Source organism: Moschus berezovskii, chromosome 17 (genome assembly GCF_049115385.1).
Source record: "Moschus berezovskii isolate FMDL1 chromosome 17, NW_MosBer_1.0, whole genome shotgun sequence".
NCBI lineage: Eukaryota > Metazoa > Chordata > Mammalia > Artiodactyla > Moschidae > Moschus > Moschus berezovskii.
The window spans coordinates 6,302,841-6,432,755 of NC_142476.1; the positions used below are offsets into that span (position 1 = coordinate 6,302,841).

The 129,915-nt window shown below is 48.4% G+C and overlaps 3 protein-coding genes across 12 annotated transcripts in view; all 3 read right to left on the minus strand.

The window, feature by feature from the left end:
• The window catches only part of SLC41A1 (solute carrier family 41 member 1), a 22,983-nt gene extending 13,677 nt beyond the window's left edge, over positions 1-9,306 (minus strand). For 2 of the 4 annotated variants that reach the window (XM_055420018.2, XM_088845141.1), the window contains exons 1-2: positions 8,367-8,774; positions 5,554-6,559 (exon numbers count right to left, since the gene is read on the minus strand). In XM_055420018.2, the coding sequence (XP_055275993.1) occupies positions 5,554-5,928 (375 nt within the window). In that variant the 5' untranslated portion in view covers positions 5,929-6,559; positions 8,367-8,774. Of the gene's footprint in view, positions 1-5,553; positions 6,560-8,366; positions 8,775-9,189 lie in introns of those variants that run through there. The other 2 variants (XM_055420019.2, XM_055420020.2) reach the window with 2 other exon arrangements.
• A 21,817-nt stretch (positions 9,307-31,123) lies between these two features.
• Positions 31,124-70,181, minus strand: PM20D1 (peptidase M20 domain containing 1). Of its 3 annotated transcripts, none has more exons than XM_088845142.1 (13): positions 69,804-70,181; positions 67,217-67,303; positions 65,460-65,692; positions 64,700-64,786; positions 63,445-63,578; positions 62,932-63,051; positions 62,061-62,136; positions 61,659-61,720; positions 61,344-61,422; positions 58,968-59,039; positions 52,786-52,954; positions 49,734-49,833; positions 31,124-31,274 (listed from the first exon to the last, which is right to left on the minus strand). In XM_088845142.1, exons 1-13 carry the CDS (start codon positions 69,970-69,972, stop codon positions 31,139-31,141), a joined length of 1,524 nt encoding a protein of 507 aa, XP_088701268.1. In that variant the 5' UTR covers positions 69,973-70,181; the 3' UTR covers positions 31,124-31,138. The 3 variants fall into 3 exon arrangements, with proteins under 3 accessions (XP_088701268.1, XP_055275992.2, XP_055275990.2); XM_055420017.2 differs by lacking the exon at positions 31,124-31,274 and adding an exon at positions 34,618-34,864 and having other exon boundaries at positions 69,804-70,177; XM_055420015.2 differs by lacking the exon at positions 31,124-31,274 and adding an exon at positions 47,826-48,551 and having other exon boundaries at positions 69,804-70,149.
• Positions 70,182-80,339: 10,158 nt separating this feature from the next.
• Positions 80,340-111,059, minus strand: SLC26A9 (solute carrier family 26 member 9). Of its 5 annotated transcripts, none has more exons than XM_055420012.2 (22): positions 110,973-111,059; positions 104,203-104,319; positions 103,898-104,040; positions 101,162-101,301; positions 100,945-101,055; positions 100,127-100,302; positions 98,436-98,600; positions 97,526-97,678; positions 97,122-97,204; positions 96,034-96,181; positions 95,672-95,785; positions 95,400-95,477; positions 94,761-94,856; positions 92,687-92,793; positions 91,872-91,941; positions 91,672-91,764; positions 91,420-91,533; positions 90,488-90,757; positions 89,399-89,453; positions 87,571-87,716; positions 86,114-86,185; positions 80,341-84,952 (listed from the first exon to the last, which is right to left on the minus strand). In XM_055420012.2, exons 3-22 carry the CDS (start codon positions 104,020-104,022, stop codon positions 84,905-84,907), a joined length of 2,364 nt encoding a protein of 787 aa, XP_055275987.2. In that variant the 5' UTR covers positions 104,023-104,040; positions 104,203-104,319; positions 110,973-111,059; the 3' UTR covers positions 80,341-84,904. The 5 variants fall into 5 exon arrangements, 4 of the variants coding, with proteins under 4 accessions (XP_088701269.1, XP_055275987.2, XP_055275988.2 ...); XM_055420013.2 differs by lacking the exon at positions 104,203-104,319 and adding an exon at positions 108,999-109,043 and having other exon boundaries at positions 110,973-111,039; XM_088845143.1 differs by lacking the exon at positions 104,203-104,319 and having other exon boundaries at positions 80,340-84,952; positions 87,571-87,640; positions 110,973-111,050.
• Positions 111,060-129,915: the final 18,856 nt, after the last annotated feature.

The following is a 129,915-nucleotide window of genomic DNA, read 5'->3' on the forward strand; positions in this document are numbered from 1 at the left end:
ACTTCCTAGAAATAGAGCTTGCTCATTACCTGGGACTGGGAGGAGGGGGGAAGGGAAGTCGATGTTTAGGTGCAGAGTGTGGAGTTTTAGCTCTGCAAGATGAAAAAGTTTTGGAGATCCGCTTTACGACAATGTGAATATACTTAACACCATTGCCTGCACATTAAAAATGGTTAAGATGGTAAATTTTATGTTATGTGTGTGTTTTTTAAACCACAATTTAACAGCAACAACGAAAAAGAGGAGCATGGAAATCAGGGGGGCTGAGGCCGGGGGGGCACACGGGGGCCCTACAAAGGCAAGGACCTCTCTTTTCTTGTCAGAGCTCTTTTTGAGGGTATGCGGGTGTGTGTGTTGATAGTGGGGGTCCCTACCAGGACCCCAGAGGAGGGCTCCTCTCATTAGGGCTAGAGTGCTTCCTTCCCTGAGCTCCTGGCCTAGCCCCTCACAGTGGAAGGCATAGGAATCTTTTTAGGGAAGGTGCTCTCTTGAAAACTAAGGATGGGAAAGAAACCCCCTGACCCCAGCCACAGTTGCTGAGCTTTCAGACACCCATAGGAAGAGCCAGGAAGGAGGCACATCCTTTTTTAGCCCTGGGGCCCCTAGAGGGGATGCAGCTCCATGAGACCCATGTGCCCTGGAGGAGCTCAGGCACTGTTGCTCTTGGCCGAGGCTGGTGCATACACCGCTGGGGCTCCACCTCCCAGCAGGCAGGGCCCTGCCCCACTCTGCCCCCTTCTCCCTTACCTCAACTGGACACGTAGCTCAGAGAGCAAGCATTCCTTCTGCGACAACCCCCTCCCAATAAAGTGGCTGACTGGCGATTTTGGAAGCTTCTCTCAGAGCCCAGCCTCATATCCCCTCTTCACTGCATAATACCCACCTCTCCCAGCTTCCACACCTCTGGTTCTGTGAAAAGCTGTGATCTCCAGGTGGGCGTATGTAAAATATGTGTGTGTGTTGGCAGAGTGAAGGAGCCCGAAAAGAAATACTCCAAGTGTATTCAGAAATATTTTCTGAATTGTTTGTAAGGAATATTGTCTTTATGATTAAGAAAAAATAAATATATGAAGCCCAGCTAAGCCCCTCTAGCTGCCACTATATCATATAGTAATACTTAATATATATTATAAATATAAATATATATATATATGAGGTTATAAATCCTCAAATCCTTGCACCCCCTCAGCATACCTTCTCCTTCAACTATACTAGGACCTAGAAGGGATGGGGTTTTAGCAGCAATTCAGACAGACAAGCAAGTAGAATCGGCACCCATGTGCAGAAGTCTCCCGGGCCTGCCAGGGGACTGTCCGGACTCTCACACCACCTGACCCCCGCCCAGCAACATCCAGAGCTGGCACTTGGTCAGAGTAGCCAGTGGCTACACACATCCTTTCTTCACCCATAAACGCCTCTCAGCGGAGCCTCTGACATGCATGTGTGTGTGTGTGGCATGCACACACACACAAACACACACACACACACACACACACGGCTCTGGGAGGGCCGGGGAAGCAGGCTGGCCCTGAGGTGAGGAGTGGGTAGAGTGCCAGGGGCCAGAGGCCCAGTGTGTCCTTCCTGCTTTGGCCTAATTCAGGCCCGTCCTGTTCACCCTGCCTGGAAGTGTCTGACCCTGAAGTCAGACCCACGAGCCAAGCCTTCACCCACGCCTTCCTGCTCTGCTGGGGATGGAAAAGGACCACGTTCCAGGAAGCCCTTGGCGGGAAATGCGGATGGCACACAGGGACAGATTTCACTGCTTCTCAGAAATGCGGCTCCTCTTCCCCTTCCTTCTCTGTCTGTGGATGGTGGTGGGGGCGGTATGGAGCTCACTGGTTCCTGATAGCTTGGAGGAGGGATGAGCCTGCCGCCCCCCCACAATAATCCTGACTCATCACCAAAGGTTTCACACCTCAGCGACCGTACTGCTGTCTCACCCTGGTCTGTTCATCTTCTCTCTTCCATCTGACACCTCCTCTGGCCTCAAAGGGAGAACCAAGTCTGCCTGGGAGTGTTCTGCCCTGAGCCTTCTTCCCCTCCAGGAGGAGAACAGCAGGGAAGGAAGTCACAGGTTGGAAAGGCTGGAGTCAAAGACATGAAGCCGACTCAGATGCCCAGCAGCTCCAAGAACTGCAGAAGAACCTGGGAAGCTGGGCTGGAGCTGACTCTCAGGGTGAGGACTGAGTCAGCTCAGATGAGTGTAAACCCAGCCTGCTCCTAAGGCTCTCCCTGCCACATGCAGGCATCCTCTAAGTGTCCAAGGAGGAGGCCCTCAGGGGAGCACCGGGGACAGAAGGTTGGACAAAGTGTGATAAGGGAGGCGGATACCTGAAACCTGAGTGCCATATTCAGGAATGCATGCAGCCTTGGGGCAGGCCAGCCAGGGAGGAGTGTTTCTGCTCCACCCCGCTTCCCCAAAGCCATCCTTGCCATTCACTTTCACCTTTGCAGACTCCTCTGTACACACAGAAAAGCCAGAGGAGGAGGCGTTTGGTGGAGGGAGTGTCTCCTTTCCTCGGGATCTTCAGGAGAGCTGGGAGACTCACCTGTTTTAACACAGCTTAGAATTCCAGTGACGGAGAAGGAAATGGCAACCCACTCCAGTGTTCTTGCCTGGAGAATCCCAGGGACAGAGGAGCCTGGTGGGCTGCCGTCTGTGGGGTCGCACAGAGTCGGGCACAACTGAAGCAACTGAGCAGCAGCAGCAGAACTCCAGGGAGGGCTGGCACACCACCTGCTGCCACCCCCATCCCTCCAAGGGCTGACAGAAGAGGGGAGCGAGGGGACCTCGGGCAGCCGGCTGGGCAGGGTCTCTGCAGAATGGAGGCTCCCCACCCCAACCCCCTTCGTCTCCTACACTGGGCCCAGTCCGGCTTTCCTTCCCAAATGCTTAGGGAACTTCAGCCCCGGGGGGGCGGTTGCGGCAGACTGCAGTCTACTTAGTCTTTTCCTGCTTTTGGCCAGTAGTCAGTCCCTTATCTCACCGCAAAGGTGGCTGCACACACCGAGTGGAGACAGAGCAGATGCGAGGAGACAGAAATGGGCCTGGGAAAGACTGGGGCTTCAGCAGCAGTGGGGAAAGTGAGGGCCTCAGACCACGGAGACGTCTGCACCGGCACGGCCTTGGGACACCCTTCAGCCAGCTCCTCCCGAGGGCCGCTTAGAGGACTCCATCCCACTGCAGTTCAGCTTAGCTTGTGAGGCGGACATGCAGGTGTGAAGCCTTAGAAACTGTCCTGCTCTTCCTGGCCCCAAGATTGCCAGTCACCTCTTTCACCCCCTCAGATACGGAATAAAAATCTCCCTGCGGTCCCCGATCTCTCTGCTCCCATCATCCCCGCTGTGACACGACTGCAGCCACCTGTGGGCTTGCTCCAGACACGCTGCGGGAGAAGCTTGGGGGAGGGCACAAAGACAAACCAGCCACTGTCGTCTATACCAACTGGACCTTAGCTCTGGGGCGAGCCAAGGTGACACACCAAGGGCAAACACTGGCCCCCTGTGGGCACACTGGGCAGGCTCCAAAGATTACCTACCTGGGTTTCTCAATGTCTCAAGGTAAGGGGTAAGATGCCAGAAGTAATTTCCAGCTCTAGAATTCTCTTGAGTGCTTAAGAGAAGGGGAGGGAGTGGCCCTCTAAGAACCTTTGTTCTTGCTCATTTAGAATATAACTCCAGTTGTTCCAGATTCCAGTCAACCCTGTTTTTCGAGGAAAGACAAAGAGTAGACTCCTCCCAGAGTCTTTAACCAACTTTGGAACCATGGCCACAGTAAAGGCTATAGAGGCTAAGGACATAGGTTCTGAGTCCGATGACCAAGGACAAGTTACTAATCCCTTTGAGCCATTGGTTCCCTATCTACACAATGGGGACAGTTATGGTTTGAACCTTACGGGTCCACAGAAGAGTCCAACAGATGTTGCCCACTACCGTTCTTACTTTCTAGAAAATAAAATAACCCCTCCTAGGTTACCATCAGACCCTGGTTCTATACCCCTTTGGAGGCCAACCCAGAACTGGAAACCTCTGAGAATGAGAACCCAGGCCGCAGGAAAGGGATGGAAGAGGTGGAGAAACTGCTACCCTGGTCTGATTTCTCCTCCTCTCATCACCCCACTCACTGCTCTAGGAGGGGGAGCAGCTACCAGGGTGAGGAATCCAAAGCCTGCCCTCCCTGCTCCAGACTGGCATCCCAACCTCCATGAGGAACAATCCCCAGAGAGACAGGTTAAGGGAGACAGAAGGCATGATATAAACGCCATCCTCAGTAGCAACCTAAGGTGCAGGGTCCCCCTAAGGACTCAAGTCAAAGTGGTCCAGGTAGACACCATTGAACAAACCTCCTAGAACCAACCACCCTGCTTCCTGGGACAGGGGCCTGGTAAGACTCGCCAGCAGGACTCTGTATTATCATATGTACCATTTGTAGGGCTGGCTCGGCAAAGGGGAGGGGATGCTGAAATCCACATCCTCCTGAGAGATTCCATGGCCAAGGATTTACTGGTTGGGGCAGGGGGCAGGGGAAGGCCCAAAGGACAAAGCCAGATCACCTCCAGCTTTCCGTTTCTCTGAGTACCTAGGACAGAGCCCAGAACTCAGTAGGAATCTGATACATGTTAATGATGAACTTAGACAAACCCAGCACTTTCAGGAAGCTTTATGTGTCTTACTAAGCGTCACAAACTTTAGCTGGAAATAAAGCTTTAAATCATCTTGAGGACCTGGAGGTCCTGGGTAAGTCCCAACCCACAATACGCTAACATAGCATATCCCTGGCTCTTAGCTTCCTGGTTCTGCCAATTCCTGTCCTTAATTCTACCTAGGAGCCTCACAAAGAGCTCTCTTTGCCCACCACAGGTTCATGAAAGACAGGTAAGGAGCAAGGAGAAGAGACAGTTCTGCGCAGGTTTGGTTATATTTTGTCCCCATATTTGTCACATAATCAGCACTTCTATGTCTTATCACGCCAACCCCTCCAAATCATGTCTCAGCCTGTGCCCACCCCCTTTCTCTAAGGAGAGCCTGCCAAGGTTACACGAAGACAAGCAACACAAAATGCCTTCAAGAACCTTCTCGCTTAATTTGAGACCCTCTTGGCAGCTGGACAAATTCCTGCCCAGCAGGGGGATGAAGGGAAGGCTTGAGACTGAGCTTTTTACTGTGGGTATCCTTGAAACTCCCCAAATAAAGGGGAAAGAAAGCCTAAAGAGAAGCCCCACTGTCTAAATGTCTCCCAGTGAGCTGGGCTCAGCAGGAATGACCAGGAGGGATGGCAGGCAACAATCTGTTCCATCTCTCCTCTTCCAAGCCTGAGCTTGGGAATCAACCCTGCTTCTGTTTAAGCAGTACAGCCCTGACCACCTGTACCAGGACTACCGGGCTTCCTCAAGGCTTCTGTAGAAAGGGACTAGAGGAAGAAGAAACCCAGGACATGATCCAAAGGGAAACAGCGTTCCAGGAAGCAGCAGCTGCTTCTGACAGGGAGGTGGAGGGAAAGCTCCAAAAGACGGCTCCAGGCTCAGGGTCCAGGGCTGCCCTCCCAGCTCCTACCTGCACGATGTCCAGCACCATGCCGGCCGCCACCGTCCCGAAGCCGGCCAGGAGGAAGGGGAACAGCACCTGCAGCCCAATGGAGAAGGAGGTCTCCTTGAGCGGGGAGGGGGCGGCGGGGCCGTGGTCCGAGCTGACGTCGTCACTCTCGTTGCTCTGGCTGCCGTTCTCCAGCAGGGCGTCCTCCTCCCGGAGGCCCTTGGCGTTGGCCCGAGACTCGGGCACCACCACCTCGACCTCCGCCCCGTCGGGCCCCAGGAACTCCGAGGTCCCGGCTAAGGGCTCTCGGCCCGGGCCCTCCGAAGAGCAGACTGAGGCGGCGGGGCCAGTCCCGTTCAGCTGGTGGGCGTCCCTCGGCTCCGGCTTGGCGGACATGTCGCGGAGGGAGGAGAAGGCGGGAACTCTCCTCTTTCTGTTCTTCCGCTCTCTCTCCCTTTCTGACTGGGAAAGAACTTAGTCTCGGGGTGAACGCAGGCGTGGTGGCCGCGGGACCTCTTCCCGCGGCTCTCCGCTCCGATCGGGCGCTTCAGAAGCTGATCCACCGACAGGCAGCCCCATCAAGCACTGAAGCCGCAAGCTGGAGGGGAGCAGGAAACTCCGCACCAGACGCTGCAGCCGGCGCTAGGGGCGCAGGTGCCCGACCCAGCCGGCCGAGAAGCTTCTGGGGGAGCTCCTCTGGCCTCCTCACTTCTTTGGTTCCCAGAGCAGACTCCTCAGAGTCGGGGGCGTCCAGAGCAGAAGAGCCCGGTCAAGTCTGGGGTGCCTCTGAGGTGGCCCTGCTTTGATGACAAGCAGCCCGAGTTCAGATCCTTTCGAAGGCAGGCTCGGCCTGCGGCAGCCTCTGGCTGGGCTCCGTCAGCTGCCCACAGCTCCTCCAGTTCTGCTGGTCCCAGGGCAATGTCAGCCGTCTTTCTCCTTTCTTCCAGAGACGTTCTTCCTTTCTGGGAAGACCCCGTACCTTCCCAAATTCCTGGTCCTCACAGTCACAAGAATCTGGATGGAACACCTTATGTGGGAAGAGGGAAGACAAGCAAATGTTACCATACGGCAAAAGACAGCTCCTACTGCGAGAATATCCCCACACGGCAAGCATAAGGAGTTTGCTATTTCCCTTCCTTTTTCGCTAACACCCCCCATTCCTGCCCTGCAACATCTGGATACCCAGCAGGCACTAGCCCTGCCATCTTCCCAACAGGCAACGCACTGCCCACCAGGGGCCACCACCATGGTCAACAGCCATGAGACGGGGCCAGCCTGGGATAGGGAAGATGCTGTGCGGGAGACCTTGGCATTGCCTTCTCAGCAACGCAGGATGGGAAGGGATGTCCTGGGGGAGATCCCTTCTTGAATGTCCATTAAGATCCCAAGGTTACTAAAATGTGGTCTCCCAGTGCGGTCTGTTACAAATTCAGTCACAAGCTCCCTACAGCCACTTGGCTATAGAAAGCGACAGTTTACAGTCATGAGACAAGGCAAATAAGCAGGGGGAATCTGACGACTGAATGAAGTTCCCTGCTGCTGCTGCTCAGTCGCTTCGGTCGTGTCCAACTCTGTGCGACCCCATAGACGGCAGCCCGCCAGGCTCCCTTGTCCCTGGGATTCTCCAGGCAAGAACACTGGAGTGGGTTGCCATTTCCTTCTCCAATTATAAACCCTAGTCCCTGAGGAAAAAAAAACAGCACACTGGGAGGACTCCCCGGGCAATGGGGCAGGCCTGCCAGACCAAGGCCAAGAGCCAGAGGCCTACCCACTCCTGCCCTTGAGAGTCAACAGTGTTACAAAAAGCTCAGACACTGACTTGGATCCAGGCCTCTGCTACTTCTCTCCCCCTGCTCTTGGCCTTGTGAGCTCCCCAGATAGGACAAGAGTGTTATCTCACTTTGAAGGGAAAGACGGTAACACTGTGGTTATTATGCACACATTTCAGTCCTCTAGGTTCGCCGTGTTCCCCAGGGTTACAGAGAGTTGGATATAATGGAATTCTTAAAAAACAAAAACAAAAAAAACACCATCCAAAAAAAATAAATAAATAAAACAGAGCAAAATAAAAAAACAAAAGCAGCATAAGCCACAACGCACTTGCTCCCAAATGCATGTCTCTTTAGGGTAATGGCCCCACTTCTTCTTGCCTACAGGAATCCCCAGGCCTTGTTCTCACCCGATTCCATCCCACCAGAAGAGCTCTCACAAGTAAAAAACACGTTTAAAGAGAATTTCCCTAGGAAGGATGAATAGGTCCTTAAGTATTCCAAACACACACAATTAGTCAACTCCAGTTTGGGGAAGGGTGGATCAAACTCCAGTAACTGGCCCACGGGAATTGTTTTCTCTTTCTAGCTACTCACGTCACCAGGACTCCCTTTTCCATTCTCCTTAAACACTGGTCCTGTTAGTTCTTTCAAAAACCCTCGCTAGAGATCCAGGAAGAAACCGCTGAGCAGGAGAGAGTGCGCGGCTCCTGTGCCAGAAAAGTTTCTGAGTCCGCTAAAACCTGACCGGCCCTCCTCCTCCCCCCGTCTTCCTGGCAAGTCACCTAACCTGAAACAGGGCTCAGAGCGAGAGAAGCCAGCCCCTCATCCGCTGCTGCCAGTAAAGAGACTTCAACCGGGCCTAGCCCTGGGATGAAAGAGGCAAAGTGACCCAGGATGCTCCGGGGAGGGGACGAAGCAGATGGCTTTCGTGTCCCCGAACCCAGGGACTGGGAGAAGTATCTGGGTGGCCCTCCGGCCTCTCCTCCAAACAGACTCAGCGAACGCGCGGGGTGCCAGGTCCCTCGGCCTCGCCACCCACCCCCTAGACCCAGCAGCACTGACCTGCCCCTCACTCGGGAGGAAAGGGGGCGCCTGGCGACTGGCGGCGGGGACCCGTGGTCTCGGGGGAGGCAAGGGTCCCCCTCTTCTCATCACTCCTCCTCCTCTGCAGTCCTCCTCGGCCCCCGGATGCCCCCCGCCACACACGCACACACCCCAGCCTAGGCGAGCGTCCAGCCGCGGCACCCGACGTGCTACATTTCGCCTCGGCGCTGGGCGAGCGAGGCCGCCGCTCGGCTTCCACGAGGGGTAGGTGGCCCGGGCGGGCAGGACAGATCGCCGCGTCCCAGGCGGGGCGGGGGGCAGTCCGGACGGCGGGCCGTGGGGCCGAGCTCGCTCGCCCCCAATCCCTTCTTGCCCGCAGACTTGGGCCCGACTGGTTGGCTGCTAGCGGCAAACGTGATCTGGGGCAGAATGGGTGGCACCCCTATTCCATCAAAAATAGATTCCGGATGGACAGCGGAAGCGCCCAATCAGGGGCGGCGAGGGGGGCGGGCTCGGCCGCGGCCCGGCCCCGGGGGCGGGGCGCCGGGAGGCGCAGTGCGCGGGGTGGCGCGCGCCGGAGTCCGCTGGCGGGTCCCCGCGCTGCCCGCGTGCTGCCGCCTCGCGGGGCTGCCACGCCGCGCGGGGGCCGTCCCGCGCCCCTTAAAGGCGTGCGCGCCAGTGCGCGTCTACCCCTGCGTACGGAATTGTTTCCTTGTGCCTCCGGCCTTCGGCAAGACCGGGAAACCTCCCGGCGGCGCCGCCAGCTCTAACAGCCGGCGCTCAAACCTCCATGCCGCTGCTCTGCGCCCCGTGCTCGGTTCCCGGAGAGAACCGTCCCTACCTTGTTTGGGGACACAGCTTCTTGCCTGCTGGGGAGACGTCACCTCTGCTCTTTCCGCCAGATGCCGCGTTCCTGCAAGCGCGTGGCTCAGCCTGAAGGAACCGGCCTTAATAAAGTCCCAGCCTTCGAAGGGCTGGGAATGGGCGGGCGGGCGGGAGGGAGGGAGGAAAAAGAGGTCAAAACCACCGCTGTGGTCCTACACTCACCGCCCGAGGCGGGGCCGAGGGGAGCCTGGGTTCCTCTGACCCGCTGATTCTGGTGGCAGCACGGAAGGATGTATCCATCCCGGGCTAAACAAAATCCAACTTTCCCTGACGCACCTTCTGGGATCAAAGAGGGCTGTTCCCATTTCGCCTTTTGCCACTTCCTCCCTGGGGTATCTCCACCTCTCCAACGCAAACGGAGAACCAGTTCTTTGGGGGATGTTTTGGTGTACGGGGTGTGATCTCCCCCATAAAGGAACCGCCACCCTTGGGTTTTCCCCTCTTGTCAGTGGAACCTGTGACCAGTGGTTCCTTCCTGTCATTTTCCTCCCGGAAAGTGGCTCACGGGTACATTCGAGCGTGACTCCAGACCCCCGGATGAGTTTTGGAGTGGAGATGTGCCTGCGGAGAGAACACAGCGCTGGGTAGGAGCTTCTGGCTGCCTCTTCCTCTTTCTGAGATACCGCACCCCCCACCCCCAACACGCACGCACCACCCCACACACACAGCAACAGGAGCAGGTAATTAATTCCCTTGCGCAAACGCGCACAGTCTAGTCCCTATCTCCCACTCTAGTCCTCGGGATTATTCCAGTTTAGCTGCTGGAACATTTGGCATCAGGGCCTGCAGTTTCTCATAGCACCTACTAGAGGAAATGGCTGTGTCCAAATTGGGGTTCTAATTTGACTAGGAACACTACGTCTTTCTATCTGGATACAAAAGTAATTGTTAGACTAGAAAACACGGCTGCATCCAAAAGGATCCGATTTTGAATACGTGGTGTAGGGGTGGGTAGGGAATTAAGGCGAAGGTGTCTGGAGACTTTTCAGTTGGGGGCTGGAAATAATTCCTGCTCTTGCTCCATTCAACAGTCTTCTCCGTCCCCTTTTCATCTTGCCACACCTGAGCTACCTGAATGTAAAATCTTGATCCACCTCCTATTCCCTTTCTACCTTTCTTTAAAAAAATAAAATTCTCCTGAAGCAATTCCCTTCCCCTGTAAATTTTTTAAAATAGAATTTCCCACCAGATCTGTGGGAAAGCGCACAAATCCTAAATATGCAGGTCAACAAATTATGACACAGTGCACATACCTGTATGATAGCCTCCCAGATCAAGAATTTGACCATAACCAGCACCCCAAAAGCCCTCGTCGTGTCTCCCCCCAGTCACTACCCCACCCTCCTTCCTAAATTAACCTCTGTCTAACCCCTACGTTAGTTTTGCCTGCTTTTGACTTTATATGAATGAAGCCGTTCAGCTGGTCCTGTTTTGTGTCTAGCTTCTCTCACTCCGCATTATGTTTGTGAAATTTAAGCCCGAGGTAATAGTAGCTCTTTCATTCTCATTGCTGTATGGTATGCCATTGCAGCTGTGGATGAAAAAATAAAAATCAGTGGATGATCTGAGAAAGAAGCGGAAAATTTTATTCAAGCCAGCCTGAGGATTATAACTTGAGAGACAGTTTTTCAGAAAGCTCTGAGGACTGTTCTGCCTACTGGAGGTCAAAACATAGTTATATGTGTTTTTGAGATGAAGGTTTATATACTGAATGATATATTGACAATTTATGCTATCCAGATGTGCAGAACAAAGCAAGTAGTGGGGCATCATGACCCCTTACAAGATTGAGAAGGAATGTTATCTCCTAAGGAGTTCTGGTTAACGCATATGCATGATACGTAATAAAGGGAAAGGAGGAGGCCCAAATGGGCAGAAAAAACTTTTATGTTTCGATTTTTCTTGTCTTGTTATAAAATATGAGTTTTATTTCATCACCATTAAATGCATATACTACAGTTTATTTTTCTATTATTCTGTTGGTGGACATCTAGGTTGTTCATAGTTTGGCATTATTATGAATGAAGTTGCTGTAACAATTTTGTTTCTGTCCATTGGCACACTTATGTTTCTACTTCTGTTGGATATATACTTACGAACAGACTTACTGGGTCATCAGTTCAGTTCAGTCGCTCAGTCATGTCCAACTCTTTGCAACCCCATGGACTACAGCACGCCAGGCCTCCCTGTCCATCACCAACTCCTGGAGTTTACTCAAACTCATGACCATTGAGTCAGTGATGCCATCCAACCATCTCATCCTCTGTTGTTTCCTTCTCCTCCTGCCCTCAATCTTTCCCAGCATCAGGGTCTTTTCAAATGAGTCTTCTCTTCGCATCAGATGGCCAAAGTATTGGAGTTTCAGCTTCAACATCAGTCCTTCCAATGAACACCCAGGACTGATCTCCTTTAGGATGGACTCGCAGTCCAAGGGACTCTCAAGAGTCTTCTCCAACGCCACAGTTCAAAAGCATCGGTTCTACTGTGTCATAGAATATGTTTATATGTTTAGCATCAGTGCGTGTGTGCATGCGAAGAAGTGTGTGCATGCATGCAAAGTTGCTTCAGTCATGTCTGACTCTGCGACTTTATGGACTATAGCCCGCTAGGCTCCTCTGTCCATGGAATTCTCCAGGCAAGAATACTGGAGTGGGTTGCCATGCCTTCCTCCAGGAGATCCTCCCGATCCAGGGATTGAACCTATGTCTCTTTTTGTCTCCTTCATTGACAGGTGGCTTCTTTACCATCAGTGCCACCTGGGAAGCCCTTTAGGGTCAGTAAATGCTACTAAATAATTTTGCAAAGTGCTCATGTTAGTTGACACTCCTGCAGGCAGTGTCTTAGCATTCCAATTGCTTCTCCCCATCAACACTGTGTCGTCACTCTGTAATGATTTAAAAATGTTAGCCGGTCAGCTGGGTGTGCAGTGGTATCTCATAGTGGTTCAGTTTTGCATTTCCTCAGTACTGATTGAGGTTAAGCACATTTCCATATGTTTATTTGCTATTTGGGTATCTGTTCAAGTACTTTATTTCTTTTGTTCATTTTCTTTTTTAAAAATTAATTTATTTTAACTGGAAGCTAATTACTTTACAATATTGTAGTGGTTTTTGTCATACACTGACATGAATCAGCCCTGGGTGTACATGTGTTCCCCACCATTTTCTATTAGGCTTTCTGTGTTACTGTTTTATAGGAGTTCTTCATACATTTTGGATATGAGTTCTTTGTTGGTTATGGGTATTGCAAATATTTCCTGAGTATATAAATACTGAAGACCTCAGTTTTGCAGGTCTTCTGAAGCCTCAGGGCCACTGGATCACTAACGTATTCCCAGCTCCTAGCACTTAGGTGGTGCTAGTGGTAAAGAAACTGCCTGCCAATGCAGGAGATGTAACAGACATGGGTTCTTCTGGATGGGGAAAATCCTCTGGAGGGGGGCATGGAAACCTACTCCAGTATTCTTGTCTGGAGAATCCCATGGACAGAGGAGCCTGGTGGGCTACCATCCATAAGGTTGCAAAGACTCAAACGCGACTGAAATGCCTTAGCACACAGCACACACAGCACTTAGTAGGTACTAAATAAGTGTGTTGAATGAATGATGGATAAAATGGATGAGACTCATCCAGGGAGTCTGTTCTGTGCTGTGTTAATTCCCAGTACCTCACACTGAGAGGGGCTGGAGGGGACAGATTTTCTTCCAGCCCCGCCAGCTGCGTGACCTTGGGAAGGGGAAGATGCCCAGCCCTTCCCTGCTGAAAAAGCAGAAGCAGATACAGTCTGTGAAGGGAGAAGCACAGATACACCGAACAGAGGTCACAAGTGAGAAGACAGGAGCTCGCGGCAGGTAGCATGCCCGCCAGATGCTCCAGGGGAAGAGACTGGGAAGTGGAGGAGGCGATGGTGTCATGGAGACGGTGTGGCTCTCTGAGCATCACAGCGGGCCTCTGTATGACAACAACCTCCAAGCTCACGTAGGCACTGCTCCTGCTTACTCTCTCTCCCTCCTTTTGTTTGGCGGATCTGCTTGGCTTCCCAGTTTTTAGTTCCCTGACCAGGATTGAACCCAGGCATCCCCCAGCAGTGAGAACACCGAGTCCTAAGCACGGGACTGCCAGGGAATGCCCTCCTGCTTACTCTTAAAGCGTGTTAAGTGAGGCAGCTCTTCTATGCTTTTCCTTTCCAAAGGAGAGAATTTAAGGGGTTTTCATTCCTATCTCCCCATTAAGGAACTCTTTTTTTTTCAGGTCTGAAACTTCCTCATGGCCTGTAATGTCCATCGTGAAGATGGAAGATGGTTAAGTCACTGCAAGCCCCCTCCTCTCCAGGATGTCTTCCCTAGGCCTGTTGCGTTCTCTCGCGTTCTTATGTCTCTTTCTCTCCCCGGTCCTCTCTTTCTCCTCCTTCAGCTACAGCTGATACCAGGTCAGGTCAGAAGTCTGACCAACTTCCATGTGTTCAGAAGAGAAATTGCCTTCCTCGCAGCACTGCAATAAACTCACAGCATCTGCTTCCCAGGTCTTCCTCCAGAAGACAACGGGGCTAGCAGCTGCTCCAGAATTTGCTATATAGGATAAACTTGGGGGCTTAGCACTTGAGTTGAAAAAGGGTCCATGGAGTGTCATGGGGTGCAACTCTTAGAGCAAGCACAGCGTTTCACTTAGACTATGACACTGTTGACAGGGGTGGAGGATTTAGAGGAGGGAGGAGGTGTGGATAACTGCTGGAGCCGGTGGAGTAGCCTGTGAAGGACGTACCTCTGTGGGCAGCCGTCTCCAGCTCTTTTCTAATACATGGTTCTTTTAGCTTCTGTACTGGGGTCCCCCAGGTCATGTGACCTTTCTTTCAGGACAGCTGCTGTCTACCAGTGGCTTCTCCATAGACTACCTGGATGCTCATTCTGAAACATCGTAAAATTCCAGAGCCCTGTAAACCCCGAATCCCATAAGCAGCATGGTATAGTCACAAGACTCACCTGACATGCCTGGAAAGTTTTCTGTCTTTCATTTCTGCTGGGGAAGGGATGACGTGTCCCATTTTTCCCCTTCCTATAACCCCTCCCCGGCTATGTCCCTCCCAGAGGTCAACATCTTTCCTGCTGACCCGAACTAAGGTGATATCCTCTTCCGGCTTCCTTCAGTTCTAGGAGGATGTGGTGATGGGGGTGGATGGGGAAGTGTGGCCATCTGTGCGCAAAGTTGGGTGCTCTCATCACCCCCTTTTCTTCTCTCTGAACTCTCTATTCCCAAAGCTCCCTGGATACTCTCCCTGGATTCCTTCAGGCTGGACGGTTCCAGGTATTTTGGAGCTGTAGTTCTGAAATTCCCGGGTATAACTGGGAAAACTTAGCAGCAAGCAAAATAGTCTGGTGAGCTATAACTGGGGAGATGAAGTCATCTTTGAGAGACAGAGTTGCAGAGTGGAATGTGTCACTGCTTTGTAATCACGTGGGTTTGAATCCATGCTTAGTCACACGTTAGGTATGTGACCTGGAGCAAACTCCTTTATGTCTCTGAGCCATATCTAAAAAATTGGAGACAGTGCTCCCTTCCTTAGAGGTGCTGTGGAGATTAGAGATGCCATCGCCTTGGGAACATTTCCTGCACACAGTAGGAACAGGATGATTTCACCCAAGAGGAAGGGCCGCAAAGAAGGAGTGAGGCGCCTGTCAGGGCAGCTCCGGCTCTGTGGGGCTCACGCTGAGGTCTGTCCTGCACAGAGTGAGGGCTCTCCTAGCTGCAGAGGGCTTAAGAGGGACGGTCTGTCACATGGGTGTGGGTGGGGACACAGTCTTGGGGGGCAACACCTCTGCAGTAAGTTTTCACCAGAGGTGAGCAAGCTTCACCTTTCCAGAGCCAGAATGCCAGATGATCATATTCTGAAAACCAGATTATCTAGTTTCTGAATGCCCCCTGTGTTTACTGCCCTTTGATTATCCACTAGCTCAGGGTTTCCTAAACAGGCCTGGTCATAGGAATCACCTGTGGTCATGTCTCTTAAAATATAGATTTCCAGGCCTCTCTCCTGGAAATTCTGTTTCCACAGATCTGGTGCCAGGCCAGGAAATTCACCTTTAATTAGTGTCCCAGGTGACTCCCATGAACTGACCAGTTTGGGGAAGAGTGCCCCAACCCAGGGGTTCTCAATCATGGCTCCTAATAAGAACCTCTTGGGGAGCTTTAACAACAATGTGGCTCCCCAAGAGGAGGAGCCTCCCCATAGGAGAAAGCACTGAACACTTGGAAGGCTCTGGGGGTATTTAACGACACACAGATGCTTCAGTTGAATCTTCCTGTGTGGATTTATATGTTGATTCACTTAATCCTCATAATTACTCTATGAAGTAGGCTGTTGCAATATGATAGCTCAAAACCAAGTCATTGGTTTCGAGAAAAGTAGGTGAATTCTGGGGCTTCCTTGGTGGCTCAGATGGTAAAGAATCTGCCTGTAATGCAGGAGACATGCGTTCAATCCTGGGTCAAGAAGATCCCCTAGAGAAGAGAATGGCAACCTTCTCCAGTATTCTTGGGCTTCTCTGGTGTCTCAGTGGTAAAGGATCCTCCTACGATGCAGGAGCCGAGGCAGACGCAGGTTTGATCCCTGGGTTGCGAAGATCCCTTGAGATGGATTTGGCAACCCACTCCAGTATTCTGGCCTGGAAAATCCTATGGACAGAAGAGCCTGGTGAGCTACAGTCCATGGGGTCACAGAAGAGTTGGATATATTTAGCAACTAAACAAGAAGGTGCATTAAAAAGTTACTTAGGAGAAAATAATGGGAGAAAATAATAGCAAATGAAGCAACTGATAAAGGATTAATCTCCAAAATATACAAGTAACTCCTGCAGCTCAATCCAGAAAAACAAACCACCCAATCAAAAAATGGGCTAAAGAACTAAACAGACATTTCTCCAAAGAAGACATACAGATGGCTAACAAACACATGAAAAGATGCTCAACATCACTCATAATTAGAGAAATGCAAATTAAAACAACAATGAGGTACCATTTCACGCCAGTCAGAATGGCTGCTATCCAAAAGTCTACAAGCAATAAATACTGGAGAGGGTGTGGAGAAAAGGGAACCCTCTTACACTGTTGGTGGGAATGCAAACTAGTACAGCCACTATGGAGAACAGTGTGGAGATTCCTTAAAAAACTGGAAATAGAACTGCCATACGACCCAGCAATCCCACTCCTGGGCATACACACCGAGGAAACCAGAATTGAAAGAGACACATGTACTCCAATGTTCATTGCAGCACTGTTTATAATAGCCAGGACATGGAAGCAACCTAGATGTCCGTCTGCAGACGAATGGATAAGAAAGCTGTGGTACATTTACACAATGGAGTACTACTCAGCGATTAAAAAGAATACATTTGAATCAGTTCTAATGAGGTGGACGAAACTGGAGCCTATTATACAAAGTGAAGTAAGCCGGAAACAAAAACACCAATACAGTATATTAACACATATATATGGAGTATAGCAAGAGGATAATGATAACCCTATATATGAGACAACAGCAGAGACTTGGATGTGTGGAACAGTCTTTTGGACTCTGTGGGAGAGGGCGAGGGTGGGATAATTTGGGAGAATGGATTGAAACATGTATATTATCATATGTGAAACGAATCTGACGTGGTTGGGGGCTCCCCACCTCAACACTCTGTGGATTTTAGAGGCCATTCCTTCCGGAAGTGTATAAATTAGCCTGGGATAGAAACTGCACGCTGAACTTACTAATTAAGAAATGAGAAACCAGAACTATAAAGGTGGCATAGAAATAAATAAATAAATAAGTTACTTAGGGGTTTCCCTGGTGGCTCAGTGGTAAAGAATCCATCTGCCAATGCAGGAGACAGGGGTTCCATCCCTGATCAGAAGCGATCCCAATTATTGCAGGGAAATGAAGCCAATGTGCCACAACTATTGAGCCTGTGCCTGGGAACCAGAGCTAACGAGCCCACATGCTGCAATTACTGAAGCCTGAGTTCTACAACAAGAGAAGGCACTGGAATGGGAATCCCCAACTAGAGAAAAGCCCGTGTGGCAACGAAGACCCAGCGCAGCCAAAAATAAATAAATAATAAAGAGTTTTTAAAAACAAGTTACTCAAGATAGTCATGCATGCGTAGTAAGTCCCTTCAGTCGTGTCTGACTCTTCCTGACCCTATGGACTGTAGCCTTCCAGGCTCCTCTGTCCTTGGGGGTTCTCCTGGCAAGAATATGGAGTGGGTTTCTGTGCCCTCCTCCAGGGGATATTCCTGACCCAGAAATCTGAACCTGTGTCTCTTAGGTCTCCTGCATTGGCAGGCAGTTCTTTACTACTAGTGCCACCTGGTAAGCACAAGATAGTCATGTTGTTGTTTAGTCGCTAAGTTGTGTCCGACTCTTTGCAACCCCATGAACTGCAGTATGCCAGGCTTCCCTGTCCTTCACTCTCTCCCTGAGTTTGCTCAAACTTCTGTTCATTGAATCAGTGATACCATCCAACCATCTCCTGCTCTGTTGCCCTCTTCTCTTCTTGCCCTCAATCTTTCCCCGCATCAGGGTCTTTTCCAATGAATTGGCTCTTTGCACCAGGTGGCCAAATCATTGGAGTTTCAGCTTCAGCCTCAGTCTTTCCAATAAATATTCAGGGTTGATTTCCTTTAGGATGGACTAGTTTGATCTCCTTGCAGTCCAAGGGACTCCCAAGAGTCTGCTCCAGCATCACAGTTCAAAAGCATCAATTCTTCAGCACTCAGACTTCTTTATAGTCCAACTCTCACATCAGTACTTGACTACTGGAAAAACCATAACCTTGACTATATGGACCTTTGTTGGCAAAGTAATGTCTCTGCTTTTTAATATGCTGTTTAGGTTTGTCATAGCTTTTCTTCCAAGGAGCAAGCATCTTTTAAATTCATGGCTGCAGTCACCGTCTGCAATGAAATTGGAGCCCAAAAAAATAAAGTCTGTCACTGTTTCCACTGTTTCCCCATCTATCTGCCATGAAGTGATGGGACCGGATGCCATGATCTCAGTTTTCTAAATGTTGAGCTTTAAGCCAGCTTGCATGTGTGCGTGCTCAGGCACTTCGGTCATGTCCGACTCTTTGCTACTCTGTGGACTGGCTGTTTATCCATGGAAGTCTCCAGGCAAGAATACTGGAGAGGGTTGCCATGCCCTCCTCCAGGGGATCTTCCCAACCTGGGAATCGAACTTGCGTCTGCCTATGTCTCCTGCATAGCAGGCAGATTCTTTACCCACTGAGCCACCTAGGAAGCCCTCAAGCCAACTTAAGGGAAATGCAAATCAAAACTACAATACGATACCACTTCACACTCACTGCTGCTGCTAAGTCGCTTCAGTCGCGTCCGGCTCTGTGTGACTCCATAGACGGCAGCCCACTAGGTTCCTCTATCCCTAGGATTCTCCAGGCGAGAATGCTGGAGTGGGTTGCCATTTCCTTCTCCAATGCATGAAAGTGAAAAGTGAAAGTGAAGTCGCTTAGTTGTGCCCGACTCTTAGCGACCCCATGGCCTGCAGCCTACCAGGCTCCTCCGTCCATGGGATATTCCAGGCAAGAGTAATGGAGTGGGGTGCCATTGCCTTCTCCATCACTCACTAGATTGGTAATAAAAAAAATAAGAGCAAAACCCAGAAAATATAGCAAGTGTTGGTGAGGATGTGAAGAAATTGGAACTATTGTACATTTGTTGGTAGAATGTAAAATGGGGCAGCTGCTGTGGAAATAGTTCAATGTTTCCTCATAAAGTTTAACACAAGATTACCATATTATCCAACAATTCTACTCCCAAGCATATGCCCCTAAAGAATAGAAAACAGAGGAGAAAAGCATTCTAGTTGGAGGAAACAGAGTGAAATGACAGATAGGCAAGGGAGAATGTGTCATTTTCAGGAACAGGGAGTTCTCTATGTGGCCACGTGCATTTAGAGAAGTGGAGGATAAAAGATGAAATGTCTCTGATGGTTGTTACACAACTTAAGACTTACTTTACATGGATGTATTGTTTTACCTGTTGATTTCATTTTTCCATGTAGGTCCTTGAGCATGGAGATTTTATATTTTGAAATTTATATAATTTTTAATGCCTTATATTTTAAAATTTCTGTAATGTTTGCTGACATAGTCATAATGACTATATATATATATATGGTTTTTGGGTTTTTTTGGTCACATTGTGTGGTTTGTGGGATCTGAGTTCCATGACCATGGATCCAGCTGTCACCCTGTGCATTGCAAGGCAGATTCTTACCCACTGGGCCACCAGGGAAGTCTCCCTAAAGATCATCCTTTAAGAGCAGTTTTCTTAAAGAGCAGCTTTAAAGTTTACAGTAAGTCGAGAGGACAGTATGGAGATTTTCCTCATGCCCCTTTGTCCCCGTATGTTCATTGCCTGCCCCATGATCAACACAGCTCAGCAGAGGGGTCCGTTTTTCGCCAGTGTGAGCCAACATGGACTCAGAATCACCCAGAGTTTACCTTAGGATTCACTCTTGGTGTTGTACATCCTATCAGTTCAGTTCAGTCGCTCAGTCGTGTCCGACTCTTTGTGACCCCATGAACCACAGCACGCCAGGCCTTCCTGTCCATCACCAACTCCCGGAGTTCACTCAAACTCATGTCCATCAAGTCGGTGATGCCATCCAGCCATCTCATCCTCTGTCGTCCCCTTCTCCTCCCACCCCCAACCCCTCCTAGCATCAGACTCTTTTCCAGTGAGTCAACTCATCGCATGAGGTAGCCAGAATATTGGAGTTTCAGTTTTAGCATCAGTCCTTCCAATGAACACCCAGGATCGATCTCCTTTAGAATGGACTGGTTGGTACATCCTATAGGTTTGGACAAATATATAATGATATATTTCTCTCATTATAACATCATATAGAGTATTTTCACTGCCCTAAAAATCCTCTGTGCTCTGCCTATTCATTTACTTTTAATATTAAATAATATTCCATTGGTTGGATGTACCATGGTTATTTATCCATTCACCTACTGAAAGATATCTTGGCTACTTCCAAGTTTTAGGCAATTATAAATAAAGCTGTTATGAACATATGTATACAGGTTTTGGTATGGATATGTTTCCAGCTCCTTTGGGTAAATACCAAGGGACCTAATTGTTGGCTTATATGGTAAGGGTATGCTTAGTTTTGGAGAAGGGCATGGCAACTCACTCCAGTAATTTTGCCTGGGGAATCCCATGGACAGAGCAGCCTGGCAGGCTGTAATACCTGGGGTCGTGGAGAGTCGGATGTGATTGAAGTGACTTAGCAAGCACACGTTTAGTTTTGTAAGAAACTGCTGAACTGTCTTCCAAAGTGATGGTGCTATTTTGTATTTTTACCAGCAATGAAAGATTTCCTGTTGTTCCACATCCCCAAGACCGTTTGATGTTTTCCATGTTCTGGATTTGGGCCTACAATTTTAATAGAGGTGCAGCGGTTCCTCATTGTTTCAGTTTGTATTTCCCTGATAACATGTGATGTGAAGCACCTTTTCACATGCTGATTTTCCCTCTGTGTCTTTGGTGAAGTGTCTGTTAAGGTTTTTGGCCCATTGTTTAACTGGATTGTTTCCTTATTGTTCAGTTTTAAAAGTTCTTTCACGTTTTGGATAACAGTCCTTTATCAGACATGTCTTTTAACATGCTGATTTTAACTTACAAATTTGGTTCTTCTTTATTATTTTTTTTGATTAGACCCTTAGCTATTAAGTCTCATTTACTCTTTAAAAATTTTTTTTTTAAATTATGGAAGTATGATAACACAGCTACAGGAGACTTGGGGAAAAAAAGAACAAGGTTACATATAGTTCCACTGTATATTACAGTTACTCTTTTAAGGAGATAAATTAAGATTTTTAGTTAGAGTTTCAATTTCAAACTCTCAAGAATTAATAGAATAAATATACTGAGAAGTAGAAGGATACAGTAGACCTGAAAACCTCTGGGAACCAATTCGAGTCTCATTTACTCTTAAAGCGTCAATTTATGGTGCTATGTTGATGACTCCCAAGCATCTTTGTCTTAGACTTCTTCTGAGCTCCTCACTTGTGTGTCTCAACCCTTCTTACGTGTCATCTCCTAGATATCTACTCCTTCAGTCTTCCCCTTCTCGGTAAATGTAGTCACTTTTCCCATTTGCTCGAGTCCGCTGCCTGGGAGTCCTTCTTGACTCCTTCCTTTACTTCTCCGTCTCCCTTTATTGTTTAGTTGCTAAGTCCGTGTCTGAATCTTTTGCACCTCCTTGGACTAGAGTCGGCGGCTCCTCTGTCGATGGGATTTCCCAGGCAAGAGCACTGGAGTAGGTTGCATTTCCTTCTCCAGGGAATCTTCCTGACCTAGAGATCAAACCCACGTCTCTTGCACTGTCAGGTAGATGTTTTACCACTGAACCACCAGGGAAGCCCTCTTCATCTCCTTACCCTCCATCAGTCACCAGCTGCCGTCTACTGACTACACCTCCTACAGACTTCTTTTGATTTTTAAAAATTAAGATAAAATTCACACAACATAAAATTAATTATTTAAAAGCATACAATTAGCTTGTTAATGGATAAACATCAAGGTCCTACAGCATAGCGCAGAGAACTATATTCAGTATCCTATGATTTAAAAAAAGATTACATAAAAATAATGTGTGTGTATATGTATATGTATAGCTGAAACATTTTGCTTTATAGCATAAATTAACACAATGTTGCAAATCAACTATACTTCAGTAAATAAAATCAAAGCATACAATTCACTGACATAGAAAACAAACTTACAGTTACCAAAGGGGAAGGTAGAGGGGATAAATTAGGACTTTGGGTTTAAAAGGTATACACTGTGTGCATGTGTGTGTGTGAAGTCACTTCAGTCGTGTCTGACTGTTTGAGACTCTACAGACTGAAGCCTGCCAGGCTCCTCTGTCCATGGGATTCTCCAGCAAGAATACTGGAGCGGGTTGCCATGCCCTCCTCCAGGGGATCTTCCCAAGCCAGGGATCAAACCTGTGTCTCTTATGTCTCCTGCATCGGCATGCAGGTTATTTACCACTAGTGTCACCTGGGAAGCCCCAGAAGATAAACACTGATATATATAAAATAGATAAACAAGGACCTACTTTATAGCACAGGTACTACATTCAATGTCTTGTAATAACATATAATGGAAAGGAATATGAAAAAGATTCAGTTGTGTGTATATATATATATATATAAATATATAAAATTGAGTCACTTTGTTGTATATGTGAAACATTGAAAATTGAATATACTTCAATTAAGAAAAAACATATAATCTGTTAGCTCTTAGTATATTTACAATGTTGTGCAACTATCACTTCGGTTTATTCTTTTTAAGACATTTTCATCGCCCCAAAAGGAAACTTCTTAACCATTGCTTCCCACTCTCTCCTTCCCCTAGCTCCTGGAAATCACTAATCTGTTTTCTGACGCTATGGATTCTCCTATTCTAGACATTTCATCAAAATGGAGCCTTGTAATACGTGACCTTGTGTGTCTGGCTTCTTTCTCTCTCCACATGATTAATTCCAGGTTCATCCGTGTTGCAGAATGTGTCATTCTTTTTTACAGGTGACTTGTAGTCCATGGTACAGATACAATCTATTTTGTTTATCCTTTCACCTATTGGTGTCCAGCTGGGTTGTTTCCATCTATTGGCTATTGTGAACAGTGCTGCCAGGAGTGCGAACTTTTGTTTGAATACGTGTTTTCAATCCTTGTGAAAGAAGGCTTCAGAGTGGAATTTCTGGAGGCTGTTCAGGGGGTGCTGGTGGTAAAGGACCCGCAAAGAGCTGGACACAACTGAAACAACTTAGCACAGCACACACAGTGACTAACCGAAATATTTTTAATACACCTACCTTTCTCTGATCCACCGACTTGATCTTTCAGCTGTTACATTGTAATAGCCTCCTTCACCAGGTAATTGTATTAAATGATTATAATTATATATTGAACGACTATACACACAAATCTATGTCTGTATATCTATTTCTATCTGTCTATCGTTGTTTCATCGCCCAGTCGTGTCTGACTCTTTGCAACCCCGTGTACTGCAGTGAACCAGGCTTCCCGTCCCTTACCATCTCTGGGAGTTTGCCCAAGTTCATGTTCATAGTGATGCCATCCAGCCATCTCATCCTCTGACGCCCTCTTCTCCTCTGCCCTCGAGTTTTCCCAGCATCCGGGACTTTTTTAATGAGTTATCTATTCACCTCAGACGCCCAAAATACTGGAGCTTCAGCTTGAGCATCAGTCCCTCCAGTGAATATTCACGGTTGATCTCCCTCAAGATTGGTTTGATCTCCTTGCTGTCCAAGGGACTTTCAGGAGTCTTCTCCAGTATCACAGTTCGAAGGCATTAATTCTTTGACAGTCTGCCTTCTTTACACAATCTTCTTTCTCACAATCCTACATGACCACTAGGAAGACCATAGCCTATATGGACTATATGGACCTTTGTCGGCAGAGTAGTGTCTCTGCTTTTCAACACACTGTCTAGGTTTGTCGTTGTTTCCTGCCAAGAAGCAACTGTCTTCTGATTTCTTGGCTGCAGTCACCATCTGCAGTGATTTTGGAGCCAAGAAGAGGAAATCTATCACTACTTCCACCTTTCCCCCGTCTATTTGCCATGCAGTAATGGTGGCTCAGAGGTTAAAGAGTCTGCCTCCAATGCGGGAGACCCGGGTTCGATCCCTGGGTCGGGAAGATCCCCTGGAGAAGGAAATGGTAACCCACTCCAGTATTCTTGCCTGGAGAATCCCATGGACGGAGAAGCCTGGTAGGCTACAGTCCACGGGGTCGCAAAGAGTCGGAGACGACTGAGCGACTGAACAGAACAGAACAGAATGAGGTCAGATGCTATGAGCTTAGTTTTATTTTAACATTTAGTCTTAAGCCGGTTCTTTCACTCTCTACCTTCACCCTCATCAAGAGGCTCTTTAGTGCCTCTTGGCTTTCTCCCATTAGAGTGGTATCATCTGCATATCTGAGGTTGTTGATGTTTCTGCCACCTATCTTGATCCCAGCTTGTAACTCACCCAGCCCGGCATTTCTCATGATGTGCTCACCGTATAGGTTAAACAAACAGGGTGACAGCAGACAGCCGTGTCATACTCCTTTCTCAATCTTGAACCAATCAGCTGTTCCATACAGGGTTCTAAGTGTTGTTTCTTGACCCGCATTCAGGTTTCTTTAGAGACAGGTAAGATAATCTGGTATTCCCACCTCTCTAAGAGTTTTCTGAAATTTATCATGATCCATACAGTCAAAGGCTTTAGCGTAGTTGATGAAACAGAGATAGATGTTTTCCTGAAATTCCCTTGGTTTTTATATAATCCAGCGAATGTTGGCAATTTGATCTCTGGTTCCTCTTCCTTTTCCAAACCCAGCTTGGACATCTGGAAGTTCTTGGTTCGCATAATGCTGAAGCCTAGCATGCAAGATTTTAAGCATGACCTTACTAGCATGAGAGATGAGTGCAATCGTCTGATGGTTAGCACATTGTTTGGTGCTATCTATCAATGGCTATCCCTATTTTTATACCTATCCCTTTACCTATATTTATATCTAGGTATAATTATTTAGTACAGTGCCTGGAATACAGTAATCACTGTATGCATGTTAGAAAGAAGGAATAAAGTGAAGATGAGAAGAATGGAGAGGTGGAAGTGAGGGAAAACATCCCCTCACCTGTTCTTCCCTCTCCCACTCTCGTCATGTCAGGTTCCAGAGTTCCTATGCTGACTCACACGCCCATCAAGCCTCCTTCGGGCTTCCTGAAGGCATCAGGCTGTCGTTTGCACACTCTATTCTGTTTGGCACATTCTTTACACCGTTCCTCCCCTATCCTCCCCACTGCTTTGCCTTGTTAACTCTTATCTAATCTTGAAGTCTTAGCTTATTCATGACCTTCTCACCACAAGGGCTTCCTGATTGCCCTGACGAGGCACCATAAGAGTGAAGGTGAAGTCTCTCAGTCTGTCCAACTCTTTGTGATCCCATGGACTGTAGCCGTCCAGGCTCCTCCATCTGTGGGATTTTCCAGGCAAACATACTGGAGTGGGTTGCCATTTCTTTCTGCAGGGTATCTTCCTGACCCAGATCGGGGACCTGGGTCTCCTGCATTGCAGGCAAACTCTTTTTACTGTCTGAGGCACCAGGGAATCCCGACCAGGAACCATGGGGCATATAAAACACAATGGAGTATTTTTCAGCCATCAAAAAGAATGCATTTGAATCAGTTCTAATGAGGTGGATGAAATTGGAGCCTATTATACAGAAAGAAAAACATCAATACAGCATACTAACACATATACATGGAATTTAGAAAGATGGTAACCTTAACCCTGTATACGAGACTGCAAAAGAGACATAGGCATATAGAACAGTCTTTGGGACTCTGTGGGAGAGGGTGAAGGTGGGATGATTTGAGAGAATGGCACTGTAGCATGTATATTATCATATGTGAAATCAATCACCAGTCCAGGTTCGACGCATGATACAGGATGCTTGGGGCTGGTGCATGGGGATGACCTGGAGGGAGGATATGGGGAAGAGGGAGGTGGGAAGGGGGTTCAAGAGGGGGAACACATGTATGCCCGGGGCGGATTTGTGTCAATGTATGGCAAAACCAACCAATATATTAATGTAAAGTAATTTGCCTCCAATAAAAAATAAAAAAAATTAAAAAAAAAAAAAGATTTTACCTCTTAGATCTGAGCAAGAGAGCTCCTCACCCCCAGCCTCATGCTTTAGAAGGTACCACAGATTACAGCCACAAAAGAACTAAATCTACTAAAAACCTAGAGGTGCTTCTGCCCTTTGGGGTTCAGCTTGCAGTGCTGGTTCAGAGCACCTGGTCACCCCAAACACACGATTCTGAGACAAACACAGCTCAGGTCCCAGAGAAACACTTTTCTACCTAAGTTGCTCTATATCTTCGGAAAAGAAAAGTTACATCTGAAATGTCCCAAAGATGTGGCATTGTGGGCTGTGTCACTGTGAACTCTGGAGATGACATAGCTTTGGAGTGCAGGGAGGAATTGAGCTGTCAAAGTGTGCTTAGCTAAGGGAAAAGAAAATTGACTTGTCAAATCCGTCCTCTCAGATAGCATAACGGCAATAGATTCCTGCACGGTGTTATTTCCCAGGAGTGCTGAGCGACCACTTTCTTGCTTCTCTTTGAGTTCCAGTTTCTGGTTCTGGAGGCACTCAAGAATTAGTGTGATATTTGCTGAGGACATTTTGTAGTATTAAATAATTTACAGCATTCTTAAATTTGTAGTGTTGACTTAAAAAATAATGCACAGCATGAGAGGTAAGTTTTATTTGGGGCAAAATAAGGACACTGTAGCCTGGAAGACAGCATCTCAGATAGCTCTGAGAAACTGTTCCAAAGAGGCAGGGAGAAAGGTCAATATATATATGATCTTGGTCAAGGGGGATTATAAGCATTCAAGCACATGTTTTCCCAGAAGGTTTCTGCTAGTCTCATGAAGCTTTTGCTAGTCACGAGAAACAGTCATCACCATGAAGGATTTTAGTGCTTTTCTAGATTTGGGGAGATATAAGAATTGGGCTCATATTAATAAAATTGGCTCCTGAAAATATCTATCTGAAGACCTGTCCTGCCAGTTCCCGATTACTCCCTCATACTGGTGGGGGTGGGGAGTTGAAAGATACCAGGACATACCCATTCAGTGTCTAGACACTGGGTGGGGTTTGGTTGGAAGATATCAAGGAATACCTGCCCAGTTGAAAGATACTGGGGTAGGGGCTGGTTGAAAGATACTAGGGTTTGCTCAGTTGTAGGAGACTGAGTGGTCTTGCCTGAGTGGTCAGGAAAGGCTGATCTGACACTTTTCCTCAATTCAGCTGCCTTAATAGTAGTTTGTTAGGATAAAAGTGAAGATATTACATGAGAGCTTGGCGCTGAAGAAAAAGGATGAGACTCCTCCTGACCAGTTACCAGTTCTCAGGTGACTGAGAAATTTACAGGAGTGGTAAAGGCTGAGTCCTCATACCATGCCATGGTCCCATAGGGAAACCCATTCATTAATTAACACACTTGCTCTGCTCGCAGTGGGTGGAGACTAAGAATCGGCGACTCAGTGATCTGAGTATCCTTGGTGGCCTTAGACTGCTGGAGGGAGAAACTGAGACATGTGAGAAGAACAGAAATGTCTGGGGTGACGGCTAGAGCAGCTAAGCTCACAAGCAGCACACGGGCCCACCACACAGTTTCACTAGGGAATTTTACCTCTGACAAACTCAACTTAAAACGGGAAATAGAGCCTCTGAAATACAGAAATAAGGAGCATCAGAGAGCTAGCCTTTAACTAACACCCCAGCCAGGGTTATGTACATACAAAACTTAAACTCGCAAGTAGCTACTTAATCTGGGGAAATTATACTAAAGGAGATCTCAACCTAAAATGACCAAATTGAGGTTCTTTTGATATTCCAAAATTGATAGTTTTGTGCACACAGTTAGAAAATGCTGGCCACAAGATCAAACAGACTGAATAGAACGCTTCCTTTGATTGGTATCTAGAAGTTTCTTTCGAAAGTACATCAGGATGAAAAAAGGCTGCTAGCAGTCTGTCATTGACTTGTTCTTCCTCCAGCCCAGCATTTCGCATGATGTACTCTGCATATAAGTTAAATAAGCAGGGTGACAATATACAGCCTTGATGTACTCCTTTTCCAATTTGGAACCAGTTTGTTGTTCCATGTCAGGTTCTAACTGTTGCTTCTTGATCGGCATACAGATTTCTCAGGAGACAGGTCAGGTGGTCTGGTATTCCCATCTCTTGAAGAATTGTTCAAGAGAAAGTTCAGTTCAGTTCAGTTCAGTCTCACAGTGTGTCCGACTGTTTGCGACCCCATGAACCACAGCATGCCAGGCCTCCCTGTCCATCACCAACTCCCGGAGTTCACTCAAACTCATGTCCATTGAGTCGGTGATGCCATCCAGCCATCTCATTCTCTGTTGTCCCCTTCTCCTTCCGCCCCCATCCCTCCCAGCATCAGAGTCTTTTCCAGTGAGTCAACTCTTCGCATAAGGTGGCCAAAGTATTGGAGTTTCAGCTTCAGCATCAGTCCTTCCAATGAACACCTAGGATTGATCTCCTTTAGAATGGACTGGTTGGATCTCCTTGCAGTCCAAGGGACTCTCAAGAGTCTTCTCCAACACCACAGTTCAAAAGCATCAGTTCTTCAGCGATCAGCTTTCTTCACAGTCCAACTCTCACATCCATACATGACCATGGGAAAAACCATAGCCTTGACTAGGCGGACCTTGGTTGGCAAAGTAATGTCTCTGCTTTTTAAAATGCTATCTAGGTTGGTCATAACTTTCCTTCCAAGGAGCAAGTGTCTTTTCATTTCATGGCTGCAATCAGCATCCACAGAAATCAAGAGAAAGTTAGCCTGAAGGAAAAAGAAAATGTCCTGAGGGAGGAAGTCTGATTTAGGAGAACCTGGTTTTCACTCCCTGTGCCTTGAGACCAGAGCTCTCAGGATCACTTATCTATCAAGACCATCTCTAATTCCTGAAACTAAAAAACAAACACCAAAAACAGGGGATGAAGCCAGATCTCTCATTGTGTCTGTCTGAATAGATGTATGTCTCAGCATGTATCTGTCTTTGGATAGAATTCTGACGTTAATTTGCTAATGAGCTCTAGTTTAATTTGCCTGAAGAAAAGTAAGTGCTTACAAATCAAACAATTCTAAATATAAGAAAAATTAAACTAAATGAATTTCAGATTCATGTGAACTGGCAAATACTCATTATTAAATTAGTACCTGTCAACGGACATGAATCTGAGCAAGCTCTGAGAGATGGGAAGCCTGGCATGCTGCCGTCCATGGGGACACAAAAAATTGGACATGACTGAGTGACTGAACGACAACCACCTGGCATTAATGTTCAAGTCTGTGGATCTAATTAATGCAGACATGTCTTAGAGTCATCAGTATAATACTTTCATTGTGCTTAGGTTTAATGTAGACTAAACAAGATCTTATTTTATCTGTTACAAATTTGTCAGCAAGGAAAGGAATTTAATGCGAAGAAACTTTTAAGGAAAGAAAATGTAAATGAGATAAGAGCTTTCAGATAAGCTGCATTAAGAGTAATTATGTTTTAGTCTCTCCAGGTTTTGAGAAATTGAATTACTAGGGTTGTGCTAAGTTAGGTGATGAAAGCTTATTGAATACCTAGGTCACTCCCAAATAAAATGAGATATGGAAACAGTAATTAATAATCACTGGCTTCCTCTTACAGAGAGACTAAGGATATTTTAGACTATTAATGAATATGTTTGCTGCCATCTTGAGATGTTCTCTATAAGAAAGGAAGTGTTTTTAGAAATTATCATTAGTATTTATGCTCACCCATCTACAGAACGCTGATATAAAGGTCAGCTCATGGTTGCTTAAGGAAAGTAGGATATGTTTTCAGTAAAAAAGGCATGAAGAATAGAATTGCATTTTATTAAGGGACAAAGAAGTAGGTCTGATTTACAGATGTCTGTTTCTGAGTGTGAAAATAGTGATGGTATAGAAAGTGATGGCTACAAAGAGGTTTGTGAAAAGCAGACCCTGAAAAAAGATTTTGTGCATCACAAGTTTTCTTAAGATGCTGAACTGCCTTTGATAACAGATTTTAAGCTCTTTACTTTTAAGTGATCTGCTCTGTATTTGTCTTTGAAATTTGTTACTTTGGCTAAGTGAATAACTATTGCTTCACAGGGACCTATGATCCTATCTGATTGAGTGTTCTAAATTCTTTTTGATATTTTTTGACAAAACTTCCTATATCAAAATTTAATGAAGTCCTTTGACCTCTTGCTAACTTTGGGATGCTTCAAAGGGCCCCTGAAGCATCCCAAAGAGAGATGTAAACTAGGTTCATTTGATACATTAAATTACATTTGAAGTATTGTCAAATGAGTAATAGATCTTCTCAGGTTATATTGTATGGTAAATGTTCAGTTCAGTTCAGTTCAGTCACTCAGTCGTGTCCGAATCTCCGTGACCCCATGAATCACAGCACGCCAGGCCTCCCTGTCCATCACCAACTCCCGGAGTTCACTCAAACCCATGTCCACAGAGTCGGTGATGCCATCCAGCCATCTCATGCTCGGTCGTCCCCTTCTCCTCCCGCCCCCAACCTTTCCCAGCATCAGAGTCTTTTCCAGTGAGTCAACTCGTTGCATGAGGTGGCCAAAATATTGGAGTTTCAGCTTTACTAATATAGATATTCTAAAATTTATATGGAGTTCCTAAAATTCTGAAATGTCCTGGTAAGATGTTATCAGTCATAATTCTAATTATTATCTGCAAGTGTTGTGTGTCACAGCAGTAACCACTTACTTTGTCAATTGCATTGTAATCAGATTGTAAATGAGGCTTAAGTTATCATTATAGACAGTTATGGTTTTATGCTGATGTCTTTGCAAAAAAGCTTCCTCTTCAAGAAGATTAACAGAATTGGATAAATTTAAGTTTCTGACTTTTAGACCATAATGCTGAACTGGGTAGGAAATTAAAGAATCCTAAGGAGAAACTGGATGGCTTCATAAACTGTTAACAGAAAGAGTTAGTTAACAAAAGGATTGAGTAAACTGGTGAAAATGGTTATAATTTTTATGGCTTCTGTCTGAAAAATTACTGGGTTGAATCCATGTTTTATAGGTGAAAGGAAAACCTTCCCATCAAGCTAATTATGACCTATAGTAATTTGGTAAACCATACTTTTGTAGGCAGAACTGAAACACTTACCTTTTTTTTTCTATCTGTACCTTCCAGATGTAATCTATTAGGTTTCCAGCAGATAAATTAGGAAAGATAAATTGGAGAAGGGGACGTCAGAGGATGAGATAGTTGGATGGCATCACCGACTCAATGGACATGAGTTTGAGCAAGTTCCGAGAGATGGTGAAGGACGGGGAAGCCTGATGTGCTGCAGTCCATGGGGTCGCAGAGTCAGGCGTGACTGAGCTACTGGACAACAAAAGGAAAGTCACCTCACCAACAGGTACAGAAACCTTACGGTGTTTTGGGGGCCTTGTGCAGGGAGAAGTTTACCTAGATCTGTAAGGTGAAACATGTAACAAGCCCTTGGCATGATTTTCCTAGCCCTGAGAGTTTTTTTTTTTTTTTTTAAGTTCAGTTTGAAGTTTAAAGTTTGGGAAAAAAAAGTTGTTTGAGACTCCTTATGACAATTTCAGTAAAGCAAAAAGCCTATATGATCAATTATAGTTATATAAATTATCAGGCCAAGATATATTTTTGGAGACCAGACTTATTTTGCAAACAAATTAATCTTAATTTGGATATGTTTGGTAGAAATGAGAGTAATTTGAGATTAAAAAGATTATGTTTCAATGAATGTTAAATCCCAGTTATGTTAATGAGGGTCTGTATTTACTCACTCACTTCCCAGATAGTTCCTTGTTGTTATATTAATATGAAGTTAATCAAATTATTAAAAGGACACTCTAAGTTTTGTTTCTGAAGCTTATCTCAGTAATCTCTGGATGAAGATCAGATGCTCCATGACCTGCAAACAGGATTACATATACTGGAAAAGACATAATTTAAAAGGCTGTCTCCAACCTGGATGGAAGGACTTTTAAATCAAATATTCTTAACTAGTTCATGTACAGTGAAACTGAAGGGAAATTGACTCTTGGATTAATTCCCACTTCTAAAGGCCCCCATACTGGACTGATGTAGAGAGAGGACTGCTGACCTCAAACTCACCTTAAAATGATGCTCAAATAGAGAAAACTACACTTACACCAGGAAGAGAAGAAAATGACATGAGAAGTAGACAGCTTACCAAGATCCTGGACCTGATTTGTGTGATCTTGACTTCTTAGACTTTTGCATATAAATAAAAAATTTTCTATCATGGATATGATCCTATGCTAGTTTTAAAAATCAACCCCAATTGTTGAATTGTGGTCAATTATCTGCATCTATTGCTTCTAGATTACCTTGGTGGATTTCTCCACTCCAAGAGTCTAATTGGAAGAAAGTTCAGTCCTATTTAGGCCACTCTTGATATTACTAGGTGGAATTCTCTCACCTGGCGAATTAATAATACTTTCTTTGACACTGGCCATAATATGAATTTTCCTCTAAGCTATTCAAGCTCAATCAGGGCAACAGCAAAAATTCAAGGAATAAAACCTCCCACAATTATGGGATGGATTTATGACATTAACACTAGGTTGTGGTCATTTCAGATTTAAGCCCCCCTTCTTTATCTTGGGAACAATTAAATTATACTAAAGATAACCAGCCTTAGTAACACTAGGAAACTGGGCTAGGAGCCTTATGGACAGTGCCAACATAAAATTTCCCTGAAAGACAAAAACTGGAACAGAATAGTCTAAGTCAGATGACCTGAGAATATACTGGGATGCACCTAGTGTAAGTTCTGGCTTCATTCTTACTTAAGACTTTAATAATATGGCTAGCTATATTATTTGTACTTTGTTTGTTTTACAAGATAGTTGTTTCTTGCATTACCAAATGTGTGACTGAACCTCCAATGAAAATAATAATGACTAAGCAATTTGAAGCAGTTGATCAAATACATAGTTTGAGGAACGCTGGACTGGAAGAAGCACAAGCTGGAGTCAAGATTGCCGGGATAAATATCAATAACCTCAGTTATGCAGATGACACCACCCTTGTGGCAGAAAGTGAAGAGGAACTCAAAAGCCTCTTGATGAAAGTGAAAGAGGAGAGTGAAACGGTTGGCTTGAAGCTCAACATTCAGAAAACAAAGATCATGGCATCTGGTCCCATCACTTCATGGGAAATAGATGGGGAACAGTGGAAATAGTGTCAGACTTTATTTTGGGGGGCTCCAAAATCACTGCAGATGCTGATTGCAGCCATGAAATTAAAAGATGCTTACTCCTTGGAAGGAAAGTTATGACCAACCTAGACAGCATATTAAAAAGCAGAGACATTACTTTGCCAACCAAGGTCCGTCTAGTCAAGGCTATGGTTTTTCCCATGGTCATGTATGGATGTGAGAGTTGGACTGTGAAGAAAGCTGATCACTGAAGAATTGATGCTTTTGAACTGTGGTGCTGGAGAAGACTCTTGAGAGTCCCTTGGACTGCAAGGAGATCCAACCAGTCCATTCTCAAGGAGATCAATCCTGGGTGTTCATTGGAAGGACTGATGCTGAAGCTGAAACTCCAATACTTTGGCCACCTCATGCGACGAGTTGACTCACTGGAAAAGACTCTGATGCTGGGAGGGATTGGGGGCAGGAGGAGACGGGGACGACAGAGAATGAGATGGCTGGATGGCATCACCGACTCTGTGGACATGAGTTTGAGTGAACTCCGGGAGTTGGTAATGGACAGGGAGGCCTGGCGTGCTGTGGTTCATGGGGTCGCAGAGAGTCGGGCACGACTGAGTGACTGAACTGAACTGATAGTTCTGTATGTGATCAATGACTGTAATAGTGCAACTCTAGATATGGGAGGGTACCATAAGGGAATTTTTCCTGGACCATAACAGATTGAGACAGGTTGGTCCAGAGTCCTTTGATTGCTATTGCTAAGACCTAGTCCAGTAATAACACACTGAGTGAGTAGCCTGTCTTCAAAATCTTCACCAGACCTAGGAATGAGCCTTCCTTGCACCGTGAAATAGTAAAATAGTCATGAAATGCCTCCCAACGTCTGATCGAATTTATGACTGTGATGGCACTAGGTCAACTAAAAATTGGCACTTACCATCTGCCTCTACAATGATACAATCGTACTGTTGCTGTTGCTGACCTTCAGTACCCACTGTATGGAGCTCAGGGTGGAGAGCAGAAATGAGGCACTCTGTGCTTGGGGGAAAACTAATAGGATGGGTCTTCTGTTTTCAGGAGTTGATTTTATAATTCTTGTATCCCCCCCATATCTAGAAAAACACTAAAGTCCTTCATGGTGACAACTGTTCCTTGTGACTAGCAAAAGTTTCACGAGACTAGTAGAAACCTGGGAAAATATGTGCTTGACTGCATGTATTCCCCCTTCACCAAAATCACATATATACTGATCTTTCCCCCTGCCTCTTTGGAGAAGTTTCTCAGAGCTATCTGAGGTGCTGTCTGCCAGGCTCCAGTCCTCACTTTGCTCCAAATAAAACTTAATTCACAACTCCCATGCTGTGTATTTTTAAAAGTCAACAGTAGGTATAGATGTCACATATGAAACATGATACTTAATGCTTTTTATTAACAGCCACATGGACACTGAAAACAGAAATTGCAAATAGCTTCATTTTTATTAAAATATTGAATTAGGTTTAAATATTTTAAAAATTAAAGAAGTGTCCAGCTCTTCAGAAAGAACTTTGTCTTTATTATTTCTTCTGGAAGAAAAGAATACTGGATTGAGAATGGCCAAGTTTACAGCAACCTAAGATCAAAATCAAGGGACTTCAGGAGCAAACAAGATGGCGGAAGAGTAGGTAGACGTGGAGTACATCTCTCCCCACGGATACATCAGGAATACACCTTCAGACACAGACATGCATGCAGAACACCAGCTGAGAGCCGACAGGAGTACCTGACCAGAGGAAAGGAATCTATAGAACCACGCAAAACTCGGTAGGATGAAGGAACTAGGGGGAAAAACAGGAGTGTTAGTAGGACTGGACCTGCCCTTGGCAGGTGGGGGAACTGAAGCAGGGGTCCCATCCCCACATCAGGGCAACTGTCTGAGTCAGAGGAGAAACATTTAAGGCTGAGAGTGAAACAGCTGATCTGGAATGGAAATGAGAATGCAATGGAATAGAGAATGGAATGAGAATAAATGGAATGAGAATCAGACAGTCCTTGTCACAGCCATACATATGCCGGGCAGGAACGCAGGTCTCCTGGAAGGGGCAGTGGTTGGGAGCTGGAGTTTAGGGATTGAGAAGCAATCCTAGTGTGAGGGCTGCTGTTGACTGCGGAGAGACAGATGGAGGGGAGGTGAGGGAGGAGATTGTGGTGGGAAATGCCTGTGGAGGAAAGCCAGGCAGCCATGGAAGCAAGGCGATACTGCTGAGTCACACGTAGGGGTTGGAGCCATCACCATAGTCTCTCTCTCCCCAGGCGCCAGCATCCACAGCTGAACAATAGAGAGGCTGGCCCATCAAACGCCTGACTCACTGAACTACAGACCAGGACCCTACCCAAGGTGCTCCTTTAAGTGACTGATGTGCCCATCTACAGAGTAGGACCTCAGCCAGGGGGGGCCCCTCTATGTGCCTGGCAAGCTGCACAACAGAGAAGGACCCCAGGCAAGGGAGCCCTCTAAGGGCCTGAATGAGCGGAGCAACAGAGAAAGACTGGCCAGAGGGGCCTTCTGATCGCCAGCTATAAGAGGCTCAAAAAAAGACTCTGAGAGGGCCATAACTCCTGCGGCAGAAGCAGTCCATGTCCCTGCATAGTGCTGCCAGAGTCCCTGTGACCCAAGCAGCTGTGCCGCCTTTACACTCAACTCTCACTGGGGAAGAGCTGCCACAGGCAAAAAAAGTCTTGTGTCCATGTGCTCAGGATCGCTTTGGTCGGGTCTGACCCTTTGCTACCCTGTAGACTGTGGCCTGCCAGGCATCTCTGTCATAGAGGGGGGTTCTCTAGGCAAGGATACTGGAGCATATTGGCCAATACTGGTTGCCATACCCTTCTGGAGCACTACATTTCCTGCTGCCCTAGCAGCCAACTTCCCTGAGTACCTGGTGCTGCCAGAACCCCTGTGACCCAAGCAGCTGCACGACCTCCACACCTGGCCCTCACAGTTTAAAACTTCAGGGCAGCCTCAGGAGCAAACCCCAGTGGACGACCCACATGCAGAGGTGAAAATAAAACCACAATTGAAACCCAGGGGCAGTGTGGCTAAGGAAGAAGACCCAAAACCTTCCCACCAGCTGTACAAGCTGCAGATTAAGTCCACACAATCAACTCGCAGGACTCTGTGTCTATGGAATATATGAAAGTCATTGAGAGCTCCCACAAAAGAAAACACACTAGTTCTGATAGCTGTGGACATTGGAGGCAAGAACACATAGGAGTAGGACCAGATTAGAATCTGAGCTGCCCCCACAGCAGGCCCAGTGATCAACACAGTGTTGGAGGGCATCCTAGGGTGGTGAGGTGGACTGTGACTCCCAGCAAGGGAAAGGACCCTGACAGCAGTGACTCAAGAAAAACATTTATTATTCTTATGTTTTGACTTGTTCTGTGGATTCTTTTGTATTTTTTCTCCTCCCCCCAACCCCCCGTAGTAGCTGCTGATTTTATTGGCACTGAAATCTAATTAAGCATCTGAGCTTTTAAAATTTTTTCTCAGTCACATTTTTTACTGTTGTTATAAACCTCTGCCTCTACATTGGGCTTCTGTAGTTCTGGGGAGTTTTCCTTCTTTTCCTCCTCTTTTCTTTCTTCTTCCATTTTTCTTTTCTCTTTTTTATAATTTTAATTTTTAATACCTATTTTTCTACATTTATTCCTTTTCTTGCCTTCCTACTGTTCTTTTCCCCTTGCAGTTAATCTTCAATGTGTATGAATCTTCATCTACCTCTATTTAACTTTGCATATCTATTCTTTCTTTCTTTGCTGTCCTCTCAATATATTTGTTAGTTTTGTTTTCATTGCCCTATTCTCCACTTGGCACCGTGCTTTAGTTTTGTTTTCCAGTTTCTGTTCTAATTAGTTTTGTTCTTAACTGGTAAATATACTTTTTGATTTCCTTTGTTTGCCGGATCAATCTACTGTACTTTTTGTTGGACTGTTTTGACTTTGCTCGTGGGTGTATATGTATATGTGTATATTCCATTATTTTAATTATTATTTCCCTGATTTTGTAATTGCCATTTGTCTGGAGTTCATCTTTGGCTTCTTGTTTTTGAATATTTGCTTTAATCTCACTTAATGTCATAACAAACCACTTGTGGAATCTTCGTTCCTGACCAGAGATCAAGCCCTGAGCCTTTAGAGTGGGAGCACTGACTCCAAGACCCTAGACTACCACAGAACTAACCCTAGGGAGTATCAAATATTAGAACTCACACAAAGGAAACCACTGGAATACAAGACCCAGCATCATCCAACCACCAGTAGCACCCTGTGCAGGATTCCGCATCTAAACAACAAACAAAACAAAAATACAAACCAAATCATCAGCAGACAGCATTACCACCTCACTCAGCCTTGCCCATCAGAGGAAAAACAAACAAACAAACAAATAAGCAAATCTCACCTTATAGAGATGCTTACACAAACCATTGGACCAACCTTAGGAGGCCAGAAACCAAAAGGAAGAAAGAATTCAGCCTTGAAGACTGGGAAAAGGAGACCTCAAACACAATAAGTTAAAAAAAAAAAAGGCAGAGAAATACTACACAAATGAAGGAACAAACTAGAAACACAAGTCCAAATAAATGAAGAGGAAATAGGCAAACTACCTGAAAAAGAATTCAGAATAATGATAGTAAAGATGATCAAAAACCTTAAAAACAAAATGGAGAAAATGCAACAGTCAATTCACAAAGACCTAGAAGAATTAAAGAACAAACATACAGAGACAAACAACACAATTGCTGAAATTAAAAATACTGTGGAAGGAATTAATAGCAGAATATCTGAAGCAGAAGAACAAATTGGTGAGCTGGGAGATAAAATGGTGGAAATAACTTCTGAAGAGCAGAATAAAGTAAAAAGAATGAAAAGAACTGAGGATAATCTCAGAGACCTCTGAAACAATATCAAATGCACCAAAATTTGAATTATAGGGGTTCCAGAAGAAGAAGAGCAAAGAAAGTGTATGAGAAAATTTTTGAAGAGATTATAGTTGAAAATTTCCCCAATATGGAAAAGGAAATATTCAATCAAGTCCAAGAGGCCCAAACAGTCCTGTACAGGATAAATCCAAGGAGAAACATGCCAAGACACATACTAATCAAACTAACAAAGACTAAACACAAAGAAAGAATACTAAAAGCAGCAAGGGAGAAGCAACAAGTAACATACAAAGGAAACCCCGTATGCTTAACAGCTGATCTTTCAGCAGAAACTCTGCAGGCCAGAAGGGAATGGCAGGATATAGTTAAAGTACTGAAAGGGAAAAATCTACAACCAAGATTACTGTACCTGGCAAGGATCTCATTCAAAATTGATGGAGAAATCAAAAGCTTTTCAGAAAAGCAAAAGTTAACAGAATTCAGTACCACCAAACCAGCTTTACAACAAATGTTAAAGGGGCTTATATAGTCAAGAAATACAAGAGAAGAAAAAGATCTACAAAATCAACCCCAAACAATTAAGAAAATTGGCAATAGGAACATATATATCAATAATTACTTTAAATGTAAATAGAGTAAATGTTCCAACCAAAAGACACAGACTGGTGGAATGGATACAAAAATAAGACACACATATATGCTGTCTACAAGAAACCCACTTCAGACCTCAAGACACATATAGACTGAAAGTGAGAGGATGGAAAAATACATTCCATGCAGTTCAGTTCAGTTCAGTCGCTCAGTCGTGTCCGACTCTTTGTGACCCCATGAATCACAGCACGCCAGGCCTCCCTATCACCAACTCCTGGAGTTCACTCAAACTCAAGTCCATCAAGTCGGTGATGCCATCCAGCCATCTCATTCTCTGTCGTCCCCTTCTACTCCTGCTCCCAATCCCTCCCAGCATCAGAGTCTTTTCCAGTGAGTCAGCTCATCGCATGAGGTGGCCAAAGTATTGGAGCTTCAGCTTTAGCATCAGTCCTTCCAATGAACACCCAAACACCCAGGATTGATCTCCTTTAGAATGGACTGGTTGGATCTTCTTGCAGTCCAAGGGACTCTCAAGAGTCTTCTCCAGCACCACAGTTCAAAAGCATCAATTCTTTGGCGATCAGCTTTCTTCACAGTCCAACTCTCACATCCATACATGACCACGGGAAAAACCATAGCCTTGACTAGATGGACCTTGGTTGGCAAAGTAATATGTCTGCTTTTTAATAGGTTGGTCATAACTTTCCTTCCAAGGAGTAAGCGTCTTTCAATTTCATGGCTGCAATCAGCATCTGCAGTGATTTTGGAGCCCCCCAAAATAAAGTCTGACACTGTTTCCACTGTTTCCCCACTACTTCCCTTGAAGTGATGGGACCAGATGCCATGATCTTTGTTTTCTGAATGTTGAGCTTCAAGCCAACCTTTTCATTCTCCTCTTTCACTTTCATCAAGAGGCTTTTGAGTTCCTCTTCACTTTCTGCCATAAGGGTGGTGTCATCTGCATATCTGAGGTTATTGATATTTCTCCTGGCAATCTTGATTCCAGCTTGTGCTTCTTCAGCCCAGCGTTCCTCATGATGTACTCTGCATAGAAGTTAAATAAACAGGGTGTGATAATATACAACCTTGACGTACTCCTTTTCCTATTTGGAACCCGTCTGTTGTTCCATGTCCAGTTCTAACTGTTGCTTCCTGACCTGCATACAGGCTTCTCAAGAGGCAGGTCAGGTGGTCTGGTATTCCCATCTCTTTCAGAATTTTCCACAGTTTATTGTGATCCACACAGTCAAAGGCTTTGGCATAGTCAATGAAGCAGAAATAGATGTTTTTCTGGAACTCTCTTGCTTTTTCCATGATCCAGCGGATGTTGGCAATTTGATCTCTGGTTCCTCTGTCTTTTCTAAAACCAGCTTGAACATCTGGAAGTTCACGGTTCACATATTGCTGAAGCCTGGCTTGGAGAATTTTGAGCATGACTTTACTAGCATGTGAGATGAGTGCAATTGTACGGTAGTTTGAGCATTCTTGGGCATTGCCTTTCTTTGGGATTGGAATAAAGACTGACCTTTTCCAGTCCTGTGGCCACTGCTGAGCTTTCCAAATTTGCTGGCATATTGAGTGCAGCACTTTCACAGCATCATCTTTCAGGATTTGAAATAGCTCAACTGGTATTCCATCACCTCCACTAGCTTTGTTCGTAGTGATGCTCTCTAAGGCCCACTTGACTTCACATTCCAAGATGTCCGGCTCTAGGTCAGTGATCATACCATCATGATTATCTTTGTCATGAAGATATTTTTCGTACAGTTCTTCTGTGTATTCTTGCCACCTCTTCTTAATATCTTCTGCTTCTATTAGGTCCATACCATTTCTGTCCTTTATTGAGCCCATCTTTGCATGAAATGTTCCCTTGGTATCTCTAATTTTATTGAAGAGATCTCTTGTCTATGCAAAGGAGAAGCAAAACAAAGCTGGAGTAGCAATCCTCATATCAGACAAAATAGACCTTAAAATAAAGAAGATTACAAGAGATAAGGAAGGACACTACATAATGATCAAGAGATAAACCCAAGAGGAAGACATAACAATTGTAAATATCTATGCGCCCAACATAGGAGTACCTCAGTACATAAGACAAACACTAACAGACATAAAAGGAGAAATTGACAGTAACACAATAATAGTAGGAGACTTTAAAACTCCACTTACACCAATGGACAGATCATCAAAACAGAAAATTAATAAGGAAACACAAGTCTTAAAGGATACACTAGAGGAGATGGATCTCATTGATATCTTCAGGACATTACATCCAAATGCAGAAGAATACACCTTCTCAAGTATACACGGAACATTCTCCAGGACAGACCAAACCTTGGGTCACCAATCAAACCTCAGTAAATTTAAGGAAACTGAAATCATACCACACATCTTCTCTGACCACAACGCTATGAGACTAGATATCAATTACAAGAAAAAAACTGTAAAAAACACAAACACATGGAGATTAAACAACACGTTTCCAAATAACCAACAGGTTACTGAAGAAATCTAAAGGGAAATAAAAAAATTTCTAGAAACAAATGACAATGAAAACATGACAACTAAAAACCTATGGGATGCAGCAAAAGCAGTTCTAAGTGGGAAGTTTATAGCAATACAATCCTACCTCAAGAACAAAAAAACCGTCAAATAGACAAGCAGGTTTTAGAAAAGGCAGAGGAACCAGAGATCAAATTGCCAACATCTGCTGGATCATGGAGAAAGCAAGAGAGTTCCAGAAAAACATCTATTTCTGCTTCATTGACTATGCCAAAGCCTTTGACTGGGTGGATCACAATAAACTGTGGAACATCCTGAAAGAGATGGGAATACCAGACCACCTGACCTGCCTCTTGAGAAGCCTGTATGCAGGTCAGGAAGCAACAGTCAGAACTGTACATGGAACAACAGACTGGTTCCAAATAGGAAAAGGAGTACGTCAAGGCTGTATATTGTCTCCCTGCTTATTTAACTTCTATGCAGAGTACATCATGAGGAACACTGGGCTGGAAGAAGCACAAGCTGGAATCAAGATTGCCGGAAGAAATATCAATAACCTCAGATATGCAGATGACACCACCCTTATGGCAGAGAGTGAAGAGGAACTCAAAAGCCTTTTGATGAAAGTGAAAGAGGAGAATGAAAAGGTTGGCTTGAAGCTCAACATTCAGAAAACAAAGATCATGGCATCTGGTCCCATCACTTCATGGGAAATAGATGGGGAAACAGTAGAAACAGTGTCAGACTTTATTTTTTGGGCTCCAAAATCACTGCAGATGCTGATTGCAGCCATGAAATTGAAAGACGCTTACTCCTTGGAAGGAAAGTTCTGACCAACCTAGATAGTATATTAAAAATCAGAGACATTACTTTGCCAACCAAGGTCCGTCTAGTCAAGGCTATGGTTTTTCCCATGGTCATGTATGGATGTGAGAGTTGGACTGTGAAGAAAGCTGATCACCAATGAATTGATGCTTTTGAACTGTGGTGCTGGAGAAGACTCTTGAGAGTCCCTTGGACTGCAAGGAGATCCAACCAGTCCATTCTAAAGGAGATCAATCCTGGGTGTTCATTGGAAGGACTGATGCTAAAGCTGAAACTCCAATACTTTGGCCACCTCATGCGATGATCTGACTCACTGGAAAAGAGTCTGATGCTGGGAAGGATTGGGGGCGGGAGGAGACGGGGACGACAGAGAATGAGATGGCTGGATGGCATCACTGACTCGATGGACATGAGTTTGTGTGAACTCTGGGAGTTGGTGATGGACAGGGAGGCCTGGCATGCTGTGATTCATGGGGTTGCAAAAAGTCAGACACGACTGAGCGACTGAACTGAGCTTTGCACCTAAAACAACTGGAAAAAGAACAAAAAAATGCCAAAATTAGTAGAAGGAAAAAAATCATAAAGATTGGAGCAGAAATAAATGAAAAATAAATGAAAGAAACAATAATAAAGATTAATAAAACTAAACGATGTTTCTTTGAGAAGATAAACAAAATTGACAAACTTTTAGCCAGACTCATCAAGAAAAAAGAGAGACGTATCAAATGAACAATATTACAAATGAAAAAGGAGAGGTTAACAACAGATAATGCAGAAATACAAAGGATTATAAGATACGATTATGAACAACTATATGGCAATAAAATGGATAACCTGGAAGAAATGGGCAGATTGTTAGAAAGGTTCAATCTTCCAAGACTGAACCAGGAAGAAATAGAAATTATGAACAACCCAATTGAAGCTGTGATAAGAAAATCTCCCAAAAAGCAAAAGCCCAGGACCAGATGGCTTTACACAAGAATTCTATCAAACATTTAGAGAAGAGCTAATGCCTATACTTCTAAAACTCTTTCAAAAAATTGCAGAGGAAGGAATACTTCCAAAGTCATTCTAAAAGGCTACCATCACCCTGATACCAAAACCAGACAAAGACAACACAAAAAAGAAAACTACAGGCCAATATCACTAATGAAAATAGATGCAAAAATCCTAAACAAAATTTTAGCAAACAGAATTCTGCAACACATCAAAAAGCTCATACACCATGATCAAGTTGGGTTTATTCCAGGGATGCAAGGATTCTTCCATATATGCGACTCAATCAATGTGATACAACATATTAACAAACTGAAAGAGAAAAACCATTTGATAATCTCAATAGATGCAGAAAAAGCCTTTGACAAAATTCGGCACACATTTATGATTCAGTTCAGTTCAGTCGCTCAGTCGTGCCCGACTCTCTGCGACCCCATGAACCACAGCACGCCAGGCCTCCCTGTCCATCACCAACTCCCGGAGTTCACTCAAACCCACCTCCATCTAGTTGGTGATGCCATCCAGCCATCTCATTCTCTGTTGTCCCCTTCTCCTCCTGCCCCCAATCCCTCCCAGCATCAGGGTATTTTCCAATGAGTCAAATCTTTGCATGAGGTGGCCAAAGTATTGGAGTTTCAGCTTTAGCATCAGTCCTTCCAATGAACACCCAGGACTGATCTCCTTTAGAATGCACTGGTTGGATCTCCTTGCAGTCCAGAGGACTCTCAAGAGTCTTCTCCAACACCACAGTTCAAAAGCATCAATTCTTTGGCAATCATGGAAACACAAAAGACCCTGAATTTAGCCAAAACAGTCTTGAGAAAGAAGAATGGAGCTGGAGGGATCAACCTTCCTGACTTCATATTATACTACAAAGCTACAGTCATCAAGACAGTATGGTACTGGCACAAAAACAGAAATATAGCCCAATGGAACAAGATAGAAAGCCCAGAAATAAACCCATGCACCTATGGGTACTTTATTTTTGACAAAAAAGGCAAGAATATACAATGGGGCAAAGACAGCCTCTTCAATAAATGGTGCTGTGATAACTGGACAGCTACAAATAAAATAATGAAATTATTACACTTCTTAACACCATACATAAACTCAAAATGGATTAAAGACCCAAATGTAAGACCAGAAACTATAAAACTCTTTGAGGAAAACATAGGAAGAACACTTGATGACATAAATCAAAGCAAGATCCTTTATGACCCACCTCCTAGAGTAATGGAAATGAAAACAAAAGTAAACAAGTAGGACCTGATTAAACTTAAAAGTTTTTCCACAGCAAAGGAAACTATAAGCAAGGTGAAAAGACAGCCCTCAGAATAGGAGAATAACAAATGAAACAACTGACAAAGGATTATTTCCAAAATATACAAGCAGCTCATACAACTCAATGCCAGAAAAACAAACAACCCAATCAAAAAGTGGGAAAAAGACCTAAACAGACATTTCTCCAAAGAAGACATACAGATGGCTAGCAAACACATGAAAAGATGCTCACCATCGCTCACTATTAGAGAAATGCAAATCAAAACTACAATGAGATATCACCTCATACCAGTCAAAATAAAGTGAAGTCGCTCACTCCTGTCGGACTCTTTGCAACCCCATGGACTGTAACCTACCAGGCTCCTCTGTCCATGGGATTTTCCAGGAAAGAGTACTGGAGTGGGTTGCCATTTCCTTCTCCAGGGGATCTTCCCAATCCAGGGATCAAACCTGGGTCTCCTGCATTGCAGGTAGATGCTTTACCATCTGAGCCACCAGAAGAACCCTTAAAAGTCTACAGACAATAAATGCTGGAGAGGGTGTGGAGAAAAGGGAACACTCTTGCACTGTTGGTAGGAATGTAAATTGATACAGTCACTATGGAAGATGGTATGGAGATTCCTTAAAAAACTAGGAATAAAACTACCACATGACCCAGCAATCCCACTCCTAGGCATATACCCTGAAGAAACCAAAATTGAAAAAGACACAGGTATCCCATTGTTCATTGCAGCACTATTTACAATAGCTAGAACATGGGAGCAATTTAGATGTCCATGACAGATGAATGGATAAAGAAGCTGTGGTACATATACACAATGGAATATTACTCAGCCATAAAAAGGAATGCTTTTGAGTCAGCTCTGATGAGGTGCATGAACCTAGAACCTATTATACAGAGTGAAATGAGTCAGAAAAAGAAAGAGAAATATCGTATTCTAATGCATATATACAGAATCTAGAAAAATGGTACTGAAGAATTTATTTACAGGGCAGAAATGGAGGAACAGACATAAAGAATTGATTTATGGACATGGGGAGAGGGGAGGAGAGGGTGAGATCTATGGAGAGAGTAACATGGAAGCTTACATTACCATATGTGAAATAGATAGTCAATGGGAATTTGCTGTATGGCTCAGGAAACTCAAACAGGGGCTCTGTATCAATCTACAGGGGTGGGATGGGGTGGGAGATGGGAGGGAGGTTCAAAAGGGAGGGGGTATATGTGTACCTATGTCTGATTCATGTTGTTTGATAGAAAACAACAAAATTCTGTAAAGCAATTATCCTTCAATAAAAAAATTAATTAAAAATCAAGGGTCTTCAACCCAAATTTACTCCTTTCCCCCACTCTCTTTGCCTATGAATACTGTGTCTTCCTTCCAACCTTTGGGAGTGAGGTATGAATAAGATACTTGAGCCAAGTCCTTGATGGGAGTGTGCAGTGTACTTGTGATTATCTGCTTGATCTCTTTCAGATGGATGTGGGGAGTGATACATGCATGGAGTAAGGGGGAAGGAAAGTCCCAGGTTCATTGTCCCATCCTGCCCAGCATTATGTTATGTTGTTCTGGCCAGCACGTTCAACTGTTCTTTTCAGAAAACTTCAGAGGCCAAAGGGCTGGAATGTCCGTGTTCTCAGAGCCAGGATTTGGAGCAGTTCCCTCTGGTGAACTTCCCTCCCCAAGGGCTCGGAAGATTATTGTCCTGATGCTCGAAGAGAAAAGGGAGACCCGATAGGGACAGGGAGCTCTGCTCACTTTTTCCCCAGTTATCCACAGATCATTAGAGGTCTGACTGTCCCCAAACTCAAGAAGGGAGAAGAGCTGAACACAGAAGTCGAGGGTGGGGGTGGAAAGGAATGTTGGCAGACAGTGGGACAAGTGTGAATGGCAAGAGGTCAGCCAGGAGAACAGAGAACTTGAGCTCAGAACCAAATTCAACAGTAGAACCGCCTTTGTCCTTGAGATCTCCCTGAATCAGAATGAATGAGCCACACACCAGAGGTTCTTGGGGGCAGGCAGTGTAGGATGATTGAGAAAGCACTGGATTTGGGGATTTTTGAGCGGCATTTGAATTCTGAGGCTGCCCCTTCAAAACTGTGTCTTCTTGGGCAAATGACTCCTCTGCACACAAGCTTTGGATTCAGATAGACTCTGCCCCTAACACCTGCATGACAAATTAGTTAACCTCTGAGCCTCAGTTGCCTCATTTGTTAAAAACAGGGGCAATAACACCTTTGGAATTGTTGTCAATATTAAATAATATTTAATCTTGTTAAAGTAGATTTCACCCGTCACATTGGATCATGGAGTAACAGTGAGCTTGGGGCCAGGAGACACGCATTTGAATCTGCCTCCAGCTAGACATGTAATCTCTCTGAGAAACAATTTCTCCTCTGTCAGAAGAGTGATGCCTCTTCACGTAACTCTTATGGGGCTCCAGTAAGATAAGTGGGGCTGCCCAGGTGGCTCAGTGGCAAAGAATCCACCTGCCAACACAGGAGCTGCAGGAGACTCCGGTTTGATTCCTTGGTCAGGAAGATCCCCTGGAGGAGGAAACAGCAACCAGTTCGTGTCTGGGAAACCCCATGAACCGAGGAGCCTGGTATGCTACAGTCCACGGGGTCCTGAAGACTTGGACACGACAGAGCACAAATTTTGATGAGTGAGACAGGTGTGCGAAAGTACTTCGTGCAGCTCTGTACAGATGTGAAGAATCCTTTCTGTTCTTCAGCTCACCCTCTAACAAAGGCTGAATTAAATACAGAATTGGCCAAAAAAGGGAGGGCGAGGGAAGGAACGTGAATCACAGGGGGAGTAGCAGAGAACCTGAAATAGTCCCTGCACCCCGCTCTCCATGTTGAACACTTTCCATTAGGCTCCAGCTCCTGAGGAGCTGCTCACACCCACAGGCAGGTGGAAAGGGGCAGGGGATTGCGAGGAGGGAAAAGAAGCCACTGTTTCACTGCTGTTAAACCCCAGGAAGGTCCTGTCTGGACAGGAAAAAGAGGGAATGTCGTCTCAAGTCCCAGCTCTGTCTGCGTCTCCCTCCATGACCTTGACTCCCTTGTGATCCACAAAGCATAGCTCCTAGCCTTGAGCCAAGAAATGCTGCCTTTCGGTGCCCCCCACCTGACAGCTACTGAGCAGATTCCAATATGCTCCGGCTTGGACTCCACAGAAAACAGACTGGAGCTTTGCAGTCCCCTAAGGGAGGGCAGCTAGCTCTTGCCCCACCCGTGGAGCAGAGCCTCTGTAGGCAGTCCCCTCCCCACTTGCCCTCCACTTTCCCTCTATAAGTCTGAACCAGGACATGATGGCAGGGCCAGGGCCCTGCTGGTCCTGGGCTCCAGAGAGAGGCTGCCTTTCTCTTGGGAGCTCAGCCCGCAGGATGTGCCAGGGAAATGTTTCCACAGATTAGTGCCTCCTGGGGTGGGGCGGCAGCAGCAGGTGGCAGGATGGGGCAGGGGAGGGAGCGAAACCCAGGGAGCCCTTGGGAGGAGCCCAAGGACGGAGATTGTCTTCTCCAGGCTCTAACCTCCAGAACCAGGAGGTCTGGGGTTCCCCCAAAGCCCCCAGCCTCAGCTTACCCCCAGTGACCAGACAGTGCTGCACAGACCACTTTATTTGACCAGCTGTTGCGGCAATTATGGTAGTGACACAGTTTAAGTCCTGCTCCAGGTGTAGAATAAATGGGAGGGGAAGAGGTGAGAGGCAGCGGGAGAAGGGGAGAGATGAAGAGTCAGATAAACAAGAAGAGAGGGGAAAAAAGGGAAAGGAAGTCACGGCAAGAACAAATTTATAAGCCGAGGAAAAGGCAGCCCAACAGCGTGCCTTAAATTAAACTTTTAAAAGGTAAAATCTGGTCGATATTTTTCAAATCTGTGTTTGCTCAGTTAGGCCTTAACAAGGAGCAGTGACATCACCAGTGCAAGACAGACAAGCCAGATACCTTCTATTATAAGAGAGGGAAAAGAAGGCAATAACGGACTGCGAGCCGAGGAGCTGTCTGGGGGGAGGGAGAAGCCAGCTTCCTGCTGGTCCTCTCCTTCTTCCTGGCCCTGTTTTTCACTGAGTTTAGGAGTGACCAAGGCAGGTGGGTGAGGTCATTATAACATGATTTTTGACCAAAAGTTTTATCAACACTGGCTTTCCGGCTTGGGTTAGTTGGGTTAGTCCAGGCATCCCTAACCCAGCTGGTCCCCAACCTCACAGTTCGTGCACGTGAGGAACTGGCTCCACCTCTGTGTCACCGTTCTGGATAAACTCAAAGACGAATTTCACCTGGGTCTCGTAGGCTTGGACTGAAATTCTCTCGTTGATTCCATGGATGCTGAGGGAGAGAATTTTTGGGGGAGAGGCCATTGCTTTAGTGCAAATGTTATTGCAGAGCACCCTACACATCTGAAGCTACTGGCCTTTGACCCTCCAGGGAAGTGGGCAAGGTGGGAGCAGTCAATTGGAAGAAGTGAGATTTCATATGACAGGTTGGTCACCTCTCCAGGATCTAGGTCCATAGCAAAGCACAGTAGGAGCAGATAATAGCCCTGGGGAGTGCAAATCATCTCCTGCTCTGGAATCTATTTAATAATTTCTCCTCTGAGGGGAAGTTATCTTTTAATTCTCTCTCTAAGGCTGGAGTCCCAGCTAGACTTATCCCTATGCCAGCCACCCTTCCCCACATTATTAGGGGCACAAGTGGATAGGAACCCAGGCTACCTATAGGGTTCTCTGCTTCACCTCAAATTTCACTACCAGATCCGATGCCCACAGCCTGCCTCCACACAACAATACAACCGAAGCACATATGTAACCTCAAAGATGAAAGGAAATAAAGAATAGCTACCCCCACCTACACTCCTTAAAAAAACCAACGAACCCCCTCCCCATGAAATCTGTTCTTAAGTTCACATTCAAATATATATTCAAACAACTTGACTTATGATGAGGAAATCAGAGCTGGGTATGGTAAGGAGTAGAGAGGTAAATGGAAATCATGCCCCTATATCCTAGGACTAAAAATTTGCTGAAGAACCCACAAAGTAGTAGTTCACACACTGTAGCTGAAACTGGTGAATATGTTTTAGATTCCCAATGCATGTTTTGAGAATTCAAAGCATGAGTTCATCTTTGACCTCAAATGTGTCTGCAGTTCACTAAGTGGAAGCTGAGGGTTCTGGAGTACCCGCTTGGGGGGAAATGAGATCCAGAGGGGAGGGCTTCTCGCAAAGGAAGGAAGAGGTGGGACTCAAGGGTCCTAATTCTACCAGGTTCTTTCCAGTCATCTGATTATCTCATCCCTGAAAAACAGTCACTGCTTCCGCCAAATTCTGGGGAGTGGCAAGACTCTGGCACCGAGAAAAGCTGGCCGGTTGGGCTCCGCAGTATCTTTTAGTCTGTACAAATTCCAGGTTTCCCCCATTCTGTGGACTGCCAGGAGAATAAGTGGGAAAGGGACAGGTCAGATGTATCTCCTCTCTCCACCAAGCTGTCCAGACCTGTTCCACTCACTCACCTCCTGAAGTCCTGAGGCTGTAGGTAGACGGGGTTGAACCGGTAGATGCCAGTGGTGAGATTCAGATAGTGTCTGCTGTCTGTGTTGCCAATACAAGTACCTAGAAAGGAAGAATCCAGAGAAATGGAGCTTTACGTAAGCCACCAAGCCAAGGAAGTGGTGGCACGTAGGCTACCTGGAAAATTGGGACCCTTGTGTCACCATGGAAGACGTCTGGATCTCCCTTAGGAGACTGTAGCCAAGGATTTTTGTCCTTCAGCCTACCCATTTTCAAAACCTTTCTAAGATACCATTTCAACCAGGAACACGGAATCACCTCCCAAGGGCATTAGAGAGACATCCCTTACATGGTCCAAGGCTAAGTGCCCTCTCTCCGTGATGACCATGGAGGCCAACGGCTTCATTTCATACCCATGCCCAGCTTATTCTATCAGTAGAAATCTAGACATCCAGAAATCTAAGCACCATTTCTGTATTGCCCAACCTTTCTTGAATATCACTCAGGTCAGAAACAAACACTCTCTGGGGGAGTTTTACTGCTATAGATGGCAATCCTCTTAAACTAGAACATGCTGTGCTGCTGTGCTTGGTTGCTCAGTTGTGTCCAACTCTGTGGCCCATGGACTATAGCCCACCAGGCTCCTCTCTCCGGGGGTTCTCCAGGCAAGAATAAAAGTAGAACATAATTTCTGGTTATTCCCGTCTTCTGAAGGAGGACTCTATCTTCCCAGAGTTAAACGTCAGGTCTGGATAGTCCCAGCATACTCTCTAGTGTCCCGTTCTCCTGAAGGTAGTAGGTTGTCCCCTTCCCCAGCTGGGGCTGGGACTCCTCCCCATTATGAATGTTCTTTGAAAAAAGACTCCCTAGCTTATCGGTTAAAGTGTGGTGGGATGAATTTGAGATGGTAATTTGTGTTTTATTTTGATTGAGTTAGTGCTTTTATTCTAGAAATATATTCCATTTTTAAGTAGTTTCAGGCAGAACAGATTTATCTTGAAGCTATTAAGCTTATGCATAAAGATCCCACAAGTGCAGGTGTGTTTTTTGAGTTCATGATAGGGTCATAGCTCTGTGTTCATGTAGTTGGATAGGTATTTTTAATAATTTAAAAGTGACAGAAAAGTTTCAAAAATACAATTGGCTGTTGCTTTACAGCAAACTTGGGATGATGTGTTGCATGCACATTTTGTCTGAGTATCCCTTTTAAAACTGAAGTATAGCTGACTTACAGTGTTGTGCTAGTTTCAGGTGGACAGCAAAGTGACCCAGCCATCCATGTTCAGATACACCTGTTCTTTTTCAGATTCTTTTCCATCATAGGTTATAAAAGAAATTGAATGTAGTTCCCTGTGCTATATAGTAGGTCCCCACTGTTTATCTACTTAATATATAATAGTGCATATCTGTTGATCCCAAACTCCCAGTTTATCCTCCCCAACACCTTTCCCACTTGATAACCACAAGTTTGTATTCCATGTCTTTGAGTCTATTTCTGTTCTGCAAGTAAGTTCATCTATATCATTGTCCTAGATTTCACACGAGTGATACCATTTGGTATTTGCCATTCTCTGTCTGATTTGCTTCACTTAGTAAGATAACCTCTAGGTCTGTTCTACTTTCCACTCCTGGTTTCAAATGGGTATCTTTACAATTCCTGGATTTGGAGATTTATGCCAGTTGATGTCTGCCTATCTTTATTCTGTAAAAGCCTAACTGTGTTGATGAGATTATCGCAGGTGCCCCACAAGGGCAAGGGAAAGGTAGACAGCCTTTGAGACCTGGGAATATGAAAGCCAGGGTTCCCAGATGGCAAGGACCCAGGTCCTGCTCTGTGGCAGGAGTCCAAGGAGGTAGGAAATCTCAGAGGGTACGTTCAGGGGAGATCTTGGATCTGGAGCTCTCACCCCCCAGATAGGTCAAGGAATCAGAGGAAATCTGCAACCTGAAGTGACCTTGTGGGCAGGATAATGGGTGTCTCAGAGGCAAACACAAGGACTGATGACCACAGACTAAGGGATCCCGATGCTGTGCTATTGCATAAGACCCTGAGGCCTGATTCAAGGTGGCAGTGGTGCGGTTGCTTGGAGGCTTCAATAATGCCTGAGATTGAATTTCTGAGAAATGGGTCAGATTTAAGTTGATTAAAAACTGAGACTGCTTTTTTTCCCCCAATACTTGAGGAGTTTATGGTTGTAGAATTTCATTATAATATCTTTAAGGTCCATGCCTAACAGGTCCTAAGAATCAGCTTAGAAAAATGAGAGACTCCATGATTGAAGGTATATAAAAGCAAAGTGAACACAAGTCTTCACATTAGAGCATCTTTTTCTCACATCACAGACCAGAGATTCTCAAACTGTAGTCAGCCATCAGCTGGTGTCAGAATCCTCTGGGATATTTGTTAAAGTGGCAGATTCCAGGGTCCTCTCCAGAGTTAATACACCTCAATCTTTGGGAGTGGGTCCAGGTAATCTGCATTTTAATAAGTTTAGTAAGTTCCCTAGGTGACCCTCTTGTCCTCTTACATTTGAGAACCAGCATAGATTTGGAAGGCCTGCTGGAAGACTGGGGAAGGGGCATAGAGGCACTGCTCCTGGGGGAGGTGAAGGGGGTTAATCCCAATGGTACAGCCAGGAGAAGTTCCTGGGCTGCAAATTCTGAGCTCTGTTGCTGAGCTGTTATCCTAGAATGGATCAGAACCAGACTGCATGGTGGAACCCAACCCCCTCTGTGGCTCCTCCAGAGGAAGGGGAATCTGAGCCGATCTTCTCCTCTAGGCTAGGGTGGCAGGCCTAGGTTAAGCGAGGACCTAGGCTTGGCTGACCTGATTTATCGTATCTGATCCCTTCCTGTTTGTTTTCTCACTTCCACTTGGAGGGGAAAATACAGTTCCAGTCCCATCAGGAGAGGAAGCAGCCAGCTGTCTCCAGGCTGAACAGCTGGGATGGGGGTGGGGCAGTGGATATCAGACAGGATGCGGTTCCAGCACACCCTGCCCGCCCCCCACCCCCCCCCACAAACTCCCCCAGCCACAGCTGATGATGTCAGTACCTGGGGCAACAACATTGACTTCCGGGAAGACAGATTGTATGGTCTGGCGGAGCAGCTGGTAACCCAAGGCCTGATCATCAGAGGGGCTGATGGGCATGGGGTCAAAGGCATCCAATACGTGGAACTGGACCCGGTCATCAGCCACAATGTCCTTGGCTAGTTTTAGGACCTTGAGAGAGGAAACAAAGTTTGATTTCTTATTGATCTGCTGTTCAAGTACTGTAATTTAAACAATCCTGATTTCTCTCCAGCAAGGCAGAGCCTTTACAGAGGAGACTCACTGTAGCTCTGAGACCTCAGTTTCAGCCTACTGGTTGTAGTCGATAGAAGGGCTGTTCTTCCTGGAAATCTACAGCATGGCAGATTTAGGTTAGATATTTGGGAGGCTTGCCTTACAGCTGTGAGGCAGGTCGGGAACTGGGAAATCAGGATATTGGGTAATCTCTCTTAGTCTGAGAACCATAGGCTAGGTGAAAATGTAGGAGACAGCACAGTGGAAATCTCAACCATCTTGCGGCAGGTGGGGTAGATGTGATGATCTCACTTTAGCCTGGGAGAGTCTCAGATAGGTGGTGACAGGTCATATACTTTCTTCCTTCTCTGGGCATCCCTGCTTCCTGTTTGTAACCATCTGCACTGGGGCCAGGAAGATGAGCTCAACAGACAAAAAGTTAGAAGTCGGGAGGCTGGTATTCAAGTTTTCTCTCTGAGCCTCCTTTCCTCAGGAAGGAACATGAGGAAGCTTCTAGAAATTTCAGTCTGAAGTAACTAAAGCTGAACTCAGCAAAAATCCTGGTCCCAGGCAGGATGTAGACCAGACCCTGAGGATCATATCACATGAAGCTATGTCGGAATGGGTGAGGATGCTGACAGTCTAACCCCACAAACCCACCCAGCCACCAAGGGAAAGCTCCAGCACCAATCTCAAGCTATCTGATAAGCACTTGCTTTAGGATGGTCTCTGCCCTAGAAAGGGAAGTGTCTGTCTCATAACTGGGGGGCATTATCTGGAGAGGACCTCTTTTGGGTCAGTGTCAGATCTGGAAAGGAAATGAGGGTTCCTTCTTCTGATTTAGAAACCATAATTTGAGGCAAAGCAAATTCTGTGCTGTTGGACTGAGGGGAGGGGCAACTCACTTGTCAGAGCTATTTTTCACTCCAGCACAGATGTCTTAAATGCTCTGATACAAGAATTAATGTATAGTCTGGATATGTTCTTGACCCTCTGGAAAGCTCCTAAAGTCATCCCCAGAAGTGTCTGCTGTGCCGTGCCCCACATTACTTAAAGATTCCTGCCTCCAGAAACTGAAGAAGGCACACAGATTGGACCTCAATGAGCAAGTGGCTCAGCGGTAAAGGGTCTGCCTGGCAATGCAGGAGACACACGTTCGATTCCTGGGTGGGGAAGATGCCCTGGAGGAGGAAATGGCAACCCACTCCAGTACTCCTGCCTGGAGAATCGCATGGCCAGAGGAGCCTGGCAGGCTACAGTCCACGGAGTCGCACAGAGTGGCACATGACTGAGCACACGTGCCTGCAATGAGCACTACAGAGCCCAGGTTTCCCACCAGCTGCGAGGCTAGGTCCTGACTCAAAGGCCTCATTTCTTTATGTCTAGTACGAAGAATATAAAAGGTATGCAATGAATGTTGCATATATACATTTTAAAAGATGTGAAACAATGATAATAAAGAAAATAACAGGAGTTGTCTCATTAAGGAATTTGCCCAAGGTTTACAGAGTTAGTATTGCTGGGCTGGGTATCTGACTTCACAAGGATGGTGCTTTACTGTTTCCAAAGTACCTACAGGTTGAAATGGCATCGAGTAGAGCCAGAAAGAGGGCGGTGTTCATTTAAGATGTATTTCTTAATGGTATGAATTTTGAGCCAGAATTTGAAGGAAGGATATGAGAATGATGGAGAAGAGGCATGAGAGTCTGAGCATGGACAGGGGCATGCCCAAAAGCTCAGCTCTGTGCTTTGTGGGGCCACTCACAACTGTGTGACACTCAGCGGGCTCCTGAGCCTTTGTGTCTCAGCTTGCTCACCTGCTGACAGAAGGATAATAGTAGCACCTACCTGGTAAGGTGGTTGTTACCATGACTGGGTGTGTGTAATATGCTTAGGCTGGTTCCTGGCACTCGATGTATGTTAGCTGTTATTTGCCTGTTTAGAAGGGAGGGACCACTCTGGGCGATAATCAGGGGCACAAGGATGGGACTAAGAGGAGGGATTCATCAACGGTAATGGGGACCTCAAAGGTGGAGCACATTGATTCCTCATTTCTCTGAGCTCCTACAGTCCTTATTCCCGCATTATGTTGCTTTCTATTTTAGGCAAAGCTGTATTTTCTTCTTGAGTGAATAAGTTCGAAGGCAAGGACAATGGGGACTTAAAAACTTAACTCTAGAATTAGCAAGACCGGCTTCCATCCTACTGTGAGATTGGTCATCAAAACAACCATGACAGGCTGTCATCGGCTTGTGCTTCAATATCTCCAGCGGCAGAAAGCTCACCATCATGTGTTTTAATCCATTTCATCTTTGAACAACTCTGTGATGAGAATCTTCTTAATAATGAACTGAGGTATGGCTTCCTGTAGCATCTAACCTACTCATACCTCTTTTATTTATTTCTAAAATATTCTGTAGAGTCCACAGGATAATGTATCAATAGTACTAGAGCCATCAGCAGGATTTCACCTCTGTTGAAAGTAGAGGCCTGTGCTCTTGCTGCCTGAATGCCGTTCCCAGGCCTTTGCTCCTTTTTGGGTTTCAGTGTAAATGCCTCGTGAGAGAGGACTGTGTGTGTGCTAGTTATTTAGTCATGTACGATTCTTTGAGACCCCACGGACTGTAGCCTGCTAGGCTCCTCTGTCCATGGAATGTTTGAGGCAAGGATACTGGAGTGGGTTGCCATTTTCCTCCTCCAGGTGACCTTCCCAACCCAGGAACTGAACCTGCCTCTCCTGTGACTCCTGCATTGCAGGCAGATTCTTAACCTGCTGAGCCATCGGGGAAGCCCCTAAGAGAGGACTGACCAGGGATACAAAGCTGCTCACTGCCCCAGCCCCACTTCGCAACCATTTCATGACACACTGTCCTATGATTTTCTTTATGGTGCCTACTTCTTCCACTTGTTCATATATTTGATTACTTACACCCACTAGCATGTAAACATCTTTAGAATGGGAATCTTGGCCTGTTCACCATTTTCCCAAGGGCTTGGAAGAATGTCTAGCTCACAGTAACTACTGAATAAATCAAGGAAGACAGGAATTTTCTGTAAAACACTCTAGACAGGTGGACGTCCAGCCTCTGAGAAGCTCACTATCACGCGAGGTGCCATCCTCCAAAACTCTGCTTTAAGTGGGGGCTCCCAGAAACATATCCCAGTGGCCTTATCTCTCCCCCTCGAGGGCCACACAGGACAAGCCTTCCTTCCCACGTGGCAGTCTGTTAGGTTTCTGAAGGCTCTTGTTCCTCACAGATCTTTCCTGGGAAAACTTAACGGGTGAGACCAGGTAAAGATGGACGAAGAGGGCTCAGGGAGCCACTTAGAATCAGGGCATGAGGAAGAGGCGTGACCAGGATGGAGAGGTACTGTGTCCCCCGTGGGGTGACGGGGGCTTTCCATTCCCCATGCGGGCAGGGGAGCAGGGTGGGCCTAGGGATCCCAGAGATCTCATCAGATCGGCGGGGAAGGAAGGCCACTGCGGCAGGGGACTGGAGAGGAGGGCAGCGTGCCAGAACCTGGGGAGATGAAAGTCCCAGCTGGTGGAAAACACCCCTTGGAAAGGGCATGGAGTTGGAATGAGGTTGGAAAAAAACTGGTGGAAAGAAGCTCAGTGAGGGAAATTCAGTGATTTCCTGGCCCCATGAGCCCCCAGGGAGTGGACAAAGGTTGGCACTGGATGAAAAGCAGCAGAGCCCAGGGCTTACACTGTCCCAGTTCCCTGCCAATGCTGGGTGACTCTGGGAAGGCTGTCAACTTGTCCCCCCAGCCCCTACAATACGGGCATGCCCCCGAGCCTGTGTGAGGACACACAGCATCCTCCATGGGGAAGGCCCCAGGGAGAAAGGACCACAGAAATCTAAGTGTGGCAGACCCTTGATGATCTGCCGGGAAGATCATCAGGAAACACCACCCGCCCCTTACCTTGCTTAATCCTGGAATATAATACTCATCTCATAGTTGTCAGGTGGGTTTTTTTTTTTTATCATTTTCAGAATTATCAGATATACTTTATGAATTCTTTTTAGCTCAACCTGATGTTTAAATAAGCTGGTCTTTCCTAGAGATGTCAAACGTTCTGTGTCTTTCTTCTCACCCTTTAGGGTCCAGCTCGGATATCACGTAGGGAAGTCTTGCCTGACCTGTGGACAGATTCTCATTCCCTCGTAAATTCTTTGACAGAAGCAGCCCCATTCCCTCATAGCACTCATCATGGTTTGCAATTACACATTCATTTTTCTAACTTTTAAACTGATGTTCATAGCAGAACATCACAAGTCTGTCTGCAACCTGTTCTCTCCAAGGGGTCACATACCCTTCCCATGGGATTTTATTGGCTCAATACTCCAGCCTCTGTCTCTATTATCTCTTTGGATCTAAGGTATTTATAATTGTCTATTAATACATTAGAAGCCTCTCAAATTTCTCTGAGAACTTGCTTTCTTCTTGAATTCCCAATCTTGGTTACAGGCACCAGCACCTGACCAACTCCCATCACACACTGCGACCTGACGAGCCCACCTCTCACTCCTCTGTGGGCACCTATGCTACCCCATGATCACAGCCTCAGTTAAGACCTCCATACCCACTGCCTGAGATGTTGCAACACTTTAATTGTTTCTTCTTACTTCAAGGCTTCCTCAGGATTGCCACTAGCACTGTTTCTCTAAAAGAGAATCTGAGTCTCTCACAACCCTGTTTGAGGACATCCCAAACTCCGAGGCATGGCACACCAAAGCCTTGACCCCAAAACTATCAATACAACTCCATTTTCATCTTCCATCACTTTTCCCCAAATTATCCTATGCTTTAGATTTCATTTTCCCTGTACCCTGAATGTCTTACTTCTAGCCAAATCTTATTTGTCCTTTAAGTCCTTTTCTAGTGGTTGGAAAAGATTTTCTTGATTCTTAGAGGGAGCATCAGCCCCGCTTTTTGGCTCAGATTCTATGGCAATTTGTTCATCCCTAATTGTTATAATCCTAGTATAGTGTGAGGCTGAAAGCACAGACTCTGGAACTAGTCCTGGATGTATAATACTGGGCATGTTACTTACCTGCTGTGTGGATCTGTGTCTCCATTTTCCCTGTTAAATACATTCCCTACTTCACAGAATGGTTGCAGAGGTTAAATGTATATGTATAGTATATGTATGCTATACATGTATATAGTATATATATATGTATACATATACTCTACATGCATATAGTATGTGCATAGATTTATACCATATACATAGTATAGTGTGTGTATGCTATCCACATAGTATGTGCACAAATGTATACCATGTACATACTATAGTATGTGTATGCTATTCATGCATATAGTATGTATATATATATATACTATGGACATAGTATTGTACATGTATATAGTTTGTATATATATGTATACTATGGACACAGTATAGTAATCTATGCTGTACATGCATATAGTTTGTATATATATGTATACTATGGACATAGCATAGAACATGTCTGCTGTACATGCACATAGTTTGTATACATATGTATACTATGGACACAGTATAGAACATGTCTGCTGTACATGCACATAGTTTGCATACATATGTATACTATGGACACAGTATAGTACATGTCTGCTGTACATGCACATAGTTTGTATACATATGTATACTATGGACACAGTATAGTACATGTATGCCTGAGAACAGTGCCAAGAGCACAGCAAGCCCACTATCTGTGTTGCTACTACTATCATTTCCTATTTATCATTAATTATCATCATTCATCTCCCACCCCCAGACTCCACATTCCCTAAAGCCAGCGATCTCCTATCCCAGCCAAGCACCCAGCACATAGGAAGCCTTTGAAAAATCACTGAACAAATGAGCCCCTGGGCCAGCCCTGGAACTGCAGCTCCACCCAGTCCCGACGGACACACTTCAGTGGGGCTGACCCAGTCGTTGGGAACACATGGTACGTACCTCCTGAACAGTCTGTGCAGGGTGAATTCGGAAGTTGATGATGGCCTCGGCCACAGGGGGGATGACGTTCACCTGGAGCGAGAACCACAGACCTTGGCCTGAGCTGACCTCTAGTCCCCCACACCTGGTCCCTGCCCACAAAAAGCCAACTACCACCAGTAGAGGGAGAGGAAGCTGATTTGACTGAAAAACTCAAAGCTTAATATTTTCAGCCAGCCGCTGTCTTCCCTGGGCCCTTGACATGTGGCTGTGTTCAGTGCTAGAGGTGTGTCTCTGCTTCAGGCCAGACCTGCACGTCTCGGTCCTGGAGGGGTCGCAGAGAGCTGCTCAGAGCTGCTTTCTCTGGGGCCGCTGGGACACCTCCAGCTCGGCCTGTACAATGCTGCTGGGGGGCTTCGGTGTGCGCTCTTTCCCAGCATGCCTAGGACAGTCCTGCAGTGGGCAGTGTCGGTTCTTACTCAGGAGGGGCCCCCTCGAGCCTCTGAGGCCCCATGAAGGCCCCGAGGGGGACGATCACTATAACTGGTAGTGGCAGTGATCTTCCATATCCCACTGTGAAATCTGTTCTCTGTCTGATGAGGAAAAACTCAGGACTAATTAGAAAAGAGGGTTAAGCTATGGAGGGAATTTCTCCTCAGAGCCCATGAGAGAGGAGATCCCCTCAATTGTATATCTTTCTTTGAATTGCTATGGTTCAAAGAAGCACCAGGCTAGGGACAGGAGAACTGGGCTGATACAAACTGGCTGTGTGATTTTCGCATATGACAACCTCTTTGTGTCTCTGTCTCTCAGCTGGCTCCTTCTCTGTTAGGAGGACCAAATGGAAAAACAAATGTGAAAGTATTCTGGACAGATAAAAACACCATTCAAATGCAAGGACATAGTACAGAGTACTGTTATTTTGGTGAATTCTCTAGGCAGCTGGTGAAAACAGCTCAGGTCTGGCTGACATGCCAAACACACCAGCCAGTCACAGCATAAATGAATTCTGAGGTACCATTCACTTATTCTCAACCTGGGCTGCACATTAGCAGAGCTCCACAAGGCCGCACTGCGTGAATGATCCTCCTTGAAGTTGTGCTGGTGGCACTGGTAGAAACTGGAACGGTCTAACTCCTTTCAAGATTTCAGAAAAGCCTCAGCCCCGGTGAGCTAGTGTGGCTAGTTCAAACAGAACAGCTCCTTAGCGGCTGGTCCAAGTGAAAGTAGACTGATTTGCTGAAAAGCAGTTCTTGGAAAAAACTCTATCAAAGTATTGGTTCACCTGAAACTTATTTCTATAAAAGTAAACCTTGGGGGTTCTCTGGTGGTCCAGTGGTTCGGAGGCTGCACTCTCACTGCCAAGGGCCAGGGTTCAATCCCTGCTCAGGGAACTAGGATCCCACAAGCCAAAAAAGTAAATCTCAAATAGAATTTATATTTTTGAAGGCCACCCAAAATTTACCTTATTTTGGAGAATGACAATGTATGTATTTTAAGGCTGTATATACATCACAAATGTTACAGATTTTTAAAATAGTAGGTGAGTTTCTCTCATTCAACTCGGAAAACATATTAATCTTTCATTAAATTTGTGAGGTGAATAAATCTTTCAAAACATGAGAAAAAATAATAAAAAGGTGGTAAAGAGGTTGGGAATCTTTAGCCTACATGACCAAAACGCTAGATGAATATGTTAAATGTTAAATGAGTATAGTTAGTTAGTTCAGTCGCTCAGTCGTGTCTGACTCTGCGACCCCATGAATCACAGCACGCCAGGCCTCCCTGTCCATCACCAACTCCTGGAGTTCACTCAAACTCATGTCCATTGAGTCGGTGATGCCATCTAGCCATCTCATTCTCTGTTGTCCCCATCTCCTCCCGCCCCCAATCCTTCCCAGCATCAGAGTCTTTTCCAGTGAGTCAACTCTTTGTATGAGGTGGCCAAAGTATTGGAGTTTCAGTTTTAGCATCAGTCCCTCAAATGAACACCCAGGATTGATCTCCTTTAGAATGGATTGGTTGGATCTCCTTGCAGTCCAAGGGACTCTCAAGTCTTCTCCAACACCACAGTTAAATGAGTATAGGTCACAAAAATTAACTCCCAAATAATGTCTCTTCACATCAGTGTAATGGTTATGTTTTTGAAGGGGTACAGTCCCAAAGAACCTGAGGGAGGCCTCTGAAACACACATACATGAAACTTGGCCAGCAACTTTATGGAGTTTGCAGATGTCAGTTAGAACACTTGCTCCTGAGGTTTACCCGTCTGATGACATAGGACAGTTCAGCACTGAGCCTTCCTACTATCCAAACTGTAGCCAGAGAAGGAAGGAGAAGCCAAGAAGATAAAGCCAAGGGATGGAGGGGTGTGTGGGAGGAGTCAGATGGTGTTACCTTGACCCCGGCATTGAACATGGTGAGCGCCACGGTGGTCCTGACCAGTGAATTGGTTATGTAATTCCTCTCCATCAACCTAAGGCAAAAAGACTAAGGTCAGACACTGTCCACTGGAAAGAGAGGGTTGTAGGATACCCCCTTTCCTGAACCTTGGAGATCTTTTAAGACTAGGAGGGATGCCCTGTGTACCAGTTAGATGCAGTGTCTGGTGGCTGAGGGATGGTTAGTCAGGCCCGGTTAGGCCAAAGACAGGAGATAGGAAGTGGGTAGGTTAGGGGTGGTGATGTGAGGAATGGAAAGATAAAACTTTACCTGCTTACAAGGGGCCGAAATAGCCACAGGTTGTTCAAGACTATATTGGCAGGGAAGGGAAACTGAAAGGGAAAGCAACAGGTCAGAGGGTTTCAGAGGGGTCAGCATAACAGGCTCACTGTTTTGGGACCTGGGATCTGCCTCGAGGGCCCAGGGCAGTAGCCTCAAGGGTGAGTGGGAGCCACCTCCCTCAGAGTAGCTGGTGTTGGGTCTCAGGTTCTCAGCCTGAGCACCAACAGCCCCAGTGAACAAGCTGTGTGTGGGCCCAGCCAGCAGCTGGAAATAGGGGAGAATGGGCAGAGCACTGGTCGTCAGTAGGGCCGCTTCGTTACTCTGGAGGCCGCTTCTCCACCACACTTTCTTCCCCTTCCACAGCTGACCAGAGTCTGAGACCCCTCACACCTCATTTGCCAGTTGCTCCAGTGCCACCCTCAGCGGCCCACCTCCAAACATGTTCGGCATTGGTGTCTGCTCCAGTCTGCAAGAGAAGTGGAGCTCTCAAGACTCACCCAACTCAGTCTAAGATCAGCAGTCCAAGCAGAAGATGGGAGACAGGACATTTCCACAGGCCTGGCCAGAAGGGCTCCTGCTCACCTCCCCATCACCTCCACTGTTCCACATCCCCAAGCACAAGTGCGGCTACTTCTACTCCACTCACAGAAGCTGTCCCCGAATACCAAGTCCGAGAGAGGGTATCCCACCTACCACACTGTAGCAAAGCTGTCAGCCTCTTCCACTAACTGTTGCGTTCCTGGAGGAAAGGGACTGTCTGTTTCTTCCACCACTGCGTGCCCATTACTGGACACAAAGTCTTGAACACGGTAGATAGTTAAATATTTAATTGAAAGAATATAGCTTTTCTTCCTACTCTGCAAGAAAACCAGCCAGAGATAGCTCTGCTGCTACCAACCCTGCTGTCCTAACCCACAGACAGTGGCCTTTGCTTATCTTGAAGTCATCTTGCCGGGGCAAGTGGAGAATTTAGACAGTTCCTTTCCAGCTTGTGATCTATAATTTCAGGTCTGGACTTTGGACTATTCCAGCTGCCTAACCTAGCTTTTGTCTGCTGGCCGTTGCTTGACATATGGATAGGTCCTTTTCTGGCCTATAACCCTTGCCCGGGTACTGCTAGCTCTGTCCTCCCTGTAACCTCCATCATGGCTTCTCAGCCCACCATCAGGACAGGAAGCTTAGCCTCCTCAACTCAAAGTGGGGAAGTGCAAGGTCTTCTAGCCAGAGTCTGGTGAGGGTAGCAAGGCCAGAAATTGCTTACCGGCTGACTGCGGCTGCGAGAATGCCTATGCTTGTTTCCTTTGGAGGAGCTGAAGAGTGGCCTGAAGTCATGTTGACTTGCAGCTTGAGGTTAATTGCACCCTTCTCAGAAACTGAAACCCTGTAAGAGAGGATTGGAGAAGGCCCTCCTGACTTCCTCCCACCCTGAATGACCCCCAGCCCCATCTGTGCAGTGGTCTGGTAAGCCAAGAGGTCTGTTTCATGCTGCTTAAAGATTTTTAGTTTAGAAGAGATAAGGAAAGCAGAGCTCAGACTTGGTCAAAGCTCGGGGTGATCAAAGCAAGTGCGTGCCTGTGTATATGGCTCAGTCGTGTCCAGTGTTTTGTGACTGCATCCACTGAGCTCACTAGGCTCCTCTGACCATGGGATTTTCCAGGCAAGAATCCTGGAGCGGGTTGATTAAAGCAAGAGGAGTAGGCTTATTGATAACCAGACTGAGGTCAGCTCCCATGTGAGAACCTCTTCTGAGGTGGGGCAGGGGTGCTATACTCACATGGCAAAGGGCTTCTTGAGGTTGGGAAAGAAACCATCCAAGATGAAGCTCCCCTCATCCACCACGAAGGCTAGCTGGACGCCCCTTGCCTGTAGCAGGGCTGAGATCTTCTGAGCCCCGTTTATCCCTGATACCTGCAGATATTAAACCCAGAGCCACAGTCCTCCTCAATCACATCTCCAGAGACAGCTCACAGAGACCCATTCAGCATAGCTGGGCCCTCCAGAGCCTCCCCATCCAGCCTCCTTCATGGGGGACAGGGCCCTCAACAATCCTGCCTCACAGAATCTGGGATGTCAGAGCCGGAAGGGCCCAACCCCCTCATTTCCCAAACTAAGAAACAGGACTGAGAGTGTTAAGCGATTTGCCCAGGGTCAAAGTAAGTGGCATCATTGGAAATAAAACACATTCATTGATCTGCCTGTTATCTCTCTTCCCATTACACCGGTGTTTCTCAAGGTGTAGTTGATGGACTATGTGCCTGCTGCAGATGTTACCAGGGAGTTTGTTAAACATTCAGATCTATGCATTTCACTGAGTGAGAGAAGCCAATCTGAAAAGACAACATTCTGTATAGTTCCAACTATATAACATTCCAGCAAGACAAAATTATGGAGATAGTCAAAAGATCAGCAGTTGCCAGGGTTTGGGGAAGGAGAGAGGGATGAATGGGCAGAACACAGAGGTTTCTTAAAGCAGTGAAAATACTCTGTATGATACCATAATGATACACCATTATAATGTACAGCACCAAAAGTGAACCCTAATGTAAACAATAGCTTTGGGTGACTATGATGTGTCCAGGTAGGTTCATCAGTTGTCACAAATGTATGACTCTGGTGGGGGATGTTGATATTGGGAAAGGCTGTGCATGTGTGTGGGTTGGAGAAGAAAGGAAATCTCTGTATCTTCTAATATTTGCCGTGAACCTAAAACTGCTCTTAAAAAGAAAAAAAAAAAAAAAAGACATCGGATCTATGGCACAGAGCCCAGGCATCTACATTTTGGTCAAAGTCCTTAGATATTTCTGGTGACACATGTGCAGTGTGTGTGTATGCAGTCGTGTCCAACTCTTTGCAACCCCCTGGACTGTGACCCACCAGGCTCCTCTGTCCATTGAATTTTCCAGGCAAGAAGACATATTCACAGAGAAGTTGGCAAACTGTGCAGCCAGGGAGCAAACTGGACCACAGTGAAGCATACTCCCTCCCCCAGGAGGGGACCCAGAGATAGGTTTAGGATGAAGGCATTATACCTCCTCATCATGGCCCAGAGCAATGAAGAAAGATCTTCGGGGGATGTAGTTTTTGATCAGCAGAAGCTCCAAGGCCTGCAGGATTGCCTGGGGGACAGAAGGACAATGGGAGAAGAGAAAGGCTTATTATCTAAGTGGTGGTACCAAGGCATCAGAGATATTCAGCAGCTGGCAACAGGGCTAGGATGTGATGGGTTCCTTTTAGAGAGGACACCTTAAAATGGCCCCAGGGGATGGACTGGAGGGAAACAGTGGGTGTATGCACGGTCAGTCACTCAGTTGTGTCTGGCTCTTTGTGACTCCACAGACTGTAGCCTGCCAGGTTCCTCTGTCAGTGGGATTTTCCCAGCAAGAATACTGCAGTGCGTTGCCATTTCCTCTTTCAGGAGATCTTCCCCACCCAGGGATTGAACCCACCACTCCTGCATCTCCTGCATTGATAGATGGATTCTTTACCACTGAGCCACCTGGGAATCCCTGTAGGGAAACAGAGCTCACATAAAACCATCCCCACCTGGAGAAGAGCATAAATTTATCAATGTCAGAGCTGAAAGGGTACCTGGAATCATCTACTCTGATCTGTATTTCACAGCTGAGAAATCAGGACCCAGAGAAGTGACCAACTGATGACTGGAACTCAGATCTCCTGGAACCAAGGCTTTCTCCAGCAGAACCTCCCACCTCCCAGGGGTTAGCAGAGCACTCCCACCCTGGATTGATCTTTAGGGCCCTAAGGCAGAGGGAACATAGCATTTCAGACCATAAGAGAGTTCTTGTTGTCCAGCGTGCCTCGACCATAGATGAAGCCATTACGCTCCAACCCAGAGAAGGGGGGCACGTCCCAGCCTTTGTCCGGGGCAGGCACGACATCAATGTGAGCAAGGAGCACGTAGGGCTGCATGCGGGGGTCTGAGCCTTTGATAGTGAACAGGTGGCTGTAATTTCCTACGACTTCATGCTGGATAAAGCTGGTATGGAACACAGTAGGAAAGACTAGAAGCAAAGAGATGAAAAGCAATGAGAGAAAGCCAGACTCGACAGTTGCCTTTGGTTTTCCTACTAACTGATTCTCCCTGCCCTCTTCCTCCCCTTTAAAACTGGCAGCCTCCTTTAGGAAGCCCTCTGGGACAAAGCTAGTGTGATTCCTGGTTTGCCCAGACAATCTCTGAAATCTCTCTTCCTCATATTATAATGCGCTATTAGTCTGTAATAACATGCATATCAAGACTGCATCATTTATGACAGATAAGAGCTCTAGATCTGGACTGACCTGACCTCCAATGTTGTCACAAATACAAGTTACAGAGTGATGCAGACTAGGATTACATTAAATTTTAAATATAATAGGCCCTGGTATCCAAATTATTTGGAACCAAACATGACCCTTATCTATGTATATTAAAAAATCAGAGATATTTTTCCTTTGCAAAACAATACTCCTAAAGTTTGTGTTATATGGAGATAAAAGATGATCCTGTTGAGCACATGGCCATACTTCCGTGTTCAAGTGTTCTCAGGGACAACTATGCTAGTTACAGATAGGTAATAACACAGGTGGCTTTAGATACTTGGGAGAAAGAACTTTGATCTCCCTTTGTGCTGTGTTGGAAGAATCCATACATGCCTCTGTGGATAACTGAAAACAGGCAAGCAGCAAACAAACAAAAAACTGAAGATTATATATTTTTTCTTATCAGGCTGCTTATCTAGTCTACTATTGCTGAACATTTCTTTCCCAATTTTCATTTCCTATTTAGGGAAGACTTTCAGCCTGGCCACTGGGGATTGATCCCAGATTCCCACCCCACCCCCACTGCCCATCCCAGAGTGTTAGAGAAGGGACTGCTTGCTGTGCTGTGCCAGCCTCTCCCACTCCTGATGACTTGAGAGGGGGCTGTTTTTTACTGGATTTAGTACAGTAGCCTCACTACTCTGCATGAGCTCTTTCTATGGGGAGGGAGAGCTCCTAGTCTTTTTCCCGTTGACCCATCCTTCTTTAGCTCACAGGCAGTGGGGTGAGAAGAGAGCAATTATGCGATAGTTTAAAGTTTTGGACTGCCTAGCAGCTCAGACACGTGTTAGTAATGAATCTGGAGTAGGGCCTGGGTAGGTGGAGTGTGCCTGTGTGTGGGCTGCAGGTGTGTGTATGGAGGTGTGTGTGGGGGAGGAGCCCGTGGTGCAGTTCTGGAAACTTGCAAATGAAGAAGGAATTCCCAGTCCTATCTTTTTATTTTATTGACTGACATTATAGGGCAAAAATTGACAGGGTTCAAACTCCAACCCAAAGGCTATGTGCCTTGGATCTTCAAAGGGAAAATCTAGTCTCTACCCTGTGTCTGCTCTAACTCCTGAACTCTCCCTTCTATCCCTCCCCCTGTATACAAACATGTCCAAAGAGGCCCAAGCACATTAGGTTGCCCTCTGGTCAATCACAAGATAAACTTCTTTATCACCTTTTAAAAACACTATGTCTCTGGTGCTACCTCTCCTATCCCTTTCCCACGGTCTGTGGCTGACCTTTACGAATGTATTCTCCAAACTCAGCCAGGGCTGTTGTGTTGAGCTCCTCGGGGCTGAAAGACACTGTTGGAATCTGGATGGCACCTGTTGGAGTCAGAGATGGAAGATGATAACAACCACTGATTTTTCCACAGCCCTGTGTACATAAAAAGTTCTCTTGCACTCATTATTTTATTGTGGAGGGCAAAACAATCATTCGGGTAGCCATTGTTGTTTTCCCTAATTCAAAGGTGAGGAAACAAGTTTAGAAGCATTAGGTGAGCTGCTCAAGATTGTCCAGAAACAAGCAGTAGAACTGGGATTTAAACTCAAGTCCTTTGTTTAGGCTAATATGGTTCTTAAAGGAAGATAAAGTCCAAAATGGGATGGGGTGGGGGAGGTCAGACAGGAGTAAATTTTGTACCCTGATCCTAAGTGGGAAGCTGCTGTAAATTGCTGCTAAGGCCTCACTCTGCCTCTGAAACCACCAACCCTTTGATGAATCCAAGGAGCCCACTGTCCTGGGTCCCTTTGCGAACAAAGCTTTGTATCTTTTTGTGTACAGTGAGTGTGTGAAAGTCGCTAAGTCGTGTCTGATTCTCTGTGATCCCATGGACTATACAGCCCATGGAATTCTCCAGTCAAGAATACTGGAGTGGGTAGCCTTTCCCTTCTCCAGGGGATCTTCCCAACCCAGGGATCGAACCCAGGTCTCCCGCATTGCAGGCAGATTCTTTACCAGCTGAGCCACAAGGGAAGTACTCTCTGTGTGCAGAGAGTAGGCTTATTCCTCATAGACTAGTTAATCCAGAGTGTCACTGATCTCAGCCCAGATCAGCTTTGGGGACATGTGATGCCTGGGAAGCGGGGAATTTAGAAGCTCCCAAACAAGCTCCTTTGTCATAAACAATCTAATTCACTCTACCCAGAAGTCCAGTTCTTGAAGTCCAGTCTACCAAAAGTCCAGTCTAGGTTCATTCCTTGGTGAAGGGTTTATATCTTTAAAGAGTTCCACTGTCAAATGCAAACAGTAGGGGGTGGAGGTGGTGGTGGTGTCATGAGATAATTTGATTAGATGGCTATAAAAAAATAGTGGGAACAAAAGCACCCAGAGCAGCTTGATATCAAGAGAGGCCTCTGACTTCTGTGCTCGGTTTTGAGAAGAATCAACCCTGCATCATAGCCTACAAATAGGTGGGGAGGCCAAGGTTCAAAAAGACTAAATGAACTGCCTATGTGAGATTGAGAGGCAGACTCAAGATCTGAACTCAGATGTTTTGCCTCGGCTCGGGGTTCTAAGTCATTGTGCTATGAGGTCCGTATTTTAGTTTCTTATCTAGCTTTTGTTTTCTTTTGTGCAAAGAGACTCTGGTGAGTGGTTGCCCAATGCCTTTCAGAGAACTCTTTACACTAGGATGCTTTGGGAAAGCCCTGCTCTGCCTCCCAGGCCTATCACTCCAGCACAAACACAGTTTATATTTAACAACAAGGGCTAGCTTTTGCACATTTATTTAGGCAGTTTCTTTTAATCCATTACTTAATGGAAGGGAAAAGACTGAAGATAAGCCCAACGGTAAGGAAGGATATCATTGTTTTCATTGTTTATTCCCTAAGTCGTGTCCTGACTTTTTTGCGACCCCATGGACTGAAGCCTTCAGCCTGTCAGGCTCCTCTGTCCATGCGATTTCCCAGGCAAGAATACTGGAGTGGGTTGTCATTTCCTTCTCCAAGGGATCTTCCCGACCTAGGGATTGAACCCGTGTCTCTTCCATCCTTTCACTGTTGAGCCACCACCTCTTTTCTCCTGGATAATGCAGACTGAGAAGGTAAGTTTTTAGCTTGGTTTGAGGTCTAGGGGAAAGATGTCTTTTAGTTGGTAGAGGAAATTAGGAACATCTCTGGTGGCTCAGACGGTAAAGCGTCTGTCTGCAATGCGGGAGACCCGGGTTTGATCCCTGGGTCGGGAAGATCCCCTGGAGAAGGCAATGGCAACCCACTCCAATACTCTTGCCTGGAAAATCCCATGGACGGAGGAGCCTGGTGGGCTGCAGTCCATGGGGTCGCTACGAGTTGGACATGACTGAGCGACTTCACTTCACACCTCAGCAACAGCCCCATACTTCTTTATGGAGCCATCTAGAACCCGCAGGATCCTATAGGCTGTCACCCAGTGCTTACTCCAAGATGCAGGGTCCTGGGGAAGATGGTTCAGCTGACCTAAACTTCAGTTTCCCTCATCTGTACATAAGGTTCAGATTGTTTAGTCTTAAGATGAAGACTACCAAAGGTTAAAGGCTGTAAGGCTCTAGGCAAGCGGAGGTTGGCATAGGGGTCGGGTGGAGTGGATGACAGCCTGGTCAACCCGGGCGAAGTTGAAGCTTCCCGGGTAGGCAAGGAACGCCCTGGAGTCCCCAGAAGGCAGGTCTAGGAGCAGAGTGCGGTCTCCAGGGGCCGGAAATGGGGCTGGGGCTTGGTGGTGGGGTGTTGCGGAGCTCAAGCTCGAGGGGCGGACCTCTGCCGCGGGGAAAGGGAGTTACGGGTTGGTTGGCCCGAGGAGACCGGGACCTTTATCTGAGAATAAGCGGTGAAGGGGACCAGGGTTCACCTTTTAGCGCTTCCTTCATGGCGATGCGCTGCTCTTGGCTGAACTGAGAAGGGATTCGCGGCTCCCTCTGACTCTCGGTGCCCTGCCGGCCCTTCGATCTGGAGACGGCGGCGACACCTAGAAGCAGCGCAGACAGCGAGGCCAGCAGGCAGACGGCCGGCCGAGCCATGCTCCTCTCACGTCCGCGCTGCCAGTCTGCGGCTGGAGTTTGGACCTAAGCGCACAGACCGCGTTCTTCCACCTGCCACGGCTCCAAATCCAGCAACGGCTTTAGCCCCGCCCCATTCCCAGAGCTGGCCAATCGCCGCTCTCCTGGAGACACGGGCCCACCAATCCCCGGGCGGCCCCGCCGCAGGGCCGCATGGCCTTTCGGTTGCGGCCTCCCGCCGGGTAGCGGGTCGCTGTGGAGCTGACGTGTAGCGGGGCACCAGGCTGGTTAGCCGGCAGGTCTTGCGTGCGTGTCACCTTCTGCTCTGAGATGCTAGCCAATCCCTTTCTTCGTGACAACAAATCAGATTAGAGGGGGAAGAGGCAAGTAAATAAACTAAGCTTGTCAGACCTTGATCTTCTCGCTTCCTCTGAAGCTTAGGGTTTGACTGTTCTCCTAGGTTCCTTGAGGGAAGCTCTCCAACCCTCGGCTCGGTTTCATTTGAATCAGGACAATATCGTTCTGTCCACGGACATTGTTCTAAAGTATTTTGGATCAGAGGAATTGCTTCTGCTTACGAATTTGCTGTGTTTTTGATATCAATGTTAAATTGCATTTTTGCAATTCTAGGCAAATGCATTAAGACGGAAGGATTTTCAGAAAGATTATGTATTATTAGACTTCCCTGGTGGCTCAGATGATAAAGCGTCTGCCTACAATGTGGGAGACACGGGTTCGATCCCTGGGTCGGGAAGATCCACCAGAGGAGGAAATGGAAACCCACTCCAGTACTCTTGCCTGGAAAATTCCATGGACGGAGGAGCCTGATGGGCTACAGTCCATGGGGTCGCAAAGAGTCGGACATGACTGAGCGACTAAACTTTCACTTTCATATATTACTAACTTCAGTGTGTCCAACAAACTGAAATGTGATAGCTTTCAGCGTAGAGGGTCATTCTGGAAAAAAAAAATCTCGTAAAGTACAGACACTTAAAATTAGATTTCCTGGAACCAAAAAAACTTCCTTTCAGATCCCTTGATGCAATTTAATGTAGTACCACTCTCACATTTTACAATTCTCTAAAAAAAAACTCATAAGTGCTCTACGGCTAGTAACTAGACATGACCAGACTTGCATAGTCACACTCCTGGTGTTTGCAAAAGCTCAGAAAGGGAGTGCTTTACTCCAACTCTTTCACTTATCCTACTTGAAAAACCAAAATAAAAAAAAAAAACCCTGCAGTCATGTACTTGTTTTTCAATAGAATTTCGAAACAACATTATGAAACTTCACACATGTAGAAAGATGTAAAGAATAATAAGGTGAACATTTCTGTATTCTCTATGCAGCCTAACCCCTAGAATATTAAAGATGGAATTGACCTGGGGTCCAGCTTAGTCCCCTCCGGCCTCCCACCTGGTGCTTGGGGAGGGCGCAGTCTTCTTCAGCTGCTGCTTCTGCCACTTCTGGCTGTGGGTAGACTGCAGGGCCCCTGGGTTTCTGAATGGCTGTCCAAGGAGCTGGGGTGCCCTTTGACGGTGTGGAAGCTCACTCCCCAAGGGGCAAATCTTGGCTAATGGGAAGAGGGAGACTAGATGGAAAGTGGTCAAGTCCCCTCCTTCCTCTTTCCTCAGCTGTCCTGGGGGTGTGGTCACATCTGCTGCAGGGCTAACTGTGTGACTCCTGGTGAACCAGGGTCCACCCTCCACCCACACTCACTAACCTTTGGGATTGTGTCTCTCCTGTGAAATATTTGCCCCTGGCTCTAATTTCAGGGAACCAACCATGCATGACAGAACAAGATTTCCAAATCTTAAAGGCTTAAACAACTTCGTGTCTCATGATCTGTGGGTCAGTCATTTGGACTGGGCTCAGCTGGGGGCAGTTCTGCCAGTCTGGCCTGAGATCACACTGTGACCATGGTCAGCTGGCCGCTGGCTTGAGGCTGGATGGTCTAACATGGCCACACTCCAGTTCGGCGGCTCTGGCTGGTGGGCTGGGGAGACTCAGCTGCTCTAGGAGGCCCCTCCTCACCCCCTCCCTATCTTGCCTGCCGCTGGGAGTGGGCTCAAGGGGGACCACAGTCCTCCTGTCTCCCTGCTGGGATGGGGCCAGGGAATGCATTCCGCCTCCTGCCCTGAACCTGCCCTCTGTGCTATGGACAGCTAATGGCGCTGGCCCTCTGTTCACACCCGCGGTAGGGTGTGTGGTCCTGTTTGTAGAGTCCCCCACCCCTCCATTCTCAAGGCTCAAGCACACCAAGACCCAAGTCTGTGCTACTCTGAAGATGATGACAAAACACAAGTGAGGAAGTTCCAGCTTCTTCTGAACACCACCGCCCAGTTTAGCACAGACCTGAGACGTGTGGCTTTCTGGCTACCTTGGCCCACTGCTCACAGTTTGGTACCCCCTCCCTCCAGGTTCCCATAAGGTTGACCTGGGGAGAGGGGAGGCTCTCTCCCCAGCCTCCCCAGCTCCGGCTCTCTGTCGTCTGTAAAGTGGACCTTTACCACGTACTATACTCATGCCACATACTTGTGTTGCCATTTCTCACCAAAAAGAACTGGAAACATCACCATGAAGAAAGCTAGTGGAGGTGACGGAATTCCAATTGAGCTATTTCAAACCCTAAAAGATGATGCTGTAAAAGTGCTGCACTCAATATGCCAGCAAATTTGGAAAACACAACAGTGGCCACAGGACTGGAAAAGGTCAGTTTTCATTCCAATCCCAAAGAAAGGCAATGCCAAAGAATGCTCAAACTACTGCACAATTGCACGCATCTCACACACTAGCAAAGTAATGCTCAAAATTCTCCAAGCCAGGCTTCAATAGAATGTGAACTGTGAGCGTCCAGATGTTCAAGCTGGTTTTAGAAAAGGCAGAGGAACCAGAGATCAAATTGCCAACATCTGCTGGATCATTGAAAAAGCAAGAGAGTTCCAGGAAAACATCTCTTTTTGCTCTATTGACTATGCCAAAGCCTTTGACTGTGTGGATCACAATAAACTGTGGAAAATTCTGAAAGATATGGGAATACCAGACCACCCGACCTGCCTTTTGAGAAACCTATATGCAGGTCAGGAAGCAACAGTTACAACTGGACATGGAACAACAGACTGGTTCCAAATAGGAAAAGGAGTACGTCAAGGTTGTATATTGTCACCCTGCTTATTTAACTTATATTCAGAGTACATAATGAGAAACGCTGGGCTGGATGAAGCACAAGCTGGAATCAAGATTGCCGGGAGAAATATCAATAACCTCAGATATGCAGATGACACCACCCTTATGGCAGAAAGTGAAAACCAAAGAGCCTCTTGATGAGAGTGAAAGAGGAGAGTGAAAAAGCTGGCTTAAAGCTCAACATTCAGAAAACTAAGATTATGGCACCCGGTCCCATCACTTCATGGCAAATAGATGGGGAAACAGTGGAAACAGTGGCAGACTTTATTTTTTCAGGCTCCAAAATCACTGCAGATGGTAACTGCAGTCATGAAATCAAAAGACACTTGCTCCTTAGAAGAAAAACTATGACCAACCTAGACAACATATTAAAAAGCAGAGAAATTAATTTTCCAACAAAGGTCCATCTAGTCAAAGCTATGGTTTTTTTCAGTAGTCACGTATGGATGTGAGAGTTGGACTATAAAGAAAGCTGAGTGCTGAAGAATTGATGCTTTTGAACCGTCGTGTTGGAGAAGACTCTTGAGAGTCCCTTGGACTACAAGGAGATCCAACCAGTCCATCCTAAAGGAAATCAGTCCAGAATATTCATTGAAAGGACTCATGCTGAAGCTCCAATACTTTGGCCACCTGATGCGAAGAGATGACTCATTTGCAAAGACCCTGATGCTGGGAAAGATTGAAGGCAGGAGAAGAAGGGGACAACAGAGGATGAGATGGCTGGGTGGCATCACTGACTCAATGGACATAAGTTTGGGTGAACTCTGGGGGTTGGTGATGGACAGGGAGGCCTGGTGTGCTGCAGACCATGAGTTGCAAAGAGTTGGACACGACTGAGCAACTGAACTGAAGTTGCCTGATGGCCAGAGTCTGCCCTGAAGTTAGGCAGCAGGTTGGAGCAGGGGTGCAGAAGGGCTGTAGGTATCCCTGTGCCCCAATCTGGGTCCCCCATCACGCCATGTTAGCTTCTGCCTTTCACCATGGGGCCATTATCACCTCCCCTGTCATCCCTCAAGCAAAACTACTCTGTGGAAGTACAAGGTCCTAATGGATGTGTCCATTTTTTGTACCACAATTAGATGAGATTTCTGAATGTGAAAAAAAATAGAGTTGAAATGATTTGTAAAAAATGGACATTGACAGAATTTTTATTAAAAGTAGTTTCAGTTCAGTTCAGTTGCTCAGTCATGTCCGACTCTTCACGACCCCGTGAATCACAGCACGCCAGGCCTCCGTGTCCATCACCAACTCCCGGAGTTCACTCAAACTCATGTCCACAGAGTCGGTGATGCCATCCAGCCATCTCATTCTCTGTCGTCCCCTTCTCCTCCTGCCCCCAATCCCTCCCAGCATCAAAGTCTTTTCCAGTGAAGTCAACTCTTTGCATGAGGTGGCCAAAGTACTGGAGTTTCAGCTTCAGCATCAGTCCTTCCAATGAACACCCAGGACTGATCTCCTTTAGAATGGACTGGTTGGATCTCCTTGCAGTCCAAGGGACTCTCAAGAGTCTTCTCCAGCACCACAGTTCAAAAGCATCAGTTCTTAGGCGATCAGCTTCCTTCACAGTCCAACTCTCACATCCATATATGACCACTGGAAAACCATAGCTTTGACTAGACAGACCTTTGTTGGCAAAGTAATGTCTCTGCTTTTCAATATGCTATCTAGGTTGGTCATAACTTTCCTTCCAAGGTGTAAGCGTCTTTTAATTTCATGGCTGCAATCAGCATCTGCAGTGACTTTGGAGCCCCCCAAAATAAAGTCTGACACTGTTTCCACTGTTTCCCCATCTATTTCCCATGAAGTGATGGGACCAGCTGCCATGATCTTTCTTTTCTGAATGTTGAGATTCAAGCCAACTTTTTCACTCTCATCAAGAGGCTAAAAAGTTCCTCTTCACTTTCTGCCATAAGGGTGGTGTCATCTGCATATCTGAGGTTATTGATATTTCTCCTGGCAATCTTGATTCCAGCTTGTGCTTCTTCCAGCCCAGCATTCCTCATGATATACTCTACATATATGTTAAATAATAGGGTGACAATATACAACCTTGACGTACTCCTTTTCCTATTTGGAACCAGTCTGTTGTTCCATGTCCAGTTCTAACTGTTGCCTCCTGACCTGCAGACAGGCTTCTCAAGAGGCAGGTCAAGTAGTCTGGTATTCCTGTCTCTTTCAGAATTTTCCACAGTTTGTTGTGATCCACACGCTCAAAGGCTTTGGCATAGTCAATGAAGCAGAAATAGATGTTTTTCTGGAACTGTCTTGCTTTCTCCATGATCCAGCAGATGTTTGCAATTTGATCTCTGGTTCCTCTGCCTTTTCTAAAACCAGCTTGACCATCTGGAAGTTCACAGTTCACGTATTGCTGAAGCCTGGCCTGGAGAATTTTGAGCATTACTTTGCTAGTGTGTGAGATGCGTGCAATTGTGCAGTAGTTTGAGCATTCTTTGGCATTCCCTTTCTTTGGGATTGGGATCAAAACTGACCTTTTCCAGTACTGTGGCCACTGCTGAATTTTCCAAATTTGCTGGTCTATTGAGTGCAGCACTTTCACAGCATCATCTTTCAGGATTTGAAATAGCTCAACTGGAATTTCATCACCTCCACTAGCTTTGTTTGTAGTGATGCTTTCTAAGGCCCACTTGACTTCACATTCCAAGATGTCTGGCTCTAGGTCAGTGATCACACCATCGTGATTATCTGGGTCATGAAGATCTTTTTTGTACAGTTCTTCTGTGTATTCTTGCCACCTCTTCTTAATATCTTCTGCTTCTGTTAGGTCCACACCATTTCTGTCCTTTATTGAGCCCATCTTTGCATGAAATTTTCCCTTGGTATCTCTAATTTTCTTGAAGAGATATCTTGTCTTTCCTATTCTCTTGTTTTCCTCTATTTCTTTGCATTGATCGCTGAGGAAGGCTTTCTTATCTCTCGCAATTTATTCATTTCATTTAAGTTTTCAACTTTATATTAGCTAAGAGTTTAAACTCTGGAGCCAGATTTTCTGAGGCAAATTCCTAGGCCTTCCACATTCATTGAGTTGTGCTGAATGATCTTGGGAAGTTCACTTACCCTTTCTGAGCCTCAGTTTCCTCATCTGTAAAATGGAGATACTAACAGTATGTACCTCTTAGAGTTGTTGGGAAGATTAAATTAGTTTATGTACATGAAGGACTTAGAAGAGCACATGGCATATAGTAATAGTTGAATGGATGTTAGCAGTTCTGTATCCTTTCTTTTGTTTTTTTTACATTTGTTTGTTTTCCAACTGCTATAGTTGAATATTTGGCTCATTAATTTTTGTCTTTTTTCTTTTCTGATAAAAGCATTTAGAGCTATAAATTTACTCTGATGCGCTCTTCCCTGTGTACCATGGTTTTGATATGTAGCATTTTCATTATTGTCTAACTATTCTAAAGTTTCCATATAATTTCTTCTTTGACTACTAGTTTTTCAGAAGTGTTTTTAAAATTTTTAAAAATGCATACTTTTTTGTTCCCTTTTTGTAACTGATTTTTAACTACAGTGCAGTGTCACAAAATGTGGAATGACACCTATGTTTGAAATTTGTTGAGAATTGCTGTAGGGTCTAGTATTTGAACAATTTTTAAAAAATATTTCATATGTACTTAAGAAGTGTAAATTTTAGTTGTTGCATGTAGAATTCTATGTATGTTCACTAAATCAAGATTGCTTATTTTATTGTTTAACTTTTTCATACCTAACTTTTAAAAACTCTGTATCAGTTACAACAGTATATTGAAATCTTCCATTGTGTTGCTGGACTTGCCACTTTTTAAAATATTAATTTTGCTCTATTTATTTTGAGACTTTTATTGGGTGCATTCGAATTTAAAACTGCTGAAAATTTTATCATGACATAGTGTTCTTTACGCTTCATGGCATCCTTGTCTTAAAGCCAGTTTTTTGCAATTAATATAGCTACCTCATTCTTTTGGTTAATATTTGTCTTGTATATGTTTTCTTCCATTTTTGTGTCTCTATGTTTTACAGTTCAGTCGCTCAGTCGTGTCCGACTCTTCGCGACCCCATGAATCACAGCACGCCAGGCCTCCCTGTCCATCACCAACTCCCGGAGTTCACTCAAACTCATGTCCACAGAGTCGGTGATGCCATCCAGCCATCTCATTGTCTGTCGTCCCCTTCTCCTCCCGCCCCCAATCCCTCCCAGCATCAAAGTCTTTTCCAGTGAGTCAACTCTTCGCATGAGGTGGCCAAAGTATTGGAGTTTCAGCTTCAGCATCAGTCCTTCCAATGAACACCCAGGACTGATCTCCTTTAGAATGGACTGGTTGGATCTCCTTGCAGTCCAAGGGACTCTCAAGAGTCTTCTCCAGCACCACAGTTCAAAAGCATCAGTTCTTAGGCGATCAGCTTCCTTTACAGTCCAACTCTCACATCCATACATGAGCACTGGAAAACCATAGCCTTGACTAGACGGACCTTTGTTGGCAAAGTAATGTCTCTGATTTTCAATATGCTATCTAGGTTGGTCATAACTTTCCTTCTAAGGTGTAAGCGTCTTTTAATTTCATGGCTGCAATCAGCATCCGCAGTGACTTTGGAGCCCCCAAAAATAAAGTCTGACACTGTTTCCACTGTTTCCCCATCTATTTCCCATGAAGTGATGGGACCAGATGCCATGATCTTTGTTTTCTGAATGTTGAGCTTCAAGCCAACTTTTTCACTCTCCTCTTTCACTCTCATCAAGAGGCTAAAAAGTTCCTCTTCACTTTCTGCCATAAGGGTGGTGTCATCTGCATATCTGAGGTTATTGATGTTTCTCCTGGCAATCTTGATTCCAGCTTGTGATTCTTCCAGCCCAGCGTTCCTCATGATGTACTCTGCATATAAGTTAAATAAGCAAGGTGACAATATACAGCCTTGACGTATTCCTTTTCCTATTTGGAACCAGTCTGTTGTTCCATGTTTTACAGTGTCTCTGAATTTAATTTTTAATCTAATCAGACAATTTCTCTTACTGGTGAGATTAGTCATATTTTTTGTGATTTCTTGTGTATTTGGGCATATTTCTATCCTCTTTTTATTAGCACTACATTTTCTATGCTTCTTTCCCCCCATGTACTGGCTTTTTAAACAACTTATTAAATTTTCATCATGTGGGTTTTTGATTATCCTATTCTCTGCCTCACTGGTTTGGAAATTATATTCTTTGCTATCTTATGATTTACTATTGAAATTTTTATTCATACTTAATAAATTTGAATTTAATACTGTAACTCTTTTCCTCTGAAAAATAAGAAGACATTTGAATACTTTAACTCTGGTTGCCTTCTGTTTATATGCTCTTGTAGTTCGTTATTTTAATTTTTAAATTTATTTTTAAAAATAACATAGCTATTGCTATTATTATTATATAGACATTTCTTTATATTTACCAATATGTTACCAGTTTCCTTGTTTAATCTTTCTTCTGGAATCTCAAACCTTACTTCTGGAATAATTTTTATTTTTCCCAATATTCATCCTTTTGAAGCTACTTTATTGAAAGTCATGACAGTCAACTCTCTCAATTTTTGTCTATTTGAAAATATCTTTATTTTATACTCATCTTGCAAGACAATTTTCTTGAGTATACAATTTTAAGTTGATGGTTGTTTTAGCACTTTGAAGACATTAATTTACTTTTTCTGGCTTCCATTTTTTTCTGTTGAGAAGTTGGCTGACAATGTAATTATTGATGTTTTGTAGTGAACTGCTTTCTCTCTGGCTCCTTTTAAGGACTTCTCTTTGTTTTTAGTGTTCTTAAGTTTCACTACAAGGTGTCTAGATGTCAAATTTCTTTTTTTTTTAAAGTGTACAATATGTTCACAGAGTTGTGCAACCATTACCACAGTCAACTGTAGAACATTTTCATCATCCCCTAAAGAAACCCTGTACCTTTTAACCACCGTCCCCTAATTCCATTCACCTTCCTTCCTAGACCTAAGCAATCACTAATCTACTTTCTGTCTATATACATGCCTGCTCTGGACATTTCATGTAAATGGAACCATATAGTATGTGATCTTTTGTGTCTGGTTTCTTTCATTCAACATATTTATCAAGGTTCACTGCATCATAGCCTGTATTAGTACTTCATTCCTTCTTCTGTCCAAATAATATTACATTATATGAGTATACCACATTTCATTTACTCATCTTTTCATATATTGGTGGACATTTGGATATTTCACTGTTTGACTATTATGAACAATGTTAGTATAAACCTTCGTGTGTATTAAAGAATAGTTGATTTACAATGTTGTGCCAATCTGCTGTACAGTGAAGTGACTCAGTTATATATGTGTAAACAACAAGATCCTAATGGATAGCACAGGGAATTATAGTCAATATCCTGTGATAAACCATAATGGAAAAGAATATTAAGAATGTGTATATGTGGATACTTCATTGTGGGTTGATTTGCATTTCCCAGGTGGCAAATGATGTTGACATGTGCTTATTGGCCATTTGTGTATCTTCCCTGGAGAAATGTCTATAGAATAGTTTGAGTTGTAAGTGTTTTTTAATGTTCTAGATACAAGCCCCTGCTATCAGATGTATGATTTGTAAATATTTTATCCTGTTCTGTGGGTTTTCCTTTTACTTTATGGACGGTGTCTTTTGAAGCACAGAAGTTTTAAATTGTGATGAATTCAACATACCTATTTTTTCTTTTATTGTTCTTTTATTGTGCATTTGGTGTCATATCTAAGAATATGTTGCCAAATCCTAGGTTATGAAAAGTTACCCCTGTGTTTTTTATAATATCTTATATCTATATTATTTTAATAGCTATTTCTTGAATAGATATTTCTTAATTTGCTGTTTTCCCTTTTAGGACCATTTATAGAGACTTAAAAAAAAAAATGTCACCAGTTTCCTTGGGGAGCTGGTCAGTGTAGCACCTTGCACTGTCATGAAAGACACTGATTTTTCTCAATCCTTTTGTGATAAAAATGTGAAAAAAATTATAAAGTATATTTTCCAATACTAAAGTCAGAATTATGTTTAATGATAAAAAGTAGAAACTTAGCATTAAAGTCAGAGAATAAGAGAAGGATGTCTACTTTCACCACTATTATTTAATATCATTTTTGCAGGAACTAGTCAAGACAAATAAACAAGAGAAAGAGATTAGAGGTATAAAGATTTGAAAAGGAGATAAAATTATATTTATTTGTAGACATAGTATGTATCGCTGGCAAACTTGAAATATTCAATAGCCAAACTACCACAATATTCTTAATATTGTAAGAATTCAGCAGGTACTCTGGCTACAAAGTTAATATACAGAAATCAATAGCAAACATCAACCAGTTAGAGAATACAAGATTACATTATATAACAAAAAGGTAAAAAAAGACCTAGGAATAAACTTGAGAAATGTGTAAGATCTATATGAGAAAACACTACTTAAATTATCAAAAGGAGATCTAAATAGGAAAGTATTACATGTTTAAATAAGAAAACTATATCATAAAAATGTTGTAGGTGAGGACTAACCTTTCCAGATGTTAAAAAATACTGCAAATCCTCTATAATTATCTTCTATCTATCTAGAGGAAATGGCAACCCACTCCAGGATTCTTTCCTGGAAAGTCCCTTAAACAAAGGAGCCTGGCAGGCTGCACTCCACAGGATCACAAAGAGCTGGACATGACTGAATCGCTGGCAAGAGGACCTGAGATCTATCTATCTAGCATTGGTATAGCCACAGTTATTGTTTTTAGTGGTTTAAAATCCATCATTATGTTCATTTTGGTGCCCCAATTAGCCTACATTTGTTTAGTAGAAGGTGCTTGAATCTGATTCCTGTGACCTTGTGATATGCCTCCATCGTTTTTTGGGAAAAATTTCTTACTCCTGGCATAAAAAGTTGTTTCAGATTCATTTCGTCCCTATCCTGCCCTGGCCCTGTAACCAGTCATTGCTCTGAGGGGCCCTGGTCCCTCTTAATAATGAATTGTATTAGAGACCATGTTTAGGAATGCATAGTCTTAAAATACTCCATTACATGGTAGAATGGGGAGATCATCTTATAGAATTAAAAAATTGAGATATAATTGACATATAATAATTTGTTTTAGGTATACAATATAATGATTTCATATTTGTTTATATTGTGAAATAATAACCACAATAAGACTAGTTAACATAGAAGTTTTGACACGTCTCACCTAAAGACTGCTAAAGCCATGTTGTAGTTTTACAGCTAATGGTAAAAATGGGTTTTAAAGATAGGTTAAAGAAATGTGTCTGATTTAGATGCTGCTTATATGCCACTCAAAACTCTCATGAACCCTCTTGAGAGGTAATAGTTCTGAGCAGTCTTACCTGCTGGCCTCTCCTGGAGCCAAACATGTCTCTTCCTTCCTGCCCTGGGGGGCTTCCCGATGCCACAGCAAAGGGCCCCTCGGGAACTGCTCTGTGCTCACGTCCTTGCAACCCAAATAGATCACCCTTGACCAAGAGAAGATGGGAAAGGTGGTTAAACGTTTCTCCAGGTCAGTTTGGAGGTGCACTTCGCAGGGCTCCAGGAGGCTGGAGCCCCAGTTGCCCTCCATAGGGGCTACCACAGTAACTCATTCTTTTGTTGGTTTTCCCTCCCTGCCTTTCACACCTGCTCCCTGGGGTCACTTCTCAAATAGCTGTGTGGAAGCTTTTGTCTCATGTTCTACTTTAGTGGTCAGGCTAAGATAGTATCATTAAAAATACATATAAAATTCAAAAGGGAGGGATGCCCATCGCCAGCTTACTCAGATCTTGAAGGGCATTTAAATAGCACGGTGAGGCAAGGTTAATTTACTTTAGACACATTGCTGTTTTGGAACTCAGTGGTGTCTCTGCCTCTGCGTCGTGCCCTCTTCCTCCTTCACTTGTTTCTCCCTTTTCTAGTGCTCTTGATGCCTTTGTTTCCATACGTCTGTCCTGCTGATCTTCCTTCCTTCTTTGCTTTGTCTTATCTCTAGTCCTCCATCTCTTGCCACTTCATCCCATTTCTGTCTCCTTCAGACAGAAGGAGTCTTTGCTCTTTTCCTGTGAATTCCTCTTATTTCCTACAGTTAGCAAACAAAGTTGAGGCTCAGCCAAGCTTGTTGGACACTCGAGTCTTTTGGCCTTTTGCTCCCTGCATTGTCTCACAAACAGGGGAGGGAAATGTGCGATTAGGCTGTGTGCTCCCCCGAACTGGGGATTCTGACAGGATGGGCCAGTTCGAGAGGCATCTCATGGATGCTGAAGTACTAGCACATGAAACAGTGGCAGTTCGACTTCCCTGATAGCCACGGAAACCACAAAGTTGGCTCCGGGAACTGGTCTTGAGTTGGAGGAGCCCTTGGACCAGGTGTTTCACCCTGCCTCTGCTCTTCAGCTGTGTCATGGGCGTTTCTTCATTCCCAGGAGTGGGAAAGCAGAGCCCAGAGAGGAGCTGGGAGACTCAAGGAGGAGTCTCAGCTTTCTGTCTCTTTCCCCTCCAGGGACTGGGCAAAGCACGGCCACCTCTTCCTGGATGTGACTCATTTTTCTCTCTGTAAAACCACCTGAACACATGCATTCGTTCACATTTCAAAACCACTTTATTAGCAAAATGAACAAAAGGAGAATGGCGTTTAAATTAAATAAATTACACAAATATCTCAAGAGTCCTGGTTCCCGGGAACCGCACCAGTATCACTAAGAACGCTGGGAAGTGTTGAAATCCTGGATGCTTTCACCACCTGCCCTCCTTCCCTGCCTCAGTCCCGTCCGGGAAGCGGTCTGTGTGAGCTTGTGTTCTCGCTGAGGCGTTCCAGCAGCGTGTTCTCTTCCGGCTGTCTCTCTCCACCCTGGGTGTTTCCCACCTTACCTCCGCTGTGGACTCTGGTAGTACTTACACTCTTGGACGTGGTGCTGGACCCCTCCCTGAGCCCCGACTCGAGGCCCCTGTGTGCCAGCAATCCCCTTTAGGTCTGGGGCTGGCCTGGGGGCTAGCGGTCACTTCAGCAAGTCCTCAAGGGTTCTAGATACTTGGTTCCCAAGGCACCTCTGACTTGGGATGTCTTGAGACTGTGTGATCTTTCCCCCACCTCTTGGGCTTGAGCTGGACTTTGCAGGAGGTGAAGCAGGGGAGGTTGAGTTTTCATTGGCTGTGATTCTTGTCCTCTTGAAATTTGGCACTTCGGGTGCTGGGCACGGTGAATCCCAGATAACATTGTCCTCTGCCTTCCAAGTTTTGAGTTCCACTGGCAGCCAGATGGCATAATGAATTCACAGAGGAGCAATGTTTGTAGGCCAAGAATCTGTTGGCTCTTCACCAGCACCCCGTCCTTTAACTCTGTGAAGACTTGCTAGCTGACCAGCTCATGCTACACAGACACACAATGCAGGTCAGGCTGAGATTAGGAACTCCAACGCTTTTCCAGGCTGGGCCAGCCCAACCCTCTGGGCAGGGATCATTCATTGAAGGATCTCAGGAGGCGCAGTGGGGAGAGGCCAACGTGTTTTCTGTGCACTTCCATGGGAAATTTCCCCAAACGCCTGCACATGGAACCTATTTATTTTCAAGTCAGTAGTGGGTTTCTTCTACATTTTTTTTATAAATATGGAGAACTTAACCCCTCTTCTCATCTTTCCTAGAAGGAGATGGCCTCAGATCCTGAATTTGTTATGGGGTCCCTGTGGAGGAAGACTCAGTCTGTATCAGCCCTTCTCCACGCTGGGCACCCAGTTGGGATATGCCCTTGGAGGCACCTTCCCTCACCTGACTGAACCACTCAGGCCCTGAGCTGAGAAGGGAGAGTGAAAACCATTGGTTCTTTGCCAGAGAAGAGGACAAGGCAGACTTCTCCAGTGGGGGAGCCGTTTCTAAGGTCAGGGGGGCTGTCAGGGCTCGGGCCCAACCAGTTGGTCCTGGACTAATGGAGCGTCCCTTTACCTCCATGTCTCTAGGAGAGGGACTGCCTAAAGCTTTGTGTGGAATAACTGGTATCTGTTGCTAGGCTGCCAGAGGATTCTGCCAGCCATCCCCTGCTCCTCCTGGGTTTCTACCTGGTCTCAAGGAGAGGGGAGCCGCCCTCAAGGACAGGGCACGTGATAACGTTTCAGGAGGCTGCCCCTGGGGAGGTAGTTCTGGTGGCTGCTCCCCAGGCTAGAGTCTGATGTGCCAGATAGCAGTGGGGGTCTCAGCAGCCTTAAGAGGAGGACGAAGGGGGCATAGTCGCCAAGACGGAGATTCCTGGGTGGTTGGAGCCCTTGGGCCCAGGGATAAAGAGCTGCCGGGGACAGACTTGGGGCAGCAGGAGGGGATGAGCCACAGAGTCGTGGGCTGGTTTGTCCCTGTGTCCTGTGACAGCGTGACACCGCCTGACACTGAGGCGTGCGGGTCTCAGGGCACTTCTTGGAGCTTGCACGCTACATCAGCACGAGCTTTCTCTCCGTTCTTGAGTCACTCTTGAAGCCTGGTGGTCAAGGGTCCCCTCAGCGGCCACAGGCAGGGTGTGGGTGCGTGCAGAGCAGCCAGCAGGAGGCGTGCTCATTGCGGGTTGGGGCCCCGCAGGTCAGTAGGAGGGCGAAGAGGTGTCTCTTCCTGCTGCTGAGATTGGCTAGCTCTAGAGGTGCCTGAGAGTACGAGACGAGGAGGATGGAGAGGCACCGGGGTTCCGGCGGAGGTGTTCTCCTCGATCCTCCACTCCCTGCGGCCCCAGGCTCATCCTTCACAGGTGTCCCAGGCGCCAGGTGCTCTGGAGGTGGCCTTGGCCCTCACAGGGCAGTCAGGGTCTCTGCATGAAACATGCTTCCGAACATCTCCTGCAGCGGCCACAGGAAGGGGGTGAGGGAGAGAACATTAGATCTGAGTCGTCACAGCTGCCAGGTGACCCACGAAACCCTGGCCAGTGAGAGGTGTTGTAGGGAAGCGAGGGGGAGGGTATGCGTGTGTGTGAGCAGTGGAGGGGCAGGGTCAGCCCAAGATCTGGACTGGCACAGAGGCGACGAGAGAAGGAGCTTGACATCTAGTTTTGAATCACCCCTGCTGTGCTGCGTGACCGTCACAGGTCCCTCCCTCCTTTTTGCTCGCCTTTCTTCATTAGGTCAGGTGGGGATTGAGATCACACAAGCTCAAAAGTCGTTTCTTGCTCCGACAAGCTATTTTGTCCTAGCCAGGTGTTTGGGATGTGCTGGAGATTCTGTGGGGGCCCAGAAATCAGTGTGCCAAGTCTTTGCGGCCTGGCTCTATTACCTGATGCCTACTGCATGCCACCAGCATTCCCAGCGATGGGCTCAGAGGACCATCGGAACTCATGCCCAAAAAGAATGGGAAGAGGCACAGAGTGAGCTGTTCTTTCTAATAGACCCAGAGCTGGATTTCTCTAAAACTTTGGTTTCTTTGATTCAGAGCATTGGGGTGGGGCTACTTTTCATGTCGGGACCATAGAGTTCTATATGATGTACACGGCACATCTGCATGGCTCGGAAGGACTGCCCACCTGCAGTAGTATTTGTACCCTTGGAATTCATCTGACTGGATGTGTGCCCACCCTGGGACAGTGTCAGGCAAGTAGTAGGCACACCATCAATGCCAGTTGAATTAACAAAAGAACAAAAGCATCCTTCACTAATCTTGTTAGGTAGATGGGACAGGTATTCCTCGTATTTCCCTTATTTTACAATGATAAACACTGGGGGCCTGGTGGTGTCACGTGGCTTGCCCAAGATCATGTGGCCAGTGCATGGGAGAGTTAAGAATAGATGTTGTTTCTCTAGGACTTGATCCAGTGACTCTCCCTTCCCCCAGGATGCCTTTCATGGAGTGGGAAGAATTAAGATCTGCTATTAAAAGAAAGGTGAGAAAGGAACATCACTGCCTTCAAGGTGACTGTGCTGGCTTCTGGCTCTGGAGAGCCCAGCCAACACTTTGGGTGGGAGAGGGTCTCCTTCCTCCCCGTTCTGACCCCCCACTAGTCAGCTTACCTGCTCTAAATCCCAGTAGCTGGGGCTGTCCTCCTCCGGCTCATACAGAGAAAGCTCAGGGTCCACGGGCGCCTGGGTGGGGAAACCAGTGCAGAGTGAGCTGCAGCGACTGAATGGTGGTTTGGCACAAACGGCGGGGTGGGGGCGGGCATCCTGTGTTCTGACGCGTGACCTGGCCGCTCGTCCTTTCCCTCCCCTCCCCCATTTGCCTCTCAGAACACAGCACAGCCGCGGTCCCCTCTTCCCCGCAGACAGGCGTGCATCAGGGTCGGCTCCCTTGGCGGGCACTTCAGAAGCAGGAAAGGTTTCCCTAGCCTACCTAGCTGCCTGACCTGGGGAATCCATCTCCCTTCACTGTAAAAGTAGGATGATCACACTCACTTTGCTGGCTCTCTGCCTTACCACGCTGTTGAAAACAGTGTGTGTGTTTATAATTTACAGATATGAATATATTCTGTAATATGTAAATATACAATTGGTATAATATACATCTTTAAGAATTTAAGCTGTAAAAACTGGGCATTATTTGTGCAGTTATGATGATGAGGGTTTCCCCAGAATTTCCCTCTCTTTGCTCTTCTGGCAAAGGGCATGAGGCCAGGAAGGCCACTGCTCTCACAGTTTGCCTCTGTGTGTGGCGGGCGGGTACCTGGCCCTGTGTTTCCTTGGACAGGCTTTCTGCACCCAGAACAGATGGCTCCAGCTTCATCAGTCTCAAAAGCAAAGAGCAAATGGTTGCCCTAGGGTCAGAAAAGCCTTTCTTATGATCCCCAGAGAGTAGAAGGGGTTTGCATCATGGACTAGGGCACAGAGGCTTTGCAGGCCGACAGCCGAAGATGAGCTGGCGGGGCAGCCTGGAAGATGGAGCTGTCTGGGGAGGCCTGGGCAGGGACCCCAATGGGATGGGCTTTTTCTGCCTCCCCAGCTTTCTGGAGTGTTATTTGTAGACACTGTTATTTGTAGCTCATTTGCATACCACTTACTGAGCTAGTAAATTAAATGTCAAGAAGCTGAGACAAAACTCTGATCCACACTCTTCATCTGTCACCAGCCCGAAAACACTAAGCTCGGTTAAATTAAAACAGGCAGGCTACTCCCCTCCCTTCTGCAAAATGTTTTGTAGAAAGAGGGAAGGAATAGGATGGTTGAGCCATGTCAGAATACCAGGCATAACCTACTGTGCTTTGGGTGTTTGATCTCAAAACTGATAATAATAAAGCTTTTGTAACATACAAAGCTCTTTCAAGTGACACAAAAGATATAATTATCAGTTAATCCTAAAACCAAAACAAAAGAAAGATCCTGTGAGAGAGATAATGTTACCTTAAGGCACCCATTCCACAGGTAAGAAAACAGAGATTAAGGAAAGTTAATTGATAGAACAGGTGTTGGAACCCAAACCGTTCTGTCATTTCAATGCCCTGGGGTCTAGGATTCCCCAGGTGCAGAGACCTTACCCCTTGGAAGTCGTGTCCTGGGGCCACTTCCCTGGCCTGTGCCTGGGCAAAGAGGACCGCATCGTGTATGCTGGGAAAGACATGACTGCGCTCTAGACACCCGTCTTCAAAGAGGCCTCCATGGCTGATATCATTATACACCTGGGCTGCAAGGGAAAGGTCACCTTCAAAAGTTAACGCCACTGTGGCGTGGAGCTGGGGGTGGGGGAGATGCAGAGAGCGAGGCCCGGGGTCGGGCCTTGCTGCGTCACAGGGCCTGGGCCTGGGCCTTGCAGTACCAATTCTGGACAGCAGAGGGCAACGTGAGCCTGAGGATGCTGAACCTTCAACCCCGGGCAGAAGGAAACAGCTTGATTCAGGGTGTCTTTCAGGTACTTTGTGGTGAGGGAAAGCCGAAATCATGGGCCAGTTCTGTCCCTTAAGGGCCCATTCTTCCTCCTGTTCACCCAGACCTTTCCTGCAGAGTCCGATGTGTGGCAGAGCCCTTACTCCTCCCCAACGCTGGGAATGATTTCCTGAGGCGTGTCCAGGGAGGGTGGGCAGGGAGCCTCTGATTCTAGCTCTGGAGCACACACAGAGCAGGCGCACACGCACACATACACAGAGCAGAACCAGTGCAGGCTCCGTCTGAGCGGAGCTTGCACCGAGTCTGTGCCACGCTCAGGCCGGCGCCGAGGCTGGCTGGTCCCACCGGAAGGCGCTGACCCTCAAGGGAAGTGGGGTGTGCAGACGTGTGCCGTTCCCTTTCTCCTGTGCGTCTGCGTGTTCTCGCTGTGTGTCCACATCCCTGTACTCCGCACATGCTGATGAGATGCCCACGGGCGTGTGGACAGGGACTGGGGGCTGTGCTTGTGGGCCCCTTGGAGACTGAGTCCATATAAAACTGCATGTGTTTCTTCCCTGGAGAGTTACGGTGTATCCATGCTTTCTGCCTATTTATGGACTTTTGGATTTGGAGAAGATTCCCGGTTCATTTAGTCAACCTCTTCATGTTATGTAGGTGGCAATTGATCCCCAGGCAGATGAAGTGACTTGGCCAAGGATACATGGCAAATTGAAAGTGGAGGTCGCTCAGTCGTGTCCGACTCTTTGCGATCCCATGGACTATACAGTACATGGAATTCTCCAGGCCAGAATACTGGAGTGGGTGGTCTTTCCCTTCTCCAGTGCATCTTCCCAACCCAGGGCTCCCGCATTGCAGGCAGCTTCTTTACGAGCTGAACCACAAGGGAAGCCCGAGAATACTGGAGTGGGTAGCCTATCCATTCTCCAGGATATCTGCCCAACCCAGGAATCAAACTGGGGTCTCCTGCATTGCAGGCAGATTCTTCAACAAATGAGCTAAACGTGGCAAATTAGTGGTGGGCAAATCAGAATCCTAGTTGCCTCTCCTTAACTTCACAATCACCCCCCATCAACTCTTTTATTGGGACCCCTAGTGGTAAAGAACCTGCCTATCAGTGCAGTAGATGTGGGTTTGATCCCTGGGTTGGGAAGATACCTTGGAGGAGGGCATGGCAACCCACTCCAGTATTCTTGCCTTGAGAGAATCCCATGGTCAGAGGAGCCTGGCAGACTACAGTCCATAGGGTCACACAGAGTCAGCCATGACTGAAGCGACTTAGCATAGCACAGCACACAGGATGTTATGTAATGCGGCCACGGTCTCTGTTGATTTGTGCCTGAACTTCTTGTGAGCGGGCAGTAGTTTAGGGGAACAGGTGCTGTTCTCGTTTCTACCCCCCTCACTATTCGGCTTCCCATCCACCTAGTCCCACCCTAGCCCCTCGTCAGCCTTCCAGTCCCCTAAACATCCTTCTTTTCTTACCGTGAATGTTCACCAAGAAGACCTTCACACCGATCTTCTCATAGGTGGAGCTCAGCTGGAGGAGTCAGGAGCGTGTTGGGTAGGGAGACAGAAGGAAAGGAATGTTCTGAGTGGGCCTCCAAAGTGATTCACAAACGCACTTGAGAGGGAAGCCAAACAAATAAGCAACCAGGAGAGCCCTGGCAGCCCAAGATAAAAATAGCAGCAAAGCACACCACTCCTCCGTGGAGTGTTGGCTGACCGCTCCTCTGGAAAGCGGGGCAGACATGGGGCTTTGCCAACAAGGCAGCCACTTGGTGTCCCCGTGGCCCCTTCTTATGGGGCCAGATCTTTTCTTTCGATAGCTTAGAATACCAGACCCCACCTCGTGCCTGCCTTTGAGGCTTAGGCAGAAGCTGCGGGGGAGGACCACGGCCCAGAATGGCTGATGCCTCAGCCACCTGGATCCTAGTAGATCCAGGCTGCGGGAGCAGGCTGAGCCCTTGTCTGGGGATGGAGCTGGCTGTGCGCTGGTTGACGAGGCCATCAGCCTCTGTGCTGTCTCTCCTCCTCCGTTTCACTGCGCTGCCTCTCTCAGGGCCAGTCTCTGAGATGACTTTGCCATCAGAAGTGGCTGCTGAAAAGCTATCAGACAGATGCATTTATTCACGCTGCCCCGTGAGCTGTCTGTTTGGCCTAAAGGTGAGGGCCACTGATATTATTTCTTCTGCCCTCGGTTGGCCAGACCCGGCTGATGCTAGAGTGTCTGGGTGAGCATGGGAAGGAGCAGTAGGCCATGAACCTGGGCCAAAACGAGCTTTACTCAGAGGACCCTGGGCTGGGTTCCTGCATCTGCTAGAGATGGGTGCCAGGACGGGGTGGACCAGCAGGGCCCAGTCCTGAGGTCCCTCGCCGGGCACGCATTATTCTGTGCTTTCTGGGCCTGCTCTGCAGGCAGCATGCTGTCCTGGTGGCATCTTGGAAAGGGGATTTTAGGAGATGTCAGTCGTGTGAAATGAAGGCTCCAGGGAAAGCGAGTGTGGGAGGGTAGGGGTGGGGGAGCCAGGGTTGGGGTGGGCTGGGGCTCCCTCCACCTTGGGGCTCCCTCACCTTGGCCAGGGCTTTGATGCCCATCAGATCCACAAAGCTGACCCCACTCATGTCGAGGATGAGGGTATGGAAGGTGACAAAGGGTGGGACGCTGGCCAGCGTGTCACTGGGCTTAGCAGAGGCTGGGGGCTCACAGTGGGCAACGGTGGAGTGGTCAGGGCTGAAAGTGATGTAGGACACGCTGGCGCCGTTAGCAGGCGTCTGGTTGTTGTTGGGGTCAGTCGGGGAGCCGTTCTCAAAGTCCTGCTGGAGCTCCTGCAGGGAGACAGTCTGGAGGGGGGTGGGAGGGCGCAGTCAGGGTCATCAGGCTCAGTCACACTTCGCTGTGGCTGAAGCTGGGGCAAGGTGCGTGCAGGTGGAGGTAAATAACTGGACTTTGTAGTGGGGAATCCAAGCCCCTGTAAGCCCTGAGGACTGGTGCCTCCCAAAGCCTCCTCCCTGAGCAGATCTGCACGTTTGGTCTCCGTAACACAGGCAAAGTTAGAGGACCCTTCTAAGAGAGGCACTGGAGCTTCAGCCCACTCTGCTCTGGGAGGAAGCCCTTTTGGAAACAACTGAGACCCTTTTTGCATTTACCCGTATTTACCTTTTTCTCTGCAGAATTCCCACATCCACACCCACCTTGCTAGTTCTAGGTTGGCTGGGGACCCCAGGAAATTCACTGCTACTCTTGATCTGGGGTTGCTCTTAAGTCCATGGGTGTATCCCATCTTAGCCAGAAAATGAGGAGGGGGCCATGGGAGTTAAGTGGTTACCCTGGGAGCTGACGACTCCTCATCCAAGGAGAAGATGCCCACCAGACAACATCAACCAGGCAGTGGCCACAGAGGCTTGCTGTCCTTGCCTCCGAGGGTGCTGGGAGGTGGGGCACCAGGTAGCAAGGTCGGAGAGGGCAAGGGAGAGGGTTTGAGCTGTCTCTAGCCTCAGTTCACCTTGGTTTTCATGAACAGAGACTTCCTCTGTTGCGTGGGCATTGCCCTCCCCTTCTCCTGCTTCTTGAGGTGCTTTTGCTTGGCCAGCAACACTTTCTGGGGGTCCACGCCTGTCTGGAGGAAGAGGGCCGAGAGCAGTCTTCACCTCTGCCCTCTCTGGAGATGGCCAGATCTTGGCTCCCAGGTCCCTTTCTTGCCTCTGCCAGGCACGCTCTGTCCACTCCTGCTGGTCACCAGGGGACTGAGCCTTACCTTGGCAATGACTTTTTGCCTGAAGATCTCTGAGTTGGCAAAGTAGAGAGGAGAGCAGTAAGTGACGATCTTTATTCCTTGGACTTCTTGGACCTGTGGCAGGGAGAGTCAGCTCAGTCAGCAGCAATATCTTTTATCGGTTTTTCACAAAACCCTTTTATGTGGGTGAAAGAGGGTGGTCATGAGCTTGGATTACCCACCCTATTGTAGGTCTTGGGATTCACGTAAATGTCAGTGTCCACAACTTGGGCCAAAGCATAGCCATTACGACTGGAGGAAGAAGAAAAAGACAAACACAAGAGATGCTGTTAGCAGACAGGCTTGGAGGGACGCTCGGGCTGGGGGCTGGGCAGAGGTAGGGCGGGAGAGGGTCCCATCCTGATCCTGGGTTTTTTCTGTTTGTCTTTCTGCGCTGGAGACACATGCCTTGTGGCCTGTGGCTGGGCTATAATTAGAGAGATGGCAGGCAGCTCCCTGACATAGCTCCCAGGCAGGGGGGCTCAGTGGGCAGGAAGGTGGAGAACACAAGCGTAAGTGGACCCAAAGTCACCACTTCTTGGTTCTGAGTTCTCAAGAGAAGACAGGTCCCTGACATTCAGTATCCTTCCTGCCCTGGACTGGACTCGCTGTCCGCTTCACTTAATGCTTTTATGGGAGAGACTTAGTTGTTCTCTGGCCCATGGCTCCCTCAGGGTGGGATCCCATCTGATCTGGGGTCTGGTGCATTCTTGGAAGGACACTGATTCTCACCCGCCTGCCCGACCCTGCTTCTTCTGGGCCCCCAGCCCTCTATGACCGTGATGGGTTCCCCTGGGTTTTCAGGACAGGGGAGTCAGACAGCCTGGCCTGTGCCAGCCATCCCGGCTGGGCTGGGCTCTCCTTGGGCCTGGCAGCCCCTCCAGAGCCAGACCCCATGGGCAGTGGGGCCCAGGAGCTGCGCCAGGCCCCCCGTGGCAGCCCCTGCAGACTGGCCGGGGCCTGATGGCCATGCCCCGGGGGAGGGGCCATTACTTACAACTGGGTCTGGAAGACCACAACCAGGGCAGAGAAGGCGACCCCCACCGCCACACCGTACGGCAGGCTCAGGAAGAAGGCGGAGAGGAAGCTCACCACCCAGACACACTGTGAGGAGAGAAACGTCAGAGCAGGCCTGGGGGAAGTCTGCCCCGCTGGGGACGTCTTCCAGGGCCAGCCAAGGCCCTTCTCTGCTAGCCCAACCTCAGACCCCCTGCCCGCTTCACGGCAGTTTTCCAGTATTTCACGTAGGCAAGCTTCGGTGACACCCGCCCATTTCCAGTAGACTGAGGGTGGCTCCCTGGTCTTGTCTGGCTTTTAGTAGTCAATCCCCGTGCCCACTGGGAGCTGGTGTGGCACAGTCAAAGACTGTTAGTCTTGGGACAGATACGCCTGGGCTCCAAGTTTCATTGTCCTACTTGTGAGTATTCACTTACTAGCTATGTGAATCCTGGAGAAGGCCATGGCAGCCCACTCCAGGATTCTTGCCTGGAGAAGCCCATGGACAGAGGAGCCTGCTGGGCTACAGTCCATGGTGCTGCAAAGACTCGGACACGACTGAAGCGAGTTAGCGCACGCACACAGCTGTGTGAATAATAATACCCGCTTCATGAAAGGATGGAAGAATGAATGCAGATAGGGTCCTGCCAAGCCTGGTGATGGGTGCGGTAACGGGAGTGCCATTCTGCCATCCGACGGAAAGTGTGCACTGACCGGGGCTCAGCTTCCTGACCTAACGGCCTGGGGCTGGGCTGGGTGTGCAAGCCAGGAGGGTGGGGGGTGGGGAGAGCGAGGGTAAGGTGGGAACCCAAAGCACGATGTAGTACCAGGATTATTGCGTGTGGGGTGATGGTTTGGGGTGGACACTGGGGCCTCATTTTTCTCCCCATCCTCATCCTTCACTCGAGGGGGACCCCAGATGGACCACTCACTTCTCAGACTTTAAGGATTTCCTTCCTTACCATGTAAGTGCACTTCCTCCCCTAGAAGACAGTACAGCTCAGAGGTTTGGAGTCTAAGACTTGGGGTTCCAGTCCTGCCTCTACCACTAACTACTTCTGCAGCCTTTGATGAGTTACTTAACCTCTCTGAGCCTTGGTGTCTTCATCTTGAAAGGAGGCTAGGAAATCCTCTCTCACAGCTTATGTTGGTGCTCACGTTGGGGTGAGCAGTGTCATCGGTACACAGTAGCCTCTTTTCTACTGCCCAGTGGAAGATGTGTTGGGAACGTGACTAATCAAAGTGGTAAGTCATGTTTGCTAAGTTTTTCACGGCTGCTTTCCAATTCTGATCTCATTTAATCCTCAGAACCAGTGTATGGTGCAGCCATGAATATCACCCCTATCACAGATGGGGAAATAGAACTCCACAAAAGTCTTAACCTGCCCAAGATCCTGGTCCACTGGCTTTATGTTCTAGGTTTTTTGTTTTTCAAAATGACTTCATTTTGCTTTTTGGAACTATAAGAGTAATAATAGCTAAGTTTTATTGAACACAAGATACAATTCAGACAATGTGTTCCTTACTTGTTTTATCTCATTTCATAAGCATCCCTGGGGGTGGGGGTGGGGGGTTGGAGAGTATAAAATACCTGTGATCACAGATGAGGAGCCAAGACTCAGAGAGGTTAAGGGACTTGCCAATGGTCACAAAGTCAGTGAACAGTTGAGTTAGGATTTGAGCATAAGCTGTCTCACTCCAAAACCTGAGCTGTAAACACTCGGGTATGCAATTAGGGCTTCCCCAGTGGCTCAATGGTAAAGAATCTGCCTGCCAATGCAGGAGACACAGGAGATGCCGGTTCAATCCCTGGGTCGGGAAAATCCCCAGGAGGAGGAAATGGCAACCCACTCTGGTATTCTTGCCTGGAGAATCCCATGGACGGCGGAGCCTGTTAAGCTACCGTCCATAGGGTCACAAAGAATCTAATACAGCTTAGCGACTGATGTATGCTAATTAGGGAGCAACTGACTAGAGGGATCGCTGACAGAAGAACTGACAGGTTTGTGGGGCTGGAGGAGGCAGTACCGGGGGTACCAGGCATGACAGGTACCCAGGGGCCACCTGCTACTTACACAGTCCAGCTTGCTCTTCTTCCACAGGTAGTAGGGGTCGGCGAGTTGCTTGAGAGAATTCTTGAGGTTGACAGCAATCAGGGCTCCTAGCACAGACTAGGGAAGCGAAGCACTGTTCCCCGTCACCTGTGGTGTGGCCCCTTCTCCCTGCCCTTCCTACAAACACCTGATGCTGGAGCCTGGCAGGACAGAGTTGCAGTTCTAGAACTGGCAGAGCCCCCAAATCTTTGCACTCAACCTTAGGGTTGGAAAGTGCAGGTGATGGAGCCAGAGGGCCCTTGGGCCTGAATTTTGCCATCCCCTCCTCTTCCTTCATCCCCAGGCAGCCTGTGCCTAGGGCCCTCTGAGCCAGGGGCCCACAGACGCTGTAAACACTGGCTCGGGTGTGGACCCTGAGGTCAGAAGGCTGGAGTTTGAGAGCAGCCCTGCACTTGTGAGCCTGGTCACCGCTTCTCAGCCTCAGTTTCCCTCCCCTATAAAATGGTGAGAGTAGAACCTATGTTGGCTCCTTTGCAGGCTGTGGCTAGGACAAAGTGTAAGGGTGACGGTCCTTTGTAACCTGTGGGGCATCACACAGCTCTTAAGGCCTGTTCTTCCTGGAGTCTCTCGCTGGCTTCTGCTCTCATGCTGTGCTCTTACCTTGGGGAGAGCGTAGAGATAGGACCCCAGGACCAGCATGGTGATCATCACCACCAGGGACACACACAGGCTTGACACCTATCCAGAGAAAGAGATGGAAACAGGGCGTAGGTGGAAATTCTTGCTCTTGATTTTTTTCCCCCAATAAATGCCTTTGGCAGAGTGGAGACTGAGGAGAGGAGAGGGAGGCTGGGGACCAGCTGACCTGGCTTCTCTGGGGCAATTGTTCTGCTACACCCAATCCTTTCCCACCGCCCTGATCCAGTGCTCACCTGGGATTTTCCTCCAGCTCCGTCGACTGCCAGAGTGACAGAGAGAGCACAGCAAATGACATGGATTTTAAAGAAGGAGCCAAAGAAGTTGCTGCAGCCCAGGGCGATCATCTCCTGTGGGCACAGGGGCAGGATTAGAAGCTGGGGTGGGGGGGTTGGGGTGTGGGGGTGGAGCACACAGTACAGACCCAACATAGTCGTTCAAGCTAGCTGGATCTTGAACTTGAGAATGACCCAGATGCTATAAAGCCATACACTCCCAACCAAGTAGAAGTCAGCCAAAGAGCCCCTGACATCCCTCGTCAGGCCTCTGTGATCCCTGGCCCGTCCTGCTCAACCCTGCTGGGAGTGGCTGGACCTACCTGGTTAGCATCCACATCGTAGCCGTGCTTGTTGGCCAGGGTCCGGCCCATAGCCAGGTTGATGACATAGCCCACGATGGCCAGGGAGAAGGCCGTGCCAAGCATGTCCTTCCACTGCGAAACCACAGGCGACACGGGAGTGGGGAAACTGTCAAGGAGCCAGAAAGGAAGCAGGGCCCAAGGGTGTGAGGAGGGCACCGAGCCTGCCACCACGCACAGGGAGCAGCCAGGGCCTCTGCGTGAGCCACCACTTCCAAACTGGATGCTCAGGGTCATGCTGCATGGCAGCCACCATCACTCCCCTTGAGACAGCAAACATTCGAGGCTTAGAGAACACAGCTTGTCTGCGGTCACCACGCTAGTGAGTGGTAGGGCCTCATTTGCTCACATCCACAATTTGGACTCCTCCCTCTCCCTGATCCACAGAGCCACAGCGCCCAGTGCTCTGAGGCCTTTTCTCCATTGTCTGCTCCAGCTCTGCCGTATAAACACTGGTCCTGTCCTCCTAGGGCCCAGCACAGTCCCTGGCACAGAGTAGATAGTCGGTGAATTCTGTTGATCTTAATAGCTTTTTTTCCATATGGATAGAAGAGCCAATGCATTAAAGCAAGGCAAAGAACCAGAGAAGGGCTGATCAGAGAGGCTTTGCCCATCAGATGAAACTTTTAGGTGGAGTGTGGCAGTTGGTGCTACTGGCAAAGAACCAGCCTGCCAATGCAGAAGACATAAGAGACGCGGGTTCGATCCCTGGGTTAGGAAGATCCCCTGGAGGAGGCCATGGCAACCCACTCCAGTATTCTTGCCTGGAGAATCCCATGGACAGAGGAGCCTGGTGGGCTACAGTCCATGGGGTCGCAGAGAGTTGGACATGACTGAAGCGACTTAGGATGCACACACATGGCTGTTAAGACTCCCTGTTCATGAAACAGCCAGCATTGTGCGGCTCTTCTCCATAATAAGTGATAGTAATAATTCATAGCTGGTCAGTGTCATAGAGTTTATTATAGAGTTCATCTCATCTCTGACTCTGAACCTAGGTGGGGAGGAGAGTGGGAGTGGGGCCAGGCTTCCCAGCCCCCTGGACTCACCCGGGTTGGATCTCTCCCACGATCTGCATGTGGTACTTTTTGGGCATCTTGTAGCTCCCAGAGATAGCTGTTGCCACCACTACCTGCAAAACCCAGAATGGAGAACAGGGATTAGCTCCAAATTGGGGCCAGGGTAGGGGTCCCTCTCAAGTCTCCCTTCTGCCTGGGGACCCCAAATGCCACTCCCCTGACTCCTTGAGAGAACAACCTGAAGATCAGGAAGAGTGGGAGCCACACACCGGGGGATGGAGTGAATTCACTTCAGACCTTCTGTCCTACTGGCGAGGGCGCGTGGGTGGGGGAGGGATGTGTGGAGGGGCTCTGTTGGTTCCGGCTGGAGCCAGATTCCTTTTCAACAGCCTCTTGCTGGGCCCCAACACCCCAGCCCTGGGCAAGGTCCTTACCACAATCATTTCTGTTGGGATGGGGAAGCGGATCTTGTGCATGTAGCGGGCATTGAGCTCCTTTACCAGCACCAGGACCACACCGCTGATGAGAGCGAAGACGAGGGAGGCGATGTTGGTGTGAGCGAGGTTTTTGCAAATGTCCATGAAGGTCTGGGGGAGAGAGCATCACGCTCAGGGGCTCCCAGCCCTTCCTCCTGTACTACCACCACCCAGCATCTGAGTCAGTGCTCTGAGAGGCACAGCAAAGCAGAATCCAGGCCCTACTGAGGGTCCCACTTCCCACCCCTGTCTCCATGCTGGGACGGGAAGGCTGATTCCTTTCCTTTTGCTCTAGCGAGAGTTCAAGCTAATGGAGGAGGGGTGGAGATTAGACACGAGGAAGGACTTTCCTGGTAGGGAGGGGCTGAGGCGCTGGACTGGGGAGCTGGTGGAGAGTGTACATCTGCCTTTCTGCAGGAATTAACCGCAGAGATTTAACCACACTTTGGCCACCCGATACGAAGTGCTGACTCATTGAAAAAGACCCTGATGCTTGGAAAGATGGAAGGCGGGAGGAGGAAGGGGCGACAGAGGATGAGATGGTTGGATGGCATCACTGACTCAGTGGACATGAGTTTGGGCAGGCTCCGGGAGTTGGTGATGCACAGGGAGGCCTGGCGTGCTGCAGTCCATGGGGTCGCAAAGAGTCAGACATGACTGAGCAACTGAACAACAACCAGCCTTCAAGGTCATGTGTTTGGCCCTCCCTCCCCAAATGGGAACCTCCTGAAATCCACTCTGAACAATGGGTCAGATGGCCTTTGCTTGAGAACATCTCATAACGAGGTGCTCACAACTTCTTAAGACAGTGAACTCGGCTCACGTGTCTGCTCAAAACCCTCTCGCAGGGGTGCACTCATAGACTCACAAAGACGATGGACCCCGGGCCTGCGTAGGAGGGGACGGTCAGTCCGAAGATATACTTGAGCACGGAGATCAGGATCTGCAGGCCAGCGGCCGTCATGAAGCCCCGGATGAAGGACTCAGAGAGGTAGATGGCCACAAAGCCAAACTGCATGAAGCCCAGGCCCATCTGAGAGCAGAGGGGTGGTGGGGTCAGACCATGACGGCTCTCACACCTGCCTGGCCCAAACCCAGAACTGGAGTTCATGCAGCCCTGAGATAGTAGTAGCTCTAGGAAAACGAGTCCCTTGTGACCTTGTCCTGCCTTGTACTGACAGGGAAAGTTAGTCCCTCAGGGCACAGGCCTCCGACACGTGACCTCATTGGCTCAGGTTTCCTCCACTGTGGAATGAACCTGGTACTCACCAGCGTTTGCCCTCTCAGTAATTGATACCCCCGTCCGCCCAGCTGGCCAACCCAGAACCTGGAAGTCATCCCCCCTCACCCTTCATTTCTAGTATCCCAAGCCCTGTTTATTCCGTTCCTGGCAAAGCATTCTTCCAGTCTAACCTCCGTCTCCTTGCCCGCCACTCTGGTCTCGGCCCTTATCACTCTTGCGTGGTCCTCTTCATAGTCTCCCAACTGGCCCTGTGCTTTGATTCTAATCTACTTTCCATCGATCGTCTTCTCCAGAGTCTGAGTGATCCAATCTGACTGCCAAATAGTAACCAAATTTGCTGCTTAGGGGACAGACCTCAGACTTCACTGTCTGGCCCTGCCTACTTCTCTGGCCTCTTCTCTGGCTCATTCTCCCAAGGCCACCTGCCCTCCAGCCACACCAAATGCCTTGTTTTTCCATTCCCTGGTCAGTTCACACTCTGTTAGGCCCCAGTGCTTTGGGGTGCTGTTCCCTCTGACTGGACTGTCCTTCTGTGCCTCTTTCCTTTGGTTACCAGTCAATTTCTACTCATCCTTTTAGCCTGAGGTCAGACGTCACTTCCCCTCTTTGAGGAGAGGCCTTCCCTGACTTTCTCTTTGATGTTCCCAAAGCTACTAGTATACAGCTCTATTCTGCTGCTTATCTTACTGCCTACACATTTATTTGTTGATATGGCTACTTCCTCCGCTGGGCTGTGAGCTTCTGGAGAACTGGGCCTCTTTCTTACTTATCTTTTATCCCCAGAGCCTAGCCCAGCTCCTGGCATGGTGAAACAACCAAAAAACCCTTAACAGAATGAATCGGTGAATGGAAGCTCTGAGGCCCCTTCCTGCTCTGACATTCTGACCTGCTGCATTTGCCTGCATGAAACCTAGCAGAGTCCTTTGCATGTGGCGGAAATGCAATTTATCTCATGCAGGAGGTGCTGTGGCTTGGAGCAGAGGTGGCTGGAGGGGGATAAGGAATGTTACAGAAATGGAAAACCGCTGGCAGAGAGCTGGGCACTGGAAAGGGTATCAGAGAGAGGCCATGAGTCCTTTGGACAGTCATTAGCTCAGGACAGTTTTATTAAGTGTGGGTGCTGGTTTTATGCATCCGCTGAGGGCAGGTGAGATACTCTGAATTTGTAAGGTCATTTGTGGCCTCCAAGTGGGGAAGAGGGAGGATGGAGAGGCCTAAATCAGCTCTAAGGTCAAGGCTGGGCCTCTGTGGGAGGGGCGATGTGAGCTGACACCATACCAGGGGGCCCTGGCAGAGACGGAAGCTGAGCCCCTTACCTGGATGACGGCTGTCAAGCAGGCTAGCGTTGCCGACACGTGCAGCCTGTCGGCCTCCATGGCCCCCGTGTCCACATAGCTTTCATTGGTGGCGTTGTTGAAGACCCGGAATTTCGACTCTGGGGCCAGCTGCAGACAGATGTTACCCACCAGGATGCTGATAACGGCAAAGGTACCTGTGGTGCCCCACCCAGCCAGCAAAAATCAGAGGTTTGGACCACACCCATGGAAACCAGAAGGGGGCCTGGAACGCTCCCCAGCCCCCAACAGGGATGGCGCTCCAGGCCTCCAGGGTCCTCTCCGGCCTCACAGTAACCATTTGTATCTGACCATGATCTACACTCTTCCAGGTGCTTTCACCCCAACTGTTACTTTATTGGACACGAGAGGAAATAGGCTTGGAAACATAAGCAGAGCCTGCGTCAGAAACAGGCTTTGTGACCAAGCCTTTTTCCTCTGCCTCCCTTTGCACCAGAGAACTCCGAATGTCCCTGAAGTGGTCTGATGTATGATGGCTGTCGGATGGCCATTTCTCCCATCTGTTCAGCCCTTTATGGCCTTTCTTGTTCTGCCAAGTCTTCTCCACATTCCAGGGAGGGAGACTCAACGGGTCATGCTAACTGAGCTCACAGAAGCTATATGGCTTCTCCAAGGTCATAGAAGACCTGGGATCGACACTCACGGTCACGGTCCCTCCGGGGCCAAGCAGCACCAGCAGGAGGAGAATGCAGATGGGAAAGCACCCGAATCCCCTTTGCCACCCACCACCCATCCTCACGGTCCAGGTCACCTGCCTGCTAAGAGGGGAGGGGCCTTACCTGGCACCATCTGGTGGATACCCCCCAGGAAGAAGTAGGTCAGGAGCGGGAAGAAAGAGGAGTAGAGGCCGTTGACTGCAGGAAGGTTGGCCAGCAGAGCGAATGCCATGCCTGCACAGGACACAGAGAGTCAAGGCCCTGGGGCACAGCTGGGTGATGCAGGTCACAGAAGATGGAGTGGGAAGGGGAATAGGTTTGGCTTAGGGGACCCCCTGACCTTGTGGGACCTGGATGCATCCACCGCTGAGGCCTCCAAGAAGGTCGGGGACGATGTAGTCTTTGATCTTGTACTTGGGGAGCCAAGAGAGAATGGGGAGCAGCCTGAACACTGTGGTTTTGATCTTGGCTGAGGAACATCTGAAGGGAAGAGGGCAGGTTTTCAGTTAGCACTGCATTCAGAGTTGGGGATTGCTATAATATCCTGTCCTTGGTCATTCATTCATGCCAAATTCAGTGAGCACGCACACTACGTGGCAGAGACTTTTCTCTTCAGAGCCATCAGTTGCTCCAGGCACTGGTTGGAAGTCTTCTGATTGCCTGCTAACCTGGGAAGTCTGCAAGACTTGTCTTAAAGGCAAGGATTTTGTGGATGCCTAGCACTCCGAGGTGTCAAGTCCAGCTCAGACGGTCGTTCTCTGATCTGACTGAACACAGGCCTGGTCACCCTCACCTGGGCTCCTGTAGCAGTGTGTGTACCTCAGGCTGTAATGTCTTACTTTTCATCTGTCTCCCCCTACTCAGTAAAACCGGCATGGGAAGAAGTCTGGTCTCTGGTCCAGCTCTGTACACCTCATGCATCACACCGGGACGCTTAGTGAATGTCTGTTGCAAACATGAGTGAATGAATAAGGGAAAGAAGGGGCCTGAGTCAGAGCTCAGTCTGAACGGGGGCTGCTGCCGTATTTAAGGGCCTTTGTCTCCGCAGGGCGCGCCTCTGCTGACCCACCAGCCTTTGTGTGTGTGATGATTCCGGTGCTGGGGTTCTTTCCCCTGTTAATTCATCGAGAGAGGGAAGAATGAGGAAACTATTTGTTGGTCAGCTCAGGGTGGGGAGCATCGATCCCTCCCCTGTTTGCTGAACACCTTGAGGTCCTTTCATCAGAAACTCAGAAGCGGTAAAAACAAGGGCCTTCAATCTCAAGGATGACAGCTGGTGGATTGATGACCAGAAGAGGTGGGGAGCCCTTTGCTTTTCTTCTCCCAGCTGAGGGAATTCAAATACTCAGGGCCCATCTGGTGACTCACTGGCTTGCTGTGATTAGGCCTCCTTTCCTGCCCAGGACCGATTCCTGTTCTTCACTGTTGCTCAACAATAGTTTCCCTGACACTGGGTCCCCTGGATGTCACCCAGAACTGAAATCAACACAGACAATGCTTTGAACCCTTTAAATTCTGGGTAGATTTTCTGTCCCAACCAGCACTTCATGGACCAGCATCACCATCGCCTTTGGACTCCCCAGTCTACTCTGCAGTGGGTAGTGCCTCTCCCATCCCCGGGATGATGGACAGGGAGTTGGACTGGTAGTAAATAGCTTAAAGCATTTCTAAAGGCTTGTCCTAAGAGAGAACCAGGCCCCCAGGAACTCTTTCAGGTTTGTTCATGGCGGGGAAAACTGGACTCAAGAATGGAGAGCTGGCTGGGAGAGAAAAACAACCCACTCAAGGGCTTGTACATCTCCAGCCTTACTTGCAAGCCTGCCATAGTGGAGCAAAACAATCTGACTTCTCTGAAGTCTGAGAGAAGATCTGGAAACAGATGCTAAACGCCTATAGAGAGGTTCCAGAAGCCAAGTGGGAAGTGGCCGGGGGATTAGTTTTCTAGACATTCATTCATTCATTAAACAAAACTTTATCGGAGTACCTTCTGTGTGCCAGGCACTGTTCAAGGCTCTCCTGCCAGCCACATGGGAATAGTTAGCTCCCTACATCTTTTCATGGTTTCCATCATCCTCATCTTTTAGGACAACAGCAGATACCCTCATCCCTCCAATACAGAAATAACACAGACTTAAACTCCTTGGCACAAATGCTGACAAGATCTTTATATAACCAGGCAGAGACGGAGCCTCCCAGGAGAGGTAGGGCTGGGCTGGTGCTTTTAGTGAAGACTCAAGTGGGTGATCCCCCAGCCTGAACCAGTTCCACCTGCATCTCCACTTCAGCCATTGCCAGTGACCTCAATTCAGGTAACTGAATCAGCTGTTTCCCCAGGGGAGTGGGGAAGTGACTCCTGCCACAGACCACAGTGAAGCCTGAGGAAGGTCTACCAGATGTCTGCGAAGCAGGGGGTGGGAGGTAAAGTTCATAGCTTCAGGCTCCTGGAGTGCAGGTATAGGTCACCTCGCAGAGTTCCCTCCTTATGGGTATGATTTTACTACCCACCAGCACAGTTCCACGGATCTGAGAGTGGAACGAGCCCAGGGGCTGGTGAGACCACATCCTGGTAAGTATCCTTTAGGGGATCCCAGGATTTTAAGGGGCTACCTTTGAGCATTGTCTGGACCTGGGAAAGGAAGGAGCATCCAGGAGAGAAAGAGGCCAAAGTACATGGGGTGGGAGAGGCTTCAGATTTTTCTTGATGAGGAAAGGACAGGAGAAGGGACAGCAGAAGTGAGGGCTCTGAGCTGCTGGGATGACGCACCCTTCCCCAGCACCCTTGAGAACCCAGGAGGCACTCATGTGGGCTGAGAACATGGTGAGACGTCATTCAGGGGTAGGGGCGCCTGCAGCCCCTCTGGACCTGTGAGAGGTCCTTGTCCCCACTCCCCATTTCCTCGAGGGTCTCAGTAAAGATGAGGTGTAGGATCTCAGATTCAGGGTTCAGAACCTCCCCTCCCCAAGGCTTCCCAAGTCCTGTCTGAGGGACAGCGGTATAGGAGCCGTGGTACCCTGGTGCAGGGAGGGTTTGGTGGGGAGCAGAGGGGAGAGGAGTCTGGGCTTCCGGTCATGTTACCTGAAAGTGTTGCAAAGTTTCTCTCCCAGTGGGTACGTCCGGTCCTTCTTCTCAAACTCGTCATCGAAGAGGGTGAGAGAGTAAGCAGCTCTGTCTACCACGTAGCGGGGCCTGGGCTGGCTCATGTCTGGGGCATTTACAAGCTTTGGAGAAGCAGAGTAGGGAGGATGAGGGGCATCCCTTCTGAGTGCCGGCCTGGGCCATCTCTCTCTGGTCCTAGCTCTGCAGGGTTTTATGCCGTCTTCCCCGCCCCCAGCCAGCAAGGTGCCTCCCTTCCCTCTTTCAGGTCTTTCCACCAGACTCACTTCTTCCGGTGGCCTTCCTTCCCAGGCACAGGTGATGCATGCACTTGCCCTGGCTGTTTTGCTTGGCAGCCAGCACGTGGCTGGCACTCCACATCTGTGACATCACTGTCTCCCCCGCTGAACAGCAGGTAACAAGGAGGCGGGAGTGCAAGGGCAGGAGTCACGTCTGCGATTCTGCGGGTTGACCTCCTCTCCCTCCTTTCCTTGTCACCCTCCCCCCAACCCACGCTGGCCCCTGGTATCCTCACAAGCCCCTTTGCCGCCCCCCTCCCCCGACCTCAGTTTCCCAGGCAGAAAGGCTCATACCATCCTGCCAGTCATCTTGGAAGAAAGAAAGCAGGCTGTCTGGAGGCAGGGGGATGGCCAGGGTGACCTTGGGAGGACCCTTCTTAAAGGAGCCGCCTAGGACTTCACCAACAGGTTTTCCCAGGGGGACAGCGGTGTTTGGGGAAATCAAGATGGTCTGCGCTGGCTGGCTCTCCCACGGCTTCCTGTGCCTAACCGTTCCCCCACCCTGTATGCGGATGTCTCTCTCCTCCTTGCCTTTTGCGCAACCTTGCTTACGTTCCAGGAGCTGCGCAGGGCAGAGCTAAGTGCCAGGGCCCCCGAGGCCCGGAGGAGCTCCTGGGAGAGATCTTTGCTCCTCCACTGTCCAACTGCTGGTCCCCCCGCCTGTCCCCTGCCCCCTAGCACTGGGAGACTCCTGCCTGGACGACCTCAGAAAAAGGAGGAAAGAAAAGCGATGGCATAAGCTTAGAGGGGGATGATGTCTCCCAGGTGGAGCATGTGGGATGGCTGTAGCCAGTTTGGCAAAAGATTTGAGAGAGAGTTAAAAGTGAGAAACCACACGGGGAACTCAAGATGCTCCTCCGCAGGCTTCCCAGGGGAGAACCTGGGTGAGTGACAGGTTGTCAGAGGGGAGCAGGCTGGCTGATGCTTTTTGTGGAAGAGCGCCCTGGGGGAGAGAAGGGAAATGCATTAACTAAGGGCCCAGGAACTTGGGTTCTAGTGCTGGCTTTAGGGTGAAGTGGGAGGGGCAGCCTTCCTTTCTGAACCTCAGATTCCTCATCAGCAAAACTGGGGGACCACAGATACCTCACAAGGTTGTTTGAGGATCAGATGAGTAAATGGATAAGAAAGGCTGTGTGAAATGTGAGAGTGGTATACATGTAAGTTGCTATTGTGGATGAGACCGTGTCCAGGTAGATGAAGGTCAGGCTGGTGCGTCCCATTCACTGGGTCACAGGACCCTGAGTTCCACCCGGACCTGCAAGCACGGTGCCCTGCAGAACCCCCCAGATGCTACTCAGCTGGCAGGGCAGTTGTGGGTGAGCCTGCCCACAGTGCCTGGGCCCACCCAGCCCTTTGCCTGGTGCTTAGTGTGCACCCAACAAATGTTTGTTGAGTGAATCAATCAATGTTCCTTTTGGAGAACACATGGGTTGAATCGAATAAGAGTAAAGGCCTGTGAGACATTTCAGTGGGACAAGAGAGAGACTGAGTGGAACAAGGAAAACAGCACAGGCTTTGCAGCCAGGATGACCCGGGTTCAAAGAGTCGGTTTCTTCATCTGTAAATGGGGATAATAACAGTCCCAGGCATTTGCCATGAGGACTCAATGAGATCATGAGTGTGGTCTTCCAAGGGCAGCCAGTGAATGGTAACGGCAATGATTACTATGATTAAGATGGGAGGGTGCTTCCTTCCTCTTGGGAGAGACTGTTCGGAGGCTTCCAGCCCTTCACCTTCAACGAGGCAGGGTGGCCTCGCCCCCCTTCCCCGCCCCACCCTCTCGTTGGGTCTGGAAGGATCTGACCTTCCCAGTGCTTTGGCTGGTGGGCTCTGTGGGAGAAATGACTGGGGATCACGACCCTCTGGAGGGACCAAGCTCCAGCCTGGCTTCAGAGGAAGACTTATAGACTTGGGGAGTCTATGCCTGGCCACCAAATGGACCACTTATAAGGGAATAGCCGGGATTTTCAAGGGGGCTGCCCCAGGAGAGGGAGGAGGAGGCAGTGGAAGATCTTGTCTCCATGCCAAGCAGCACGCAGTGATGCCAGAGGCTCTGCGTTCTAGGGGTGTGCATGTGTCGGGGAGGGGGTGGTCAGTCTCGGATCCTACAGCACCCACTCAGCCGGCTCCCCTGCCTGGCTCCCTCATGGCCTCAGTGGCGCCTTCCGCTGCCCGGCATACTCGTCCTTACCCTTTCCCTCCTGCAGCCTCCACATTCTGCAGCCCATCAAATCCCATTGCTATTTCCTTCCGGTGTCACTCCCAGGTCTTATCTCACACCTGGACTATTGCATTAGCCTTCTGACCAATTCCCCAGCCCACACCCCCAGCTCAGAAACTCTCAGCTTCCTCGTGTCCAGGAGGGGATCTAGTCCCGACTCCTTATTTTGGCGTGTTTGTCCGTGCATCGCCTGACTTGTTTTGGTGGACTCAGTAGATCTGTAGGTTGCATCTGCCCCCTGTATCTGGGCTGTCCACTCACCCCGCCTGAGCAAGCTTCCTCAGTTTTCCCTCTGGGGCTCTGTCCATTCCTTCCACCTTACCTGAGATGCCCTGACTCATTCTGCCCTCACGCAGCCCTGCCCAGTCTTGGTTCTTCCTCCTCCCTCTCTTCCTTCTCCCTGCCCTCATCCTCCTTTTCTCTGATGCCTTTCCTGACCACCCTGGCCTGGGATCTCTTCTCCTCAACACTCCTTTCTTTGGACCCCTCCAGCCTGCACACCACTGTTGGTTTCCGGGAGGCAGGAAAGGGGGCATTGGTGCTGGAAATCCTTTCGAGAGCACAGATTAACTTGGATGACATGGGACTGTTTCCGCCCTTGTGGGCAGGCTTTATACAGATGGGGCTTAGATGTTAGGGGAGTTCCCACTGACAGAGGAGAAAAGATCCCTCCCTTCACTGGAATGTAAAATCTGTCTCTCTCCCCATACATTGCTTGTCTCCTTCTAGACGTGGGTGCTGAAGGGAAGAAGGCTCTGGGCGCTTTCCCAATCTGAGTCTGCACTGTGTATAAAAATGAGAGCCCAGCAGCCCGTCAGCCTCAGGAAGCTTTGTTCAGAAGGCGACCTGAGGACCAGGCAGGTCCAATCTCTCATTTTGTGGCAAGGAAACTGAGTCTCAGAGGTGGGACTTTGAGCCAGGCCTTTGACTCCAACTCAAGTGCTCCTGTTGCAAAGGTCCCAGACTTTCCAGAGATGACCCTGATTCTGCTCTGTGGCATCCCTGAGTGGTGTCAGACACCCCATGACCTTCCATCCCAGCCAGTGATACAGGATGTCCAGGTTCTGCTTTTCCTCCTGAGGGCTCTATGCGAGGTTCTGGTTTCTCCCTGAGCCTGGACTTTCCCAGGACAGGGACGGACAGAGCGGCGAACCTGCAGCCACACGAGTTACCCCAGCTCCTCGTGAGGAGGTGTCCTGCTCATACTTCCTAATTCCAAGACTAGGGGTTGAGCCTGGGTGGGGCTTTGGAGGGGAGGTTACTTCATCCCCAGCCAGTCCTTCAGGCCTGGAGGAGAGGGGGATGGGAGGGAGAGGCGGAAAATGGTGAGCTGGCAGCGTGGTGGGAGGCACCGCCTCTCCTAGATGGCTCCCGGGGCTCTCAGAGAGTCCAGGGTCTCCCAGGGATCCCCAGAAAGGGCTCCTACAATGCCCGGTTAGGGGCACAAAGGTGAAAGAGGGAGCAAGAAAGGGAGGGGGTGTAGGGAACACGAAGGCTTGATCTCTGGTTAAACAAACACACAGCCCTGCCAAATGATGTCAGCATGGCTGAAAACATTCAAGTGCTCTATTGCCACAGGCGTGTATCACCCAGCCTGCCTCCCATCAAGCGGTGTGGGCCCCTCCAGAGCCCCCACCCCCCACTGGAGCGGGGACAAACAGCAGGTGCCATGTGACAATATGGAGGAACAAAAGGGTGCCCGCCCCTCCCCACTGTGGAGGCAAGGCGGGCAGGTCCTCAGTCACTGGAGAGACCCAGAGGGGGGCGTGGGGCTTAAGAGCAGCAGGAGGTGAGAAGAGGGGGAGAGGGCAGGAGAGGAGGTGTCTGGGCAGCCCCCAAGGCTTGGCAGGGGACTGGGGTCACATGTGGGGCAAGGGGGGATCGGGGGCTCTGCAGAGCTAAGGAGCTGGGGGTGGGGACGGGGAGATGGACTCTGTCGGGAGGGCACAGACAGAGTAGACACCCCTCTTGGGTTCTTCCTCAGAATCTTAATCCCCCTGCTCATTCGAAAGAAAGCACACTGCAATCTCCCAGTTGTATTTCTGACAAGGTCTGTCTACAATGCCCATGAGAATACTGTGGGCAAAGATGGGCTTGGGCATTGTGCCCGAGTGAACGCATAGAAAGGCTTGGAACGGTGCCCGGCCACGGTATGTGAGCAACAAATTTGCACTGTGATTATTATTGCTCCGATTACCCTGAGGGGTCTCTTCATCATGCCTCTGTAACCTCGGGCAGGTCATTCTGCTTTTCTTGGGCTTCTTTTTCCACTCTGCTCTTACTTGTCTCCCACCAGCCCTTCCCCATGCCCTTGTTCCTCCGAAAGTTTCCAGGACTGGTGAGAGGAGGACCGAGAAGTCATTTCAGAAGGGGCAGGACACCTGGAGAGCAGGGAGCTGCAGAGCCCGTCTGTGGGGTGTCAGCGGCCTGGGGGTGATCCCGCCATTGTGGCCCAGGCTGACTTCCTCCTCAGCCCTGTGGGGGGTGTGTGTGTGACTGGGGGGTAGTCCTTTGATGTGCACACGTGCCAGGCACGGGAACAACCCCAGCTCGGCCAACCCACCTTGGTCTTCTTATCGCTGGTCCCTACTCGGGCGATCGCTGTGTCCTGGGCAGAGGAAAGGTCACTTTCAGGCTTCCCCTTTGCTCTAGCTGCTGTTTCCTCCCAGTCTCATCCGGGTGGGAGCCAGAGGGAAAGGGTGAATACTGGGGTGTGTGGGGTGGGAGTGGGGATGGGAGAGGAGGGCTGGGGTCTCAGCTGGAGACCGCGTCTCTGGGATGAAGGAGTGTGGGCGGAGAGGCCTGTGTGTTTCCAAGACCTTTTATCAACATTCCTTTTATCTCTACTGCCTCCATGTTTCTTGGGCAAATTGCCCACCCCTCTTTACCCCAGGCCAATTCCCTCACCAGTAATGCTAGGGGACAGCGTGAACTCTCCCTGTGTTGCCTTCTTGTCCTCCAGCTGTTCTGGGGCCTGGCATCCCCGCCAGGGGGAATCGCTGCCACCCACCCCATCCCACTGTTCATCTCTAAGCCCGCGAGCCCCTTCTCTGCTTTCTCTGCCTGAGACAGCTGCTGGGCTGAGGAATCAGCTCCAGCAGGAAGGCACTTCCCAGCTTTGAGACCTGACCAAGGTCATGGGTGCCTGAAACACTTCAGGTCAGGCTCCTGAAGGTCTACATGGAGACTGGGGTTAGTCTTGTGCACCTCTTGGAAGCAGCTGGGTGTCTAAGGACTCCAGTGGGGGGCCTGCTGCTCTGGTTTAAGAAATCTGGAGCTTCCTCAGTGCTGACCTGGTCACTCATTCCCTCGGGGACTTCCCTGGGATCAGATGTGCGTTGGTTGATTTAGCTCAACACACATTCACTAAATACCTGCTTCGTGACCATCCCTTGAAAGACTCTGCACACCAAGAGATAAAAATGAATCCTCCTGTGTCCCCCAGGCTTTCATACAAATGCGCCTTCAGGTGGGTCGACCAGGCTCTGGGAGACGCCCACAGAGAGCGTCCTGGCGCTGGAGGGGCTGTGTGTGCCAGTCTTGGTGCTGCCCAGGGCGGGTCTTGCCGGGTTCTGAGCACCAGGGCCGGGGGAAGCCAGGAGGTCTGTGCCAGCGGGGTGTCAGTGGGAGTAATGCCAGCGGGGGGAAGGCCTCTCTTGGTTTGCCCTACTGGGCATGCTGTGCCTTCCCAAGGGGCACGACCTTAAAGCTAGTCTTTCTCTGGTCCTCAGGCTCAGTGCAGTCAAGTGCAAGTCGGGGAGCTTGTGCTCGAATGACAGATTGGCTTGGCGGGGCCTGGGGACCCTGTGGGCTCGTTGGGAGGAGTAGGGGTCCTGCCTGAGGGTGATTTGGGCTCCCTCCGAGCTGTCGGATGAGGAGTCCAACCCTCTTGAGTGAAGCATTCACCAGGGAGTCAGGTTGCCGGGTCCTGCTGCTGCCTGCCTGCCTGATGGAGCCCTACTTACTGTCTGTAAGCCTCACTTTGCCCTCCAACCTCCTCCAACCTCTCAGGACTCAGGGGGCACAGCGGGCAGGGGGCAGGAGGACGGGAAGACAGCCGCACAGAGACTGCTGAGCCAAGCAGTAAGAACGTGTTGCTTCCGAGACTCGCAAAGAAAGGGAGAGGTGCAGCCCACAGCCTTGAAGGCCGGTGCCCCAGGGAAGGTCCACTATTTTTGTTCTTTCCTCTGCAAAGGGAAGAAGCCCGTAAGAAGGAGCCGGCTGCTTCTCCTCACCCCATCTGGGGGTCTGGCGGGTCTCTCTGCTGGAGCTTCTGTCCTGCATGCTCCCGTGGCCCCCGGCCATACAGCTGAGACCCTCACATGGAAGTGAGGGCCCCAGGGGCTTATCAGGGCTGAAGGGCTGGGTGCTGTTCTCAGAGCCTGGGGGGCCGGAGCCTGCTCCCCACCGGTGCTCAGGTTGGCAAACAGCCGCCACCATGGCCAGCTGGTCCCTGTCATCCCTCCCCTCACGGACCCCCGCCCCCGCCCTCCTCCGGGGATGACCCCAGTCCAGGGGGTGCCTGGCTGGTGCTTACCGGTGGGTGAGCAGGGCCGTCTGGGCAGGGCTGCAGGCGTGTCAGAGGAGCGGGCAGCCGAAAGGTGTGCGAGGTGTGCGAAAGGGCTCTGCTCAAATAATCCAGGGAGGCGTTTATAAATAACTTTACCTCAGGGCCGCGGGGTGAGCCCCGGCTTCCGATTGGCTCGGAGGGGAAGTGGTTTTGAACACTACACCATAGCTAAGCCTGGGGAGATAGGAAAAGGAGATAAGGGAAGAAAGGTCCCAAATGAACAGCCCTTTTTTTGTTTTGCCCAAGGAGCAGGGCTGTTTGATGGGAGCTTGGCACTTCCTAAATCCACCCCGGAGACAATAGGTCACATTCAGCGGCCCCGGCCCCGCAAGCTCCCCCGGGCCAGCCAGCCGTGGCTGAGGAGGGGTCGAAGCAGACCCCTCTCCGAGCTTGCTGTCCTGCTGCTTCTGGGGTCAAGCCACATGGCCTCTTGGACAAGGGGACGCATTGAGGCCACCCAAGGGGAGGGGGCCTGGGGCTTCTTGCTTTGAAGGTTGGAGACTTGGGGTGTTGCAGGGGGATGGTAGAGTTCTGAAAACCCTTGAGGAAGGCTGCAGGCCATTTCTGGGGAGGCCTGAGGGCCCTTGAGAGGTTTGGGGCAGTGGTGGAGACCTGGTTCCCAGGTCTGTCCCCAACCTTAAGTCACTCGTAAGTTCTGTGTCTTGACTGATGCCCTCCTAACTTCCCAGGTAGGGTGTGTGGGGTGCATGGGGGTTTGGGATGTGGTAAAGGCACTCAAGAAACTGGAATGCCAGCAGTTTTATGTAAGGTGACCTGAAGGCTTGCACGTCTCTGTCATAGGCCTCTGTCACTTCAATCAATGAATGAACGCCCATCGGTCGTGGCTCGGCTCGTGTTGCCACATGCTGCCCACCCACTCCATGCCCACTGAGCACTGTTGAGAACCTCAGACAGGGCAGAGGGGTGGGTTAGGGGACTTTCTTGACATATTTCCTGAGAGAGGGAGTCCCCAGCTGGTGCCAGAAGCCCCTTCCTTCTCATACCTGGAGCGGTACTGAGTTAGTCTGAATTGTCCTCTCATCTCTCCAGAAGACAACAGAGGCTCTGAGATGGGTTGGAATCAGTACAGGGGGTTTCAGTAAGTCCCCCTGGAAGCTAAGGAGAAAGTCCCACTGAGAAGGTGAAATGAGCTAGCTTCAGCACATAATAAGGATTCAATAAAAATTTTGGCGTTTTTTTTTTTTGCTGTGCAGCATGTGGGATCTTAGTTCCTTGACCGGGGATCAAAACCATGCCCCCTGCATTGGAAGCACAGAATCTTAACCCCTGGGCTGCCAGGGAAGTCCCACAATAAATATTTGTTGAATAAATGAATTGTCTGCAAACCCAGCCCAAGGGAGAGTTTGCAGACGCATTGCTCCTGGGGATGAGGGTAACACCCAAGGTCACTCAGAGTTGTCAGGGTGTAGCCAGGGGCCTGGACAAAGCTGGCATGAGTGTGCCCTGCCACTTGCTGAAGGCAGGGTATGTGCGTGGACACTGCCTCCAGCAGCCCTTCCCCAGGCCCCGCACAGGCCTAGCTGTCGTGTCCCGCAGCTCCCTCTGCTTCGTCATAGCGATGATGCACTGGTCACAATGGATGGAAATTATGTGTTCAGTCACTGTCTGTCTCCAAGGACTGTGAACTCCACGAGGAGGGTAAGGCAGTGCCGGTTTCATTCACTCCTGCATCCCTACCATGTAACTCAGTGCCTGCCACTTAGTAAAAGTTCAGTATAGATTTGTGCAATGGGTGAACGACTGTGTGATGAAATCTTCAAACAAAGTAGAGCCAGAGGTCCAGAACCGGCGCATCCATCTCCAGTATCGCCCAGCGGCATGGGTAGCATGACCTGGTCTAAACTTTGCACAGATGAGTTACCAGTGTTAGTTGCTCAGTTGTGTCTAACTGAGACCCCATGGGCTATAACCCACCAGGCTCCTCTGTCCATGGGATTCTCCGGGCAAGAATACTGAAGTGGGTAGCCATTCCCTTTTCCAGGGGATCTTCCTGGCCCAGAGATTGAACCCAGGTCTCCTGCACTGCGGGCAGATTCTTTACAGTCTGAGCTACCTTATCAGACTCTCCCTATAGCCAGGTGACCATGAGTACCAAGATCAAACAGCTAAGTTCCCTTGCTGGGATACCATGCCTGCAAGGGAAATCTTTCGGTTGTACTTTGGTTCTTTTAGTGCAGAGAATGTACTGTCCAATTGTCTGGAACATCTAGGACTGCCTGCAGGTACATTTCTCTCTTTTAAATGACCCATGGACATTTTGGTCTATTGATTGATCTAGTGTGAGTTTTGTTAATGTGAGTCAGTCTCTCCTGAATCTGATTGACTTTTGATAATGACACTGGGCTTTCAGACAGGTTATCTGGTTTAATTCTCATAGCAACCATGTGATGTAGTCATGTTACTGTCATTTTTAGGAGGAGTAAACTGAAGTTGACTGAAGTGAAATAACTTGCTCAAAGTCACAAAGGCCTGGATTGAAGAGGCTGAAATCCAATTGGGATATTATGGCTTCAAATTCTGTGCTTAGTCCATTTCGTCACTTTAACCTTTGACCTACGAAGCAAAGGATGACATCCACCTTTTAAGACTCCACCTTTTATACACTTTCTGCCTCCCCATCAGGTGTATCTTCCAAGATAACTCGGATAAAGATGGCTGAGACCTACAGAATGGGGCTGGCAACTTGTTGACGCTCCTCCCTAATCCTTCTCCAACCGTCTTAGCAAAATTCTGGGAAGGTTGATCTTGTATAATAGTGATGGGAAGCATAGAGCCTAGAGGGTTCTCTGAAGTCACCAAGGGAGATAGACGGAGCCCTCAGAATCTGAGGAAAGCCAGATCAGAGGCTACAGAAGCAGAGGACTGGAGGGAGAGGCAGATGGCTCAAAAGGACAACTTAGGGGTATCTTGGATAGAGTTAAATTATGGGACAGAGGGTAGGTGGAGAGAAAACAAAGGTGGGGAGAGACAGCTGGTGGAGATGACAACACAGAGAAGAGGCAGACTCAGAAACCAAGAGCAAGGGGCAAAGAGCAAGCACATCAACAGCCCAGCAGCTCACAGTCCTGATTTTTGTTAAATCATTGTCTAATTTTTATGGCGAAAACATTTCAGCGTCAACCCTGTACTTTCCTGGAGCATACAGATTCTCTGTTGGTAACAACCTCACCCCTAGAGCTGAAAACTGTATTCATCCATCCATCCATCCATTCACTTAACTTAACCATTGCCCAATGCCAGGATGCTGCGTTGGGGATACTGAGATCCACAAGGCCCACCCCCTGCCCTGGGAAGATCTCACTCTGGCGGGGAGACAGCGAGGTGAAGAGACCCTCATCACAAGCAATCACAGTGCCATGGCCATGCGGAGGAGAGGCTATGGGGATGGTGGGGGGTGGTCAGGAAAGGCTTTCCCCAGGAGGGGACACAGAAGGGCCTATCGTGGCCAGAGCCTGGGACTAAACCCCAGGTGGCCACTCCCAGGAGGAAGTGGGATGGGGACTGTCCTGGAAGCACTATTTTTAATAGGAGAGGGGTCCCAGCGTGTCTCCAAGCCTCTGACCCCCGACTCCATCCTGGGTTCTCCCTTTAAAGCCTATCCCTGAGTTTCCATTTGACCAGAGCTCCACCCTATTCTTTAGCACATCTTAGAGCGGTGCCTGTACAGACATACATATGCTCATACCAAACAGATCTGGGGGATTTACTGAGTTATGCAGATAAAGCCAAAGTAGTCACAAAGTACCCTTCTGACGATGTCACCTTGGAGCTGGTCCAGCTAAGGAGGAGCTAGTTTCCACACTACTAAACTGAGGCTAGACCTCAAGAAGGAGACGAATCCTGCCACCTCTAGCCTTATCGGCACCTGCTGGCTTCTTGTACCTGTGCCCTGTGTGGGGCCTGGGCCAAGCGTGCGGGCAGGATCGTGTTTTGGGCAGAGCAGTCCAGCAACTTAAGCAAACACCTCAAGGCTGGAGTCAGAAAAATCTTCAGCGCCTTGCCCTGCGGTGGCAGGATCTGACCTGGCCCTGCAGGTGCCGGTTTCTGAGTTCCTGGGAGCTGGCAGGGGTGCAGGGGTACCCACAGAGAAGCCAGCTCACACCTCTCTCCTCAGGGAAGCCAGAGCACAGAGCGGTGAGCATCTGAGACTGGTCAGGGGACAGCGGAGGCAGGGCACGCAGCAGGGACGCCAAGCTGGGTTCAGTCTTTTAACTTAGGGAACCGGAGCTTCAGCAGTGTGCCTGGCACTGTGGAGGTGCTGGCAACCAAGAGTGAAGACAGCCAGGCCCCGAGAAGCCAAGATCCTCAAGAGCAGGCAGAGGGGGCTTCCTAGAGCACACGGCCACAGCGCTGGCAGGCAGCACATTGGAAAGAAGCTGAGGGGGCTCTGAAGGGTGGAGAGTGAGGACAGGATCCGTCTGGAGAGAGTCGGATCCGTGTTAGCCAAGACCTCCTAGCATCTGGGACCAGAGGGTGGGGAACGTGCTTGAACCCTCGGATGAGGAGCAGAGGAAGGGGTCTCAGGGTTCTGCGTCCTCACCCTCAGTTTACAGGTGAGAGAGAGATGGGAGGGACCTGCCCAAGGTCACCCAGAGAGGCCATGTCAGAGCCCAGGCTGGGCATGACCCAGGACCCCAGCCTGGCCCTCCAGCCCGGCCTTTCTCCACAAAGGGGGTGGGAGGTAGCTTTGTGACCCTACCTCCCATCTCCACGTCACCCAGGGGCTCTCCAGAGACACCGGGTATCCAGAGTGCTGCCTGCAGAGGACTTCCCTGCCCATGCGGCCCGAACACTTTGCCGTGAGGTTTGGGACAAGCAGGTTCACAGCGTCGGGCCCGGGAGCCCAGGTGTGCTGGTCCTGCAGCTTCCAGACAGAGGAGAAGATTCTGCTCCAGGCCAGACCTTGGTGGACTGGGTGAGGGTGTTCAAGGCACTTCACACTGCCCTGGGAACCCAGCGAATCAGGCTGGAGGTGAGGAGGGGGTGAGTTCCAAGTCTAGTCACGTTGACCGCAATTCTGGCTTTGGGCCCTTAAGCCAAGCATGTATTACCCTGGTATAGGGCTGCCTCCGAGAGGGGTATAGAGGTTAGGGCATAAGAGGGCCTAGACCCCCTCCCAGTTCTAGGAGAGCTGAGGTAGCTGGAGAAACAAGGCATTGACAATCTTGGTTCCAGAGTCTCACCCTAGCTCCAGGGTCTAGCTTGGGCAGCGAGAGAATTTGATCACAAGAGGGACTTGACCTAGCAAAGAAATTGGAAATGATGCCTCCCCATCTCCTCTTTCTTATCCCACATTTTCCAGGAAAGAATGAAACTGGAAGGGACCTATCACTCACCAGCCAGTCCAGTCCTCCCAGCTCTTCCTTCCCATCATCGCCGACCACATAGGCCTCTCTCCTGTGCTCAGATGTGCTCCCTGAACCCCAACTGGCCAAAGGTGAGGTGGTCTAGATCTTCCAGTTGCTGAGTCCCCAACAGCTCTTTGAAGTCAGTGACTGCGTCACAGGTACGCGGGAGGCATCAGGATGCAGTGGGAAGAGCAAAGACTTCAGGCTGAGATTCTGGCTCTGGGTTTGCTGGTCGTGTCATCTTGGGCCACTTTGTTCATTTTTGAGGCTCAGTTTGTTCACCTGAAAAGGGGACTCATGGCGAAAAGGAAATGCTTTTGTAAGGCAAGTTCCTTTCCTTGGGGCATGACCGCCTGGCCTTTTGCCCACACCCATTACCTCTCCAGTACCGCTACCCTCAGCCCTTTGGCCCCACCCCAGCCAGTGACACCCTTTGCCACCCTGCACCTCAAAGACCCTGCTCCCTCATCTCAGGAGTCAGGAGTGTTGGGCTCCCACTCGCAGGCCTTGCCCTCCTGGCCTCCCAGGGATGCAGCCAAGTGGCAGACTGGGTTCAAGAAGGCTCTTGATGTTTTTTTGCTGTGACAAAACATCAGGGCATTGGTCACACCTGGGCCTTGGAGCCCCTGCCTGCCTTCCCCTCCTACCTCTGGGAGGTGCCAAGCGGAGAGGGCGTGAGCATGAATGTCGGTGTGCATGTACACGATGTGGGCGCTGAACCAGTTGCTTTTCTAAAAGGGAGGGGGGCTCAGGGCATGTATACACCCCTACTTTTGCCCCCCCACACCTCACAAGCTCCCCAGTTACTTTCTGCCTGTGGTCTTTGCCTCACCCTGCAGCCTGTGGGCTGGTGGGCTGGGGTGAGTCCCCTCACCCTCTGGGTCCTGCTGCCTTCCTGCCTGAGGAATATGCCAGACTCTTGAGAGCTGAACCGCACTAGGTGTGGGCAGCCCCGGCAAGAACAGAGCCTTGCAGCTGGGACTCCCCTCAGTTCAAATTGGAGAGAGGGACTGTGGAGGGGAAGGTGTCTCCCCGAGCGTTCCCCCAGGGGCTGTGTTTGGGCGAAAAGTCCAGAAAGTTTTTCCCCGAATAAGCCTTCCTTCTGTGTTTTCTCAGCCCTCCAAGGTCAGGTCACCTAGTCCAGAACCAGCCATCATAGGCTCAGGCAGAGGAGGGAGCACGCTGGGGTAGGTTTCCAGCCCCAGGGAAGAGGTTGTCCACTCTTGGTAGGCGACTGGGGCCGGCTCAAGGCTTCAGCCCAGGACACGCTCAGAGCTCCTCAGTCCGGACAAGCCCGAACACCATTCTCCCTCTGGGAGTCTGGGGGCAGGGGCATAAGATACGCATGGAATTCCCTGAGAATGTGGGAGAACGTGGTCCCAGCGTGACGGATGCTGCAGGAGGGGGCCTAGGCCAGTGTGCTGGGACCTCAGCTGGGGCCGCTTCTCTGGGTCTCCCAGCACAGCAGGCAGAGGCGGGTATGACAGAGGCTGGCCGCGAGGCTCTGAGGTTCAAGGCTCAAGAAACACATGTCCTAACTCCAGAGTGCAGGGAGCAGGCCACAGCACGGATGGCTTTGGAGGAGTCCTCAGGACAACTTGGTCGCTGGAGCTAGTTCCTGTCAGCTGTCCAGGGCTGAGCTTCGGCCTGGGCCGCTCACAGAACCGCATTGTTCCCTGGGAACCACTCGAGCGTTCAGCGCGTCTCGTCCTGCTGGTACATCCGTTGGCTGTGATCCCCACTGAGGACATCTTCAGAGGCAGGCAGGGTGCCAGGCTTGTGGGCGGGACCCAGACTGCTCCGTTGAGCAGGGAGCTGGGAGAAGGGGCGCTCACCAGCCTTCAATGTGACCCTTGGGGCTGTTTGCCAAGGGCAGTGGAAAGACTGCCTGGGAAGTTTTGATGCCACTGCTGGCCCTGCAAGGAGGCTGAGAGCAGACTGCACTGCCAGCGTGTCCTGGGACTGGCTCTGGCTCCCTGGGAAAAAGCTGTGTAATTAGGGGCAAGTCACTAAGCTTCTCTGAGCTCTCAGCTTCCTCGTCTCCAAATAAGAGTGATAATAGCACCTACTTCAGAGTGATATTGGGAAGATTAAACAAGGTAATTCATGAAACCCTTGGACTGCAAGGAGATCAAACCAGTGAGTCTTCAAGGAAATCAACCCTGAATATTCACTGGAAGGACTGATGGTGAAACTCCAATCCTTCGGCCACCTAATGTGAAGAGCCGACTCATTGAAAAAGACCCTGATGCTGGGAAAGATTGAAGGCAGGAGGAGAAGGGACGACAGAGGATGAGACGGTTGGAAGGCATCATCGACTCAATGGACATGAGTTTAAGCAAACTCAGGGAGATGGTGAAGGACAGAGAAGCCTGGCGTGCTGCAGTTCATGAGGCTGTAGAGTCAGCTCAGACACGCCTTAGCAACTGAACAACAACAATTCAGGAAAAACATTTGTCACAAGGTCTGGCAATTTCCAGAGGGCCCAGCCCTCCCACCTGGTCCTCTCTCTTCTCCCCCGTCCCTGTCCAGCTGTAGATGCTCTCCTTCCTTCTCAGCTCCCCGCGCCCTTCAGCTCAAGCCGCGTGCCCCCGTGCAGCCAGCCCGTTTGCTCCGACCGCGTTCAGATTCCTGTAGTTCTCTCGGGTGATAACCGCAGCCAGACACCCGGTCATGTGCTCTCAGGGGTTTGGCTTCAATGGTTGACAAGGGACTCCCGTCCTGGGTCATAGGATTTGGGCGTTTTGCTTCTACTGTGTCCTTCACGGACCAAAATGTCCTGAGATTATTATTAATACGAGTGCTTACCTGCGGACTGAGAGCCCATCCTGGGCCCTGCCTCAGGGCGATTATAGAAGGACCATCGTTCATTGTGGTTTCAGCCTTGCTCTGTGAGGCTCCAAGCTTTCCAGAAGGTGCTTCCTTTGCAGCCACATCCCAGCAGCTGACGAGACCCAGTTGAGGGTCACGACTGACCCCCGTTTTGCCTGCTTGTGCCCCATCCCTCTGACTGAAGACCCACTTCCCCTCCAGGGCTGAAGTTCCTGTGGGCAGGCTTGGGAGTCTCTGGGCATCCCTGGGTAGGTTTTTCTGCTCTTAGCTCATTCTTGCTCTCCATTGCCCACTGGCCGTGGAGAGAGGGCCCCTCTGGGGAGTTCTGCTCCGCTGCCTCCTGGAGCTCCCGCCCTCGAGGTCCAATGTCTCAGGGCACCCTGTGACCAGCAGCACTGCGTGCGTCCCACAGGAGCACAGTGGGCGCTTCCCTCCAGGCTGTGTGGTGGCCCAACCCCAGTGAGGCCACGGTACAGACTGTGAGCTGTCTACCACCAGTGACAGCTTTGCTGTGGGCACGTGACGGCATGCTGGAGTCCATTTCCAGCCTCCCTTACTGTGTGACTGAGTGCTCACTAAGGCAACGCAGGGCCGGAGGAGCCCCTTCCAGGTCTGGGCCTTGAGATTCTGGGTGAGTCTCCACGCTCTTTCCTCCTCCTGCCATGCTGACGACCCAGCATCAACCGTGCACAGCAACAATGGCCTGGCAAACGGGAAACAACAGATGGAAAAGCTCTGAGCTCGTGAATGACCTCATGAAGCCGAGGGCTCCAGTGGCCTCAAGACTGCTGTAGGAAAAAAGAGTGACTTTTATTCTGCAGTCCACTGTGCTGGGGTTCTCTCCACTGCATTGTAGTTTAGCCTTTAACCCACACATGGGCCCCGAGTATGATAAGAACACTGCCCCTTCAGCTTTTGCTTGTAGTTACCATGGCTTGGTTCAGGAGAAAGAACATAGACACCCATTTCCTGGGTTCTCCTCCTCTGCCCTGGAGACTTGACCACAGGAACTCTTCTCCTGTAAATAGAGGTCTGAAGGACCTCTGATTCACCGGCTTATCAGACACACCCAGTCTCTGGATCCCAATTTGGGTCAGCTGGAACTCCCAGCTCTGTGCTTCTCCAACAACAGAATCATTTTTTTCCCCTTTCCTTTTCTCTCTTTTTTTAAAAAAGATTTTATTGAATTATTGATTTATAATGTTGTGTTAATTTCTGCTGTACAGCAAAGTGATTCAGTTCTATCTCTCTATATATATATATGCACACATTTTTCATTTTCTTTTCCATTATGGTTTATCACAAGATATTGAATGTGCTATACAGTAAAAACTTTGTTGTTTATCAATTTTATATAAAGGAGCTTGTATTTGCTAATCTCAAACTCCTAATTGTTCCTTCCCCAACCCTGACTCCTTGGCAACTGGAAGTCTGTTGTCTGTCTCCAACAGCAAAATCTTCATAGTTGATGCCCCCGGTTAAGGTGAGCCTTCCTGGATGAGGGCTCTACCCTCCTGCTTAACTCACCTCTGTCTCCCGCTTAGAATGAGAAGATAGGGGAAGGGTTGGGGGTCTTAGGGTTGGGAAAGAACCCCATGGATTGGTAGTTTCTAGTCTGCTAGGGTCTCCCTGGGATTAGCAAGTAAGTGGAAAATGGAGTGGTGCTACTAACTGAGGTGAAGGGAAATGGTGCTTTGTATTTGTAGGGCACCAACAATGTATAGGGTGCTTCCCACTCGCACCATCTCATCTACTTGTTGGCTGCAGCCCTGTGGCAGGGACAGGGGCTATTCATCACTGTTTTGCATATGTGGAAACTAAGGATAAGTTACCCACGCCTGGGAAATGCCCAAGCTTGCATCAGACCTTAGGGTTCCCAACTTTCTAGCTTTGTGCTCTCATGTCTCCACCCTGCCAGGCTGAAAAAATGATATGTTTTGACTTAGGCTCAGGAAGTACCAGGCCTGCATTTCTTCTGAAAAGGGAAGGACTTCCTTGATGTGAGCGTAGGGGCAAGGGAGACACTTAAGCTGGACTTGTCTAGGGACAAACAGTTGAATGGGATGTACAGTCCCGACTGGTAAACACCTTGGAGCCCCAGGCCTTCCCTGAAGTTCCCAGACCAAATAAAGGGTTTGTTGTTTTTCTCTCACATCCTGTCCCCATCCAATTTCTACCCTTACTCCAAGACTGCAAGGCAAACTGGTCTGCAGGCCTAGGCTTGTATGGGGAAGGTGGGGTCTGGGCAGGGGGGAGAGATGTCCCAGTGGGGTAAACCACATTAGGCTGCTCCTGGAAAGTATTAACTGAGAGAGTCCTCAGCCTAGGAAGACGCGGGGGGAGGGGGTGGGGATCGCTCTTTCACCTCCAGTGGCTCAGCCACACCAGGTACTTGGGCGGAGTGCAAGATAAAGGCCAGTGGAGAAGAAAGGTTGGTTTGACCCCAGTGTTCCTGATTTTGCTGCCCCACCAATTACACAAACAGTCCTGAGCACCCAACATGAGCACACCCACATGTCTAGAACCACAGACTCCAGGTTCAGCCCCGCTGGCTTCTTTAGTAAAGCAGCACAGGATTTAAGTTAGACACAGAGGAGAACTTCCTGGGGTGAGGGTATTAGATCAGAGACTGGGCAGTGTGGAATCTTCTGAAGAAAGCTTGAGAGTCTCTATGAATGTGGAAGAAATGTTTATCTCTCTGATTGCTGGGGTGAGGGTTGGGGTGAGGGAGACACTTAAATTGGACTTGCCCAGAGAAAACCAGATGAATAAGATGTGCAGTCCCTCCTGGTGAACACCTTGAAGCCCCGGCAGAAGGAGAAGCAATAAAGGAACAAAGTAAAAGGTGCACAGGACTCTCCCCCTTGCTTATTTCTGTACTTGGGAATGGGAGATGGAAGAAATTTGGGGCTTGGAATACTGCAGTGGGGGCACTGCTTGACAGCTGGACAGAAAGTTTTCAAAGAAGAAGGACTCTTTGGTCCTTAGAACAGGGAAATGGTGAGGAGTCTGTGAGAAGGAACATTTCCCTGTACTCAAGAGGCCAGGGACAACTGGAGTCGTCATCAGATCGGCCTGGGCATGTGAATTCAGGGGGCAGAACAAGTGGGAAGGGGGTGAGGTGGGCTAGAGAAGGGTTGCTGGGCTCTCCGCTCACTCAGCCAGACTCTAGCAAGCCAAACCAAGCAAGACCTGTGAGAGGGGCGCAGAAGGTCCTAAGGAGGCAGGATGATTCCTGGATACTCTGATTACTTTTATTTCTGCATTTTATTATGAAAGATTTTAAACATACAGAAAGGTCGAAAGACTTCTCCGTTGAACACCGTATACCCACCACATAGATTCTACCATTAACATTTGCTATATGTGCTTTATCACATGTCCCATTATCCATCCCTCTATCCATCTAATTTCTGGATGCATTTCAAAGTGAGGAGCAGGCCCTGAAAAAAATGCTAATTATTAGATAAATGCAAATTGAAACTACAATCAGCTCACACCAGTCAGAACGACCACCATCAAAAAATCTACAAATAATAGATGCTGGAGATAGCGTGCAGAAAAGGGAACACTCCTACACTGTGGGTGGGAATAGAAATTGGTCTGAAGTTTCCTTAAAAACTAAAAATAGAGTTACCGTACGATACAGCAATCCCACTCCTGAGCAAATATCTGAAAAAGATAAAAATTCAAATTCAAAAAGAGACATTCACCCCAATGTTCACAGCAGCACTATTCACAACAGCCAAGACATGGAAGCAACCTGAGTGTCTGTCAACAGATGAAGAAGAAAGGAGGCGTGGTATGTGTATACACATCATATATATGATCTATATATACAGTGAAACATTACTCAGTGAAAAGAATGAAGTACTGACATTTGCAGTGACATGGATGGGCGTAGAGATTAATATACTAAGAGAAGTAAGTCACGCACAGAGACAAATACTACATGTAGAACCTTAAAAAAAAAATACAACTCTATTACAAAACAGACTCACAGAGAAAACAAATATGTGACTAGTGAAGGGGGAAGGGGAGGGGGGAGGGGTAAATTAGGTGTTTGAGATTGAGAGATGAACACTGCATAGCACTGGGAACGATATTATAAATCTTGTAATAACCTGTAATAGAGAAGAATCTGAAGCTGCACACTTGAAACTAGCGCAATATTGGAAATCAACTATCGTTTAATATAACATAGAATTTTAAAAAGTGAGGTGCAGACATCAGTACCCATTTCAGCCAGGACGCCAGCATCATATCATGAGCAAGAGGTCAATATTTGTTGCAGCTATTTTTTGTGTGTGTGTGATAAGTTTTACACACAATGAAACACACAGATCTCGTGTGCCAGGGATGAATTAGGACAAGCACACACACCTGTACAGCTCAACCCCGTTAAGCTACAGAACACGGTGACGACCTCAGAAAGTCCCCTCAGATCCCTTCCTGAGAAGTCCCACCCGCCAAAAAATCCTCTTCTGATTTCTTTCTCCGTTTGGCCTTTCTGTAAATTTATTCACACAAATGAAATCATATAATAGGATTTCTTAGGAAGGCTTCTTTCCCTGCATTCTTTGGAAAAGAGTCTGTTTTATATAAAGTCAGACTTCTTTTTTTAAACTACCAGAAAACCCGTCCCCAAATCTAATCTTCATTACAAGCAGGGACGCTGTGTTTACAAAGGCATGATCAACATCTCAGTGCCCATTCTGTGTGTCCTTGACCAGCTAAAGGTAAACAGGGCTGCTCCCACTGGCTCCAGAGATCCGTGAGCAGGTTGGGGGAGGCCGGCAAGACTTCTGAACCCCCAGCCTACTCCTGCTGCTGTGAACTGAGCTGGCCTTTCAGGGTCCCCCGGCCCTTATACCTTTTCCCCACTCCGGCACTGAGGGTTCTGCCTTCTCGCCCTCCCCTCCTCCCTAACCCCAGCAGGAGGATCTGATAACCAGTCATTTACACTAGATAACTGATAGTCCGGTTACACTGTAACTGGACCGCCTTCCACTGAGGTGCTGCCTCTACCGGTATTGACTTGTCCCTCTTTTATCTCCAAACGTGGCCGACAGGCTCCCACCGAGGCTCCCTAAGGACAGGCAGCCCTGTGGCCCCCACTGAGCTGCTGTGCTCTGACGTCATGGATTTTTAGTCATTCTTGGAATCAGTCACAGGTACAGCACAGGAGGCTCAACACTGTGATGACATGCAGGCAACGCTGTGCAGGAGACGGAGGAGGGGCGGAATGGTCTGTCCGGGGAGCCAGTTCTGCGTCCTCCCCTGGGGGGAGATGGGTCTCCACCCAGCGATGAGGCACAAAAATAGTCATCATAAATAAAGGTTGAAACATCCTGAGAGATCCAAAGGCGGCTGCCCGAAGACTCAGGGGAAAAAAAAAAAACTAGGAAAGGGGACTGTGGGGTCCCAAACAGCTTCAGGAGAAGCGTCACTGAAGAACCATCTCCTCACAGGTGCATGCTTGAGGCATCCCACTGCCCACTGGGTCTGGGTTTGTTTGCAATATGACCCCCACCCTTCCCATCCCCGCTAACTCCCTGCAGGGTCTCTGTGTAAACCGAGGCTCTAGAATCTGCCAGGTTTTCCCCTCGCCTGGGGGGTTCTGTCACTCCCCCACCCCTACCAGCAGGCCCTGGAGATGAGACTTGTGCAAAGGCATTTTAGGCACTGCTGGGAAATGGGAGCTGAGCGACCCGGAAAACCACTCTGAGTCCATTCTGCTGGCCCCCGAAAGGAAACCCACGTTGTCTCTTTCAGCAGGACACTGGTTATGGGAGAGGGTGCTGAGTGGGCTGGAGCCCTCTCTGCAAACCCTGCTCCCATGCCCACCCCTCCCTGCCGGAGCCTCTGCTTCTGGGGAGACTGCATGAGCTGGGTACGCTTCTTTCTGAAATAAATCCAGTTCGTTCTTGACAGGCTCTCAGCGTCAGGAGACCACCTCTGAAGGGGCACAGGACTCCTTCCTTCCAGGTCTTCCCTTCTCAGAGCTGGACTCCCTGTCCCCTCCTGCCCTAGCACAGTGGTTCTTTCCCCAGCCTCCATCCTCATCTTAACCACAGTTAGGTTTCTCCAACTTGTCTATACTTTAAACACCTGGAGGGTTCAAAAAATTCTTAGGCTTTGTCCCTAGATCCTCCGATTCACTGTGTTCCTGGGGACCCGGTCATGAGTATTCTGTAAGCTATTTAAATACTCAGCTAGGTAAGGGAAGCCCCACCATAGCCCTAACCCTGCCTTCTTCCCTCCCTAGACTCCCAAATATGTATTTTGTCTCCTGGCACAAATGATGCGATTTTGGTCGGTAACTGATGGTCTTTCACATCATCACTTTTAAAATGAAACATTCTCTGAACTGTCCCTCTGTCTCCCGTGCTGCTTCCACCCTGATACCGACACCTGTCATCTCTGTCGCCGGCGGTATCACCCAACGAGACCCGTCCCTGACTTCTGGAGCGCTCCTTACCTGCTGAGGCTCTGAAGGCACCCCTCCCTCAGGGGAGAGAGAGCGGTTCCACCTAGTTCTAACCAAAAGAGAAGTGATCAGACTGGGGACTGGCTCTGAATCAAGCGCCTCCTCTGAAAGCTGACTTCTCCCGTTCTTTTCTTGGGAGACTCTTCACAGTCCCCAGTGGGAGGAGGGTGTGGATAAGGCACACCAAGCCCATACCCCTGATTTGTTCCCAGGCACTCTCCGCTTTCTGAGCTTTTTAAACAGTGGAACCAATAATACCAAACTGATCTGAAATCTCTGCTGAGAAAAAATGCACCACCAAAAAACCTGCATTAAATTTTTGGGCTCTAACCTGATCCTAGCATTTGTAGTGGGGCAGGGGGAAGATAGAAGCTTGAGGAAGAGGATGAGCAGCGTCTAACTCAAAAATAAAATTCCAAACATGAGTGAAGGAGACTGGATTGGATTGGACTCGTTGCAGCCACTCCGTATAGATCCTGCAGAATGGATGAACAAACTGTAAGCATGTGTTTGAGTGATACACCTGAGTTACAGCTTGCGAGTTACTTCCTCCTTCTCTGGCAAAGGACAAATAGAGAAAGAGCCTCCTAATACTGAGGTTGTTAAAAAAAAAAATGACATCTATAGAAAACCCCTTCGAGAGGTCAATAAGATCAAAATATTTTTTTTGTAAACGACCTTGTTTAAAGAGCTTCAGGCAGTTTGTCCTTCACTGGTCTAGCCCAGTTGCAGGCCTGGGAGTGAGGTAGTGGAACCGAGATGGGAGCCAAGAGAAATATCCCAATAGGAGCCTAGAAACCCCTGATGCTGCCAGCGGAGTCACCTCTCTGCCTGACCTCAGCACGGTTCCCAGCCTAAAGGAAAGTGGGAGCTTTAACTGGGGGGCACCAGAGCCCCAAGGAACTCTAGCTGGAAGACATCAGCTCCAGCTGCCCTGAGCCTTCCCAGGAAAGGACTCGCCCAACGACTGAGCACTCCAGCCGCTGCTGTGGGCTAGAGTCAACCCCTCTACTGCTCCAGGCCCTGGGGACTTCTGACAGCTCCTTGCATTTTCTCCTCCGGTTTTACACTCCTCAAACATTATGCTTTTTCACTTCAATCATACACAAAATATTCTTGCTTTGTGTGTTCTTCTTTTTTCTCCTAATGAAAATAATTCCTGCTCACTATAAAAATTTCAAGTGAAATAATGTGCAAATAAGAAAGCAAAAGCTTCCATAATCTAATTTTCTCAGATAACCAGCCTAGCAGCTGAGGGTACACCCTTCCAGATCTTTCTCTAAGCATGCACAAAGAGCTTACACACACTGCGTTATTGTGTTCCCACACCTTTGCTCATGCTGTCTCCACCTGCTTCCTGGGGCGCCCTTTCTTCTCCCTTGCCAGGCTTACCTCTGTACACGCTTCTGAACTCAGCCCACTTTCCCTAGCCTGGACCAGGTGTCCCTCCCTGGGCTACCTGAGCCCCTGCGAGCCTTATCAGAGCACCTACCGGGTGAATACTCAAGTCCTAGTTGACGTGTCTATTCCCCTCCCACCCCCGCTCCCCCCACTAGAATATAGATTATACAGGTTAGTGGCCAAGAGGTGAAGGCCAGGGAGGACCCTAGCCCCACTAGCAGCCCTGTCCCTTCTGGCTCTGCTGACTGTCCTTGTCGCTTGAGCAGCCTCAGTGCCTAGCACCCTGCCTGGCCTGTGGTTGGTACTCAGTAGTCATTTGTTGAGTGAGTGAGTCAGTGAGTCAGTGGTTCTGGGTCACAGGAGCTGTCCCCATCGTGGGGCTTTTATGCACAGGTGGAAGGCTACAGAAACCAGCCAAGAACAGCAGATCTCCATGTTGCCTGGTTCCAAGAGCTACCACTGGTTTACAGTGGTTGTATAACTTTGGGAACAGTCTTCTCGATATATTGTGAAGGTTAAAAATTCAAAGAGTGAGGTTTCCTCCCACCACCTACCGTGGTCACTCTCCCACTCCCACTTAGGAGGCCAAGGGTCCTTTTCCCTTAAGCCCAGTGAGACACAGAGAGCTCGGGTCTCTAACAGAGCCTGGTGTGTGTGACGGGCTCCGAGGCCAGAGCTCCAGATGTGTCAGCTGTGTGACCTCAGGCAGGTACCCCAATCCCTCTGAGCCTCCCTCCACAACATTAAAATTAGAATGCTACTAATTACACCTGCTTCACAGGTTGCATGCGTGCGTACTAAGTCACTTTAGTCGTGTCTGACTCTTTGGAACCCCATGTACTGTAGCCCACCAGGCTCCCCTGTCCATGGGATTCTCCAGGCAAGAATACTGGGGTGAAGATCCCTCCTCCAGGGGATCTTCCCGACCCAGAGATTGAATCTGTATCTCTCATGTCTCCTGCATTGGCAGGCGGGTTCTTTACCACTCGCACCACCTGGTAAGCTCTACCTCAAAGGTTGCTGCTGCTGCTGCTAAGTCACTTCAGTCGTGTCCGACTCTGTGCGACCCCATAGACGGCAGCCCACCAGGCTCCCCCGTCCCTGGGATTCTCCAGGCAAGAACACTGGAGTGGGTTGGCATTTCCTTCTCCAATGCGTGAAAGTGAAAAGTGAAAGTGAAGTCGCTCAGTCGTGTCCGACTCTTAGTGACCCCATGGACTGCAGCCCACCAGGCTCCTCCGTCCATGGGATTCTCCAGGCAAGATTACTGGAGTGGCTTGCCATTGCCTTCTCTGACCTCAAAGGTTAGAGGAGACTAAATGACATACCAATGTGAGAGTGCTTTGTACATTTTATAGCTCTTTAGCCTGTATCCCTCCCAGGGGAGTTCAGAGTAAGATCATAGTGCTAGGAAATCGAGAATTTTTAGCTCTGTCCTTGTCTCCTGAGGTGACCTTGGGACATTCCGTGAAGTGGAGGTGGGAAGGGACATGGGACCAGATGGTCCCTAAGACCACTTCCAACTCTAGAATTCTATATGCTCTGAAAATTCAAATGCCCTGGGTCCTCATACCACCATTTGGATGTGAGCACAAAAGTCTCTGCCGGTGGCCAGAACGACCAGGGAGGGTCTCTTTCTCTCATCAAAGCCCCTGAGTAGGAATTTTGAAGGGCTTTCCTGGTAGCTCAGCTAGGAAAGGATCTGCCTGCAATGCGGGAGACCCCGGTTCGATCTGGTAAATACTGATTGGCAGGCCATCACTGGATGACTCCAACAGTGAATTTCTGTGCTGGGCCATCATGATACCACCCGGTACTAGAAAATCCTCAGCTAGTTTCCAAGGTCCTAGAGAGGGATTGATTTGGGAATGGCGTGTGTGATGTGTCTTTTATGACATTTTTGGCTTCTTTGGAGCCTAATTATTTAAGGCTGGGGTCAAACAGGTAAATTGTAGAGTTGCTCTTGGGGTGCATGGGGTCTAGGTGATGAGAGAAGACTGATAAGTGACCCTGATGCGGGGAGCAGGCTGGAGTCTGTGGGCTTAGAGAGATGATCAGGGTTTGGGTGTGTAGAGGGGGCACGTGGGTGTGGTGCGGAGGACAAGCCAGCTGAGGACAAGGCCAGGCCAGGTGAGACAGGGATAGCGAGTCAACCATACACACGTTTGACTGATCAAGCACTCACAGCATCCTCAAGGGCCCTCTGGAGGTGGGGATCACTAGCCCCATTTTACAGATTAAGAAACTGGGGCTCAGAAAAGCCTGGAGGCTGCCCTAGCAGCCTAAATCATCCTCCTGGATGCCCAGGAGGCAGCAGCTCCCCTGGGATGCGGTGGGTTTGCACAGAGCTGTAATCAAGGGTGAATTGGGACTGTGGGACTGCGCTGGGGGTCCTGAGTTTGATGGGTCAAGGGGTGATAGGCGGGGTGTTTGCTGCTCCTCTGTGGGTGGGACCTGACGGGTGGTGTCAGGAAGCTCAGGAACCTTGAGCTGGGCTGTCAGTTTCAGGGGCCAGAATGACTGCAAAGGGCAGGGAGGCAGAGACTGGAGGGACAATTGGACAAGCTCACAGGTCACCAAGGGGCCACTCACTCGGGGTGGAGGTAGACCACTGCTCATCCCCCACCAGCACCCAGCAATCAGACTTCTTCATCAGCTAGGTGCCCAGCCTCTGCCCGCTTGTTACCCTGGTGGAAGAAAGCCTCTATCACTGCGGAGGCTGCACAGCATTTCTTCTTCTCTGGGGCCTTCCTGCTCCTGCCTCCGCTGGCTTCCTGATGCTCTGGGCCCTGGTTGGGGGAAGCCTGGGAGAGGGTTT

Coding starts and splice junctions, on each gene's coding strand:
- PM20D1 (XM_088845142.1), bottom strand. CDS start 69,972: ATGGCTCGGCCGGCCGTCTGCCTGCTGGCCTCGCTGTCTGCGCTGCTT. Junction 65,693..67,216: donor TGGAGAATACATTCGTAAAG/GTCAGCCACAGA, acceptor CTTTGCTTCTAG/TCTTTCCTACTGTGTTCCAT. Junction 64,787..65,459: donor ACAACAAGAACTCTCTTATG/GTCTGAAATGCT, acceptor TCTGTCCCCCAG/GCAATCCTGCAGGCCTTGGA.
- SLC26A9 (XM_055420012.2), bottom strand. CDS start 104,022: ATGAGCCAGCCCAGGCCCCGCTACGTGGTAGACAGAGCTGCTTACTCT. Junction 94,857..95,399: donor ATCTCTACGCTCTCCCCAAG/GTAAGAGCACAG, acceptor TCGCTTCCCTAG/TCTGTGCTAGGAGCCCTGAT. Junction 87,717..89,398: donor CTTCTTGGTGAACATTCACG/GTAAGAAAAGAA, acceptor TTTCCCTTGCAG/CCCAGGTGTATAATGATATC.